The sequence below is a fragment of the Hibiscus syriacus genome, unplaced genomic scaffold (genome assembly GCF_006381635.1).
Source record: "Hibiscus syriacus cultivar Baekdansim isolate YM2019G1 unplaced genomic scaffold, ASM638163v2 tig00000715_pilon, whole genome shotgun sequence".
Classification (NCBI taxonomy): domain Eukaryota; kingdom Viridiplantae; phylum Streptophyta; class Magnoliopsida; order Malvales; family Malvaceae; genus Hibiscus; species Hibiscus syriacus.
In genome coordinates, this window is record NW_024061811.1 from 2304516 (window position 1) to 2448694 (window position 144179).

Here is a 144179-nt window from a genome sequence, read left to right on the forward strand (position 1 = left end):
AATATTAGCTCCTGAGGAATAGGTTGTCTGGCCTCTCTGCCTAGAAAGCCGGAATACAAAAGTAGTAGAAGGCATACTCGGACAACATCGACGTCATTCATCCGAGTAAAACCATCTTTCTTATTAAACAATTTCTTCATGTCGTCGACGTGTAAGTTCGGCTTCTCTATTGACTCATCAGAAAACCCTGGATAACCATGATGGGCGGGTGATATGACGAGTGTACCGGCCTACATCATCGTGTCTGAATCGTAGACCAGTGATTAAGCAGAATTCCTTCCGCCCAAAACAAGTATACGCCGGTGGAAAATGAAACCATATCTCTTCCTCACCACGTTGTATACTGTCGGGTAGATCGCTAGTCATGGTCTGAAGCCACAAATGGGTCAAACTAGCATCTCCACCCGGATGCTGTACTCTCAGCCATGGCCCGAAGCAGGTTTCTTCAAACAATTTTCTTTGTGCAAGTAAAAGCTTCGAAGCAATTGTAGTGGCTAGGCTAACTTTATTCCTTAATGTCAATGAAGCCGAAAAAAATTTCTACAAAAAAACAATAAACATACCAAGTTAGATATACCAAAAATTACACTGTCAAGATATACCAAAAACAAAACAATAAACATAAATAGTAGTTTATTCTTGAAACTAAAATTTGCAACACTGTTTTTGTCTTTTGGTTGAAATGAAAATCGCAACGAGATAATGAGAATCGCAACGCGAAATGACTATCGCGACCAGACAATCGCAACGCGAAATGAAAATCGCAACCGCGAAATAAAAATCGCAACGCGAAATGAAAATCACAACGCAAAATGAAAATCACAATGCGATTTTGGTTTCGCGTTGCGGTTTTTATTTCGCGTTGCGATAGTTATTTCCGCGTTGCGATTTTCATTCTCGAAACTATTCTTCTTCTGCATTACTTCAACCAAAAGACAAAGCAAAGACAAATACTAACTTCACAGGCTAAACAGTTTAGCAGTATTGGCAGCAATCGAATGAATTTAATAAGAAATCTAAGTGAAATGGTTAATCTATTATTGAAATTACCAGTAAACTTATCATCAATCTCAATATGAAAAACCTAAAATAATGCAAAAATTTCAAAATAAAAATAAAAAAAACTAACCCTCGTAGGTTGATTTTCCATTTCTGAATGATTGTGAGGGATTTTTGACTGTGAATGGTTGTGAGGGATTTCGTCGGCGATGGGGACGGAAATCTTCGGAGATGGGTACGGATTTCGCCGTAGAGAGTGAGAGATGGAGATGGGACTGAGTGTTGTGTTTTTGGGTTTGAGGTTATGAGTTGCGATTACTGTGGACGGTTCATTTTCGATTTATTAAGAAAAAATACGTGTTTGGAATTTGAAAAAAAAAATACGCGTTAATACGAATGGCGATTATGTAAATCGCGTTGCGAAAGTCAGTATCGCGTTGCGAAAGTAAGTATCTCGTTGCGATTTTGTATTATCGCATTGCGATAGTAAGTATCGCATTGCGATTTTCCCAATTCGCGTTGCGATTTACTTATTCGCATTGCGATTTTCCCAATTCGCGTTGCGATTTACTTATTCGCATTGCGAATTGGGAAAATCGCAACGATACTGTAGACCATTGCAACGAGATTTTCAACTATCGCATTGCGAAAATGCAACGCGAATTTGCGATAATGGAGATCGCGTTGCGAATTAGCGATCGCATTGCAATTTTGTTGGTCATTTTGACAAATCCAAAAAATTGGTTAAAATCGTATATTATATGAGATTTTTGGTCACTGAGTTATTTTCTCTTATTATTATCTTTTCTGGGCTTTATTTTTTGAACATTGATCTGACCACCTCACTTTAGTTTTGTCTGCTTTTTGACAACACCCATCTTTTGAGAAGGATCATGAAGGAATGCCCAAACAACAGACAAGTTACCAAGTTATGCTTTATCCGTCTAATTCTCAGTTAATGCACTTGGAAATCAGATCTAGGGATGGCAAATCAACCCGAATCCGACGGGTTTCGACCCGATTGATTGGGTCAGATTTTTTTAAAAAAATTCGGGTTCGGGTCGGGTCGGGTTGGGTTTTTTTTAAATATACTGTTCGGGTCAGGTCGGGTCGGGTTTAGGGTGAAAAAAATCCGATCCGACCCGAAAAATATATATAATTTTATCCTATATATTTAGGGATAATTACAATAATGTCCCTCCATATATAATTTTTTTCAATTAAGTCACTGTTTTCATTGAATAAATTTTTTTTATTATAATTTCGGGTCGGGTCGGGTTTTTAAGTCATATATTCGGGTCGGATCGGGTCGGGTGAAACCTTAATTTCGTCGGGTCGGTTCACGAGTAAAAAACCCTTTCTTCTCGGGTCGGGTCGAATGACCCAAAAACTCGACCCGACCCGACCCGACCCATTGCCATCCCTAATCAGATCCCGTAGTTACAAATATATGCATCCTTGGGTGGAGCCAGCCAAAGAAATAATGTTACTCTTAAGCCGAAGATTGCCGTTTATTTCGGCATCTGATGGTTCAATGAAGAGCCTGAATAAAGGCGAACTTAACTGGCTAAAATTTTAGTACCATTTCTAGGTAAACTGAACCTCAAGTGTCCTTGGGAAGCGTTTTGCTTCTATTAATTGCTTGTGGACCACATATTAATTCAAATGCACCTAGGGGACCAAGGTTAGTGTTAAAGAGAGGGCTAGAGGGGTCCTTGGACATGATGAACTGCTATTCTTTGATCACAGGTCTCAAAGATGCCAAATCCAAACTTTGCTAAAAAGCTTGTTCAAACTACTCCATTCAATGCTTAGGTGGAATGGAACAAAGCATGCGAATGTTTGCAATTGCTTTCTAATCAAATTTATAATAAATAAAGTTTGATATTATATGTTTAAAATTTTTCTTAATCATTAATAATATATGTATATCTTATACATACAACTGTTTAAATTTAAAATTTATTGAGTTCGTTTTATAGGTTAAAATTTAATACTATGATGAGTCTAGACGAAAGGGGGAAATTAAAAAATGGACCAAGAATAAAGCAAATAAGAACAAGAGTCAGTTTCTTATATGTTCTTACAGGCACAAATAAACAAAGAGAATTCAACTCTATCTTCATCTTTCTCAACCAACTTCTCCTCCAAGCAAAGCCGGCTATCCAGTTCACTTCTTGTCCTAAACATGAAAACGGCTGAACCGGTGGCCGGATTGAAGAACCAGTCATGCACATCCCACATCAAATCAACTAACAATCCATCAACGAATATTGTCTGGTTTCCTCTGAAATTCCATCGCAGTCTCTTGACCCGAATCACCGTCTTGTCATCGATCCAGACCGATAAAACCGGATGCTTTAGGCCTTCGTGTTCTCCGCTACATCTTATTGAAATGTCATGTGGAATGCCCGTTTTGTTGAATTGAGCCTTTGTGAAATAAAGGGTATTGCCCGAACAATGTTCTTGTCGAGAAATGAGTGAGATTTTAGCGACTGGGATTGAAGTTTTGAGCTTCTTGTTGATTTCTTCTTCAGCCATATCACCTACCATAAGGCCTATCTCTGAATCAACCATGACTATGACGTAGAATCCATGAACCGGTTCAGGTCCCGTGTTGTACTTAGCAGCTGAAAGGTCCCAAAAGATTTCGATGTTTGAGTGATCCGATTCGACCGCTTTGTTGCCTTTCATCTTCCTGATGAACTTCAAATTGGTGTTGAGCTTGAAACACGGTGAAGGGTCATCGTTGAAGTTTATGCTTAGGCTTTGACCGGCTTGATTCTTGAACCAAGTGAGTTTGATGAAGAACAGCTTCTGGGTTGAGAGAATGACCTTGTAAATGGCGGCGACTGCGTCTGGACCGAAGGGACTTGGCTAGAATAGCTGGGACGTGGTGGAGGTTGAGAAACATTTACTGCGTTTTCACTAAAACAAGAAATGATGTCTCTCATGTTGCAGCTAAATAACAAAACATTAAAGATAGATATATTAAATCAAAAGTTGGTTTCTTTTGAGGGATTCATGAAAGTGAAAACAAGATCTGAAGATTCAGAGGGATGGGTCTCTCTTTTGGCATGTCATAACCATATATATGTTAGAAAACTGGACAAGGTTGGTGCTTTTGAACTGTCTCTCCCCCGCTTTCGATATTTTTGAAGAAGAATTTTTTGTCATGCAAATAACTGGAAGACAGGCAGCAACAAGGAATTCAGTACAATAATCTTAAATTATTATTTTTTATAAATAATTAGATATTTTTATCTGTTTTACACATGCTTAAGAGGCGGAGACCGTGGAGTTGAGAGGAATAATTATTTGAAAAATAAAATACCATTTTTTCTTAAATTAAAGCTGAAACCCTAATATTAAAAAAAAACTGAAACCCTAGCTGTCATGATATATTTTTCTACCAAAAATGTTAGTTACCACATTTCAAAATACTTCCAAAAGTGAAAAAGAAAAGAAAAGTCATCCCAGTGGTTAACACATTTAAAAAAAAATCGTTAATTTGTGATCATAATAACATTTATGATCATTTGGAATATTGATCTGATCATTATTCACTAACAACGGTCCATGGGTAAATTTATTGTATTTTAGCGAGGTTTTACCTTGTAATTTTTTGTTTAATTTTCCAGCTTTGGGAGCTTATACTTCAAGCCATGAACTTTATTCTTGGTTTGGTTTCCAGGAAGAATATAGATTCCAAGCCTTTTTTTCCTATTCCTTTTGTCACATGAAGCAGTGTTTCAGTTAAAGCTGTATTTTCGCTTGAAAATGTAAAGCATTGAATACCTAATTCACAAAAGTAAACAACGTAAGAGCAACAAAGAAAAAAAATCATATCCTTTCATTACTTATCTTTGAATAGATGGTGAGTTTCGTTCCAATAAAATAACAGTAACAGTAAGATTAGTTACAATATCAGTATAATTGAATATTATAACAATAAAATTTAAAATAGTGATCAAATATGTATTTAAATTTCAAACATTGCGCAATAAGAGTGAGATTAGAATAAAAAATTATCATTATATATATATATAGAGAGAGAGAGAGAGAGAGTGAGTTAAAAAAGTAATCTTCCCTTTTGAATAGTTTTGTGCTGTTTTGTTTATTAAAATGTTCTGGTCAAATCATTTTTATGGAATCATTGAACAATTTTATTTGGAATTAATATAGAGTTGACTGCTGTTAAGGTTAGAAACAGCTCGAGCACATGAATATTGGAGCTAACTTATAAACTTTCTAATTGATACATGCTGTGCTACTTCCTGGAAAGCCAGAGAGAAGGAAAATTTGGACAACCCACTTTGGTTAAACTAAGCCAGCTCATGGATCAATATACGAATCCCATATATAGTTTAGTAGTTTCTCGGAAATTGTTGGTCCATGTCAATGAAAATACTTAAAAGTGTCAATGAAAATAATTAAAAGTATACGTCCATTTCTTGCATAATTATTTTTTCTCATTCCCATACCTATGTATCTCTTGATTACTCTCAGAAAATATTTATCAACTTGGTCACGTTTCCTGCATGTTCTTGCACGGAAATCCATATTCTCGTACAGTTTTTCATATCTATGCAGTGATGCTTCAGATCTTCTGTATATGTCATCTAAACTCTTTTATCGTTGTTATTATTATTATTATTATTATCTCTGAAAGTTAATTTCAGATGTATAGCTTAACAACCAATTAAATGATTTCAGTGGATGTTATTTTTTAGAGAACTTGAATTTAAACAATTACGTTTTCAGGAAATATGTGCATTATTAATGAATTAAGAAAATTCTACACAAATATTACTTTATAATCATACACTGGCAAAATAAAAACAAATTCAAGGGATGAATAGACCTCATATGCGAGATGATTCATCATCCACTGATCTTAGGGTAACTCTGTTTTCTCTTTTTCCATATAGGAGGTCTTGCTTGTCGCAATATGTATGAACTTAAGCAAAGAGGGCACTGATGCAGTTAGGTAGGACAAGTATATAATTCAATACTGACGATGTCCTTTACTTTTGCATCTATCCCTATAATTGGTAATCTTTCATATTTCTTTCCCAGAGCTCCAAAGCGCTTCAAGCCTACTAGAAAAATGACACAAACATGAAATAAATTGTCTAGTACTACCTACCGGGTTTGTCATTGTTGTAGTAAACCTGTCAAGCACTTCAGGTGAATCAGCAAGAAAGATAATCCCAACCAGCTTTCTTTCAATCCTAATCATTGTTTGTTTGAACATCTACAATCATGTATTTCACTATAAACTACCTTACAAGACCCGGATAGTAACCCTTCAAGATAGTGAAACTTTAAAAGGCAATCACCGACTGCCAAAAGTAAGGCTACCATTAGTCTCAATATTATTAACAACTTTCACTAGATTCTCAAGTTCAACCTCCTTGGTTAGCATACTATGAAACAAGAACAACCTATCTCTCTTTTTTCTCATTTTACAAAATAAGCAGCAACTTAGAACACCAGAGGACTAGATCGCAAAAGACAAATTCAAGTCATGGAAGGCAGGTAACAATCTATTACACAGGTTTAGCAAAGCCGTCATTACAACCGAGGAGAACTCCTTTAGTCCAAGCTTCAGAAACTTAAAGAACCAAAAGACTAATTACTGAAATATCTACCTAAATTTTTTTAAACCCCACAAAAAAGATTATATCTACCTAATTTTTTTAAACCCCAAATAATGCAAAATACAATTTCTCGAGCGCCTCATCATCTTTTATGGCACCATGATGATCCCCTCAAATTTCCAAATAAATGACCAAGCTTTAAAATCAAGTAAAGCATCCTCATTTCTCAGAGACAAACATCTAGAATACCGTATTAGCCAATTTTAAGAAAATCAAAATCAAATTTCATTATGTACAGGTGGAATAATACCTGCTGTATTCTAGAACTATTCTCACAATTAGTTTTAACATGTAAGGATGCAAAGAATAGACATAAACAGTAGCAACAGCAATATTTATCAACATAACTGTAACAGTAGTCAAAGCTGCATGCCATTCAGTACGAACTTTCAGCAAAGGAACCATCCAATGAATGTATATTAAAATCATCACAAACTAGGGAGAAGAATTACACGGGTCGCTTAAATCCGCCTACCAAGTAAAGGCGGGTAAATAAACACATTTAGCAATTGATCAATTGAAAAGCTGAGTTCTGACTTATGAAATGAAGTAAGAAGCACCACTAGATTGAGAGGATAAGCCCAACCTATACAAATGCTTGCTACTAGATGGGACTGAGATAATTAGCAAATCGACCTGTAGACCACAAAAACAAATATCATTGATAAAAGTCATACACATAACTTACAACAAATTTCATTGCCTGCAAAATGAATTGAAAACAATGGCATTATTTATCATCTAGACAGTAAAAGCATAGATTATCCAACCTTTTAGCATTATTTATCATCTAGACAGTAAAAGCATAGATTATCCAACCTTTTAGCTTTTTGCTTCTAAGAAATGCTAGCTGTCTACCTTTGACAACGGTTACCTTACCAGACTAAAAACTTCCATTTCCCTCACCAGATTAGCAACACGAGGAGAAGAAATGCCTCCCAATTACAATAAAGGTACTGAATAAAACAATTAGGTGTCTTATAGTTCAACAATAATTATACCAAAAGCTTAATCCGAAGAACAAATTCTTGAACACACTGCCCTAGTTACTTCAAAAATGCTAATAGGTTGAGTTAGTGAGCTATGGAAAATGTCCCATTGTTTAATTTTTTTTATAGGGTTTCCTTCTATGAAAACTGCTGGCGACTGTTGTCTTACATAAGCATGTAAGCAAAAATTGCTACCTAATTCTAAACTCTAGCTCATCTTGTAGTATTTCTAGCAGGTACTAGTTACATCGAAAGAGAAATGAAGAGCAGTTCAACCTGATGTCAACACAATTTAGTTTGGAGCTTGAAGTTTCCGGATTAAAATATCTAATCCAATCAAATCATGTTCACTAAGCAACCAAGATGTATAAAACAGAGTGCCTAAACCAGAAAAATGTGAGGGAAAAAAACTGGCGATACCTTCAGCAACCCTATTGGCATCACAAGAAAGTTTGGAAACAAGGCAAGCCGATGCAACCGCACTGTGAATCGGTTGAAGAGTGCATAATTCTCGTCGAGCAAACCTTCAATGAACGACCAAAAGTTAAACAACGAGCTCATACAGGAAGGGGAAAACTCCATTATTCTATTAACAAATAAAAATAATAATAAACAAAAAAGTACCGAGAAAGAGAGGAAGGAGAAATCCGGGTCTGATGAAGAGTGAAATTGGATCGAAGTGGAGGATTTGGAACTGAAAAGGGGATTTTGGTTCTTGTTGTTGCTGCCGCTGTTCGGAACGTTGGACGAAGAAAAGAAGATCTTGATGCAATTGTAGCTGCCATTTCTTTCTTCTCTGAATTGGAGATTGGAACCCAGATAGCATGAAAAGCCTCTGCAAAACCCTGGTCCCCAGTAAACCAGTGAGTTTGGTCGTTTCTTCGTTTGGTTCATGGGGCTTAGTTTAACACACTGGGCCATAAAGTCCACCAAAGCAAGCCCACTTGTTAAGGTAGAATTTTACTTGGGCAGACTTCTGTCTGTTTTCTTTTTATTATTGAAAAAACTAGTAACCGGACCTTTCAAAGTTGTTTTTATTTGTATTTGAATAAACACGGTGATTTTGACATATTTTCGCTTTGTTATTCACCTAAAATTCCACATTAATGCATTTTCCTAGTAAAACTGCAAAGGCCCTACTCGTTTTAAAACATACAAGGGTAGGGTCAAACATCTGACCACCTCTAGATAATATTATTAGCTTCTGGAATGAGTAAACTAAAAAAATATACAAACCTTGACTTGAAAAATGAAATCAATGGCTGTTAAAATACAATTTATTCAATCCTTTCCTTGAGTTTAATATTATTAGCTTCTACATGTATCTTTGTCATCTTGAAAAACATAAAATATAATGATTTTCTTAAGGGTGCAAAATAAATTTTGGAGAAGCTTTGTTTTCTACGTAATGTGAAATTCAACAAAGTTTCCTCTCTTCTTAAACTATAGAGTTTGTGTTATTATTTTAGATCAAATTTAATTTTAATTTTTAGATATTAAAATATAATTTTAATAATTTGCAATATTGGTTAATCATACAATAAATTTAGTACCGTTTTTTAATCTAGAGCTATCACTTGCGTTATCTATAATCTATGCATTATTCCCATTATTTTAAATGCAGACCATTCATACAAAAGTTAAGATGATAGTTTTCCTTGCAAAATAAAATTTCTACTTTCTTAAGTGAAAGAAAACGAAAAGATCACACAAAACAAGCTTGCGAGAGAGAAAAAACAAAGCACACCATCTCTATTTGTTAAAAATAAGACACGATAAACGTCTCAAGCTAAGGCCGTAAACATGGTGACGAGTTTTAGTATCATTTGTTACTTACGTGGCCAAATCATTTTCACCTTCCAATCATATATGGTCACGTGCGTAACAAAATGCCAAGGAACATGCCACGTCACTAAAGCATCCATTTCGTTCTTTTTTCTTTTTTATGTTACTTCATAGAAACATAAATACCATTAATTACCGAAAGATTATCAGCCATGCTCTAGCCTCTTCTTATTTTTTGGTACGTGTCTCGGTCTTCTTTCTTCTCATTTATACTTTGCTATTCACTTTTCTCGGAGAATTTTAGAAAAAGCCTTGTGAGATGTGAAAGGAAGGGGACAGTTTGAGGATCTTCTGTTTTGGCTCCAAAAATGAATTCTTTGTATTGCGATAATCAGGAAACAGGTTCTTGCTTTACTAACGCACGCCGTGGAAGATCATGTTCCAAAGCTCAAGCTTGTCTCGAAAAGATTCTTTATTTAATTTCAACTGTCCCACCGCCCTGTGAAAATAACTCAAACCCTTTCAAGAAGAGAGGATTTGATATTGATTTGAACTTAAGATTAGGTTCTTTTCTCGACGATGGTGATGAGAGTGAAGAAAACTCCGACTGTGTAGATGAGAACAGCTTCACTGAAGACAAAACAGCTACGGCCACAGCGACGGATGCTTCTTCTGATGTCACGGATGTTCAAAAAAGCAAAGACTTCAAAAGCGGCAGAGACGGTGAAGTTAAAGTGGCGGCGTCGGAGGCGGCCGCGTTAAACGATTCATTGGGTTTGCTAAAGAAGCGACGGAGATGATTGCATGTAGGGATTATTGTATGAACGGAAAGGAGAAGGAAGTCGAAGAGGTAGAAAAAAGTATCGGCGTCGGGTCAATGGAAAGGAATAAAGACAACTCGGTTAACGATGAAGAAGAAGGGTTCGAAGAAATCGAGTATACGGCGCCGCCGGTGGTTCTATCAAAGAGAGGGCGGAGTCAGATTTTGCCACTCCGGTATAGAGACTCGGTTTTGGAGCCGTGGATGAAACGACCACAGAGATCAACAGCTGCAGCAGTGGTTTCGAAGAAGGAACGCAAGCCGAGGTAAAAAAAAAAGAGTAAAACTGAAATTCATTTTTACTGTTTACGTGTTAGAAGGATATATATATATATATATTGAAAGTAACTTACAAGGAATAGGATATTGTATGGGAGTTACTGGCGTACTGCGAAGCGGCAAAAGCTACCTGAAATTATGTAAATCGTAGTGTTACTGTTTTGAATGAAAATTACCCATTGCTCTTAAATTTTGTAAGAAGTTGTCAAGGCAGGCAGGGATCTTAAACAAACACCCAAATTAGAACGACGTCGTGGGAAGGTCCTTCAAGAAGACTAGGAGAGACCAGCATAGTGCATAGTGATACTGATAACGATTGACCCTCTATCTAGTGCGACTATATATTTGATCATTATTTCATTCTTATATTAAACATAGCATTGGTCTAACTAATTAGTTATAATTATATTTCCATATGTGTCATAACCATTTTTTAGGTAAAATAATTAAATATTATTTTAAAAAACGATTATGATTTTAATTTTAAAAAATTGGTGATTTGGAATTAATTTGATTTAAATTGAAAGGGAGTCGACATCGACCTTTGGGTTAGGTAGGTTAAATACCCAAAAATGTATTTTAAAAATAATTTTAAGAAAAATCATTTTTAAGACAAAAATGGTCTGCGTTTACAAAGATTACTTTAAAACGGGTTTGGGAGTCGATTACGCGTGGGGAAGGATTAACACCCCACAACGCCCAAAACTGGTACTGTGTCGCTTACACGTTGTCGTACATAGTGAAAATTATAAATCGAATATAAAGTTAAATTACGATCCATTTATCGAACATTAATTTGCTTCGAATTTACTATTTAAAGAGAATCCTTTAATTCAATAAAAAAACCTTGAAATTAACAATCATCCGTCAAGAAAGCTATTTCAACTATTTTTCATTGTTAAAGAATATTCTATCGTCAAATATGTAAAAGATGCATATCAACTATAAATGGCAAATTGACAGTTGCGGAAAAAATAAAACACATAACTTGCATTGTTCAGTGTACAATAAAAACGACTTAACAATTAACAAACTAAAATTGATTTATTTCAAGTTCCATTTAGTTCAAACGTCGTATTAGATTGTACCACTTCGATTAAGTGATACTTTCTACGCCCGTTCTACAAATACGTTCTTGAAAATTTCGAATAACATATACTAGATAAAGAAACATAATGGAAATAAATACAAATATAAATATGCGTAATAAATATTTACATCAAACAAAATTAAGTATATTTAATTACACATGGTACAAATAAATACAAAACATAGTACATACATAGAGGATTGAAATGAAAACAAATAAATATTAAAGACCAAAATACAAATAAACCAAAAAGTAAATATTTGAAATTATAAGAAAACCAAAATATCAAACCCATAAGCTCAAAGGACCAAAATAGTACAAATAGGAATTTAAAGGACTAATATGGTCAAAACATAAACTTAAATGGCTAAAATAGTAAAAATATAAATTTAAGGGTCTAAAATAAATAAAATAGAAATTTAAAGGGCTCGAAGCAATTAAACCAAATATCAAACAGTGACTAAAATATAACATTTGCAAATTTCATGACCAAATCCGAATATCAAAGAAAAATGCACAATAAACTGAAACAATGATTAAAATGAAATAAATATAAATATCATGACCAAATTATAATATCAGTAAACATAATATACAAATTAATGACTGAAATAAAATCATTAAAAATTAAAAGGCTCGAAATAAAATGATCTAGAATTGTATTCAGTGATCAAAATGAAAGAATGATGAAATTTAAAACTCAAAACTTGAAATCGAAACTTGCATTAGTGACTAAAATGGAACCTTTACAAACATGGTGTCCAGATTCAAATATCACAGATAATGCACATATAGGAAATCAGGGACTAAAATGAAATATGCATAAATATCACAACCTAATTAGAAAATTCAAGCAAATGGTAAAATACAAAGAAGTAAGGACTAAAATATAAAAAGGAAAATATAAATGCCCAAAATAAAATATTATGAAATTTTATTAATGGCTACAACGAGAGGTTACAAACCAGGAGGGACCTAACGTGTAGTTAACCCACACTCCAAAAACACGCAGAAGGTCCCCCAGAACGACGTCGTTCTGCATTTAATATATATATTTAATTTAAAGGCCAAAATGGCCATTCTCTTTCATTTGTTCTCTTCAAAACGAGAGAGGAGAGAGAGAATCAGAATTCTCTCAACTCTCTCCTCTGAAGAGAGTTTGACACGGTGGTCGGAGGCTCCCACGACGGTCGGTACGGCGGCGCACGGTGGCCGGAGGTACCAACCTCCCTCAAAACGTTCCTCCTTTTACCCTTAACCTATTTTCTAACCTAGCTTAGCCTAAAAACACCTCTAGGACTGTAGATCCAAGCCGTTACCTTTTTTCTCTCTTTGTTGTTTTTTTCCCTTTTTTAGCTTCATTTTCTAGTTTCGATCTTCTATTTTTTTTGTTCTATAAACCCCCCGAATCTCTCTTCTGTTTTTCTTTTTTTTTCACCCCCCACCAAATACCTCTCATCTCTCCCTCCGTGTCTTTTATCCTCTCTCTGTGATTTTATCTTTGCATGTATCATTGGTGATATCTTCTCTACTGATTTTGTGATGGATTGACAGATAGATAGACTCTTCTGATTCCTCGAGATTTCTTGTGTACTTGCATGATTTTATTTGATTTTTTTAATCGGGTTTTCTCTTTGATTTGCATGACTGATGTGGTCTCGGTCACTGTTGGTGATAACATCGACAGAGACGGTCGGAAGGGAGGCTCGGCTTGGTGGCTCGGGAACTCAGCGAAGGCTTGGTGATCGGCTCACGGCTAGGAAGCTGAGGAGTTGAAGTGGCGGCGGCTACTGGATGATATGCTTAGGGTTAAAACCCTAATATGGGTTGCTTGTGGACTGTTGATCTCCCTCCAGATCTAACGGCTGGTATTAAAGGCGGCTAGGGAAAATAGGGTGAAACCCTAGCTGAGTTGGGTCCTTTGTTTGGGCCTTGACGGGTTCAGGTTTGACTGATGGGTCTGCTGAATGTTGGGCTCCGAGATTGGGCCTTTGTAATTTGGGCTTCAAGGCCTGCAAAATTGTAATATGTAAATTTTAAAATAATAATAATAATAATAATAATAATAAATTAAATAAATAAAAAATCCGGAAAAAAACGGGTGTCTATAGCTGCCCCTCTTTGCACATTCTTGTGTTAACAAGAATAGGGCAAAGATGATAAGACAACACATTTTTGTCTGGTTCTCTTCCTTTTATGCTTAGAAATTTGATAAGGTTTGTTGGGGACGACACTGCTCATACATGATGAAGAGTTCTGGTCGTTTAAGGGTGACACAGTTCCTACGTGATGAGGAAATCTGGTCAGGGGATGACACGTCTCATACGTGATGAAGAGTTCTGGTCATCTTTAGGAAGGGTGATAACTCGGTTCCTACGAGATGAGGACGGCTGGTTATCTAGGGGTGACACGGCTCCTACGCGATGAGGAGATCTGGTCGGGGGATGACACGACTCATACGTGATGAAGAGTTCTGGCCATCTTTAGGAAGGGCGATAACACGGTTCCTACATGATGAGGACGTCTGGTTATCTAGGGGTGACACGACTCCTACGTGATGAAGAGATCTGGTCAGGAGATGACACAACTCACACATGACGAAGAGTTCTGACCATCTTTAGGGATAATGATTTCAAAAGAAACCAACTCAAAGATGATGTTTCAAAATAAACAGACTCAAAGATTGTAAATTTTGTTTCCAAAGAAACATACTCAAGGATTTTTCTCAAAAGAAATAATCTCAAAGGTTGGTTTTTTCATTAAAAATTGTCCCAAGAGACAAAATTTGTTTTTAAAGAAATAGAATCACAGATGATTTTGTTAAGAGGCACAATTTCAAAGATTTTTCAAAAGGAACAGACTCAAAGATTTTTCTCAAGAAAAACTGTCTCAAGAGAGACAAAACTTTGTTTCAAAAGAAATAAACTCAAAGATTTTGGTTTCAAAAGAAATGACTCAAAGATTTTTTCACGAAATTGTCTTAAGAGAATAAAACTTTGGTTCAAAAGAAACAGACTCAAAGAATTTTTTCAAAAGAAACAACTCAAAGATTTTTATTTCAAAAGAAACAACTCACAGACTTTTGTTTCAAGAGAAACAAACTTAAAGATACGTTTTGTTTCAAGGGAATCAGTCACAAAGATGTTTGTTTTAAGAGAAATTGTCTTAAAAGAGACAAACCTTTTTTTTTCATAAAAACATACTTAAAGATTTTTCTTCAAAAGGAACTGTCTCAAAAGAGACAAAATTTTGTTTCCAAAGAAACATACTCAAAGATTCTTTCAAAAGAAACTTTTTCAAAAGAGACAAAATTTTGTTATCAAAGAAATATACTCAAAAAAAATTTCATTTTGTTTTAGATGAAACAGACTCAAAGATTTTTCAATAAAATCTGTCTCAAGAGAGTCAAAGTTTTGTTTCAAAAGAAATAGACTCAAAGATCCTTTGTTTCAAAAGAAACGACTCAAATATAATGTTTGTTTCCAGTGAAACAAATTCATAATTTGGAAAATTGTCTCAAGTGAGACAACGTTTGTTTTTTAGAGAAATTGTCTCAAACGATACGAAAATTGTTTTTGAGAAAACGATCTCAAGTGAGATTAACTTTGTTTAATGTGAAAACAAATTCAAATTTTGTATCTCAAAGGAAAAATGTCTCAAACGAGACGAAATTTGTTTTGAAAAAAAATAACAATCTCAAGTGAGATTAATATTTGTTTCAAGTGAATCAAATTCAAAATTTGTATATCAAAGGAAAAAATGTATCAAGCAAGATGAAGTTTGTTTTAAGAGAAAGCGATCTCAAATGAGATCAACTTTGTTTAATGTGAAACAAATTCAAATTTTGTATCTCAAAGGAAAAATGTCTCAAGTGAGATGAAATTTGTTTTGAAAGAAATTGTCTCAAGCAAGACAAAATTTGTTTTTAAAATTCTCAAAATTTATGGAAAAATGTCTTAAGCGAGACAAAATTTTGTTTCAAGAAAAACACCCTCAAAGGTGATAAAAAGTTTGTTAGTTCCTGCATGTTGAGAAAATGTCTTGATTGTTGACTTCAGGAAGCCAAATCATTGCTTCTTCAAGTTAGAGACATCTGGTAATTTCTGAGCTTTGATTTCCTGAGAGATCAAAATGATGCATTTTTTACTAACTATCTTGGATGTTATGATGGATGTCAAGATGAAATTTTTGATTTTTTGTTGAATTTGTCCTCAGGAGAGGAGAAAGTTGTCTTTAATATACATGATGATAAATGGTTGATACAAAGATGAAAACTCATGTAATATGTATGTATGTATGTGTTGATGTATGCATGCATTGATGTATGTTTTCTCAATTTGAAAGGAGAATAGTTGCGAGAGCAGTCTTCACTCTATCTTTGACTTATTTTGTCTTCATTTCCACCAGTGTACTCTTGTAAACCTTGACCTAAGACAATTTGTTTCCTTGCCCCAGTAAATTTTGACCCAAAAATTGGCTTTTCTTGCCCCAGCTTTGATTCTGAACTTCGGAGAGATATTTGTTGAATTCCAAGATACGCCTCCAGAGAGATTATCTTGTTTGAAAATGTTTTTTTTCTTTTGAAAACAACTTGACGAAGAAAGAATATGTGGTTTTTCATTGTTAAATGAATTAAAATAATTCCCTTTCTTTGGCTTCACAATTGGAGCAAATCACAACAATATGAATTCATTGAATATAAAAAATCAATTGCTCTTTTAATCTTTGATAGCTACAAATCTTTGACAAATATCAAGATCGAAAGGTTGTTTTTGAGGTTGGATACCTAAATTTTAAGGTTTGTTTCATCGATTGGTTTCGTGAAGATCATAGCATGCCCTTCTTTCTAAATTTGACATTTTGATCGGAGGCAAACAAAATGGCACAACTAACATAGTTAATTACTAGACTCTTTAGAACACTTCTATTCAGTTCTATGAAATCCTCCATTGTTCAAGCTTCGTAGACTTACCTAGTCAAGGTAGTGCAGAAATATCGGTCTAAAAATGAGATTTATGAGTGCTCGTGTGAAGTTGACTATAACAGGTGTTCCTCAACTCCCTTAGTCCATATTCACTAAAACTTCTTATTTAGTAATTTTGATTTAATTTTCCATTTCTTGGCTAGTTGGATTCAGCTTTATTGTACATATATTTTTATAATTGCCTTTGTTCAGCTAGCTGAAGGATTCATGTCGTCACAAAGTCTTCGACTTGACAACCACAGTGGAGCATACACCGGATTGCCAAGTACCCGATCATTGTCATGGTTTGAATGCAATCTATTCATAAAGCCAGGGCTTTCGAGTTTCCTCTATAACCAATTGCTTTAGCGGAATAACTCAGCTTTATTGTATACATATATAATATAATATTTTGGGTATACGTATTCCATTTCTTAAGCTTGCTGAGGAGAACCTGTTATAGTCCCAATGTTTGTTGAAAGTCAGAAAATCTCATCGTTAGAGTTCAATTTCCAAGCAACTGACCTAAACTAGTTTCACCTACTTGACCATTCCATCTGAAAAGACCATGATCATCATTGAACATCATTAACAGAAGTAGAAACTAATTAGTTTTGCAATCTTATATGCTAGTTGCTCCATTTTGTGTAGGATTGTCTGTTCAAGCAAGAAAAAACACTAGCCTGGTCTCTTCAAGAGAAGGGTATGGATTCTTGTGTAGGATTAGGATCAAGAGGTCCTTGTTTTGCAGGGTTCAATCTTGTCATTTGTCAAAGATTTACAACCTCAATTATTAAAATCTTTTCATTAAAATGATATTAAAAGAATTCAAGATTAAAATTTGCTCATTGTTCATTTCCTAAGAATGAAGCATTTTATTGAAAAATTTCAAAAGTCAAGTGATTTACAAACATTTAAACATAATAAGAACAAAAGAAAAACAAATTCAAATAAGATGTCATGTATGAGAATGCAACAAAATCTCCTGATGGATGCCCCGGCCGACTTCCGATCAGAATGCCCCATCACACATTGAACGTTAATGCCCCTGAATCGATCAAATATTGGACCTTGTGCTTCAATGTCCTACAATTCTCAGTGGTGTGCCCTGAGCTCCCAATGTGATAGCTACATATGGCGTTAATATCATGGCCTTTAGGATATAGGGCTTCTCTTGGTTTGGACCGAACTGGAGTCATCAGATTCATCTCAACTAGCGTTGGGAGTCTTTTCATTGGAATTGTACTGATGTGAGTCTTTTCATATAATATCTTATGAGGTTTGGTCCCCAAACTAGCTAGATAAGATCCCTTAATGTTAATCTCAGCTCTTTCCTCATTGTCGATATGGCTAGTACCTCTTATCTGGCCATTCTTGATTGCTCTTTCGATCATTTCTCCACACATGACGATGTTAGAGAAACTCTTGGTGGCAGCTCCTATCATGTAGTCGATATATGGAGACTTCAATGTATCAATGAATAGAGTGATAAACTCTCTTTCAGTCATTAGTGGATGTACTTGAGATGCAACATCCCTCCATCGTTGAGCATATTGTCGAAAGTTTTCACCATTCTTCATCTCTATATTCTGCAGCGTTGTTCGATCAGGGGTCATATCGATCACGTGCTTGTATTAACTCAAAAAGGCACTAGCCAAATCCTTCCAAGAGCAGATTTGAGTACGACTCAGTTGATTGTACCACCTTGAAGCTGGTTCAATTAAACTGGCTTAGAAGCAGTGGATCAACATCTGATCATTGTTTGTGTACCCAATCATTCTTCGAATAAACATCGTGAGATGGGCATTAGGGCAACTGGTTCCACTGTATTTTTCAAAGTCGGGCATCTTAAATTTGGGCGGAAGCACCAAGTTATGAACTAGTACTAATTCTGTTGCATCCATTCCGTAGTGAGAGCTCTGTCCTCTCATTCCCTGGAATGTCTCTCTGCACTACTATTTCAGATTCTTCGGGATCTCATTATTGGCTCTCTTCATCTTATCAGAATTTGACATGTTGTGATTAGTAGAATTACCCTGAGGATTTATCACATTTGTACGAGCTTTAGTGGCTGAGAAGCTTACTTGGCGGCTTGGAAGCTTGTGGGGTGAAATAATTATTTGGGGACTAGCATGGGCTATCACACATTTGGAGGTTCCTCCAGTCGAGGAAATCTTCTCTTTGCCTCTTTCTTGGTTGAGCCCAACCAACTTTGCTACCATTTGATCCATTAGGTCACTTTGATTTTGCAAGATACGGTCTATGGTGACATTTTGTACCTGATCCATTTTAACTTCCCACTCTACTTGCATCATTTGCAAACTCTCTTCCAGCTCTTTCTTCAGTTGCTCGAATTTTGCATCCATTCTCAGTACTGTGCGAATGCAGTTGCACAGTTAGAAAAGCTTCCTCAAAGTTTCCCTCAATGTATGATTAATGCGTGTAAAATCACTTAATTGAATGTTATGTAGAATGCAATGATGCAAATGCAAAAATATTGATCCCAATGATGAATATCGTAGAATAATTTTCACGAGAAATAAAAACCTTCACATTACAAGACAGTCCACTTTGCAAACATGCCATCACTTAGATGTTGAGTTTGAAGTGGATCATTGCTTCGTCTCGGATCTTCGTCCTAAAAAATGATATCCCTCAATGCTCTGTAACCTAACTCAGTTGATGCCCCTACGGTATTGAAGCCAATGCATCGCTCTTTGATGACTAGCGATGAAATGATTGTAGATAAGACTCCACTGCTGGATTACTCCTCGAATCAATGGATCATCATTTCAGTCTTGAATATTGCACGATCCTCGAGCAAGTATCCTTCTTGTATTATGAACTTCTTTCAATCCTTGATACATGTATGCATACGTGACTTCTTGATTGAAATTTTTATCTCTCCTTGTGAAAATATTCTCTTGAATATCCCCTTGTGGATCAACATTTTCGCATTATGTCATGACGATGCAATGCAAATGCAAAAAGGATAAAAAATGACACAAACAAAAGAAAAGAAATATGTTAGTGTATACAAGCAAAGAAAATAAATTAGTTAGTACCAGTAAGATAATGATATAAATAAAATGTTATTCCAAAATGAATATACCTACCCGACATGATATCTACCCGAGCATGATTTAAATAGATAATATCCTACCCGGACATGCTTTCTACCCACAATGATCTATTTTCAAGAAATTGGTCATAACCCATAATATCTAGTTCGTATGCTTTTGTTCGAAAAAATATATTCTACGAATTTAAAGTAAAAATGTAAAGGTTTAAAGTCGTTCCTCCTTCGTGTACACCTATTTTGGGTACCTGCTAACGGACAATGGTTCGATATGACTATACCTAGGTGATTGTTCTACGGTTTACTATATGCATGGTTTAGGTTCTAACAGGAAAAGGGGACTCGAATTGTCCTTAATGTCGATGCCCCCTTGGACTACCGAAACCCTCGATCCTCACCCATTACAGGTTTCAAACGGAACGAGTTCAATTCGAGGGGATTCACTACTTTATACCCATACGAGGAATAAATCCCTACGAAGGTATAAGGTATGTATCCCATGGGTTATTTGCTAAAACTCATACGAAGAATAAATTCTTACGAGAGTAAGCATTCACCCGAACTAATTTCGATCGAAGCTCGTGTCTAGAATTATGTTATGCAAATGCTCGTGAGGTGTGTGAGGAGGGGCATACCTACCTTTGACTCAAAAAAGAAAAGAAAAAAACTCGACAAAACTTGGATCAACCTGAAAACAAAAAAAATCAAATGTTAGTATGACAACTAAAAATGAAGCAATTAAAAACTTATATAAAAGGATCATAGATTAACTAAAGACTCGAACTCATAAATTCGACCACAATGACAACGTGTAAGCGACCCACAGCTTGACTCTCTAAAAAAAGTCCCCAGTGGAGTCGCCAAGCTGTCATAACCATTTTTTAGGTAAAACAATTAATATTATTTTAAAAAACGATTATGACTTTAATTTGGAAAATTGTGATTTGGAATTAATTTGATTTAAATTGAAAGGGAGTCGCCATCGACCTTTGGGTTAGGTAGGTCAAATACCCAAAAACGTCTTTTAAAAACAATTTTAAGAAAAAACATTTTTTAAGACAATCATCTTTAAGAAAAAACATTCGCACAGTACTGAGATTGGATGCAAAATTCGAGCAACTGAAGAAAGAGCTGGAAGAGAGTTTGCAAATGATGCAAGCAGAGTGGGAAGTTAAAATGGATCAGGTATAAAATGTCACCATAGACCGTATCTTGCAAAATCAAGCGACCTAATGGATCAAATGGTAGCAAAGTTGGTTGGGCTCAACCAAGAAAGAGGCAAAGATAAGATTTCCTCGACTGGAGGAACCTCCGAATGTGTGATAGCCCATGCTAGTCCCCAATAATTATTTTACCCCACAAGCTTCCAAGCCGCCAAGTAAGCTTCTCAGCCACTAAAGCTCGTACAAATGTGATAAATCCTCAGGGTAATTCTACTATCACAACATGTCAAATTCTGATAAGATGAAGAGAGCCAATAATGAGATCCCGAAGAATCTGAAACAGTAGTGCAGAGAGACATTCCAGGGAATGAGAGGACAGAGCTCTCACTACGGAATGGATGCAACAAATTAGTACTATTCATAACTTGGTGCTTCCGCCCAAATTTAAGATGCCCGACTTTGAAAAATACAGTGGAACCAGATGCCCTAATGCCCATCTCACGATGTTTATTCGAAGAATGATTGGGTACACAAACAATGATCAGATGTTGATCCACTGCTTCTAAGCCAGTTTAATTGAACCAGCTTCAAGGTGGTACAATCAACTGAGTCGTACTCAAATTTGGGAGCTCAGGGCACACCACTGAGAATTATAGGACATTGAAGCACAAGGTCCAAGATTTGATCGATTCAGGGGCATTAACGTTCAATGTGTGATGGGGCATTCTGATCGGAAGTCGGCCGGGGCATCCATCAGGAGATTTTGTTGCATTCTCATGCATGACATCTTGTTTGAATTTGTTTTTCTTTTGTTCTTATTATGTTTAAATGTTTGTAAATCACTTGACTTTTGAAATTTTTCAATAAAATGCTTCATTCTTAGGAAATGAACAATGAGCAAATTTTAATCTTGAATTCTTTGAATATCATTTTAATGAAAAGATTTTAATAATTGAGGTTGTAAATCTTTGACAAATGACAAGATTGAACCCTGCAAAACAAGGACCTCTTGATCCTAATCCTACACAAGAATCCATACCCTTCTCTTGAAGAGACCAGGCTAGTGTTTTTTCTTGCTTGAACAGACAATCATCTTGGCATTCTGTTAATGACTCAAAACTTGAAATCGAAACTTGCATTAGTGACTAAAATGGAACCTTTACAAACATGGTGTCCAGATTCAAATATTACAGATAATATACAGTATAGGAAATCAGGGACTAAAATGAAATATGCATAAATATCACAACCAAATTAGAAAATTCACGCAAATGGTAAATACAAAGAAGTAAGGACTAAATATAAAAGGAAAATATAAAATGCCCAAAATAAAATATTATGAAATTTTATTAATGGCTACAACGAGAGGTTACAAACCAGGAGGGACCTAACGTGTAGTTAGCCCCACTCCAAAAACACGCAGAAGGACCCCCAGAACGACGTCGTTCTGCATTTAATATATATATTTAATTTAAAGGCCAAAATGGCCATCCTCTTTCATTTGTTCTCTTCAAAACGAGAGAGGAGAGAGAGAATCAGAATTCTCTCAACTCTCTCCTCTGAAGAGCTCAAACGTTCCTCCTTTTACCCTTAACCTATTTCCCACCTAGCTTAGCCTAAAAACACCTCTTGGACTGTAGATCCAAGTCGTTACATTTCGAAAAAACTGAGCTCTGATGACTCGTGGGCTTATCGACGCTCTTACAACGAAGATAAAGGCTTCTCCCCTTATTTCTCTTTGTTGTTTCTTTTTCCCCCTTTTTTAGCTTCCTTTTCTAGTTTCGATCTTCTCTTTTTTCTGTTCTAGAAACCCCCCCAAATATATCTTCAGTTTTTTTCTTTTTTTTTCACCCCCACCGAATACCTCTCATTTCTCCCCCCGTGTTTTTTATCCCCTCTCTGTGATTTTATCTTTGCATATATCATTGGTGATATCTTCTCTACTGATTTTGTGATTGATTGACTGATAGATAGACTCTTCTGATTCCTCGAGATTTCTTGTGTACTTGCATGATTTTATTTGATTTTTTAATCATGTTTTCTCTTTGATTTGCATGACTGATGTGGTCTCGGTCACTGTTGGTGATAACGTCGACAGAGACGGTCGGAAGGGAGGCTCGACTTGGTGGCTCGAGAACTCGGTGAAGGCTTGGTGATCGGCTAACGACTAGGAAGCTGAGGAGTTGAAGCGGTGGCGGCTATTGGATGATGCTTAGGGTTGAAACCCTAATCTGGGTTGCTTGTGGGCCGTTGATCTTCCTCCAGATCTAACGGCTGGTTTAAAGGCGGCTAGGGAGAATAGGGTGAAACCCTAGCTGAGTTGGGTCCTTTGTTTGGGCCTGGACCGGTTCAGGTTTGACTGATGGGTCTGCTGAATGTTGGGCTCCGGGATTGGGCCTTTGTAATTTGGGCTTCAAGGCCTGCAAAATTGTAATATGTAAATTTCAAAATAATAATAATAATAATAATAATAATAATAAATTAAATAAAAAACCCGAACAAAACGGGTGTCTGCAATATGTATATACTTTTAAAAATTATTATTTCAATCAACAACATCTAAAGCATGTAGTTAAAAATTCTCAGTTGGTACTTCTTTTCTCTTATAAATTGTGGATTTAATATATATTACGAATAAATTATCTTTTCCCCTTCCCCGGTAAAATTATTTTTAAAAATATCATTATTTCATGTGTTGATTATATGTAAAAACAACATTTCATAAACAAAATTGATATGTTACCATATTTCCGTACACGATGGTATACAATGCGATGGTATACAAAGTTTAATACATATTCATAGTTTAGTTTTGGTGCATCTAATATTATCATTATTGAGGTTCTCAAGAAATGCTTGCGTTGATATTGAAATTTGTATTTTATGCTACCTTTGACATACATATTAGTTTAAAAATAGTTTGTCAAATCTGAGAATTGGTATAAAGTTAAAATTTATATTTTAAACATATTTTGTCAAAATAAAATATGACCACCTTCGTTCATACGTGCAACCCAGAGATAAATAATATAGATTTTGCATTCGTCGTTAGGCGTTAAGGCGCACATATTTGAAGCTCATGATGCAGGTGACACTGGTAGTATGAAGAATGAGCTATTAGCGACGATAATTACGCTCTTAATTTGTGATTATACGAACGAACTAATGTTGGTAACGTAATAAAATTACGTTAACTTGTTGCTTGCTTCGTCTTCAATTAGACCGATAGATACAGACATCTCAAAAGTTAAATACGATTGATTCTATAATTTGCATGGCGCCTATTAATATTATAGAACAAACATTTCTATAGAAACAAGTAAATCTTCAATGAAGATCAGAACTTTCCCTTGAATAATAAACCTTTCATTTTAATTTAAAGACAACCCATGTAAATGCAAATCAGACAATAATTGAAGCAAACATACCCACCTAAAATAATATTAACCTAAAGTTCCGAATCATCAAGGAAAAACATAATATTAATTGAAGCAAGCACAAGTCTATTTAAACCTTAAATCCCTCATTAACTAAGTCTATCAAAACAAGACAAAAGATGTCTCTGTCCCCAAAACTTAAACATGCACATTAGAGCACATAACCCCGACCTCATTTGCCTCCATGCTTGGCCTTCTTGTGAGAATCTAAACCACCCTCGGACCCGAAAGACCTGTCCACAGAAACATCAAGGGAGTTAGTTAAGCAACAACTTGATCAAAATTGGAAGCAAGTTTCAAAGTGGCAAGGTAATGTACTTGTTTACAAGAACCACAAGAGAATTGACCACCAGACTTTGGAGTCTTTATTGAACTTTTCCCAGCCTGCTTTGCTGGGTAGGCGTTGCTGTGTGACCACCCTTCTTACCATCTACCATCGCAAACAATAATCAGAACAGAGTAAAGAAACTAATAGGCCAATCATGATTAAAAATATGTTGAAAATATATGAAGTGGCAGAAATGTATGAAACTGTGGAATTTCAAGCAAACAATGATAATGACCTGTCTTCTGAGGAGTAACTGCAGATTTAGCCTTTTTTGAAGAAGCAGGAGTTGCAGGTTCCGCAGGTCTCTTCTTGCTTGACTCGACCTTCGAAACGAAAAAGTCACAAATTACAATTATGGAATCAGGTCAGCTTCAACAATCCAAAATATAATTAAATGTCCATAACGATACCTTCTTTGGTGTTTCTTCATCCTCCTCATCTGAAGTATCATCCTCAGACATCTGTTCACAGACCAATGAAATCACATATCAGAATCAGAACCAAAGACCAGTCACAATACATAAAATAAGAAGTCAATCATACAACAAAATAACAAATTAAAATTTCAAGGCAAGTTATGAAAAGAAACCTCATCAGAATCCTCCTCATCCTCAGAATCTTCATCATCATCCTCGGTTTTCTTGCTAGGTTCTGCTATCTTCACAGCCGATTTAACAGGCTCTGGTTTCCCAGCATTAGCCTTGGCTGTTTTTGCATCTGCCTTGGCTTTTCCTATGATGTAAGAATATGTTAAACAGATGAAATAGGAAATAATCAAATCTCCAACCATTGATGTAAATATGGGTACAGAAAGAAAGATTACCGTTTTCAGCAGCAACCAGAGGAAGCTCCTCCTCCTCATCACTACTTACTTCATCACCAGACATATCTGTAAATAAGAATAACACACATGAGAAATACAGTATACTTCACGAAAATGAAAAAAAACATATAGGAATAATTTATTCAAGGCCTCACCAAAATCATCAGTGACACAAGAGAGCATAAGAGTCAAGAAAGAACAAGATTGAACAGGAACACTTCACATTCACTTAAAAAGCATGGTAATTAAAAACAAGTAAACAAATTACAATTAATAAAAGGATATCCTTCCTCTGGCACGTAAGTTTTGTAACCAAGGAAATAGACACTCCCATTCTTCCAGTTATGTGAAAGCTCAAACTCTTGGTCAAATACCAAATCGAAAGATAATTGGGGGCAATTCTGGTGGGAAAGAGTTCCAAGAACAAGTTTTTTCCCATCAGTATTCACATAGAGCGGAACAGAATCTGCCTTGTTCTTTGACTCACCAAGTGATGCCTGAAACACAAGCAACATTAAGAATAAACTGACCATATACAAGCATATCAACCTCTTCAACTAAATAACTCCAAACCTGGGACAAATGGATGACATAATCAGCACCAGGATCCGCTTTAATAGGCTGTCCGGCCTTAACTTCAATACCTAATAGTAAGATAAAAACATTACTAAATCTTTTGGTCCAAACTAAAAAAAACTGAATATCCGCAAATGTATGAATCAGCTCTCTAAACGTTACATATAAATCGGAAGTAAACTATCACGCTTAACAAGCTTTCATTCAACGAGCACGATATGAAGTTAACCGATATATCCGCAAATGTATGAATCAACTCTCTACACGTTACATATAAATAGGAAGTAAATTATCACACTCAACAAGCTTTTCATTCAACGAGCACGATAAGAAGTTAAACCGATATACTGTAACTATCATCAGTCTTATTTTTTAAATAAATCTCACTGCTAATATATCAAATAATAGTTCCTATATTAATAAGATGTATAAGACTAACTCAAAGAAATTTCAAAGCAAGCCAAACACATACATTCGGAGAAAAAATAAGAGTTATAATCCAAGGAAAGACTAATACTATCATTTTAGTATAAGAAAGGGGCACAGGTTAAAACTTCCAAGAAAATATCTATTAACTCTTAAAAACATAGGAGTAGACAAAATAAAATAGATTAGGTTAAGGAGAGAAAAGCTCAAACTATAAAAGAGAAATAAAAGCAAAAGGTCAGAGGGAAGAGAAAAGCTTACCCCAGAACTCCATGGAAGAGGCTTAAGGTTTTGGGAAGAGATATCTAGGGTTTTAGAATGAGAAATATGGTATACTAGAATTAGACTCTTCCCGAAGAGGCGGGAATGACCGAGGCATTGAGATGAATTTATAAGCAAATGCCGTCAGATTGTGTTTATTCTAATTTTAGGGTTTCTTCTTTGGGATTCTTTGGTTTGGGAGGGTTTATTGTTTGAACTTTAGCCCAATTTATTTGGACCTCGAGAAAATAGTCTGACCCAATCAAGACTTTAAAATTTAAATGACACAGGCTTCGGCCTATATTTTAAATTAACCTAATCAATGCTGTAATAGCTGTGCACTGTAAACTAAAAAAAACCCATAATAACTCTTTTAAATTTCGATAGTAAATTTCCCTATACATTACTAACTATCAAGTTATTTTTAAAATAAATTTTATAATTATTTGTGTTTAATTATTAATTAATTAATTAAAATCAAATATTAAAAATGATATTATAAAATCAATATTCTAAATTTAATTTGATTTATTCGTAACCTTCATATTCAAACTCATATATCTTTAGATTTGAATAATAAAAATTAAACGAAGTTTGTCACCCATATAATTTAAGATTTAATATGAGTTAATTGCATCATACATCCTTAAATTATAATCATCTTTTAAAGTTGACTCCTAAACTTTCAAATATTTCAATTCATCTCTAAACTATGACTATCATTTCTGATTTTGTTATCAATTTTTTGAACATTTTAATTTTATCCAAACTAAATCCTTCATTCTAAATTGATCCGCAAGCTTTTTCAACATTTTAATTTCATACAAAGTTATATGTATATACTAATCACATTCCATATTAATAAATTTTTTAGGCCAAACTATATTATTATATGTTTGAAAAAAAAATAAAGTTTAGGTTAAACTATGGTTAACTAATTACATTTGGATGAATTTGGAATATTTAAAAGTTTGGGGCCAATTTAGAATGATGATCATAATTTGTGGATAAATTTGGAATGTTCAAAAGTTTAAGGACTAATTTAAAATGAGTATCATAGTTTGAGGATGAAATTAATATTCAAAAATTTAAATACTAATTTAAAATTAAAATAATTTAGATATATGATGCAATTAACTCTTTAAATAATAACACCATATATCTTAGAATTTAAATAATAAAGTAAGATTAAAAAAACAGATCTTAAAAGAATCATTGTCAAAGTTTAGATTTATGAATGGAACAATCTTGATTTTTTTTATATAACACTAATTTCGATACCTATGATGTTAAATGTTAATCACACCTGAAAATAAACATTATTTCAATCGATTATCATTCACAACTGATGTTAATAAGCTGAATTTTTTTAACATAATTTCATTTAACAAATGATAAAATTTCAAAGTAAACCCAAAATGTTGGTCCGCGTTATGAGGCTAACGTTTGGTTTTAGAAGCAAAACCCGGAGGAAAACAGAAGTAATTAGGGCAAAAAATGACGTCGATAATATCTTCGTCAGCCTTCCCGACGCGGTCCCTCAACTCATTCCCGACTCTCTCGGAACGTTCCAGCAAACTCAACTCACTGTCATGGGCCTCTTCGTTTCCCTGTGTCAACATCTCCGTTAACTCATTCACACCCCCTCCTGCTCCATCTCGGCACAAGGTATTATTTTTTGTTCTAACGTTATAGTTTTAGTTCCTGGGAAAGAAATTTGGATTAAGCAACGTTCTTCTTATGTTCAACGATGAACCTGGAAAGATTAAGTTTATTTATTTACTTGATGGAAATTGTAATAGGTGAACAAGCATGCTTGGTTAATGACCAAGATTGGTTATTTCGCATATGTTTCCCATGGAGGAATCAACACTAGGGGAAACATTTTGATAGTAAATAGAAGTGTTTCTCCATTATTGTTAATGTAATGGATATTAATAATTGGAGCCATAAATCTCCGTTTATTTTTTACCAAGTCCAGTTTGCTTGCGTTGCCCTTTTGTTGATATACTCTTCTAATTGAATTCAATGATGATGAACTTTATAAGAGTTTGCTGGTTTTGGAAGGAATAATATTTTCTATTCAAAAGAAGGGATATCTATCTATTTATATATACATTGTGCCAATAAAAATTTCGTAGTTTAGAAATTGGAACATTATTGTTGGTATCGAATATGCCTAGGTATTGACGCTTTTACGCAGCATTTTTGCATGTGGAGATTTATCTCGAAGCCAATGATGGTTATTAGACACAGTTTCTGATGAATATATCATAAAATCTTAAACTTCATTCTCTGGAGTAAAAATATCATTCATGGTGCTTCTGTTTTTTATGGTTGATATGAGACAACATCTTGCTTTGTGGTTTGTTTTGCTATTACCTGCTTGTTCGCAGCGGGCAGTTAACAGCCAATTGCAAAATTTACTGGCAAAGTCCAATTGCTATACACACACATATATAAAGATCAAAATATCCTCTCAACGTTGTTCTAGATGTGGAATGCATCTGAATGATAATTTTAGTCATTTTTGTAGACAACATGGATCGGTGCAACTTTTAATACTCTCAGGATCCAGAGTTGTTCAAGTTTAGCTCCATGTTGAATAGTAGTAAAGTTCTTTGCTTTGATTTGTTATATGATAGTAAGTTATGATTTCTTGTTGCGCACATTTAGTTAATTTTGTCTGACATATTTATCTTCAGGGTTCTTTTGTTCGAGCTGCATGGACCAGGAGATCACGTGGCGAACATGCAAAGCAACCCAATAGGAAATCATGGAAACAGAGGACAGATATGTATATGAGGCCATTCCTACTAAATGTTTTCTTCTCGAAGAAATTTATTCATGCAAAAGTGATGCATCGGGGTACAAGCAAAGTGATATCAGTCGCAACCACGAATGCCAAGGTTCTTAGAAATGATTTGCCATCACTCACGGATCAAAATGCGTGCAGAGTAATTGGGAAACTTATTGCAGAACGATCAAAGGAAGCCAATGTCTACGCAATGTCTTATGAGCCTAGAAAAGGTGAGAGGATTGAAGGTAAGCTAGGAATAGTTCTTGACACCATTAAGGAGAATGGGATCATATTTGTTTGAGCCAATCAGCACATTGCTGTCGTAAATTAATTAATTGTAATTTGTTAACTGAACTTTGAAATGCAATCAATATTGAGCTTTACAATACAATCTTGGTTGTGCACTGGAGTATGAGATGATGAACGATGTGCTGCAAAAGACCTGCAAATATTCTACTGGCATTCAGCCTAAACATATGATCTTGTGAGCAAAATCAAATTAACATTTATTCAAAGCATAAGCTGTAAACAGGAACATAAAATGAAACAGACTAAATTACTGATATAAGTTAAATGTATATTTGACACCTGAACTTGTTGCACATTGTTGATGTTTTTATTTTTTTTAAAATGTTTATATCAAAAAATTATTTCATGAAACTTCCTTATGATATCATTTATGATAAAAGTCACTTTACCTTTTTTTCTGTCATGTTACTAATTCATTAATAATTAACTTTAAAGTAACTATCCACTCTTATATTTATGTGAAAAATCATTTTTGAAAAAAATAACAGAAAAAGAAAATGAAATGAATGAATTTTATTAGTTGAGATGAGAAAAAGGGCCAGCCAGCTGTTAGGGGTCCTTTTGGGTCAGATTCATGTAATACTGTCGAGAGTAGGGAGAGCTTATTAAAAACAAAATATTGAAGGAAGTTCCAAAAGATGAAGGAGTAATGGCCACGCCTGCAAATGCACCACCGAATTGCCTTCGGTGTCCAGATGCTTTGCTTTGCTTTGCTCACACTTTCTTTTATTTTCCTCTCAGAAAGATGGCAAAAAGGAATGAATTGAGTGGAAGTTATTATAGTTGACTGCTGGGGACTCCACTTTCTGGTTATTGGATGGATTGGGTTAAGTGCCCTTACTGGCCTACCAGCATTTCATTATTTGTAGTGGTCCTTTTATAAGGTAGCATACCACCAATAAAGATACAGGTTCTATCCCCAATTTGTGCCTTCTTTCATATCCTTTTCCCTCAATAAATAATTCATTTTTAAAGCTTAATTATGATCTCTGCTTGCCAAAGTGCTGACAATCCTTTCCAAATAAGCCTCACAAATGTATAAGATTTCCGATCGCTAATTATTGTTTGGTGGAATCCTTTGAATGTGATCTGATATTCATATTCATAACTAATATATCTCATTCATGGACTATGCTAAAATGACAGTAACTGATCATTGTAAGCTATCCTTACAGTACAGCATTTTCCCTATTCAACATATTACTTCCCTCTCTCTTTCTACAAATATACATGGTTAAAACTTTAATATGGCCACTTGACTTATTCTCTTTGATTAACTTGGAGCAGCTCATATTTATTATAACACTCAGGTTCTATCTCTGAACTCGATCAGATCGGTATAATACTTTGAAATCCAGCTCTTGATTATCCGAACTTCTGTTTTCGTTGCTTGATCAACCATGGTGGATCAGTTTTCATTTCCGGTAAAAGATCCAAGCAATGAGATCCTACAAGAAAGAAGAAAAAAAAGGTTGAACGGATTCATATTAGTGTATGTTTTGAAGTGACAGGAACTAAGAGAACATATAGCCGTTTACATATTTCGTAAGAGATGGTATATAAAGTACCATTTACTGTATATACTGCAGCAACACTATCTGATATGTTCTCCAATACCCTGAAGATAAGATAGGAATATTTGACATGTAAGTTATGTGTATGATCAAATGATTGAATGCGAATGATATGCAGAAATCAGATTATTATATAAATGAATTGTATGGAATTCATTTTGGTACCCGCCGCTGCTGTAAGGATCTCTGAGGCCATTAGAGAAAATGATGTTGCTGGCAAACCTATGGAGAATCAACTTTAAATCCTGTACAATGATAATGACAAGAGACTTTTAAGGTTTGGGTTTCAGTATTAATAAGGATGTAATGATTGGGAAAGGAGATTAAAGGACACAAACATGGCCTCCATAGTAAGTTGTCACCCAATGTGGGCGAGGTTGGACACCAAATAAGCTCTTGCACTCCCTTATGAACTTGTTTAGATTGAATGGCGACGGTGGGAACATTGAAGCACTGTGTTCATGGCCTATAGGTATCACCATCTCACTACATGTCTGTAAAGATCAAATCCCATGTAAAATAATCTCATTGGGAATTGCATGCAATCATGAAGAAAGAAAGTTGAGTGGCATTAACATCCCATAATTTCCATACCTCAGAAAATCGGAGAATTCAAATATCAACATCTACAACTCTCGATTATAAAACCAATTATTCTAGAAGATTTTACTTGATATATGGAGAGTAGCATCAGCTAGCTATAGTAACCTCTCACCTGCCATTTCCAACCCATATATGTTTCATCGGTTGGATGGTCGAACTCATCCATGTCATAGCATGATTTATTTCTCATGTAAGCACAACACCGGCGAATATTCGGCCAAGTATATCCGTCCCTTTTGGAGCTCCTTCGATGCCACGACAGACAATATTAAGGGGATAAGTTGGAGGACGATCATATTGAGCTACTACAGAATATTGAAACCAAATAGTCTTTCAGATCGAAATTCTCTTCAATTTTCTGAATAATAAGAAGATACAGAGCAAATAGGTTAGTTATCAGTGCCTGTAATAACATTAAACATGGCATATTGACAACATAAGTGGTCATTAAATAGTTTACGTACTTGCAAGTTTTGAACCTCTTACATGTCTGTAAAGAGGTCAAATCCCATGTAAAATAATCTCATTGGGAATTGCATGCAATGAGAAGAAAGTTGAGTGGCATTAACATCCCATATATTCCATACCTCAGAAAATCGGAGAATTCAAATATCAACATCTACAACCTCTCGATTATAAAACCAATTATTCTAGAAGATTTACTTGATATATGGAGTAGCATCAGCTAGCTATAGTAACCTCTCACCTGCCATTTCCAACCATATGTTTCATCGGTTGGATGGTCGAACTCATCCATGTCATAGCATGATTTATTTCTCATGTAAGCAACAACACCGGCGAATATTCGGCCAAGTATATCCGTCCCTTTTGGAGCTCCTTCGATGCACGACAGACAATATTAAGGGGATAAGTTGGGACGATCATATTGAGCTACTAGAATATATTGAAACCAAATAGTCTTTCAGATCGAAAACTTCTCTTCAATTTTCTGAATAAGAAGATAGAAGCAAATAGGTTAGTTATCAGTGCCTTGTAATAACTTGAAACATGGCATATTGACAACATAAGTGGTCATTAAATAGTTTACGAATTGCAAGTTTTGAACCTCTTCCTGAGGATTGAAAGACCATTAAACTTCGAAGCAACTTATCAATTTCATCCCTGACTTCCGGATAATTTCATAGCATCTTTCACTAGTTTCCTGTCCATTATAGAACAAGTTTAAACTATATTAAAAGGGAGGGCTTTAGTCAAAAGAGAATCAAAACCAGACAACTATAATTTTTGAAGTTTTTATTTTGTTTTTACTTTGAAATCCTTAGTTACAATGGCGTAGTAACCAACTTGTGGTGCAAGGTCATCAAAGAAAGAATGGAGCTGAGGATGCAAGAGCTCCAAGAGCAACATGTGGATACTTTAGCCGAAACCATGCAGCAAGCACTGCAAAACATATGAAATTAAGAATATTGTTTTAGATTAAAAGAACCGGAATTTGTGTTAACTTACTTCCTCCATATGATCCTCTGATGAATCACCGGGAATTCTTTGCCGAGAAATGTTTCTTGATATGGAATAATGGCAGCATAGTCTGCAATAGCTTGAGCTGAGGAAGTAACCCCTAACACTGGCGTTTCTCAAAGCTGCTTCCCTTGATCCAAGTGGTATGGATTTCCATAGAATCGATGCCGCAAGGATTACAATGGCATGGTTTCTGAGTAAATTAAAGTCTCCAAGATACATAAAGACTTAAAAAAATCTTCTTCTTTTATGAAATGGTAGATTCATAATCTTACCTCATATATATTTAAAAAAAATCTTCTTCTTCTTCTTTTATAAAATGGTATATTCATAATCTTACCTCTATATATACTTAAAAATCTTCTTCTTCTTTTATGAAATGGTAGATTCATAATCCATAATCTTACCTCTATATATACTTAAAAAATCTTCTTCTTCTTTTATGAAATGGTAGATTCATAATCTTACCTCTATATATACCTGCAAAGCCTTGAAACGAGGGGCATTATCTCTGAGAAACCAATGCCAAATAAATCATAATCCAATGACCTTCGGCCCCAAATAAACCAAGATTGGTGAACTAGTGTTTGGACCCCCCTGTTTAGAATCGATTATATATCTTTGAGGAAAGCTGGTGAACTTTCAGGTTTGTAGTTGAAGTGATCAAGTGTCTGGCTGTTAAAAAATGTCTCAAATCCTCCGAAACCGACCCCGATTGAGATTTACTTCGGATTGTTCTTCGAAGTTCTCCGAGCCTTGGAAGCTGAACTGTGTTCCGGAGACACAGGATAAGAATTAAAGAAAACAAAAGCAAATGATGATGAAATGAGTGTCTCGTCAAGTCCATGGACTTTGTTTATCTGCAAGATTTGAAGTTCTTTATCTTGAGCTATATTCTAGTTCAAGATGAGCATTCTATTTATACTACGTAAGAGATGGGGGTTATTATTGTTAATTGAATTTTGTACACTGCAATTTATAAATAATAATATATTTTAAATATTTGCAGCAGTAGCTCCAGTCTTGGCGATGTTATAAAGAGTCCAAGGTTTGATTATCCCGTCCTTAATTCTCAAAGATAATGTGGGAAAGGGTATTTACCACTTTTCCTTTTGTGAATCACATTGATCAGAAGGAATGCAAAGAAAGAGAAATGGTTTAAAACTAATATATGAGACACCATTGACGACAGAAGCCCTCGATGCACATTGAACGTTTGATATTTTTCTTTAAATATCTGACAGTTAAATTTAATCGATAAATGTTTTTTTTAATTATAATTTATATTTAAATTAATTATCAATTGAACTAATAAGATTTAATGTTAATCTTTTAAATAATAAAATAAATAAATTTTAGCATTATAAATAAAAGTTTAAACTAAAAATTGTTATAATAAATCTTAATAAACTTTATTTTTAATTAATTAATTAATTAATCAAATATTTATAATATTATTCAAAAATATATTCAAAGTTTAATTGGCATTTTCCCCCCACACCTAGATTCATAAATTTTCATAGTATACATTAGTGGTGGATGAGTGGATGTTTATGCGGTGATGTGTTGATGCCTGCTAAAGTACCTGATGAAAAGGAAAAGAAAATGACATGGATTAGCTGATTGTCTCTTTATAATTAACTAATCAGAGTTTCAAATCATTAAAAGGCCACGTTAAAAGCCCATAAGGAAACACCTTTTTCTCCCATGATGTCAGGATTTTTGAACTTGAAACCTATTTTTATTTATTATATACTTGGTTTGATTAATTCTTATAATTTTAATATTATATAAAGACATATAAAAACATCTAATAATGATTTAGTGTATACAATAATAACATCATGGGAGAAAAAGGGGTGCACTTATGCTTTAGTGTATACAATAATAACATGATATCATATAATAATGCAATCACTTGATTTCTTTTATAGGCCCATGTACATTACTGAGAACTTAAAGTATTCGAGTACATTGAGCTTGTGCACTTATGCTATCACCACAGCTCGTATGGGGTCCCATTAGGGGCATGTGAAATTTTTCCTGAAGGACCACTTATAACATATATGTCCCGAAGGACCACATAGAACCCTCTACTCTTGGTATGCCAACTATACCCCTAGCTCTCATATCACATAACATGAGCATTATCATTTATAACAATTCACATCACTTGTATCATATAAACATGTAATCTCATAACTCATTCTCATGTAGCTTGTATATCATTCTTGCCATATAACCCATATCACATAGGTTCATATCATGTAACATATACCACATGTGCATGTAATCACATAGATCATATCATATAACTTATATCATTTCTCATGTGTTCATATAAACACGTATGTCATATCTTGTTCACATAGGTTCATATATACATCACATAACACATAGAATAACATATAAACGTATACATGTATTCATGTATATACTTTCATATAGTCCGTATATCAATGCTATATACTTATCTCACAGTTTTACATAATCACTTATATCACATTAATTATATATTATTTCCATGTATTTACTTATATTGGATTCACGTATCTTATATTACATATTCCTATAATCACTTATATCAATACCACATAACTTGTATTATATTTCATATATTCATGTAGTTCAGTATCACATATCGCATATACATACAATCATGTAGATCATGTCACATATAATAACATATGACACATATACCCATTTTCATGTACTCATGCACACATAAGAATCACAAATCAAATAACATTTTAGGAGTCACTTCTTACCATAATAACTCCGTCACTGGCTCATCACAAGACAATGTTTATTCGAACATAAGTACAATTAAATTTGCACTTACCTTGACACTTTATATATCCAAATCCACTTCTATGATTTATCTCTTTGGATTGATCTTACTTTGCAGTCATTTCAGAACTTGCTTGCTCGATATCTACACAATCATACATTTACATATCAGTATTCCCAATAGCACACTATAGTTTTCATTTCTTAAACTAAAGGAAAGATCTATTTCCATTTCCCTTTGCAGTGTATCGATACTCACTATAGGGTATCGGTACATCCCTTCACTGGTGTATCGATACACTACCTATGTATCGGTACACAAATTATATTCGAAAATTCTCGTTTCAAGGGGGTATCGATAATATCCTTAGTGTATCGATACATTAACTATGTGAATGTTGCACTTAAATCACCAATCTTTTCAAACTTCTAAAATGGTCATATTTCACATCTAAATGGTCATTTTAATTCCAAAACAACAATTTCCAGCATAGTACATCAACTATTAAACAATTATACAATTATTAACAATTTTTCTAAAATTAACGAATTGGTCCCCAACTTTTCAAAAATTACAAAATGATCCCCAAATTTTCTAAGGCTTGTAGAATACTTCCTACATCATTTCCAGACCTTATTTAATTTTTCCATAATTTTTCTCACTCAAATACATCATGGTCAAATTTTCAAAGAATAATTTCTAGAAAGATTGAACATCACAACCAAAAATTTGTCAATTTATGATGAAATTTCTATATGACATTGCGTTTAACGTCACAAAACATACTATAATGTTACGTTTTTTTTCTTTTCGTCGTATTTATTGATTAATGGTATATCTTTTATGATAATTATAAAAATGGTCATTGATTTTCGTTATTATATGTTTGGCGTCAAAATCTTCTCACCAAATTTTTTGGTGGGAAACCTTTTAATAACATTTAGATAAAATGATGACGTTGTAAAATCGTCTCCAATAAAAAAGGTATTGGTGACGATTTATTATAATGACGATTCGTTTTGAATTAGTGACGTTGCACATTTGTCAGTAATAAGTTTTATTCGTGAAAATTTAATTCATCATATTTTATAAGATAGTAAAAGTGATGTTTTGTTATTGTCACAAAAATAGTTTTAGTATGAAGAAATCAATTATTTATCACTTATTGTTATCTCTTTTTTTATATAACGATTTTAAAAGACATCATGAAATTATGTAACTTAATGTTAAAAAATAAATAATATAACAACCTTATTAAACAATGCAATTTGCAAAGTTTTTTTGTGTTTTTAATTTTATTGACATTATTTTGTATTATATTATCTCACGTTCAAATAATTTTTTTAGAAAAAACATAAAATAATAAATTGTAAAACAAAAAAGGTGACATTTTATTTGTGTCATAGAAAACGGTGTAAGGTGACAAAAACTACTATTTATCACTAATTATTATATATCTTATATTTATACAACTCTTTTTAAAAATATCATGAGATTATGTCACTTAATGTTTGGAACCATAATTAATGTAAAAAATGGTGGGAAAAATCTGTTATTGATGAATTTTTGACATCTTGATTGTGTGACTAATTTAAAGTATTATTAGTGATGTATTTTTTAAATTTTTTAATAAAAAAATAGTGAAAATGCCTTTTAAATTATTAAAAATTATAGAATAATGAAAAACTATTGAAAGCCATAAAAGATAAAAAATAAAAAAATATAAATATTAAGCCATCAACACCACTTAGAAACACACTCCGATAATCATTTTTGAACATGAGAGAATCTATAAGAAATAATTAATCTAATGCAAGGTTAATTCTATTAAAATGTATTTGAGAAATATCAAATGACTTGAATTGACAACAGGAGATATTTGTTTAGAAAAGAAGCTAGTTTTTGTTTTATAATTTTTAAAAGATTTAAAATTTTTAAAATTTTTTTAAAAAAATTTATATTTTATTTATTTCAGTTATTTTATATTTTCTAATAATTTTTATTTTTACTAGCTTAAATATCTATTATTTTATCTCCGTATAATATTTACTTGTTTATTTCATTAAAATGAGAAAAAAAACTTTATTGTCATAATTTATTTACAGGCTTAAATTAACTAATAATGTCAAAAAGACTCTTTTTTATCATGGATGATGCAAATAGTGGTGGGTCATAGTGGGAATGAAATGCTACCCAATGAAACTGATGAAGTTACCAAGTATTTTTTCTCCAATCATTAACTTCTTCATTTTTTGTATAATTTTCTGTAGTAGATTCTTAGTGTACTAATTTTCTTCCGGGGCTCATTGCAAAACCCAAGTACCAAATTAAATTTAATTCAAGTAATGGATGACCCCTTGTGAATATCCCCTGTGCTAAAATTTATGGAGCCCTAACCCCTTTACGCGACACTATTTATTGGAACAAATAATGGGTTTTAAAACCCTACGGTATTAGTCTCTCCAAGCAGTCGCCGTATCCAAAAAAAACAAGGAATACCCAAAAGTGGTTCTCTGAAATATTTATTTTAGAAAGAAAAGAACCATGGTGTTCCATCACCTAAATCACAACCTTTATCCTTCACCTAGGTACTCAAAACAACCAAAGGCAAAAGAACCATGAAAATGGTGAGCAGGAGATTAGAACGTACAAAGTAAGCCTGCAAAGAGCAATAGCGAAATCAAATACGAAAAAAAAGAGAGGAAATATTAATAAGAGTGAGAGAGAGTTTATTCAAGCAAGGCGAAAATCATTGTTCGAGCAAGGCGAAAATTGAAGGGTTAATTTCTTTCGAGTTTGCTTGCTTTGTTTCATATTTTTGTTTTTGTTTGTTTTTTTTTGTCCAAGTGCATGTTTGCTTATCTTTTCATTTAACCTCTTAGTTTTGATTTATCTCTATTTCAATGGATTAATTTATTTTTCTTTCATTTTATCCATGTGTATTATTGATTTATTTCTTTTTCAGTCCCTTTATCTCATGATTTTTACATTTTAATCTTAGTATTTTGTTATGTTTGCTGCCATGGCCTTGAGGTTGCTATTTCTTTTCATTTGTTCGTCATGCTACTTGCAATACATTATTTAGCATTTTTTATGTATATTATACAATAGGTATGGCTTGTTTTTCTTCTAATTTATATGTTTTTGAATTCCTTCATTTATTTTGGGATCATGTCATTGGACAAATATCATATCTATTTAGGCTCTACTTTATGAACCAAAGAAGATTATTGCACAAGGATTTAAATATTATTATGCTGTTGTTTCTTTATTTTTCTTAAATAGATTATCCTATTTTTAGTTATTGAATTTGAATTTACTTCATGGTAGGGATTGTATATTGAGACCTTGGTGAAGGTTTGAATAAAGGATTGTTTAATGGTAACAATGATTGATGTTTAAGGGTTTTTAAACAATGACCTATAATAGTGGCCTCAAGGTAATGGAGTGGGGAAGATAGTTGAGGACCAACATGAAGGCTTAAGAATTGTGGCCAAGATGTTGCGACTGATTTTTCACATTTTAGAGGGAAAGAATTGAATTGCAATGATTGTACAATTTTAGCACATTAATGTAATTTGTAAAAAGATGAGTCTTTATTGTAATATTTAAAATGTATATGTTTTTCTTGTAATTTGTAAAATATTTGGGATATTAATTTAAATTATAAAAGTTTTGAGCCATTATTGTAATTTTCAAAAGTTTTATGTCATTGTTGTAATTTAGAAAACTTTTGGGCCATTATTTTATTTTGTAAAAGTCTTTGGCAATTATTGTAATTTATAAAAGTTTTGGGCAATTATTGTAATTTATAAATTTTTGGGTAATTACTATAATTTATAAAAGTTATGGGTAACTATTGTAATTCATATAAATCTATCTCAAGGTGACATTACAGGCATTTATATTGTTCCATACGTCCCTAACAATGTGATAATATTTCTTTCATCACTTTTAAAATAAAATTGTTGTATTATTTGTGACGATATAGATAATCAATGACACGATTTTCTAATATTTGATGACATAAATATTTGTCACTAAATACAAATTATAAGGTGACATTATACATTAATGTCACTAAATGTCTGATAATACATGACGAAAATAAGTACATCGTCACTCTTGACATTTAGTGACACACTTAGGATGACGTTCGATGTGACATCAAATATTATGTCACAAAATATAAATAACGATGAAAATGTAAGTTTGAGTGACAAGATCTCAGATGCCAAAAATAAGCAAATTTGTTGTGGTGCATGTTTCAACCATAACTCAAGCTTGAAAATGAATCTACAACCTCTAAATCATTAAGATTTATCATCAATTTCATGAATCCTATCATGAACATAAACCCTTAGATTTTAGATATTTGAAATCCAGCAAGATTAGAAAGAAATGTTGGTACCAAATGATAGCGTTTTTCGCGTAGATCACTTTCCTATTTCACAGCATAACTCAAATTCCAAAGGAATTGGCTCAAAAATTGAAAACAAAATGTTTTCTTACCTTGGGAGGAGCTCACGTCTTGCTGCTGAAGAAGATGAAGAAATTGATATGATAATTCTTCATCTTTATTTATTAATAATGAATAAAAAATTCATTAAATGTCAAATTACCTCTTTACCCTTGAAATCAAAATATTTATTCTAATCTACCCTTAATAAACTTGATATTTACATTAATACCAAGCCACAAGAACCTTATCATCTTTCAAATTCAAAGATGAACAAAATATTTTCCCACTTTACCATTTTGCCCTTGAAATTTCCAAAACTTACAATCCTATCACTTTAATCCAACAATCCAAATTAAACATGGAATTAAACCATTAAATATTATTTTTCAACATTTTAAAAATATGAAAATAATATATTTATTTTCTTATTTTCGAGACCAATTATAACTTTTCAAAATTACCATTTTGGTCCCTAAACTTTTCAAAGTTTATACTTTGGTCACCAAACTTTACAAAATCTTATATTTGGTCACTAACTAAATCCATTTATGGAATAATTTTTTTTTGGGAAAAATACTACTTAGATCTTTAAACTTTTTCCCAATTTTCTACTTTGACCATCAAACTTTCAAAATTTGCATTTTTGTTACTAGTCCTCTTTTTGGGATGTTACAAATCTCCCCCTTAAGAAAATTCGTCCTCGAATTTTCACTGCACAAAGAGATGGGAAACTATCTACTCATATCTTATTTGCATTTCCCTGTTATACTATATATCCACATCTTTTAAAGATCTCATAAGATCTAATGAATGTAGGTCTTAATTTCCCTTTTCACCCAAAACGAAAAATCTTTTCAAGGCGATACTTTAAGAAAAACTTTTTCATCTTCATGAAATTTATTCTCTCTCCGCTTCAAGTCTACATAATACTTCTACCGATCAGATGTCATCTTGATATTATCTTTACTTTATCCTTAACCTCTTTCAATAAATACTGGCAAACAAAATTCCTATCTTTTAACTCGAACCAAATTATTTAACTCGACATTTTCTCCCATATAAAACTCCATACAGAGTCATCTTAATGCCCGATTGATAGTTGTTATTGTAGAAAAATTCTACTAAATACAAACACTTTTCCCATGATTCCTTGAACTCAATCATACATAACTTTTAAAGTCGGATAATCTGTTTAAACTCACTATCCGTCTATGCATAGATATCCATGCTACAATTAATTTGAATACCTGAGAATTTTTTTTAAAGATTTCCACAACTTTGAGGTAATCTTAAATCTTCATCAGATATAATTGAGAGATACACTTTACAAAATCAAACAATCTTTTCATATAACCTTATGTACTTATCCAAGAAATATTTACCTCAGTATGATAAAGGATGCTAACTTAATCAATTTTCTTCATAAACATCCTAATTTAGTCTCTAAATAAATTCTGATACAAAATTCATAATAACTATTTATCGTTTCCACTTATAATTGAAAATTTCTTACCTCTATACCAAACTTATACTCTATACTTCATCATAATCCTTGTCGTACTTGAGCTTTTAAACTCCATCATTTAATTTCCTTAGCCCTTTATTCCTTCACAAATCAAAATCTCCTTGCAACTTAGGTCATATCTTTTTCTTTATACTCCATTACTCTTCTCACATCGATATGAGAAACATCATCATAACACTTTTACTCATATCTGATTACAAATTTTTTTATCACATCTTCATATCCTTGATAGTCAACACTACTTGCACATAACTTTATTCTTTATCATTCTTATACTTGTATTTTCTCCACTTGATTCAACGATTACCAGATTCCAATACTCACTTAATCCATTTAAAATACTTTTTATACTCTAATTTACATAATTTCTAATAGAGCTCTTAATCCAATTCACAAAGGTTGTCTTGAAACCTGTCTTATTTTCAATTAAACATTCTTAGCTCCTTATTTAATCTTCCAATACCAAACCCTACTACTTGAGTCTGATTGAATCTCATCATATTTGATTCTCTGGCAGAGAATGCAACTAATTCATACTTGATCTGAGTTGAAAACCAAAATCTATACCTTTCTTTGATGGTGTTGAACTCTATAAAGCACTAATTCTCTTAATCATCTAAGATTTTTGTTCTCCAAACCTTTCATTCTGAGCTCTCTCTAGAACTTTAGCACAATTAACTATTTCTTGAAAAGAGAACAAATTCAAAACCAATAACACTCTTTTAATTTAAGGCGCAAGCCCTAATCATTTAATCACATGAATCCTTTTCAGTCGAAATTAACTCAGCAGCAAATCTACTTAACTTATTAAACTTATATTCATATCCATACAAGGTGTAATTCCCTTGTTTCAAGCTCGTATATTCTAGCTTCATTTGTCTTATAAAATGGTCATTGATGTACTTATTCTTGAAATCTTATACAAACAATAACCACGTCACTTGATCTTTTAACATTCTCATGGTGACATTTGTCCACCATACTCTAGCTTGCCTATGTAGTAACTAAACTACTCAAATTAACTTCTCCACTTTGGAGAAATGAAAACCTTATAACGTTATCTTCATATCATTTAACCAAATATCTCTAACAACAGAACCTTCCTCAAATTCACCCTTGAACTCGGGTGCTCTTAACTCTTTTAACTATTTCAATACATTCATTCCATGAGTTAAAGAAGCATAAAATTAAAAACACATTAGAATATCATTCAACATCATGAAAAACATTCTCTAATCTTATACAGGCACTCCCTGAGGTGTTCACTCTTCTCCCTGCCTGGCCAGGGCAGGTGAATTGCTATTACCTTCAGGTCTATCGCCTTCCGTTTCACTTCGGAAGCTCTCATGATCAGACATCTAATATAACATAATAATTTAACTCTATTAACAATACATCACACTCCTTACACCATCAGATCATAAAAGTTTTCACTTTGTGTTGGCATGTATACTTTTTAAAACACTTTTGACTTTAGTTTAAGCCTAGAATCAACTAAACCGTAGCTCTGAAAACATTAAATGTAACACCCCCAACCCGTATCTGACTCGGATATGAATCTAAGGTGTCACATTGACATTTCAGAACATTTACTTGTACAAAATAGTGAATAATTTTAAACTTTTACTAAATACAACTGAATTATTACATAAAATACAATCATATGATTTTACAAAACCGATTAGAGCATATCGGATTCAAATCTTTATTTATATGCCAACCACAATCGGTATTACAAAATACATACTATTAAATTCTTTTCTGATCTGATCTTTGGAAAGGAGAACTGACATGTATTGCTTAACTTTACTCATTCTTCTTCTCGAAACCTACGTGTGAAACAATCACACACTAAGTCGTTGACTTAGTGAGGCATATAAAACATGTAATAGAAACCATAAAACATTTCACATAACATAATGCATACATGCAAAAATACTATCATATCAACATCATTATCATGATCTCTATCATTATCATTTCTGTATATCATATAACGCATATATCATTTCACAAAGAACCACACATAACATTATATAATTCCTGTAACACATTTCATATCACCAAAAGCATATACATCACATACATTGTATTTGTTATTATCTCTTTATTAGCCCATGGTACACTTGTGATCCAGTGTATACAATAATAACATGATATCATATAATAATGCAAACACTTTTGATTTCTTTTATAGGCCCATGTACATTACTGAGAACTTAAAGTATTCGAGTACATTGAGGTTGTGCACTTATACTGTCACCACAGCTCGTATGGGGTCCCACTAGGGGCATGTGAAATTTGTCCCAAAAGACCACTTATAACATATATGTCCCGAAGGACCACGTAAAACCCTCGACTATTGGCATGCCAACTATACCCCTAACTCTTATATCACATAACACGGGCATTATCATTTATAACAATTCACATCACTTGTATCATATAAACATGTAATCTCATAACTAATTCTCATGTAGCTTGTATATCATTCTTATCATATAACCTATATCACATAGGTTCATATCATGTAACATATACCACATGTGCATGTAATCACATAGATCGTATCATATAGCTTATATCATTTCTCATGTATTCATATAAACACGTATGTCATATCTTGTTCACATAGGTTCATATATACATCACATAACACATAGAATAACATATAAACATATACATATATTCATGTACATACTTTTATATAGTCCGTATATCAATGATATATACTTATCTCAGAGTTTTACATAATCACTTATATCACATTAATTATATATTATTTCGATGTATTTACTTATATTAGATTCACGTATCTTATATTACATATTCCTATAATCACTTATATCAATACCACATAGCTTGTATTATAATTTCATATATTCATGTAGTTCAGTATCACATATCGCATATACATATAATCATGTAGATCATGTCACATATAATAACATATGACACATATACCCATTTTCATGTACTCATGCACACATAAGAATCACAAATCAAATAACATTTTAGGAGTCACTTCTTACCATAGTAACTCCGTCACTGGCTCATCGCAAGTCAATGTTTATTCGATAACATAAGTACAATTAAATTTGCACTCACCTTGACACTTTATAAATCCAAATCCACTTCTATGATTTATCTCTTTGGATTGATCCTAACTTTGCAGTCATTTCAAAACTTGCTTGTGCTCGATATCCACACAATACATTTATACATATCAATATTCCCAATAGCATACTCTAGTTTTCATTTCTTAAACTAAAGGAAAGATCTATTTCTATTTCCCTTTGCAGTGTATTGGTACCCACTATAGGGTATCGATACATCCCTTCACTGGTGTATCGGTACACTGCCTATGTATCAGTACACAAATTACATTTGAAAATTCGCGTTTCAAGGGGGTATTGATACTATTCTTAGTGTATCGATACACTAACTATGTAAATGTTGCACTTAAATCACCAATCTTTTCAAACTTCCAAAATGATCATATTTCACATCTAAATGCTCATTTTAATTCCAAAACAACAATTTTCAGCATAGTAAATCAACTATTAAACAATTATAAAATTATTCATAACTTTTCCAAAATTGTTGAATTGGTCCCCTAACTTTTCAAAAACTACCTAATGATCCCCAAAATTTCTAAGGCTTGTAGAATACTTCCTACTTCATTTTCAGATCTTATATAATTTTTTCATAAATTTTCTCACTCAAATACATCATGGTTAAATTTTCAAAGAATAATTTCTAGAAAGATTGAACATATTTCAACCATAACTCAAGCTTGAAAATGAATCTGCAACCTCTAAATCATCAAGATTTATCATCAATTTCATGAATTCTATCATGACCATACCCTTAGATTTTGGATCTTTGAAATCCAGCAAGATTAGAAAGAAAAATTGGTACCAAATGATAGCGTTTTTCGCGTAGATCACTTTCCTATTTCACAGCATAACTCGAATTCCAAATGAATTGGCACAAAAATTGAAAACAAAATGCTTTCTTACCTTGGGATGAGCTCACGTCTTGCTGTTGGAGAAGATGAAGAAATTTATATGATAATTCATCATCTTTATTTATTAATAATGAATAAAAAATTCATTAAATGTCAAATTACCATTTTACCCTTGAAATCAAAATATCTATTATAACTTACCCTTAATAAACTTGATATTTACATTAATACCAAGCCACAATAGCCTTATCATCTTTCAAAGTCAAAGATGAACAAAATATTTTCCCACTTTACCATTTTGCCCTTGAAATTTCCAAAACTTACAACTCTGTCACTTTAATCCAACAGTCCAAATTAAACATGTAATTAAAACATTAAATATTATTTTTCAACATTTTAAAAATATGAAAATAATATATTTATTTCCTTATTTTCGAGACCAATTATAACATTTCAAAATTACCATTTTGGTCCCCAAACTTTTCAAAGTTTATACTTTAATCACCAAACTTTACAAAATCTTATAATTTGGTCACTAAATAAATCCATTTATGGAATAATTTTTTTGGGGAAAAATACTACTTAGATCCTTAAACTTTTCCCAATTTTCTAGTTTGACAATCAAACTTTCAAAATTTGCATTTTGGTCTCTAGTCATCTTTTTGGGATGTTACACATTCACACGCTAAGTCTTCGATTAATGAGGCAATAAGGATTAAAATAAAACATTTTTCATTGATCCATATAAATCTAATCATACTGGAATTAAAATATAATTTTGAATAATTTGCATCAATTCAATCATTTGTCAACTTACACCATTTTTATTCTTTTAGACCAATGTATAACACTGAGAATTCAGGATATTTGAGTACACTGAGGTTGTGCACAAATGTTGTCACCGCAGCTCATATAATTTGCACCGAAGTGCCACGTAGAATTTGTCCCAAAGGACCGCGTAGAATTTGTCCCTAAGGACCACGTAGAATTATCTCGAAGGATCACATAGATTGTCCCGAAAGACCACATAGAACCCTCGACTCTTGGCATGCCAACTATACCCCTAATTCTCATATATACACATTTGGCTTTAACTTATAATTATTTTAAGTTTCACCATTTAAAGTTTATCTTATTTGCATATGGCACATTCTCATAGATCACTTACACATAGGACATTTAGTATTCACATGTCAAATGTTCACATTCAACACAATTAACAATAGAACTTACTTTTAAAATATGCTTGAATAAAACATCATAATATATTGCATAAAAGAATTGAAAATAGTTTTCGACGGAAAACTTTAAAGTTGGCTTGTCGCAAGTCATCCTCAAATCCAATATAAAACAATTTAGTTGAACTCACATTTGCCTCATTGAAGTCCTTAACACTTTTGATCGAACTTAAAATATCGAGTTAACCGAAAGTTGATTTTATTCAATGTCTACACAAAACAATCGAATATAAATATTGGAATTCGAATAACTTATATCCAATCCTAATAACTTAAATTGAAAGAAGAACTTAATTTCTCATTTCATGCTTAGTAGTATTGGTACTCCCACTGCAGTACCGATATTTCCCTTCTATGGTATCGATACCCTTCTTTGGTACCGATACCATTTCGACATACTGTAATTTCAGCTTAAAAATGGTATCGATACCTTACTCTTGGTATCGATACTTCAATTTCAGTATCGGTACCACATCAATCAATACCGATAATGATCCTTGATTTTTAATTGATTTAGCCTTGAAGTATCAGTGATGTTCTTACGGTACCGATACCCTTGCCCAGATTTTTTCTCGTCCATTTCAAATTTTTAACCCATAATCACTTATTTTCCTTTCTTTTAGCTCTAATAAACTTCTCAAACTCATTAATACTCATACCAGACAACTTATATCCACCACTACTCTTATAACATCCAGTTTCTCAAAAGAATTCATAAAACTAAATTTCATATCATTTAATCAAACATGTTCTAATTCATTCTGGACACTTCAAATCTCTTAACTAGGACTTTGACAAGTCAATTCTACCTTTAGAATCTATTTATCAACCATTTAAAAACTTCCACTTCAAAACCCATATTATTCATTCCTTAATATCTCCTTATTAATTTAGTTTTGCTTCATTTTCAAGCTTTCTTAATCTTCTCTACCTCCTAGAGCTTTAATACAACCCATAATTTAAGAAAATTATCAGCTTAAAAAAACTCACCTTAAACCAAGAAGGCACGAACCAAGAGAAGAAGAATGAAATAAGCTAACCAATAGAAGAAGAAGGAAATAAGCTAAGTATCTAGATAATTCTCTTCCTTATCCTCTTAAAATATCTTAATATAAAATGGATATAAAATCCATATGCTGAAAAAGATCATCTTGACCTTCCTCTCTTCCTTCTTTGCAATTAAATCCTAACACAAAATATCCAACCATTAGTCATTAAACTTATCACTTATTCCAATTAACCTACTAAATTTTAAAGTTCTTACATTTTGATCTCTGACTCTATGTTTGGGGTATTACATCTTCCACCCCACAAAGAACATATTTATCATCCAACAACAATCCCATCTTCAATAATCTTTCCTTAGCGGCCAGCAGGTTAAGGATGACGAGTCAAGCAATCACTGTGTTTCGGAATGTGCAACGAAAACCAAACAAGCTTATCCCAACAAACATTCTCTTATCTACTTCTTGTTGGTAATACTAAATTTGTAATTGTCTTTTAAAGGTTTTTAATTCTATGTTTAATAGAATTAAATTGTGTTTTATAAGTGACTATTTTACCCTCACTATTTAGCCTATAAATAGTGGGTAATTTCATTCACTTTATGCCATCCCAAGCAAACATTTGCTTTGAAAACACTCATCTCTTTTGAGTGTTGTTTGAGTTGAGACAAGAGCAATACCACCAAGTTCACTCCATATTTCGAGTGTATGAATTCTTGGAAAGTCGTGTTAACCTCGGGGGACTGTTCGTCCATTGTAGCTATTACACACATCGGCGCGAATTCGCTTCTAAGGTAGTGGATTACCACGACAGAGTTATCATTCTGATTGATTATTTTATTCAATATTTTCTAATCAGTACTAATACCTCATTTTGCAGTAGTCTATTTTTCCAACAATTTAAAAGTGAATTCTTACTACTGCTAAATACGACAATAATTATTATTGTCCGTGTTGTGAATATGGATTCTATAGTCTACTGGAAAATTATCGGTAAGAGAATCGAATATGGATTGCACTGTATGAGATCGTGTCTCTACTTTGCAAAGTTTTAATTCATTCTACTTTTCGGAATGGTAAGAATCAAAAGGTTAGTACGATTACATTCTTAGTATTAAGAATGATTAATACGATACTTATCAGAAACATTTTTAAACGTTCGTAAGTAATGCAGTATCTGAATAATGCTCAGATTAAAAAATGCAATTATTACTTGAAACAACAAAATGCTATGCCAATGCATACATGCAATAAAATTCATGCAGTTACACACAAATATGCACATTTCTTTTGGTTAATGTGTATTAATATGACTTTTGGAAATGTATATATACTATGCGTTTAAGAACAATGTTAACTATAATATCATTTTAATAAATGGTATTTATTGGTAAACATGAATGTGTTATAATCATTATGCGGTTATAACTTTTGATTTGGAGTTATTTGCTGTTTTATGGCATTATTATTATGCCTTAACATTTATTTGTCTATTCTAGCAAGCAATTGAATTGTTTATTAAGCTTTAATGACAAATTATTAAGCTTTAACAAAATTGTCTAAAGGTGGTAGATGGTCGTTTTATTCTTACTGAAGTGTTTCATGTTTCCATGGTCTGCCTTATTTAATTCTTTATTATGTGTTTAAGAATTTTAATATGGTTGGTTCATGTACAATGAGTTGAGCTATGAGACCGAAAAACTATTGTTTCGACTTTTTAAAGTCTTGAAATATTTTTAAGGTAGACTATAAAGTAAATCTATTAGTTACTTTATTATGTGATTTTATTTATATTAAATGATTTCTAATCATATGTGGAGAAGAGTAACTATTTATTTTCATGTAGGGATGATTATTCAGTTTATGAATATTAAGTTGAAAATAAAGACAGAAGAGTAACTATTTATTTTTATGTGGAGGTAATAATTTCTTTTGAGAAATTTATAAAGATAACAGAACGGTTGCAATTTTGGAGAATCGTGAAGATGATGATGTTGAACGATAAGATTCTTCAAACTGAATAGTTGTTAAATTTGAGTTTAATTTCCATAATCTCTTGAAGATAAGGAACCAAAATTCTAAAGATAAGGATCTTGTCACTATCAATAAATTATTTTAATTATTGTTAGTAAATTAATTTCGTAACTAACCATGTATATTCTTCGTTTGACTTCAGAAGATACAAAAAGATGTTGGTTCAGATGAAGTGATTGTCACGATGGATTTTGAGGTCATGCTGATAAATGATGATGCAAAGAATGAAGTTGCATGCATGGTGAGAATGAAGAAGTTTATTTGGAATTTTGATTCTACTCGCGGGGTCATATTATTTAGACTTGTTGCTTGTTAATTCATGCATTTCAAAAACATGAATTAGATTACATGAGCCTTTAAGCTAGTCTTTAAAACTTAGTGGATACTGTGAAATGAGATAAAACCACTAGCAAAGACTAAGATAGTACTACTAAGGATAAGGTAGTAGTGTTAGCCCAAACTATGTATGCTTAATAAGATATTATTGTGAGTAAAAGTATCAAGCATAATTCTTTAAAAAGACCTTTATTAAAGAAAAAGAAAATATATAAATGATTTATTGAAAAGTAGTGTAAAGAGTACGAAAGTGCATGTCTAGGATTGGTTCTATGAAAGATCTGGTACTTAAGCGTGCCTAGTGCACCACCTCTCTTTCATTGAAACCTACCTGGTGCACTGTTCATTACTATGCTCACTATTTCAATTTTTAAAAAAATACTATGATGAGATAAAAACTCTTAAAACTTAGTGCCAAAGTTAAAAGAGTAGAGAATAATTTGGTTGAGTGAAATATCAAACTTAGTCATAGTAAATAAAATAAGTGATGGTCTCTTTAAGGCTAATATGTTGAATATCATGAATGAAAATATGATAGACACTATTGCTACTAAAAGTGTGTTGTAGCTATTAAAATCTCTTTGAGTGATTTTCCTAAGTAGAGGAAAAAAAGATAATATATTTCAGAATTTGTGTTGAAATCTCTTGTTTTAAACTTGAGATCATTTTTCCTGTTGTTAGGAAAAGTTGAAAACTCCCAATAAACTGTCATAATATTCATAATTTAAGCACTTCTTATGAAGAGTTAGGAAAAATCGAAATTCCTTTTGAATGAGAAAAAGGTCGTGGAGTTTGTTAAAACATAGTTTTACTGTGAAAACTAATAACAAAAATTTACTCAAGTATGAATGAGTAAATGTGCAAGAGAATTTGTTTTGACGTTGTTCAAGATACTTATGGATTTATTTTTATCCTAAAAATGTTAGAAATGTGGGGGTGTCTTAAATGATGATCAAAGTGACAGAGTAACCTAGTTTATCTGCTTACTAAATGTTAAAGTTGAAAACCGGTTCTTGATTCGTCGAGGGGGATGTGTTTAAGCCCATCGGTTGAGAAATTCATGGTGCATACTCAACTTAGTTATCTAAGTTCAATGTGGTCAAACGAAGCCATGGAAAGACTCATAGTGTACATTTCTACACACCTATTCCTATGACGAATAATGTACATGCACAGGATGAGCTTAATTGCTCTTAATAAATTCATAGCCTAGGCTTTGGGTGGTCTTAGTGAGAAAGACTTGATGAATTTACTGATTTTTGGTTGAATATATATTCTTAATAAATTCATAACCCATAGTTGAGTGGGTAACTCTAATCGCGAAGGACTAGATGAACTTACCGCTTGAGGGGATGAGTTTTATTAAACTCTTAATGAATTCAAACCCAAGAGTTTGGGAGTTCCTAGTGAGAAGGACATATTGAATTCACCGAATAATGAGGTTGAATATTTATTCCTAATGATTTCTTATCCCAAAGTTTGGGTGGTTCATTTAAAAATGAACTTGAAGAAATTCACCTTTACCTATTGTGAAGTTGAGCTATTGTAAAAGCTCTTAATTATTTCATAGCTCAGTTTGAGTGATTTATGTTGAGATAGACATGATGAAATAACCTACGTAAGTGAGAATGATTAGCCATCTTTTATGAAAAATGTTGGGTCGTTTTTCTAGTACACTTATTAGAATTATGAGGAAAGAGGGCTAAACATATATGCACTTTTGTATATACTCTTTGTAGACACATCGAGGACTTTGGTGGGTGAAGAGGTTAGTTGTGTGTTATGAGTTTACCCTAATCTAGAAAGTTTAAGACTAGTTTCACTATGTACTAGTTCAAGATACGTTCACTAGTTCTTAAGCAACTGATCTCGCTATTGCTCTTCTCGTGTTTTGACTTCATTGCTCTCATATTTACGAAAGAATTCTTTCGCATTAGTGGGGAAATGTTGGTAATGCTCAATTTGTAACTGTCTTTTAAAGGTTTTTAATTCTATGTTTAATATAATTAAATTGTGCTTTGGAAAGACCACATAGATTTTTCCCGAAGGACCACGTAGAACTCTCGACTCTTGGCATGCCAACTATACCTCTAATTCTCATACATATACCTTGGGCCTTAACCATATAGTTATTTCTCAATTCATTATTCACAGTGTTTTTTATTCCAATAGAGCACATTCAAGTAAGGTACTTTCATGTAGAACATTTTCACTTTGCACATTTTCATATAAAATATATTCACATATCTCATTTTCACATGCTAATAAACATCATATCAATGCACTCATAAGTACAATTTATGTAAAACATATAAATATTGCATAAAATAAATAAATTGTTTTCGATCGAAAACTTTGAGGTTGGTTTATCGCAAGCCTTCCTCATATCTATTATAAAATAAATAACTTGCACTCACATTTTCCTCACGTAAGTCTTACACGAAATCCTTTTAACTTTCATTCAAACTCTTTGTTATATCTCTTCGATCAGTATGCTTTCGATCTAAATCTACACATCAATATTTCCAAGATCAATACCAACTTTCCATAATTGAATAACCAATTAGCACTTACATAAACGAAATGAAACACCTAATTTAGCATTTCAGACTGAATAGTATCGGTATCCCTCCTACAGTACCGATACTTCTCTTCTATGGTACCGATACCCACTTCAGTATCTATACCATTTTGGCATTTTGGAATTTCATTTCAATTACAGTATCGATACCTTCCTCTTGGTATCGATACCTCCACATCAGTATCGATACTGTTCATCAGATTCATACGTTTTTCCTTCAATTTACCCTTATAGTATCGATATTGTTCTTCCAGTACCGATACCCTTACCCATATTTTACTTTTATCATTACGAATTTTACCCACACTTTAGTTAAATCTCACTCTTTATGCTCGAATCAAACATTTAAACTTACTAACATTGATCACCACCAACTTATATCCATTAATTACCTTTTAATAACCAAATTTCTATATGGAACACTTAAGACTAAGAATTATACCAAATCTTTCTCAATTATTTTATAAGACTTCAAATACCTTAATTTAACCTTTGACAAGTCAAATATACCTTTAGAATCTAATTACTAACCAAATTTCATCCATTCACTTAAAAACCTATTTTACTAATTCACTAATCACTTAGTTTCTATTCATCTTAAAGCTTCCTTAAGCTTCAAAACCACTCAAGGCTTCAAAACCAACCCAAAAATGAAAGGAATAACCAACTTAAAGAAACTCACCTTGACAATGGAGTTTACGGGGAAGAAGAAGAAGATAACCCAAAATGTTCCATATATTTCTTTTTCCTTATCTCTTTGTTTTCCCACATGCTTAATATCCTTTAAAAAGAAATTTTAAATTCATTTCCTTTAAAAGACCATAATTTCCTTCCAATATTCCATCTTTGATAATAAGTCCTTTACACAAATTTCCAGAATTAGTCCTTGAACCTTTTAATTTATTCAAATTAAACCACCAAATTTTAACTCCTTACAGTTTAGTCACTGACCCGAAGTTTGGGGTATTACATTATCAAAAAATAAATAAATGACTACAATTTAGTTGTTTGCATAGAACACAAGAGTGGCAGACCAGGCTAACTTAGTATGCAATCCACTACAATTTCTTTGTTCTGTTGTGCAATTAATAACTGCTTCGCTCTATGGTCTTTGACGGAATTCAGAAAAAATATTTTTGTCATTCAATCAAAGTTATTAAGTTCTGCTTGAGAATTGCATTTTTCCTGGTCCACAACAAATATCCTATAGTTCTCATTATATTCGCTGAGGTTATCATTTTTTTTCCATGGCACATGTTTCGTTTTAGTCCAATTTAGAACATGTTAAATTCTCATGTAGTGTTTTATTTTTCTCTGTCACAATTTCCACCTATCTCTTGCACTCATTTGGGTTGGATTTGTGGGCTGTCTTGCAATTAGAAGATTCTTTTCATTCTAAGGTCTACACCTTAGGCTTTGTCAAGTTTATTAACATTTTTCTTATTTTTTTAGAGGGAAAAACCACAAGCTAGAGATTTCCAACTGTCACTGTTATACTATTTGAAAAGTGAGGTTTATATATTTGCAATGCTTCAGGTGGTTGACGCTTATGCTTTAATAGGAGATGTCTCTGGTCTTGCTGAAAAGATACAAAGTTTTTTCATGCAAGAAGTTATCTCAGAAACTCACTCTGTGTTGAAGTGTATTGTTCTGCATGAGGTAATATTGATTTTATACTGTTTACAAATATAACATACCATTTTCCTACTCAAAGAAACTATTTTAATGTACGTGTTGATAATTTGGTCCTGTCAAAATCTGGATTTGAGGCCTTTTGTCCATACAATTTATCAGTGTACTTACGCAGATGCGCTGGCTAGGAAAGGAGTTAGTCACAGGGTACCTATTCTAGTTAATTATATCAATGCAAATCCAAGTTTAGTTGAATTGGATGATGAATTTTGGACTGTGGCTAATAAAAGAGTAGTATTCATAAGTTAGATACACATGTTTGACCATTGTGGACAAACAACCATAGATGAGAGAGTATTATTCATAAGTTTCTTGTTTCAGCAATTATCTGCATCTCACTTTTGTTGAGCTTGTTTCCTTCTGAACTTATCCTTGGTCCTTTCTATGTCCTTTTAACCCTTTCCTCTCACAATGCTTATGTTTTTTTTACCTCATATGATAGGCTAGCTTATTTAGGTGATTGATAAACTTTTGCAGGACCAAGATGTACATATGCAAAATAGCAGGTATGCATTCTAAACTGAAGTGTTCTTTCTATCAACTGATGTGCTGGTACTTGATTTTTTGCCATGGTTTCTAACATATTTTTTTATTTGATTCCAGACTTACCTATAGTGATCTATGCCTTCAGATACCTGAATCTAAGTTTAGACAGCGTTTATTGAGAACACTAGCTGTCCTGTTCAAACTAACGTGCTCTTATCACGAAATTATGGCCTTTCAGCAGGAGAATAAGGTCAATTTGAATTTTACTGTTTTCACTTGTTTATGTAGAATATTTATTGCAAGTGGTGCCCTCCAACTTTTCATTGGTGTGAAGTCTAGAGTATCCAAGGCCAAGAAAAATAGTTCATTAACTTATATGGGAGAGCTAAATTAGTGTTGGAGTTAAGCAAGTTTGTGCTTTGACTTGCATGGTTTTTCCTTTTCTATGCAGGTTCTTTTGAGTCGTCAGTTTGAATCTATTTTATGGTATATAAATTCGTGATCTGTGCATATTTATATGAAATCTTCCTGGTTCTGTTGTAATGCCATGATTTTTTGTGTGTTCCTGATTTCTGTCCTGGTTTTTTGGGGAAAGGGGAGGGGGCTCTGTCACTTTTGGTTTATATATTATTTTTGAAATATTTTGATCTTCTTGCAGGTTTTAGAGTGCCCAATAACAAATGCCAAATTGATGGAAGGTAATATCTTTTCTGAATGCTGTAAAAGGTTTCTGCACACTGATTCAGTTTCTAAAATAGTCCTTGCAGCTCCTAATGGGTTAACTGTTTTCTCTCTCTGAATCTGTAGATCAGAGACCAGGTCTGTAGATCAGAGACCAGGTTCATCTTCCATAAAGGAGTCTACAAGAGCCATATCCTCGTATGCATCAGACAGGATGGATTCTGGATCTGGTGAACCAGTTTCTGAGGGTAGAAATGGCGATGATGCTACGTCAAGCCAAGCAGTGGATCTCCGTGGTATCAATTAAGGAAAGAAGCCATAACTTTTGTGTCTCAAACCCTTCAGAGGGGACGTAAAAATCTTTGGCAACTTACTACTAGCCGAGTATCAGTATTGCTGGCTGCTTCAGCTGCTGCTTCTTGCTTCTTCAAGCATTCATCAATTTTTGAAGATCTATGAAGATCTTAACACATTCATCTTGGCTGGGGAAGCCTTCTGTGGAGTTGACGCTTTTGAATTCAGGCAGAAATTGAAGGGTGTTTGCGAAAATTGTTTTGGTGCATTTCATCGGCAAAATGTATATGTAAGTTGCACTTCACACGTATTCTTCTCCACGGTTACTTTTTTGTTTTTATTGTTATTGGGGGAGTTAGTATTTGAACTTGTAAGCTTTCTTTAGAGACAAGTTGGGGCTACCATTTAGCTATAGCTAGTCACGGGCTTCCTAGTTTCTTTTCTGCATTGTTATAAGAATTACACAGATCATAATGTGAGATTTGTTGGCTTCTTGCATCATCATCATCATATGTAATGACTGTTGATAATTTAATTGATTTGCACTAACTTCAATGAAACTTTGAACAAAAAAGGAACAAGGAGTGAATTTTTGGGGGACAGGTTTCAATCGTTTTTATCTTTTTGCTAATTGTAGCATATTAAAATTGGTTTCTGTCTGCAAAACTTCTGTTGCAGATATATATATATATATATATATTGCTAATTGTAGCATATTAGAATTGTTGCTATTATTTTTGTGCATAATTTTAGACTTTTAGTACCTTCTTCCTATAATCACAATGCAGTTGAAACGGAGCTGTGGCTTATTTTTTGTTTCATTTCCAGGCACTTAAAATGGTTTTGGACAGGGAAACCTGGCTTAGATTGCCACCAGACGGCACATATAATTAGTTTTTCTGGTCTGGTTTTTGATGGAGCACCCTAAGGGTGCGTTTGGTTCATGGAATGTAACATTACCTCTAGGAATAGAATTAGCAGAATGTAACAGTACCTAACACATTGAGAATGTTACATTATTGTGTTTGGTTTGTTTACCAGGAATGTAAGATTACAATATTTGGTTGAAGAAATAAAATATCATTGGAATGTATATTTTACTAAATTGTCCTTGTTCTATATTTTTAACAAGTGGAATTTTAAATATTTAAATTAAAATATTTATACAAAAATTCATCGATAATATATTATTTTATTATTTTTAATATATATACTTTTTTAATAAAAATTATATATAATTTTTTTTATAAAATTTAAAAGATAAATGGGTAGAATAAAGAGTAAATATATTATGTATTATTTTAATTTTAATTAATATTAATTTTTACGTAATTTATCTAAAAGTATATTGAAATTTTACATAGTTTCATGGAGATCTTTCTCAAGCAGCTTTTCCAAAGTCGGTGCAAGAACACATGGTTGTGTAAGTTCTTCATGCAAATGAAGAAGGAGACCTCCAAAACCGAATTTCCGATGAACACACACTAGTCTTTTCTTTCATGAATGTAGTCCGTTGTACACCATATTGATTAACTATGTAATTGATGTACATACATCAAACTTCAAGTCCCCGGAAAACTATTGTTTTCTGTTTTCGCCATTGATTTTTTTAAGTTAAAATTGTAAAAATGTTCAGACATCACGTAACACTCCACCTTCGGACAATGCACATGGTCATTATGTGGTTGGAAACTATCAGAACAACATTTTATTCACACCATATATGTTTGCACGTTGTTCTGGTCTTGCAGGACCACTTTATGTACTATAGTTGTAACACCCCAATCCGTATCCAACTCGGATCCGAGGGATCACATTGATTTTTCAAACGTTTTTCTTTACAAAACGGAAAAAAAATTAAATTCACAATTCAAAAACAAATTATTACTTTTTATTAATTAAAAGCAATTGGTTTTACAAAAACCTATCGAGCATATTCAATCCAAATTTAATAGCACATGCCAACTATATCCGTAAAAACAAAAATACATATTATCTCCATTTTTCTGATCTGAACTTCGTAAGGAAAAATGCTAACATGTCTTGCTCCTCTTAGCTTCTCTTCTCGCTTTCCAACCTACGTGTGAAACATTCACACGCTAAGTCGACGACTTAGTGAGACATATAAAACTTATAATGCACTTTATAAGATTTAACTATGCATGCATGTTTTGTTCTATCATGCTATACTAAATCACCTTATGTCATCATATCATATAAAATCATATCAGATTACTTAGCAAAATATACATACATACACATAAAGCATCATTAACAATTTATCTTTTAATCATATACTTTATACTTAACCTTCTTAATCAAACAATATACACACACAACATCATATCATTTCTATAACATTTGTCATGTCACAAACATATATTTGTTATTATTTCTTGATTAGCCCATGTACATATGTGAGAACTATAGATATGTGAGTCTATAGAGGTTGTGCACTAATGTTGTCACCACAACTCGTATAAAATGCACCGAAGTGCCACGTAGAATTGCACCGTAGTGCCGCGTAAAAATGCACCGAAGTGCCATATAAGATGTCCCTAAGGACCACGTAGAAAATTCCTTAAGAATCATATACATATGCTAAGGATCAAATATGTGTCTCAAAAGACCTCATACATGTTCCAAAGAATACATATGTCCCGAATGACCGCGTAGACCCTCGACTCTTGCCATACCAACTATTCCTCTAGCTCTCGTGACACATAACATGGGCACTAATTTTTATGTTATCACACATTCAAATATACACAATCTCATTATTACATTTTTATAAGATCACACGTAGTCAAGTAGTTTGTTTCCATATAAATCACACATACACGTATATCACTTGCACGTAGAACATCTTCATAAACTTACATATCGCATAGCTTATAACTTGCTCTTATATCTTCTCATAACATATTCTCTTGTAGCTTTCTGTCATATCATTCTCACCACTTAATTTCACCTAATTCATAGACATGTGGCTTATCTTATATACCTATATTCACATACTTTATAATTACCTAGTTTACTCCATTTCACACATAGTCACATAATCACGTAATTTACTTACACATAGATCATTTCCATACCTAAATCATATAACACCTAAGTCTTCCTCATAAAGTTATACTATATATTCATATAATCTCATATTATCCTATAAGTAAATACTTATCTTGTCTCACTTTTCCATTTATTCTCATAATTGTTTATAGCATAACATATAATTTATATCACATATCTAATATTATTTGTATACTAAGTTAATCTATTTATTTAGTTTAATTTTACATAACTCTTATACCATAATTTTCTTTAAGTATATTTATTCTCTATAACACTTATCTTATAGTTTGGTATCATCATTTATACTCTATTCCCTTCACTAATATATTATTCTCATATTACTCTATAATATAATCTTATTTAACTCATCACCCTTCTCATATAGTCATATAAATCTATTATATTGATTCTTATAATTGTTCACATATACTATGTAACATGTATGGTCACCTATCATATAACCTATTTCACATTCCCATGTAATCATATAGATCATTCATATTAGTTCCTATAACTTATCACACTACATGTGTTCACACAAATCATTTAACACATACTGTAATATATATATCACATATACTCAAATCAAACCTATGTATATGATCATAAATTCATGCATTCTAATATAGGAAATAGAATCGTCGCAAGTCTTATTTCCATTAAACATTATAAACTAACTTGTATGCACTCACCTGGCCTCACTAGTCAATATTGTTCTCTTAACTTTTCTTTTATGCCTATTTCTTGTCGACTTGTCCGGACGTTGCCCTCGATCGATATCTACACAATCATGTATACATATCAATATTCCAAATACTATGATTCGATCCTTGATTTCTTAAGCTATAAGAAAGAGTAATTCCCAATTTTCTCTTGTAAGGGTATCGGTACCTCCCCATAGGTATCGATACCCTCCTCACAATCTATAATTCTCGTTCAAAGAATGTATCAATACCCTTTGAATGTATTCCCAGATTTACTCTTGAGGTATCGATACCTAATGAATGTGTACCAATACCCCCTAGCCCATAAATCACTTTTAAGCCCGAAAATCATACCAAATCAACTTAAATCCTTCCTTACTTGGCTCATTTAATACTCTTAACTCAAGGATGCATACTCAAACCAGTTCCTATACATTTAACACATCTTTATCATCAAATTCTCATCTTCCACATAAAATTCAAGAATCATACCAAAATTTCTACTTGTTCTAAATCCACTTCTAACATTTCATATCTTTTAATTTAACCATTGACAAGTCAAATTCAACTTCAAAATCTATTAACTCTTTCTATCTCAATAATTTATTTTTTGAACTTCTTACATTAAATCCTCCATAATTTCCAATTCTTTGAGTTTTAAGCTTATACAAGCTTTCCCTAAGCTTATATAGCAACCAAGGAATAAAACTCGACTTAAAAATCTAAGAATTAATTAGGTGAAATTAACTCACCTATTACTCTTGAAGTTCACGAATGAGGAAGAAGAAGAAAGTTTCTGGAGAAATCTCTCCTTTTCCTCTTAATCCCACGTTTTATAGCCAATAAAAAAAGATAAAAATCTTTCTTGTCAAATGACCCTTTTACCCTTCTTTCTTTCAAACTTTATTATTAAATCCAACATCAAAAGTTTCCAATTAATTTCCTAGAACTTTTATTTTTTCCTAAGATTGGTCATTGGATTTTCAAAACTTCTATTTTGGTCATAGACCCGACTTTTGGGATGTTACAATAGTTATATATTTCATCCACATAATCTATAATATGCTCATAGGCACCAGTAAGAGAGATTCCCAACTGAAAATTGCAGATTTTGGTATTGTCAACATCATACACATGCTAATTCTCAATCCGAGTGTAGCTAAAACAGTTTCCAAACCTTTCCTCGGTACCACGGAAACTTCTCGTCGTGGCCGTGGTGGTGTAGGTAAGTTACCAAGTCGAGCCACATGAAGAATATCTGCAATTTATACCAAATTCGAGAGATATAATATAGAAAAACAAAGACTTTAAATAAATATGTGCTTGAAGGGACTGAAACATACCCAGTATGGAATTCCGTAAAGCTTAAGCAACTGAGTTGGCCCCATTGCAAAAGATAAATACATAAGCAAACCAACCATTGCTGCCCAACAGGTAGTGGAGGTGATTATATCTATTTTTTCATTTGGATCGAACAAATCGCTCCCCTGATCGAAATGTGAACCACTATTCCCAGGACTTCGACTCCACTGTAAATGAATCGATATCAACGCAAATCACAGGCTCGTAAACAAGAATTCAACTGATGAAATCATCGGTGGCATACCAGATAGATTGGATAAGCAATAGGGATGGCAGAATGACCCGAATCCGACGTGGAAACTCGAAACCCGGTCAAGTTTGGGTCGGGTCAGGTCGGGTTTGAATGATATCGGGTCGGGTTGGGTATCAGGGATTTTTTCGGGTCGGGTTCGGGTATGGGACACAGTATCCCCGCCCTGCCCCGATTATATATATATATATATATATAATATTTTTTATATTTTATATTAATTATATATATAATATTTTTGGGTTCGGGTTTGAGTATAATATTTCAGGTCCCGTTCAGGGACGGGGTAAAAAAAATCCCCGATGGGACACTCCGATAAAAAACCCGATAGGGATCGGGTCGGGGTCGGGGATGGGGATTTATTTTGGGTTCGAGGACAGGGCGAGCAAAACTCGCCCCGAACTCGACCCGTTGCCATTCCTAATAAGCAAGCATGGGAAAATGCAAGGTGAACCTCAGTAATCTAGTTGCATTATCCAAACTCTTGTAAATTTTCTCAGACAACTGCAAAAATGAAGAGCAAATCATAATCACTCGAAATGAAAATCACACTTAAACAACTCCCTCGCAAAAATGAAGAGCAAATCATAATCACTCGAAATGAAAATCACACTTAAACAACTCCCTCGCAGAAGATTGAAGACGTTACCGGATGCCACGCGTCGTCGGTTTTGACATGTCCGTGATTTTGATGATGTGTTCTATGGTTGATTCTCTTGCAGATTGATATATATAGTCAAAATTGTCATCAGATTCATTCATATGGGACCAGATTAATAGTATTCAAGTCACTAATGACTAACCATCCATGGTATAGGATAAGGATGGAAGAATGAAGAGGATGACCAACAACACTGTTCAATGACGTGTTGTTGGAGAAACTACCATGTCCACTGAAAAGAAAAAAAAAAACAAAACCAAACACATAAATCAATGTACAAATTGAAGAAGAAAAAATCAAAAACAGGGATAATACCCATGGTGGGATAAAACAAGTGGTGTTCACCAGTCATGACCAAGAACAAAAAGAGCCCAGAACATGGTTCCCTGAGCAACCCAATAAAGAGGACAAACAAGCAAGTTGTTAAAATAAGAAGTAACAACAGACAAACCAAAGACAACAACATCTCTCAAAACATAACTCATGGATCTCCATAGATCCTTAACCCAACAATGCTTCGGTATAACCGCCCTGATGTCGGTCAGGTTGAAAAGAAGTGGCACAGCACGATCAAATCCCCCATCATCATCATCATCTTCAACCCCATTAATGGTCTCAACAACCTCCAAAGGAGCAATCACATTTAAAGAACCCACAAAGCTCCTCTTTCTACACCAAGTAGAGACCTTGAATGGAGAAGAACCAGGTACAGTTCTGACCTTTAGGCCATTGTTGTTGGTGTTTGAAGGAATTGAAGGTCTGGGTTTTGAATAGAATCTGATTATGGGGAGGGGTCTTAAGCCGCATTCTGACAAAATCCAACTGGCCATTGCTTGCTGCGAGTCCCCAAAGATTGTGAGAGCTAATGCCAAAAAATTTTAGCCTTTAAAAAGGGCATCAGATAATAACACAGAGATATACATAGAAAGAAATAAAACAGATAATGAACAATGTGGTCTTTGAAATTAGAAGAGGAATTGAACTCTGTGAGCTTTTGTCGCCAATTCGAAGAAGATGATTGTTTTCCTTCACAGAAGCAAGTTAACTGGGAGAAGAATATAAGAAAATGTATTTTAATCCTTAAACACGAGAATAAAAGAATACCTAAGTTAGCTGTGTGAATAACATTCCCAATAAAATAGACCGAAAAAATATTGTTGGTATTGATATTATCATCACTTGAGAATGTAACCCATTCAAACGTGGATATATTAACTAGGAAAAAAATATTCCCAGGAATGCAAAAATCCATGATCCAAAACGCCCCTAATGGTTACATCTGGTGGAAGGTTTTCTAATTCTAGGGTTCTTCGCACTGACATATCAGCCAACAAAGTGGACACAGATGCCAAGAAGAGTGGGTTTTCTCCTTGGCTTAGAAATGGAAACCCATTTTTGCCAAAAGTAAGCTGCAATTGCGAAGAGACTCACAATTCCTCCCCGCTTAATGGAGCAACCTCTGGGGTATTTGTTGGAAATGCTGATAATATTCATGGTGATGTGTCTCCACGCAATGATGATGAGAATCATATCAATGGCTCCAATTCCATCTCAGAAGAGGAAAATGAGGATTTACTTGCTGACTTTATTGATGAGCATAGTCAACTCCCTAGTCAAATTTTAAAACCCATCCTTTCAAGAGGTTACTCTTTTCATTGCAGTAATGATGATTTTACAGCACAAATAGGATCATCTTTTTGTGTTCTAAGGTTAGATGCTTATTATTCAAAAAGAAAATGGATTTCTCTAGTAAGAACTGAATGTTGTTTATTTTCTTACAAGTGAATGCAATTGAGCTGTTTTCCAACTTTTACACACTAGGTCAATGGATAAGTATACAAGACTGATGGAGAAACTTGAAATAGTAAATATTGAGTTTTTTAAGGTGTGTACTGGTTAAACCACTCTTTTCCTGAGCTCTATGTTCTCACTTGTGCATACGATCTGAACATTATTCTTTTTTTTCCCTCTAAATTATTTTTCCTGATTCAGTACATTGTTGCAGGGCATATGCCAGTAATTTGAGATTTTTTCTATTATATATTTGAAACATTTGGTCTGCAAAATTTGAATTCAAGTGGAAAGACTTCTACTGACTCTCAATTGTAAGTTAATTTTCATTCAATACATGATGGAAATTTATATATCTATTGATATGTCTTTAACTTATGTGTTCACTTCTCATATCTGCATTTTCATCAATGCTTTTGTTATTCCTAGATAAATAACACAAGATTGTGAAGAGTGGATAAGATCCTTCTCATCTTCAACTGGACATGCATATTTGACACCGGCTGCTCCTCAAAATACATATTTTGGTTCTCCAGCGAGCACATCCTTTGATCTAAAGGTATGGAGTAAATTTCTTTGGATAAGTTATTTACTGATTTTTTGGATGACCATTAAATGGGGGAAATCGTCCATAGTCGGTCGATTTCTTGTTCTCTCATCAGCCACATTATAGTTTTGTTTATAGTTTTGTATTTGTATTTGTATTTCTCATTGTGATATTAACTAAGGAATAAAGAATTTTCTCTGTTAATGTGGCATTATTCATAAAAAATGCCCCCACATGCTCATCAAAGAGAATATCTTTCTTAAATGCTTATCGGTTTCTTGATTTCTTCAAAGTAATGTGATTTATGTGGATTTTGTTTTTAAATCAGGAATGAAGTGTTTGGTAATTTATGTGCCCATGAATAACATAACTCTTATGTTGCAGGAAAGATGTGCAGGTGCTGATACGACAGCCCTTGTAGCTCGGATATTGCATAGATCTAGAACCAATCTCCGATCATTGCTACTGAAGAGTAATACAGTTGTCGTTGAAGACTTCTTTGAGCGCCTGGTATGTTTCTCATTTATTCATTTCTTATCAAGTGGGTTAAGAAACTGCAAAAAATAAACCTTGTGTGACTTATGGTTTAATGCAATCTCTGAACAAAACCAGAATAGTTATTTATAATAGTATTGGACCATTGCAAATCCATATTTTTCGGAAATTAAAAAATACCGGTAGAAGACACAGTTTGCCCTCACTTCTTTCACAAGGATATCCTGATTTCTGCTTTGAGTTATTTGAAAGTATTACATATATTATTAAATAAATGGTCAAAGTAAATATGTGTCTATATTTTAGTTCCACCTTTATTGGAAATGCAAATGATCAATGCTTAGTAGATATAAATAATGATAGGGGTAATTTTACCTAGTCTTCCAAGTTTTTAAGGTATGTCAGAGTAAATTTAATAAATTCCCATTTTTTTACTGAACTTTTGCCAATATAAAACTCATCATAGTATGTCCAAGCAGTTGGTTTATATTTTGTGTAGACCTTCCACTAGATTAATATGTCTGCACCATCAAGTTACTCTAACTTATGATTTGTGTTTCAAGTATTTTCTTTAATCAGTATAAAATGACAACAAACTGGCAGCAATGGGACTTTTTTTTTATAAGAAAGGGAGGTCATTAAAAAACCCCTTCATATTCATCGAAATACATCAAAGTATCTCAACGAACATTGAAAGGAGGAAAATAGTACCTCAAAATTTTATTAGGTAAAGCAACTCAGGATAATATAGAATACATAGGACCTAATCAGCCACCAACCCGAAAAGCAGTACCAACTAAAAACAAAACCAGACCAAAAAAACAAAAGACAACAAATTAACCAATTCCAAATTTTGCTAGCTCATCCGCATCCCAATTGGCGCTTCTCTGAATGTGTCTAATTATCACATTACGATCCAACACAATAGAGACAATTTCCTTCACTAGATGCTCAACATGGCGGGACAGGAGCCAGGGTTCTTAATCTATTCCAAGGCGTTAAAACAATCACTCTCCAAAATCAAACCCCCTTTGCACCCCATTCTGAATTCACAAAGAGAAGTAAACCAGCTTTAACTGCCAGCAACTCAGCCAGGACAGGTGGACCAGGTCCTACAGATTCGGAGAAGGTCCCCAGCAGGTACCTATCAGAATCCCGAAGTAAACCACCAAAACCACCACTTTTCCAATCCTTGTCCACCGCACCATCAACATTAACCTTAAAGAAAATCCGGAGGTTAGCTGTTCTCTGTCGAAGGCATTCCAATTGCTTTCCTCAGTAAAGCTAAAAAATAGATGGACCAAATTATCAGTGCTACTATCTATTCAAGTATTTATACCTCTCAAGTCCTTCCAATCAACCCTGCTTATTGCCATGTAATAACTTACATGGCATAAGCTAAGCGCCTCCTCCTTCAGGCACGCACACATATTTTACTTTTGTTTGCTTTATGTGGAACATGTTTTTAGTATTTTAATTTATAAAATTCATCATTTCTTTTAATTTAGTATGTTTTTTTCTTATCAAGTAAATCCTATTATTTGTATATTTGAATTTTACTTTTTTCTGATTATATGATATTAAGTTTACTTTCTTGGTTACTGCCAGTTGGATGCAGTGCCAGATCTGATAGAACACATACATAGGACAACTGCAAGAATACTGCTCCACATTAACGGGTAAGATCATTATATTTGAGTTCTCATTCAAAAATGTTATTGTTGTTCATGTTACTTGCTATTTTCTTTTAGGAGCTAAAAATAAACAAGAGCGCATGTATACACAAAAGCAAAAAAGGCCATTTTAAGGATTTGTTTTTGAAGAATTATAAAAGAAAATAAGCAATAATTTTATGAAAACAAAAACCATGATTTGACTTCTCTCTTTGAAATCGTTATGATTGATTTAGTGTTGATGTGTTTGATTTTTGCACATTTTTATCTCTGATGTTGTATCTCCTTTATGCAAAAAAATGAGGAAACAAATGCAACCAAAAGCAAGGCTGAAGACAGATAATTGTTTGTTTGTTATGATTTTAGTGGTTGATGTTATTGCATGCATGTGTGTCTATAACCTTGTAAATGCTAGTACTGATTCTAGGTCTTATTTTTTTCCTTCACTCAACCTTGTAGTTACCCAACTGAAATAGTTTTTTCCATAAACAAAATCCCTCGTGATTTAATTGAACCAAGGAAAAAGAAGTGTTGAAACAGTTGAAATTGCCAAAACGCTGAGTTGCAATAAATGCGAATGTCACGTCATGATATTAAATTTTAAAGGTTGGCTCAAGACATTTGGCAAATCCATTCTTGTTAAATTTGATGATTGGAGGTTATCTATCAGTCCTTGAAAACCAGTTATTAGTGACTATATTTGCAGTGTCTGACTGACTTGGAATAGTAGAATTTGGTTTCACTTGTCAAGCCAATTAAAGTTATAGCATGTGACAAATTTTTGGAATAGCTAAATTTTTGTCAAACAGATCTTTCTTTTTATCTATTCTTGGTAAACATATAAAAAATCCTTTTATTGCAATCTCTTGGTGTTGAATTAAAGGTTTTTGGTCTCTCATTGATTCCAACTATTGTTTCTTCATCAGTAGCACAACATTTTTTCAACAAAGGTAGACTCAATGTATTTGAGCTTCTTGATGCTGGAATTCAATCGTACAAGGTTTTAGTTTAGAATACAGTGAGCGAAGAGCTAACAAAGATTTGTGGAAAGTACATTTAAAATAATATATTCCTTTTCAATCCAATAATTGAAAAGGATAATCTTCCATAGCAATGGTAAGGAAAACTTTAGATCAAAATAATAACTATTTTGGTAATTCACAAAATATCAGACTCAAAATCCTCCTCAAGTTTGAGGATTGCAAGAGACTTCAAATTAATTATTGGAGGAGGAATTATAACTGATAGCTTCAATTCGACAAGAATGCCAGTAGCTGCCAATATTTACTACTTCCAGTATCATAAGAACTTAAAAAATTCGACAAGAATTTTACAAATGTAAATTTATTGTACAAGGAGAGTAATCTGTCTGCTAAATGGTTGTTAAGATGACTAGAAATTGTGTTTTACCCCTTGAAATGGTTTTTATGCTTTTCTCTTATCGTACGAGTCCTCAATCAATTTTCATGGTCAAAGTTATATAACACTACTTTTTACATCGTGCAAGTATATTCATCCCCTATATATATATATAACCCTCCATGTCCTCTTTCCCTCCATTTCCATGGCAGAAATCCATTGACAGTAGAAAAGAAAACCTTGTAGAAGTTCTGTAACAGTGATTAGTTTTTGTTCTGTTATTGACTGGCTGAAAGCAAAAAGAAAGTATATATTTACTAGCATGCCATGAATTTCCCTCTGTCCATTGTCTAGGCTGTTCTCATAATAAAATCTGAATTTTTGGCAGGTACGTTGATCGAATTGCTAATGTGAAATGGGAATTGAAAGAGCTTGGCATGGAGCACAATGGGTTTGTTCTCTTGCTATTGTCCTCTTTCTTTACAAGTCATTGGTTTTGTGTTTTTTTGGGTCTGTCATCTCCTACTTGGCAGTAGATCTTGTTATCATCTTTGCTTAAATAGATCCATGACCTCTATTTGACAAGTTCTTCGATGTGATTTGTTGTTGGGAGAATTTAAACACTACAAAACAAGGCTTGCCCATGGGGGAATTAAGAAAGAGGTAAGATGATACTCCATCCTGTTAAATTTAGCTAGATATCAGAATTAATCAATGTGATACCATTTGCATATTGCTTTTCATTGATGCTAGATGAACTTTGTGATGGAAATGGAGTGGGGCAAGGGCAGATGTTGCCAAATCCCCCACCACTCCATAGTTGGCATGTCCTGCTTAATCATCCGCCCGCTCCACTGTGGATGTGTAGTATAGAAAATCTCTACCACCTCCGATGTTGGATGAATCCATCCCCGCACATCCCACATCTATTTGATTTTTTTTCTAGATATTTCTAGTATTCTTATTTTTTAGGGCAAGTTAATATACAAACATATATATATTTTTTAAATGAATTAAGCATAAAGAACAAAATATATTCACAAATGTTTAAACACGAAATATGAAGTATAAAAGAATTTATGGGTTTTTGTATAGCGCCTTTTTTTTACCTGTTTAATACTTGCATATGTATAATAAGGGTAAAATAATAATTTCATATAGCAAGCATGGTGAAGCTGGGCATGCATTTACTATACGTTCCATGCCCTCTCATCAGAAAAAAATGTCCACCCCGTCCTGCGGACCTGCTCTGCATCTACTTTTCGAAAAAGAAAATCCGTTTCATTTGTAACTGATTGATTCGGAATCCATCGGATAGTTCTGATTTTGCGATCCCTAGATGAACTGCCCTTGGAGTAGTTGTACATGTTCGGAGCAAGTTAGTTTGTGGATGAGTTAAAATAAATGTCATGAAAAAAGGAAGAGAAGAAAATAACGTAAACCAGATTGAACCATGGTGATTGTTGCTTGATGTCCATGATAGAAGGGTCGATTCACTTCAGATGTCTTTGCCTTTTGACCCAGGATAAAATACAGTTAACATTAAAAATGTGAAATAATTTACTCTGTTCTATCACTTAGGTTCAAGACCTCCTCTTGGACTACGGACTTGAAATTGTTGCAGAAACTCTTATTGAAGGACTATCCCAAGTGAAGCGATGCACTAATGAAGGACGAGCTCTCATGTCATTAGACCTTCGAGTGTTGATTTAAATTTCGACGTGTTTATTGTTACCATCTTACCCTGTATCTGTTCTGGTAACTATTTTTTTCCATTCAGGTTTTAATCAATGGGCTAAAACACTGTCTCCTTAAACGTGAAGCCAAAGTTACAGATTGTTGAAACTTCCATCAAGGTAACTCCATGGTTAACATGTTCGATTCAGAAGTTGGCGCAAAAATTTAGTCCTCAATTCATTTTGATATGTATATAGAGGATTAAGTTCAGTCATTCTCTTAACAGGCTTATTATCTCCCCGAGACTGAATACGTACACTGGGCACGAGCCCACCCCGTAAGAAATGTTCTCACTACAGCCGAACGTAGTTGCTTTTATTATCCTTTTTCGTTTGTTAGTCATAGAAACCTGAGAATAATAACTTTGGCAGTGCAGGAATTCAGCAAGAATCAGATTGTGGGGTTGACAAACCTTGTTGCTTCAATGAAAGGATGGAAAAGAAAAATCAGGTTGGAAGTTCAGGAAAATATTGAATGAGGCGGTATGTAGTCAACTCTGAAATTAAAGTGTAAAGTTTCACACTGATAAAAGATTATCTTTTATTTTTTGGGAGGTTCTTTGTAACAAAATTATGTATATCCAACGGTGTCCCTCGATTCCCCTTTAATTACTTTGAGTGCAATTAAGGTTGTATATCTTCAACCGTCTTTGCAATGCCTGTATTACCTTAATAATGCAATTTTGAAGTGATACATGATGTTAAGTAATAATGAGTTAATACTTTTTTGAATGAGTTAAGTCCTATTGGCTTGAAGTGTTGCCATGTTTATTCATATATTATGATATTAAGTAATAACGAGTTATTGTTAAGACCTTAATGATGCAATATATTCATATATTGGTTCTACTAATATCTGCATCAAATTAAACATGTCATAATGCTGATAACATTTTTTTCCAGAAAATTCTGGTTACTTTCCTTTTTGAACTGGTGGGATGTTTTTTATTATAAAATGTGGACAGATGGTTAAGATAATGATGTAAATTATGATATGCCAAGTGAAGAAAATAAAGTAAAACTTAACGAGTTAATGAAGTATATTAGATGCATACATGTTATTGTGCCATGTGTATCGTTTTATAACCGTTCAATGTAATCGCCGTTGCCTCCTTAGAATAAGGGGGAAATATGGTTCGTTAAAATAAAAGGAAGAAAATAAGAATTTTCTATCAATATTTTAAATTAGGGTAAACTATATCGATAGTTTTCTATGTTTTAGATATGATCGACTTTAATCACTGAAAAATATAAAGGGAAATTGTACTTAACTTTATCTTCTTCTTCTTGAGCTTAACCCATAAGCCTTTCACCCATGCCGTCTTCGTCACCATATCCACCAAAACATTGTTCAGATTCATCAAGTCTATAATAACAAGCGGAGCTCCATCGCTAGCCACCCACGAAGTACCCTCGTAGCTATGGCCACCGCACCACACTCTAATCTTCCTCAACCCTTGTAAACAACCCAATACGCTGCCGATAATTTGCTCTTCTTCCACGTTCTTCTTCTACTACTTCAATCACTTTGAGCGCTGACGTTAGTGAAAAACCCGGCCTGCTTATACGACAAATACGAACGCCGTTAGCCCCTTTCCTTTGTGATAAGTTTTCAATGTAAAGTTTTTCATGAGCTGAAGGCAATGTCGTTTTATCGATGACGAAGAATAAGGCAGAGGATGGTTTAAGAAGACGAACACATCTTTTCGTCGCTACTACATGGGAGGTTAAAATCTCTGAGTATTGAGATACATGAGGTAGCTGAGTGTGTTGTGCGTATGGTAATGCAGCACATGCATTGCGTGAAGGTTGTAGGTAGTGAATGCTGTTAGTATACGTGGCAAGTCTGTTAGGGAAAGGTTTTTTGGAATAATTGTTAGTTTGTTGAAGTTTGTTAAGAATTGACTATAAGTAAGCAAGCTTAGGTGAAATGTAAATTGATCAAGATCAATAGAATTTCTTCTGATATTTCCTTTTGCTTCAAGCATTGTCTACTGCAATGTTTAACATGGTATCATTCGCTGGTTGTTCCTGAGGCTCTCTCTAGCTGCTGCGCTGCCCTTGCATCCATAGAGTTCTCGGCTGCAAAAACTTTCACGAACAAGAAGGTTAATATCATATTGGATGAATCAAACTTTCTCCTATGGAAACAACAAGTTTTGTTGATTGCTGGTACAGATTCGATCAAACCTTCACTGGTCGGTCGGTGGATCGAACTGTCGCTCGAGGTGAGTCAGGTTCTGCTAACTACTCCGGTTTGATGCAGTTAGTGAGGATTATTGTATGTGCTGTCCCAAAGCTAGTGCTGAGGCACAAGTATGTCATTCTTCACAGCCTCATAATCGTGCTGCTACTTCTACAAGAGATCACTGGGTGGTGGACTCCGGGGCTACACACCATGTGACCTCCGAATCAGCTAAGGTGCTTAATCCAAAAGACCTCTCCGGACCAAGTAAAATTATTGTTGGCAGTGGAGATTTACTTTCTATTCGAGCTATTGGTAACACTACCTTATGCTCTTCTTCTCGAGCCTTGATGTTGAATGATTTGCTTCATGTTCCAAAGATTACTAAAAATATTATCTCGGTCTCGAAGCTTGCTAGGGACAATGGGGTATTCTTCGAGTTTCATGCGTCTCATTGTTGTGTTCGTGATAAAGGCATTGGTGAAGTATTACTGCAAGAACAAGAGAAAGATGGTTTATATTTGTTTTAAGTTGATTCCATGAATAATGCAAATGCTTCATTTGAAGCTAATAGTGTTTCTCTTTCACATAGTTTGTATGAGTTGTGGCATAGGCGTCTTGGGCATCCTGCACATGGAACCCTTGGACAAATATGCAAACTACTTAATGTAACCGTTGAGCAAAATGTTAATGAAACTTGCGTTGCTTGTCATATGGGAAAGAGCCATAAGCTTCCATTTTCTGATTCTTCCACTGTTTATAACTTGCCCTTCCAACTTGTATTTACGGATTTATGGGGGCCATCACCTGTTATTTCTAATGGTTATAGGTATTATGTGAGTTTTGTGGATGCCTGATCGAGACACACCTGGTTATATCTCCTTAAGGACAAGTCTCAAGCTATCTATGCATTTTAATTATTTCAACAGCTTGTCTAAACGCAGTTTGGTCTATCGATTTTAACTGTTCAGAGTGACTGGGGCGGCGAATATCGCAGGCTGTCTCGAATTCTTACTGAAGCTGGCATTTCTATCGTGTTACGTGCCCACACACGTCAGAACAAAATGGTAGTGGAACGTAAAAATAGACATATAGTCGAGTTGGCACTGGTTTTACTCGCACAAGCCTCCATGACAACTAGTTATTGGTCGTACGCAATAGTCATGGCTGTCCATTTAATTAATTGACTCCCCTCAAGGGTACTAGCTAGGCAGTCTCCCTTTGAATGCCTATTTAAAAAGAAGCCCGATTATGAATCTCTCAGGGTCTTTGGGTGTCGATGCTTCCCTCATCTAAGACCGTTCAATGCTCATAAGCTTGACTTTAGATCTCGACCGTGTACATTCTTGGGTATTAGCCCTCAACATAAAGGCTTTATTTGTTTAACGCATGATAAGCGTGTCATTGTGTCTCGTCATGTGAAGTTCGATGAGTGGAATTTTCCATTTGCCAATACTAACACGGACAATCAGTCATCATCTATGTTGCCTATGAGTCGGCCTCTTGAAATAGTTATGGATACCAATAAGCTGAGTATTGGTGGTGCTCAAGTTCCAGGTGTTACTCAGTTACCTGTAGATGATTTTGGTCACTGTACTACACACTCAGTGTCAGATGTTGAGTCAATTTCTATGCCTGAAGTTCCAGACCTTGGTTAGGGAGGTCTTGCGGTTGCTGAGGATGCTCAATCGCTGACTGGTGACAGAACAGAACCTGCAGCTCGTAGTGGACATCCCATGCTGACTCGCAGTAAGTGTGGCATATTTAAGCCAAAAGTGCTTACCACATTTTTGATGATTTTGTCCCAACCACGGTTAAAGAAGCTCTTCAATCTGCTGTATGGACTGAAGCAGTACATGCTGAATATTCATCTTTACTTGAGAATGACACATGGGTACTTATTCCCTTACCTGATGACAGAAATGTGGTGGGGTGCAAGTGGCTTTTTAAGCTCAAACGAAACCCTGATGGTCTGTGCTTCGATAAAAAGCTCGCCTAGTCGTAAAAGGGTTCACACATGTTCCTGGCCTTGACTTCCAAAATACGTTTAGCCAGTTGTGAAATTCTCGACAGTTTATATGCTCTTAACCATGGCTGTTGCTCGAGGCTGGGTTTTAAGACAAATAGATATCAGCAATGCTTTTTTAAATGGTGATTTGCATGAAGACGTGTATATGCAGCAGCCTCCAGGATTTGAACAATGTGCCTCTGATGGTACTCCATTAGTGTGCAAATTGAAAAATGCGCTCTACGGTCTTCGCCAAGCACCGCGTAATTGGAATGACAAACTTAAAGTTAGTATGTTAAAGCTTGGTTTTGTTGAATCCAAGGCAGAGGTGGCACTCTTTGTTAGGCTTCAAGATGAATGCAGCACGTATGCATTAGTGTATGTCGATGATATTATCATTACAGGGATATCTGCTGAAGTTGTTGATCAGGTCATTCGTATGCTCAATATTCGTTTTTCACTCAAAAATTTGTGTGAGTTGTCTTATTTTCTGGGAATAGAAGTTAAGAGAATTGGCACTGGTTTGGTACTGAGTCAGCGAGCCTATATTTGTGAATTGTTGAAGAAAACAAATACGAGTCAAGCAACGCCCGTTTGCACTCCAATGGTTGCTGCTGCAAAAGCTACTGATCACAATAGTGCATTGTTGGCTAATGCTCGGGAGTATCGCAACATTGTGGGGGCTCTCTTGTATGTGTGTCATACTAGACCGGATATTGCGTTTGCTGTCAATAAAGCTGCTCAGTACATGCAGTCCCTACGAGAAGTGCATTTGGTAGCAGTAAAACGCATCCTGCGCTATTTGGCAGGATCACTTGATTATGGATTGGTATTTTCGAACAGTGATACTAGATTACATCTCAAAGCTTTTTCTGATGCCGACTGGGCTGGTGATGCAAGTGATCGTAGGTCCATGACGGGATACTGTGTCTTTCTTGGAGGATGTCTGGTTGTGTGGAACTCCAAGAAACAGATGACAGTCCCGCGGTCGACAATGGAGGCTGAGTACAGGAGCGTTCCTGATTCAGCTGCAGAAGTTATATGGCTTGCTGCGTTGCTTTATGATCTTGGGTTCACCTTATCTGATGAACCTGTTATTTGGTGTGACAACACAAGTGTTGTTGTGTTGAGTGTCAATCCAGTATGTCATGCTAGATCCAAACATGTTGAATTGGATGTTCACTTTGTCCGAGAGAAGATTGCAGCTGGTCATCTTCGAGTCAGTTATGTCCCTGATGCGTTTCAAGTGGCCGATGGTCTAACCAAGCCACTGACCAGGCCAACATTTGAACAGTTTTGAGAAAAACTACATGTTATGTTGTGTTAAGGAAGGGAGAAGAAGAAGCGGAGAGAATGTTGATATACATAAGGTAGCTGAGTGTGCTGTGCGTATGGTAATGCAACACATGCATTGCGTGAAGGTTGTAGGTAGTGAATGTTGTTAGTATACGTGGCAAGTCTGTTAGGGAACGATTTTTTGGAATAATTGTTAGTCTGTTGAAGTTTGTTAAGAATTGACTATAAGTAAGCAAGCTTAGGTGAAATGTAAATTGATCAAGATCAATAGAATTTCTTCTGATATTTCTTCTTGCTTCAAGCATTGTCTACTGTAATGTTTAACACTGAGCCTCCAAAGCTTGGACAATCTCGTCCAGTTACTCTCCCTACACGTGTTCGGTGAGGCTTCCCCCTCCCCCCAGTTCTTTCTCAGTTTTGCCTCTCCACTTGCAGTACAGCCCTGCCAGCTCCAACGTGCAAGACGATGACGACGTGTCACCACCACCACTATTTGGGTTCTACAAGAAAAAGAGAAAAACATCACGAGACACAAAACGAGGAAAAAGAAGAAAACAATTCATTTCAAAAGCAATAATACGTCGCCTAATGCCATGTTTTCAACTTATCTTCTCAAGGAAGTGATAATAATCATCACGGCGAGTGGTGGCCGCTAAGCAATAAAAGATGAAACTGATACTCTTTTCTTTTCGAGGAACCTCTCGTCGAATTCATCCCAATTCTTCATCAGCCGACACCACCACCAGAGACGTTTCGATCGAAAAAGGTGTAGCAATGTTCGTCGGAGAAGGACCAAGGACTAGAGCTGCGACATGGGGGTTTTTGTTATTATTTTTTTTCATGGTTTTGTCTGAAATGATGTGGGTGGTTAATAGGAGAAGAAGAGGAAGGGGCAGTGGGGATCACATGGTTTTTTTATTTTTTTTAATTGTGACGTAATAATTTTGTTAATGGGTTAACGGCCGATAAATTTAAATTAGACGGATCAATAATATCATATATTTAAATCGAACGAATCAATAATTCATAAGATATAGGAGACTATCGGTATAATTTACCTTTTAAATTATTTAGACTTTATTTTTTATATGTATACTATTACTCAAATTTAAATCAAATAGAATAATTCATTATAAACCTCTTGCAAATGCAGCACATTTAGTTGAAGATGTCTCGTGTTTTTAAAATTCGGAAGCTTTCTGTTTCCAACAGTGTTAAGGATTCAAAAGTGCCTCTTAAGTAATAAAATTTGTTTTATTTCTAATAATTTTAAAATTAAGTTAATACTAAATCATAATAAATGGGAAAAAAGGATCAGAGTTGGACTACAAATATATAGAGTAAAAGTCAAACAGGTGAAACAAGAATAATATAGAGGGGATTTAGAATTTAGCGAGGGGCCTTCCTTTGGGACCAATTGCCTCAACTTCCGAACTTGGCTGCATCTCATCCATCACAGTAGCAAATAATTAAATTCAACACAATCTTACGTATTTTTATGTGTATCCTTCAAATTTTTGGTACAATCTTAAAAAGTATAAAAAAAATCAGAAGACGACAAAAATGTCTAACAAAGAAGAGAGAAGGAAACTGCTTATTTGGGAGTACTCTTTGACCCTATATTCCCTTATGCCTTGCACACATGTAAAATTGTTTCTTTCTGTAGTTTTTACAGTCACCGATGGTAAAAAAGATAGTAATTTTTATAGTTAGAAATGGGGTTTCGCAGGTGGAGTGAGTTTTATTTAGAGTATAAATTAATACGTGAGTGGGAATAATTGTGCATATGTCTTTGTCAAGGGCGGAATTATGAAACGGTATCCTATGCCCGTAGTTTTACATGCAGACAAGCGCAAGAGAGATACATTGATATGACAGGTGCAGACACATACTAAATTGTAAAAGAGACGAGACAGATCGCGAGTTACTCGAGATCGACTCGATTAATGCTCAATAAATACTCGGATCGAATGGACTCGACTCGAGCTCGACTCGATTTCTTAACGAACCGAAACGAGCTACTCGATATTCGACTCGAAAAGCTCGTGAGCAGCTCGAAAAAAATGTTATATTATAATTTTAGATTTTTTAAAATTACATTATTACAAAAAAAAATTATTGATAATTATAAAATTTTAAAAATATATTAAAAAATCTATAATACAACTAAGACATCTCATCCCTTATAATTATGTGATAGTGTTTAGGGTTTAGGGTTTAGGATTTATGGTTTAGGGTTTAAGTTTTATAGTTTAGGGTTTAAGTTATACACAACTACTTAAAGAAGACAATCCTAAACATGGACTAAATTATTACCTAAACTAAAGTGTGCTTACACGATACATACATGCATACGAATGAAATGCAAATGCACATACATTAAGATGAAACAATATAAGATTAAACCTACTGTTAATAACTTAAACTCATATTTTAAAAATGTCATGAAGGACTAAAACAATGTAAAACTGAAAATAGGCATACAAAGTAGAAATTACTCATTAAATTAAACAAGCCAACTAAGGGATTACAATGTCAAATAATTAAAATTACAATACACAATTGAAAACAAGCACAAATTAAAGGAACACTAAAGCAAGATATCTAGGGTAAAAACTCTTACCCTAATTCATTTCCCCCTCAAACTTTCCCTGGCTAAAACTTCCCCCCTCGTCGTTCTCCTCTCAAACCTTGTCTACTTGCAGCCCTAGCAGAAACCCACAACCACCGTGGCCTAAACGCTCCCCCAAGACTCCGAACGACAAAGGCAAGCTCCTATCAACGAGAAGGTAAGGTTTTACTTACTGGTTCTCTAGCCACTGATGGTTTTTGTTGGTCGAATGTTTTTTTTTTCTATTCTGGTTGATAGTCGTTGTTTTGGGTGGTTGATAGGTTATATTATATCGTTGTGGTTTGATATACTATATAGGGTTCTATTCCTTTCTTTTTCTATTCTTTTTCAAACAAAATCCAGAAATTTTCTTAGGAACCAAACAAGCTCCACCTTCTAAATTCTTATTCTGACTATAGTGATCAGTCGGGAACAGATTTGCCTTCCCCAAAACTTCAGCCATAGCTAGTTTTTCTTTCTTTTTCTCACAACAAAAATCAATAACCCAGATTGAAAATTGAATCCTTTGCTTTAATCTCAACGATAATTAAAATATAATAAAGAGAGTTTTCTTAGCAGTCTCTTTAAAGTTTCGATCCAAGCTCATTTCTTTTTCTTTCTTTTATCCTTTTCTCAGTTGGATGGTTCTAAAATGACCCTTTTCTGTAGCACTTATGAGCGCAATTTAGAAAAACCGTTTCTAGCACATTTCTAAGGTATATTGTGTAGTCCATCATTTTACCCTTTGGATTATATTCTTTTCCTTGTGTTTCCTTTTATGTCTGCTTGGAACTTTTCAAGTAAGTGAAGAGGTGGAAAGAGCTTTGGCAAAATTAGGCCCTCCTAGACTTAGTGGAAGGTAAAATAACAAAATATACGTTGATCATTTACGATTGTAAAGGCAATTATTCTATATTCTGATGTCTTAATTTAATATATATATATATATATATATATATATATATATTCTTTTTCAATTGAAGATATGGATAATGAAGCATGTTAGGTGGTGTTGAACGACCAATGATTTTGGTTTGGTATATCAATAGTAGCCTTATATATGGCATTGTTCCCTCTGCCTATTGTTCGTCAGGATCCCTATGCTTAACAATGTCAAACCATTTGTGAAGTTTGTGATTTGATAAGGTCAACCTTTATGTGATAAAAGAACTGTTTTGCTATCGATTGACGTATCTTGCGGTAGCTGAAAATTCTAATATTCATTTCGGAGCTTCTGGGTTTTAGTAAATTCTAGTTATTGTGAGAAAGTCTAGGATGTTTGTTCTTTGTGCATGATGATAATGTGAGAAAGGCAATTATTCAATATTCTGATGTCCAGAAACAGTTCAAATGTTGATGTGTGCAGGTGATTGGTGTAGATCCCTTCATGGAATGAAAAGAAAAAATAAGGTAAATGTATTTTCTTATAACAGAGTTTGTTTACTTTTTTAAATATATGTAGACTTATTTGAGTTTTTAAATTATTGCAAAATGATGACAAACAACCGAAAGAAATTATTATATCAGTTCCTTCGAAAGAATCGATAATGTGACAAATTAAAAGGTTTAATATTTGAATTTGTTAATCTTGTGTTTTTTTACTTCATATTTGTAATGATTTCATATTTTTTATAGAATTATTATTATTATTTATTGTCTTTTACTCTTTTTTATAGGTGCTATGTATTAAAGCTTGGCCATGTTACTGTTATTTTTTTTTTGTGAATTTGGATTTTGTGTACATGAACAGTATTAGAATATTTTGTTGCTGGATTTCGTGTTTTCTATGGAAGATTTGCCTTTGTATTTTGAGTTTTGAAACACACTTTTATGACAAAAGTTGTTGTTTTGCTTTGGAGAGGATTGTAAATGTGCCTTTTGTGGGCGCATGTTTGATCTTATATGTTTATAACATGTTCTACAACCATAACTACTCTTGTATGCATCATATAAAGTTTCTGAAATGAGTTCATATTATAAAAAAAATGTATTGGTGATGGTTGATTAAAGGGAAAATTATTTATATATTTTAAATGTAATATAAGATTTTTGTAGGTTCAAATTCGAGTTCGAGTTTGAGCTTGAATCGAGCTTGAACCGAGCTCAAGTTCGAGTTTGAGTTCCTGCTTGAATCAAGCTTGAATCGAGCTCCTAAATTTTTTTTTTGAGTTCGAGCATTTTCGGGTTCGAGTCGAGTTTCAATATTTTCTTTCGAGTTCGAGTCGAGCTTAAAAATTTTAGGCTCTCGAGTTTTTAAGTCGAGCTTACATCTAAAGTTTTCAAGTTCGAATCGAACTCGACAATACTTAAACTCGACTCGACTCGTTTACACCCCTACTCTAATCTTATTTTCCCCATCACACTACACTCAAGTACTAGATTATAATTATTCCTACATGTCTATCAACAGTGAAACTAGAGTTACAGGCTGATCTTAATAAATGTCAATTTATAACCATCCGTTTTCGGGATTTGAGCTGTGAGTATATAATGTTGTATGCTATAAGTTTCCCTCTCATTGCAGTAACTTTTAGTGGACATCATTACAGTAAGATCACAGCCTTGTCGTGATTAGAAAGAAGCTTTAATGGTTAATTCCAAAGGTAGGAATAACGTGGAAGAAAGGGTATACAAAGCGTGAAAAACAAAATACAAATAAATGAAGGTGCCAAATTTGTGTATACATACATATATATATGATGTTTCAAAAAGATTATAAAGAAACAAGGGGCCGCAAAATTTTTTTAACAAAAAAAAAATCTCTCGACCCAATAATCTATCTTCACCTCCATGTCCAAGGATCACCGTGAAAATATTCTTCAAGAAACTCTGCAAAAAAACCACCACCATCAACGACAAGAAGGAGGGATTGAAAAAGATGGAATAGAAGAAGAAGAAAGAGGTTTGGCAGCGAGGGAAGAAGAGTGTAAAACGCCAACGTCGAGTGATCACAAAATACCCACCATCCAAAGCTGCCCGCCGACGCCGAAGAAGAAAGTGCGATCAAAGTTTGCGCTCAAGAGGAAGCTATCAGAGGTGCAGTTCTTCGAGACCACGAGAAGGGAAGAGGTAGAGTCGTTTTTCCGATCCAACTCGGAGCCATTTACTTTGGATAGCTCTCGCAAATTCAAGAGGAGATGCAGGAGTGCTTGATGAAATTAAACTAGCCAAGTAATAAATCTAAAGTAATTCAATTTCGACTTCTTTAAAGTTTCTTACTTATATGAATTAATTTTCCTCCATTTTTGTTCATCAAAATTTGCATATGAAGATCAAAGGTTAGTTTCAATCATCTAAGGGTAAAAAAGGTTGTGAATTGAACATATGGGAGAGGAATAAATAATTATAATGATGTGCCCTTAATTTGATCTTCTCATTTTATCATCCTTTTCTTGTTCTTCATAATTGTGCCTGCATTGCATGTAAATTATTAATTTAAAATTTAAATATTAAGAGTATAGAGTCTAATTTGATTCATTTTGAAATTGATAAAATTTAGAACATATTTAAATTTAAGATAAAATAGAAATCAAATTTAATTCATTTAATTTTAAGTTAATTACAATTTTAAAATATTTTAAAAAAATAGAGAAACAAAATTTAATTTTAGTAATTTTAAAATTTGGGACCCACACAACAAGTAGCTCCGTCACTGGGATGAGTGGGATGGATCTGAATTGATAGATGAATATACGAAGGTGGATTATTTCAGAAATTTGGTCAATTTTTGGACTTATATATAGATTTTTCTTTTCACACCATAGCTTTCATCCTAAAATAAAGTCTTATACATTTTCATTAAATCATATTTCTGTAACTTTTAAGAGCTTTTAACTATATGTTAACGGGTTTAAGTATAAATTTATACACTAAAGTAATTTACTTTTAACATCTTTTTTTTTCTGATTTACGATGTTAAAATAATGTCTTGATTATAAAAAATGACATATATATATATATATATAATTATTAAAAAAATTCAACTATATTACAATGATAAAAGATATTTATTCAAAAATTTTGAAATATTTTAAATGTGGCATGAACCAAATGACTTTAATGTTTAAAGAGATGATTGTTATTTATTGAGATCTTAGATTTGAACGTGACATTTGTAAGAATTTATAAACATTCATCGTCAAATAATTAAAATTTTTTAAACAAATACTACTTATAGACGCACTAAATTGATCAAAAATATATATTTTAAATGCGTGTGCGTGGCAAATCCCTTTCAGTATATGGTTGTGAAGTCCAATTATAGGCACTTATATAGCTTAGATGGGAGCAAAAGGTGATGTAATTTTCGAACAGCCTAAGGTCACTCACGTAATCAATTAGCAAATATAGCTTAGCTAACTATATCAATTTTTTCTATATATTATTATTATATGTGTTCATTTTTTTCATATTGATGGTACAGATTTTTAACTTCATAGGCAGGATAACGTAGAGTCTAATAATGTCACCATTATACCAATATATTCTGTACAAAGCACGACATAGCAAAAATATATAAAAATTTAATCGTACCATATTTTAACCCATGTTTTAGTTACCCTTGTATTAACGGATAGGAAATAGCTATAGGTTAACACAATGGATAGTAAGGACAAACTGTTTTGCCATCTTTTATTCCCATTTTCTGTCGAGATTTTTGGTATGATTTTCCCATTTTTATCAGGCTCTTGTTTTTTTTTTTTTTTTGCCAAAAGTTTCACAATTATGAAGTAATAACACATCACATGTGTAACATTTAGGACAATTTGATAACATAAGGTGGCATGTTATTATGACATTATTTTAAACCCAAAAAAGTCGAGTTTAATTTTGTTTTTTGGTATGCAAATTGAGAGCGGATCATGTGGCGTCCCCTTCATTTACGTGTCCCATAATACTTCTCAAACATGTTCCATAATAATATATGTGATTAGTTATCGTAAACCCAGATTTTCTTTTCACCCATTTTTACCGTCAAAGGTAATTTTTTGATACGCTAAGATATTTTACCCTAAATTACGAAGGAAGAGTTGAAAGAAATGAAGGACAAGAGCCACTGTAGAACATATGATTTAAGCCCTGGCCATGTCTTTGGGTTGGATCTTCTGGGGCCAATGCTGTCGTTTGAAAGATATCGAATATGTCGTCGCTCAGGCGTTTTAGTACTCTCCATTTTCCTCTACAAAGATCCCTTTTTTTCATTCTATTTGTTAGGATTCTGATTAGGGAACTTTTTCCCACTCAGCAAAGACACCAAACAAAATCAACATGTGGCACTGTCACGGTAACACCTGCTGCCTAAAATCCCAAATGTCGCTCTACAAAGAGTAGCGGTAATTAGAACGGTAAATTTCATTATGTACCAACTTTACCCCCCCCCCCAAAAAATCATAACTTACTTGAAGACTAACTTTGAAATTTATAATTCTGGTTTAAAACTGTATGAATTAAGCGAATTTATTATCCCTTGAAATTATGAAATTACGGGTTTAAATACTGCGTATTTAAGAATATAAATATTTATTATCAATGAATTAAGAGTATTTGAGTAGATATTATTTTATACTCTCCTAAGATTTATCTAAAAAAATTTAATCGATCATAAATGATTTCATCACAACTTTAACAATTTTATAACTATAAATACTTTATTTGTTGATTGAATAATTCATATTATATATTAAAAAGATTTATTATAAAAATAATTTTAAGCTTCTTAATCTATTCATAATATTAAAATTTAATTTTTAAATTTTATTTAAAATTTCTAATAAATTACTTTAATAAATCAATTGGTAATCATGATTTTTCTTACGAGTTTGCTTGGAGATTACTTTGATTAGGTGCCCTTAGTAAGCATCCAAACAAAAGAATATCAGACCCTTTTCTCTTTTTGAATAACTCATCAGCCCTTTTACAAACCTCAAGTTTGGGATCATTAATTAATCTTAATTATTATAAATAATTTCAAATAGTTGAAATTTTGTTATAGCTTTTTGGAGTTTAGAGTAGGGTAAACTAGATAAATGGTTATTAATGTCTGAGTGAGTTTTCATTTTCTCTACTAAAGTTTCAAAACTAACAAATCGGTCATTAATATTATCGATTTATAACAAATCGACCAGTTCCCTTTAGTACAATAATGGAATGTTGACGTGTCACGTTAAACCGATTAACTTAGCATATTTGATCATACAGGACACCTTTCGACCGATCGTTTGACTCTTCTTCTTATTATTATTCCTCTTCTGATCTTGGCTTGTTTCGTTTGTACTATTATCATCCGTTCAAATGACTGTGGGGAAAAGATAGCTGTGGTGATCGTGGAAGGTATCGTGGCGGCCGTAAATGACTAAGTTTATCGTCGATCTCTAAGACGGTCACCATATCAAGGTCGTGATTACTCTCCAAGATATTCTCCTCATGGTGGAAGATCAAGGAGGGACCGTTCGTATTCGCCACCTTATTCTCTTGGTTCTAGGTGAAGCATTACAGTTAGAAGCAATCTCTAAACGTGAAAAGACGAGGGCTTGTTAGTTGTTACCAAGTCACGTCAGTGTTGATTTGGAGTTTGGACACAGCTTCGAGGTTAATGTTTGCAGCTTCCTTTTTTTCTCTATTTAGGATGTAGTTGTACTTGTATGGTGCTATCGAACTCGAGCTACACAGTATTAGAAGGCTAAAGGATCCCGAACCATTTCAGCTCTGTATGGAAATTATGAATCTGATTTCTGAAGTTTCATTAATTTTCTCATGTCAAACAGGCTTTTAAGGTTCCTGCTCCCCAAGTTAGGCATTAACTTCTTTCTCATGGTAAGCTTCCTGTAAATATTTATTCAAAATTTTCGACTTCACTTATTCTTTCTAATATATAGCATATTTTAAATGAAAAAATTTGTTAAATTTTATCAAAAAATTACAATAAAATTCTAAACTATAATTCTTTTATATACAACTAACTTATTTTGAAATTTAGAAACTTAAGTTTTATAGTAAAATGTAAGTTTAAATAGGCCAAAGTTGCGCGCGCGGTTGTGACAACCTATGCCTTGAATTTTCGAGTACATTGTCGGTTGTCGTGATCTGGTTTCTAGGGTTTGTTTACATGGACTTTTGGCTGTTTGTGTCTTGGTAGATCTATTGAGTGGGGTGATCAGATTAATTTGAATTAATTTTTTTTAGTCATTTTGGTTAATGTTAATGCGTCTAATTAGTATTCTGTTATTGCAGTAACGATTGTTAACGGCAAGTAATCGATTTGTCATAAATTGATAACGTTAGTGACTAATTTGTTATTTTTAAAACTTCAATAGAGAAAATAAAAAACTTACTTAAACATTAGTTACTATTTGTGTAGTTTAGAGTATATGTTATTCTAATAATTTGTATTTTCCCAGCATACTTATTTATTGAGTTCTAATTTTATTTAAACTATTTTTTAATTAAATCAATTTTGATATATTTATATTTTATTTTAATTATATCATCATCCCATCAATGTTCAATATTGATCAAAATGTTATCAATTTTGATGAAAATTCACCTCATGCGGGGAAAAAAATAGACTCTCCCCTCCTTTTTTTTTCTAGTTAGATAGAAAAACTTAGCATTGAAATTAAGAAGAGAATGAAAATATTTTATTGGGTAAAGTACACAAATGGTCTTCTTATTATAAGACATTGCTTTGTTGAGTTTTTAACTATTAAAAGTTATAAAATGGTCATCCATCTATAATGAGTTGCTTTGTTGAATCCCTCTACTATTAAAAGTTACAAAATAGTTATCTAACTATTCATTATGTTTCAGACTCGTCCTTTTCCGTTAAAAAATTAACGTCAATTTGAGTTGGACGTTAACATATTGACTAAGATATAATAAAATTTAATCTTGTAATATCAAACAATTATCATATCTTAGTCAACATGTTAACGTCCAGCTCAAACGATCATTAATTTTTTAAAGAAAAAGGATGAGTTTGGAACATAATAAATAGTTGAGTGATCAATTTGTATTTTAATAGTCAAGAGTGTAACATCCCAAATCTGGGTTAGTGACTAAAATGAATTTTTTTAAATTTGGGGATCAATTTAGGAAAATTGAAAAGTTTAAGGATTTAATAAGGATATTTTAGTATTGGATTAAATGGTAAATATGAAAGGATTATAAGGGTATTATGGTAATTTAGTTTGAAAGATATTTTATCTCCCTTATTTAAGGAGATAACATGTGGGAATAAGATATCTGGAAACTTTCTTTCTTCTTCTTGCTTTCTTCTTCTCGTGGGTTCAAGCTCAAGTCTATAAGGTAAGTTTGCTTCAGTTGATTAATTTCTTGAATTTATAAGTTGGGATGGAGTATTTGGGTATTATATAAGCTTAAGGTAAGCTTATATAAGCTTAAAACATTAAGTAGAGAAAATTTGAAAGGAAATTTGATTAAGGGTTGAGAAATGAATTCTTGATTTAAAGAGATTTTTGAAGTTCTAAGGATGGATTTGACTTGTCAAAGGATTAATTAAGAAGTTAGAGGTGTTAGAATTGAATTTAAAACACATGGAAAATTTGATGAAATTCTTTGATTCAAGAATTATGGTGAATTATAAGATATGGTGAAATATTATAGTATTATAAGAAGGTTTAAATATGTATGGATAAGTTTTAAGGTATAAGGAGGGATTAATAAGTAGAATTTGGGGGTTAAAACAAGATATTTTCAGGCTCAAAATGTAATTTTGGGTTGTGTGCATCGATGCACTCTCAAATAAATAAACATCGAGTACAGTTGGTGCATCGATGTATGAGGAGTGCATCGATGCATCCCCTTAAAATGGAAACATAAATGTAAATTGTGTATCGATGCATGGTAGTGCATCGATGCACCTGTTAAAGAATGCATCAATGCACTGTAGAATGCACCGATGCACTTCAATGGGAAATGGAATAAATCTTTCTTTCAGTCTAAGAAATTATAGATTATAGTATATCAATGGGATATTGATAGTATAAATATATGATTGTGTAGACATCGATCGAAAGCAAAGTTCGGATAGGTCGACAGAGTAAGATACGCAAAGAAAACAAGAGCTTAAGAGTGTTCTTTGAGACCAGGTGAGTACATGATAGTAAGTGTACATTATGTTAAGGAATTAAGACTTGCGATGAGTCAAATTCCGATATTATATGATATAAGTACTAAAGCATAAACATGTAGTGATATGGTGTTAGATGTATGGTATATAAGTAAATGTATATGTTTAATTGTTGAATGCATTTTTATGTTGAACTATATAAATGTCTGTATTTATATTAATAGGTCATGTGATTATGAGATATATGATAAAATATATGTGAAAATAATATGACTCATAAGTGCTTCTATTAGAATGCTATATGATATGTTATGTATGTGAAATGAATGTCATGAATACATGTTAGTATAATAAGATAGATTGGATGTTATAATTGAATGAAGGGGTTGTATGAGAACATGTATATGCAAATATGTGTTGTATGATAGTGATCTATGAGATATTGATAATAAGACATAAGATTAAATGCATATGTAATATAAGTTAAAAGATAAGAAATAATATATTATATGAATATGAGAACAAACGTATATGTGAACTATGTGAAATGGGATAAAGAACTATGTGATGTGACCATATGTGAAAAGGATGAATAATGTGAATTTCATGGAAAATGCTACGTGAAAGTAAACTACGTGATTATGTGATATGAATATGTGAATGTGTAATGAGGTAAAAGATAATGTCCATGTCATGTGTTATGAGAGCTATAGGTATAGTTGGCATGCCAAGAGTCGAGGGTCTACGCGGTCCTTCGGGACATAGTGGTCCTTCGGGACATAATGGTCCTTTGAGACATATGTGTTATATGTGGTCCTTCGGGACATCTACGTGGTCTTTCGGGAAAAATTCTACGCGCCCCTAGTGGGATTTATACAGCTATGGTGACAGCATTGTGCACAACCTCTATGTACTCACATACCTTAAGTTCTCAATAGTATGCATGGGCTTTGAAAATAAAACATAATTTGAATAATGATATATGTGTTTCTCTAGAAATGGTATATGTGATATGTGACATGTATAAGTGATAAGTTAGGATCATATGATAATAATGGTTATATGAAATGCAATGTGGTTATGTATGATATGATCATAGTAATTATTCATTTATTGTGGTGTTTTGTAGTCATATTATATGATTGGTTTTATAAGTATGTAATTATGATATGTATTATATGACAACTGCTTGTATTTGTTAGGTTACATTGTGCCTTTACATGTCTCACTAAGTCTATGACTTAGCGTGTAAGTGTTTTACACGTAGGTGTGAAAAGTCAGAAGATCAAGCTTCGGATTCGTAAAGCAGCATACCTCTGTGCAAAGTTCAGATCATAAATATTTTGTAAAGTATGTCTTGTCATATAATTTAGTATGTTGGCATGTAACTAAGTCATGATATATATGTACGCTCTGATGGAGTCTGTTAAGGTTTTAAATATGTTTATGTAAAAGAATTACTTTATAGAATAAAAGTTTTAAATTTTCTATGGTTTTTATAAAAGTATATACTTTGACTGGTCATTGTGACACCTCGAACTCGTATCCGAGTCGGGTACGGGTTGGGGGTGTTACAAAGAGACTCAATAAAGCAATTTCCTATAATTATGGGATCATTTTTGTAACTTTTAATAATTAGGAGACTCAACAAAATTGTATCCTATAGTCAAGGACCATTGTATAAAAAAATAGCTAACCCTTATTCCCATATGTAAAGGGGTAAGGGGGAGGTAGGATAGTAGGCTGCCCCCAACATCAGGTTGAGAGCAACTTCGGTGGGAGACCTCCGAATTATGAATTGATCTCCGTGAGACTCGATCCCACGACTACAAGGTTAAGAGCCTTGTGCTCTACCAACTGAGCCAGGTTTAAATTTTATTTAAATTTATATGAATCTAATGAAAGAAGCATATTTGTTCTATTTTTAAAGTAATATTTTATATACTTATAAAATAAAGAGAAAATAACCTCAATGACCGAAAATGTCTTATAATATACGATTTTAACCAACTTTTTTTGGATTTGCCAAAATGACCAACAAATTCGCAACGTGAAGTCCAATTTTGCAACCCAGTTCCCAATTTCGTAACGCAAATATGTAAATCGCATTGCGATTTTCCAAATTCGCAACGCGAATCTATAAATCGCAACGCGAATTTGTAAATCGCAACATAGAAGTCAAATTCGCAAAGCGATAGTCAAATTCGCAACACAAAAGTCAAATTCGTAACACAAAAGTCAAATTCGCAACGCGAAACACAATATTAATTTCACAACACAAATATAAATAGTATTATCGCAAATCATAACCTAAAACCTTAAATCACAACTCAATGTCATCTCAATCTCTTACTCTCTACGGCGACATCCGTCCCCATCTTCGACGAAATTCGTCCCCATCTCCGGCGAAATCCGTCTATCTCCATCTCTCAGAGCAACCCTCACAACCATTCACCATCAGAAATGGAAAATCAACCGCCGAGGGTTAGTTTTTTAATCTCTTATTTTTATTTTAAAATTTTTGTATTATTATTAGATTTTTCTTATATTGATGATAAATTTACTGGTAATTTCAGTATATATAAAGATTAACCATTTCACTGAGATTGCTTAGTAAATTCATTCGGTTGCTGTCTATACTGCTAAACTGTTTAGTCTTTAACCCTGTGAAGTTACTATTTGTCTTTGTTTTGTCTTTTTGTTGAAAAATGCAATTCATTCAAGTTTCAATTTGAAGAAGAATAGTAGTTTCTGAAACTTAAAATCGCAACGCGATTTTCATTTTCGCGTTGCGGATTTAAGTTTCAAAACTACTTTTATTCTGCAAATTGAAACTTGAATGAATTGCATTACTTCAACAAAATGACAAAACAAAGACAAATACTAACTTCACAGTGTTGCTAATTTAAGTTTCAAGAATAAACTACTACTCTTTATGTTGTCCTTAAACCTGCACTAGACCTATATGTTGTCCTTTTAAATGTTTATATAAGTGCTTACTTCTGGAATGTCATTTGATGCATTTTGTGAACTATGATGGAATAATGACAGTATGTGAATACCGTGATAGTTTGAAACATATTTGACTTTGTTTTCACTGTTTAATATCTTGTCTGTTTATAGTGTATAATTTGTAGTTTTTGGTATATCTAACTTGGTATGTTTATTGTTTTTGTAGAAAAAAATTTTGGATGCATTGACCTTAAGGAATAAATTAAGCATAACCTCTAAAATTGCGTCGACGCTTACACCTCTACAAAGAAAATTGTTTGAGGATACTTGCTTCGGGCCATGGCTAAAAGTACAACATACGGGTGGAGATGTTATGTTGACACATTTGTTTCTTCAGACCATGATTAACGATCTACCCGAGAGGATACAACGTGGTGATGAAGAGATATGGTTTCATTTTCCTCCGGCACCGGCGTATACTTATTTTGGGTGGGAGGAGTTTTGCTTAATCACTGGTGTACGCTTCGGACACGATGAAGTAACCCGATACACTAGTCATATCTCCCGCCCATCATGATTATCTCGGGTTTTTCCTGAGATGGCAAAGTCGAAGCCAAGTTTACACGTCGACGACTTGAAGAGATTATTTGTTAAAGATGGTTTTACTCGGATGGATGACCTTGATGTTGTCCGAGTATGCCATTTATTACTTTTGCATGCCGGCTTTTTAGGCAAAGAGGACAGACAACCTATCTCTGAGGACCAAATATTATTGGTAGAGGACCTAAATGCATGGAATCTATTTCCGTGGGGTTCATATCTATGGAAAGCTACCTGGAAGAAGTTGTCGTCTACCTTTGGCGATGGTTCTAAATACACTTTGACAGGCTTTACTTGGGCCTTTAAGGTAAGAATTTCTATATGATGTTTTCAAAATTATAATTAATTATTTAACAATTACTAATGTTTGTATTATATTGTTTTGTAGATTTAGATATTTGAGGCTTTCCCCAACATGCGGACATATGCGATAAAAAGATCAAATGATATTCCTAGGGTTGTTACCTGGAAGAGGATCCGTATGTTGGATTGGGAAGAGTTACTCCCATATACGACGATGAATGATGTAAGTTAACACACAAATAATACCATATATAAACAAGTTATTACTAGTACAAGTTTAACTTTGTTTGAGCTTTTATATTGTTAGGAGCCAACTATCCATTACACAGACTGAGCTTGCCACTGATTGGTGGCAAGCTAGTAAGCGGTTTTTTGATGGGACGGATGATGATCACCCCACACTTCGAGAGCCATCACCTGATCGGACCGATTCTACAGCTCGACACCCGGAGCCATCACCTGATTGAGCCTCTTCTCCACCTCCACCATCACCTATTCCATCACATCATCGAGCCTCTTCTCCACCATCACCTCATGATAGACGACCGGCAAAGAGGCCACGGTATTTATCTCCCTGTTCTCCACCTCCACGGGATGAGTTAGGGGAGTTATGTGATGAGGTCGGTGCTTTGCGTAATGAGGTTGGTACTTTACGTAAAGATAATGGTGCATGGCATGATGAGGTTTGTTATTTACGTGGTGAGGTGGATTTTTTACGCGATGACAATGGTGCGCTACGTGGTGAGGTATCTACTTTACGTGATGAGGTTGCTGCTCTACGCGAGATTGTTTTATCGTTATAGAATGAGGTTAATACTCTACGCAATGAGGTAAATTTGTTTAATATTATACTAAAAATGCAAATAACCTTTTTTGGCATTATTTATTTATTTATTTACTGATTTATGTATTAATTTATTTTCAGCGGCCCGATAAGGTAGATGTTTTAGGTCGGGTTTTTCTTGCACTATGGGGTTCACGCATCAGACATCGTGCACGTGCCATTACGTCTCCGTTCACCCACTAGTGCCAAGACTCCATAAGAAGAAACCCGATGCACCTATCATCATTCAAGAGGCACCTCCTATCGTTAGAGAGGCCCCTCTCATCATTGAAGAAGCCCCTCCCACCGTTCAAGAGGCCTCTGTCATCATTCAAGAGTTCCCGCCCGCCGTTCAAGAGCCCGATTCACATGGCATCATATATCGATATATTGATAAACCCCTCCTGAGTCTGATATGATGGATGCGAGTTGGATTTTGTATGTGTTACCGGCCAATACCATTCCTCAGCAGGAGAGGGAAATACTACTGGACACAATTACGGATAATATCCTTTGGGCTAAGACCGCAGTTGATTTTTATCTACATGAGCGGAGCAAGGGGTGTTATTCTGACCTATGCCAACTCGACGATGTTATTCATTTGTTTCTTGATCGGTCTTGGTGGGGTATTTTATTAGGGGTTAAAGATAATGGCTACCTCGAAGGGATGATAAGTCTTATATTCTTCTTATATTATGTTTTGATTAATTTTTTTAAATTATTAATAAATTCACTAATATATGTATTTTTTTATAAAACAACATATTGATGCATGGGTGTCACGTCTTCTAATAATAAGGAAATTGAGGAAAATAAGAAATACTCGATGGACTATTATACCGACGTCTTTTCACGTAGCTCACTTGAAGGATCCGAGAGATGCTTCATATACGTTGGGTAATGGAAAAGCTAAACTTTATCCTGCGTGGTGGGAGGTCGATAAGGTTAGTATTTATTTTTTTAATATTTTAAAGGTTTCCATAAATTTTATTTGATGTGAGCAATTATTTATGATTGCAGGTGTTTATCCCTGTTTTAGAACGTCATCATTAGCTTATCGTCGAGCTTCAGCTCCCATCCCTAAAGACAATGGTATATGACAGCATGTTGAATTACATACCATTGTCTGATTTGAAAGATATTATTTGTAAGGGATGGAGCGCTCATTTGGTGAAATACTTGGACGCGATTGATTATTGGACTAATTCTGGAAACAAGAAGCCAAAAAAGTTCAAAGTTACAATGATCAGAGACGATACCGTGCCACAACAAACGGAGGGAGCCAGAAGGCATTGTGGTCCTCTTGTATGCATGTGCTTGGAGCATTTGACGACAGGGAGTAAACACCTTCTACCTCCCACAGATAGAGATAGAGGTGCAGTAGGCTTATGGTTTCGGCATTTTATGGCTCGAGCGATATATGCGAGACGTTGCTTACCTGCAGCCGTGTGCTGAAAGTTTGCATAAACAATTGGTAAGTTTGAGCAAGTGTTGTTAACATATATACTCTTTATTGGTTTGAAAATGTTTGGTTAAGTACCAAGAATTCAATAATTTGCTGTTTGTTGGTTTTAGATGTGTAGAAAGTGTTGGTTTTCGATGTGTAGAAAGTGTTTTTGAGCAAATATTTGGTTTCTGCAGGTTATTCCTGACATGAGCTACGTGAAATTGATGTATTTGTGCATAAACAACAGTCTGGGGTATACTTTTTTGCTTGTTTAATTGAATTTTACATTGAAAGTTGATTTGTTTAATTGATAAGGAAATAAGAATTATTTTTTGCTTGTTTAATTGATTTGTAAAAGTTGAATTGTAAAAGTTGATGTGTAAATAAGACTTATTTTTTTGCTTATTTAATTGATTTGTAAAAGTTGATTTGTTGTTTTAAATTCAATCTGCATTATGTTGAAGGCAAAAAAGACCTGTTGAAGGTAAATTAGCAACGCGAAAGTCAAATTCGCGTAGCGATTTTCGGTTTGCGATTTCGCATTGCGAATTTGACTTTCGCGTTGATCGCAACATACAACATCAAGTTATATACAACATCAAACACATTCCAAGCTATAAATACAAGCTAAGGACACTTGAAGAAGCAAGAGAACAACTATCCAAGCAATCAAACACAAGAGAAAATCCCAACATGATAACAACTGAATAGATCATAGCAATGTTCAAACTCAAGTTACTAATGAATGTCTAACTTATAGAAGAACATACCTTTATTAAGTTGATAGTTGATAATTTGGGAGAGAAATCATTGAAAAATTATATAGAAATAAAATTACGTAAATAAAAATGTCTTCCGAATATTATATATTTCATCTAGCTCATGAAGATAGGATAACCGTTAATCGAAACAGTGTGAGAGAAACATAGCTGATGTAGAAGCAACAGCATATTTAAAATCTCGAAGGCGATCTATTTGGTTCTCAAACATTTAAAGCATCAGAAGCATTTCGGGCGTATGATTTGGGTGGTACTCAGAAGCATTTCAAGACTTCTGATTTGGGTAGTACTCGGAAGCATTTTGGACTTATTATTTTTTTGTTATTATTACAAGTTGTAGCCCTCAATTATCGGGATTTTTAGTTTACATTTGTTGCATTTCTCGTATACCACCCAGATCATACGCCCGAAACATTTCTGACGCTTTAACTGTTTGAGAACCAAATGCATCACCATTGAGATTTTAAATCTGCAGCTGCTTCTACATCAAGTATGTTTAGCTAAGATAGTTTCAGTTTAGGGTTAAACTACCTCAGTGAACTGACTAAAATAGATAATATCCGAAAGGCATTCTTCAGATATCCAATCTTCCTGCTTGTTAAACAAAAGTTACGATGGTCGGGATTTCCCTCGCGTTTAAAGTTGAAAAAAAAACAATGGAAATTAGGAATAATCAATGATAACATGCATATTGGCTAAGTTATTCCATTGAGTAAGTTGTTTTTTGGATGGAACAAAGGCTTGTGCTAATATTTATAGTGGAACCGAAATTTATATTAAATTCAAACTTAAATTGAAATTTAAATTCAAACTCCAATTACATATTAAATGAATTTGAAATGCAGTGTTAAATTGAACATGAAAATTGCATAATTTATTCATATTGTTCAAGTAACATGCTTTATGAACCATCAAGCTATAAGACAATATTAATTGAGTTCAAAGCTGAGTTGTGAGTTGATGGGGTTATCACACTTGTCACATGGTTGGAATAAAGTACTCACATGGAAGAGATATATTGTTTTATTATGCACAGCCCATCTCATCTAAATGAAAATATACATACAATATAATCAAACCAAAACATACATACACAACAAATTTATACATAACAATGTTCAAATAATGTACCCACAAAAACGAAATTAATCCGATGAAAAAGGGTTATTTCTAACGAAGTCCGAAACATTATTTTCCAAATAATGTACCCATAACAATGTTCAAATAATGTGCCCACAACAATGTTTAATTGATTTGTTGTTTATTTTTAATATGCATTATGTTGAAGGTAAAAAAGACCTGTTGAAGATAAACTTTCGCAACGCTTATTTCGCGTTGCGAATCTTACTTTCACGTTGCGAATTTGACTTTCGCATTGATCGCAACATACAACATCAAGTTATATACAACATCAAACACATTCCAAGCTATAAATACAAGCTAAGGACACTTGAAGAAGCAAGAGAACAACTATCCAAGCAATCAAACACAAGAGAAAATTCCAACATGATAACAACTGAACATATCATAGCAATGTTCAAACTCAAGTTACTAATGAATGTATAACTGAAAATGTATGCATTCACACATAAAATACACATAATACAACATTTGCATTTAAAAATCACCTAAGTTAATAAGTCCCAAAAGGTGAAGCCGGTTGTGATTGGGATTTTGATTTTGATTACGATTTTGATTTCCTTTTCCTTGGCACCATATGAGCTTTGGATTTTGATGAGGATCCTTTTTTTGGTAGAGGAAAAGATGATTGTGATGGCACTGGTGATCCACAGGTCAACTTTGTATGACCACTTTCCTTGCACCGACTACATGTCGATATCCTCTTCTCTTCACCCTTAGACGGTATACGATCGTGATTTTTTGGTCGGCCAGGTAGCCTGTTGTCCATGACTGGTGGCAAAACTGTTTGTAAGTCATCTGGTATGTCTCACTCAGAAGGATATGGACATGGGTAGATAATCTCGGCATAAGTCTGTCGATATACTTCTGTAGTGTAGCAATCCATAGCGTATGCGCTTGAATCATCTTGGTTTAGATGAAGAGCAACTTTTATAACATGGCCACACGGATAACCAGATGTTTGTCATTTCTTACAACTACACGTCTTTGCATTTAGATCGACAATCCCATTTAAGTTATTATCCAATACTTCAAACAAAGTGTTTGAACATGGTTCAACTCTCCAAGACGTTGACTTCACAAGACGTTTCGTTATCTTTTTTTCAGTCCATGGTGTAACACGACGTTCCAATGTTCTTGTAAATTTAAATAAATAATACTTAGTAAAATATATGATAAGTTACGAATTTAAAGAAATAATACATGCATGGTTTCTTTTCTTGTAGTACCACGGTTGAATAGAGGCTCGAAAAAACTCCATTAACATAGTAATGGGTAATTTTCGCGAATGACGACTTAGAGCGTTGATTGATTCTGCACTATTAGACGTCATGAAACCATATCTTGCTCCAAGTTGATATACTCTTGACCATCTTTCAAACCCGACATCTTCTAGTGTTTGAGCACATTAAGGCAAAACACGTCTTAAACAATTTATATGCTTATTAAAATCCACTTCCCGATAAGCTTTTACAGCCTTCCAGTATGTCCATTTGTGATTTTTTATACCAGCAGACCTTGATTTTAGATTTATGTACAAATAAACACCATAAAGTCCATGAAAAGCATCTGGAAAACACCTTCTAACAGCGTTGTCAATTGAGTTTGCCCTATCAAATATGATTGTCAGATTGCTAATAGGACATATGCAATCCCTACGATGCCCCATAAACCATGTCCATGAATCAGAGGTTTCAGATTTGCCAACCCCGTAAGTTATTGACAGTATCCTATTGCTAGCATCCATGGCTACTGCTAATAAGTTTACTCCAACGTATCGACCTTTCAAATATGCTCCGTCAACTATAATAACTGGGCGTATGCAAGTAATAAACGAACAAATCTACAAAATCATATACACAAGAAATATAATAATTTAAATGTGAAATGCATGCAACTAACAAAAATGAGTCAATAAAATTATAATTATTTACTAACCGCAACACCAATGGCAATAAACAGCAACTCAAAGCATCCATCTCTATCTGTTTTGATATGATTTACCGACCCAGGATTTTTCAGCTTTAAATTGTGACAATAAGCTGGCAGTTGGGCAAACGATGCTTCTGCCGACCCCCTAAACAATTCCAAGGCATAACATTTGGCTCTCCAAGCTTGAGAATATGAGATACTAATCTTGAACCGAGCATTCATATCAGTCATAATTTCATGTCCCTGGTATACCATTCCATTCAAAAACATTAACTCAGCCAGAAAACCAGCCAACACCTTTTTGTTTGCCTGTCTATGGTGAGGAAAAACTTGGGTTCTTGAACATGTATGTTTATCAATAAAAGTCCTAACTTGAAACATTTCACAATCTTTCATCCTCTTTGCAATCATACGCCACGTATAGTTTTTCTCAATCATACACCTTGTTACGAAACAATCTTTGCTTGATTTGTTAACTTTTAGTTGATATCCATCTTACACACATTTCGAATACAAAGCTATCTTCAAGTCTTCCTTTGTATCAAAACAATCATCTTTCTTGATACGAATAACTTTTGTGTAACAATCAACTACTATCTTTACCAACTCTTCTTCTGGTATCTGAAGTAATTCTGGCATATTCCTGTGGCATTTTCTTCTTTTTCTTTTCTTCGGGGACTTTTTCTTCTTTTTTTTCTTCTTCAGGGTTATATGAATTACAGAATGGATGTTCAACATGTTCATTCACAGTCGTAACTTCCTCCTCATTATCATCAACAACATCTTCCTCGGCAGTGATTGTTTCATCATCAAAATTCGGGTATTGACCAATATCAAGATCATTACATGCAGGGTCTGTTTCTTCTTCCATCACATCATTAAAATCTGAGTATTGACCAAGATCAAAGTCCGGGTATTGACCAAGATCAAATTTCGAATACTAACTAGTACTCACAATTTTTTCTGTTGGCTCATAATCGTCTAACTGGTCAATACAAAAACCGGAATTTGGTGCTGAAAGTTGATTGGGATTTGGATTAGGAAAAGGTTGTGGGTTTTGAGATTGTGTTTGATATTGTGTTTGGTATTGGAAATGTGGTGAAACAAAATTTTCTTGGTGATGAAATTGTGGTGGAACCATTAAATTTTGAGGTTAAAGAACTTAGTTGATTACTACTCACTACTGACCCAACTTCACTACTTCTAGGTTAACAACATACAATGTAACATCATCTTCTTACGAAACACTAATATAAGCAATGAATCGTTCAATATCTTCATTGTCAGTTAATAAATAAACTTTACATTTTCTCAGATAAGATAGCCTAAATCCACTTAGAGGCTCTAAATTCAATTTCTTTGCAATACGTAACATTAGAGTTTCATAAGTTAACTTTTTTAATGACAGGTTTAGTTGAAGATTCATGGGTAAAGGCACATATTGTAAAACAACCATTTGATCGTTGCCAGTATATTCTTACCATGGGAATGCCAAGTACCAAATAGATTTCCCCATTTGCCTGAGCAAGTTTGAAGAGAAGCAGTGCCTTAAAACGATAGCGCATTGCAAACATGTTTTTCACATCGAATGTATTGACACGTGGTTTTCTTGCCAATTTTCCTGTCCCGTCTGTAGGGCGACCAGATTGCTCGAGAGCATGGACGGCGGTAGCGGTGAATTACGTGTAATGCAGGAGAGGATTGATCCGGTTGATATAAGTGACACGTGTACGGTAATGGAAACGGTATCAGGGATGAGTAAGGCGAGTAGCTGTCCAAGTTTAGAACAACGACCCATGTTGCGACGAACATTGAGCTTTTGATACTTACAAGTTCCAATGAGACTGCAAGCAACAGATGTTAATAAAAGAGAAAATAACCTCAGTGACAAAAAATGTCTTATAATATATGAATTTAACCAACTTGTTTTGGATTTGCCAAAATGACCAACAAATTCGCAACGCAATCTCAAATTCGCAACACGGATTCTAATTTCGCAACCCAGTTTCCAATTTCGCAACGCGAATATGTAAATCGCATTGCAATTTTCCAAATTCGCAACGCGAAAGGCAAACTCGCAACGCGATAGTCAAATTTGCAACACGAAAGTCAAATTTGCAACTGAATTTCAAATTCGCAACGCGAATTTAATTTTGCAACAGGTTTTAGTTTTGCAACACAAATGTTTTGGGTATATAACAACGCAGCAGCAACAACTCATAACCTAAATCCCTAAATCGCAACTCATTCCATCTTCATCTATCACTCTCTCCGGCGACATCCGTTCCTATATCCAACGATATCTTTACCCATCTCTATTTTTTTTACATAATTTTATTTCTATATAATTTTTCAATAATTTCTCTCCCAAATTATCAACTATCAACTTAATAAAGGTATGTTTTTCTCTAAGTTAGTAATGATATCTAGTTTATAGCTCGTTTGTTTAGTAAATTAATTTACAATTTTTAGAATGAAATCATCTAATATTGATCATGTTTGGATAGATTTGTGTTTTGGAGGGTCATGGGAGAATGTTCATGGTGTTTTACAATATGTGCCTTTACCCATGAATCTTCAACTAAAACTGTCATTAAAAAAGTTAACTTATGAAACTCTAATGTTACGTGTTGCAAAGAAATTGAATTTAGAGCCTCTAAGTGGATTTAGGCTATCTTATCTGAGAAAAGGTAAAGTTTATTTGTTAACCGACAATGAAGATGTTGAACGATTCATTGCTTATATCAGTGTTTCACAAGAAGATGATGTTACATTTTATTTTGTTGAACCTAAAGTAGTGAAGTTGGGTCAGTAGCGGGTAGTAATAAACTAAGTTCTTCAACCCAAAATTTAATGGTTCCACCACAATTTCATCACCAAGCAAATTTTGTTTCACCACATTTCCAATACCAAACACAATATCAAACACAATCTCAAAACCCACAACATTTTCCTAATCCAAATCCCAATCAACTTTCAACACCAAATTCCGGTTTTCGTATTGACCAGTTAGACGATTATGAGCCAACAGAAAAATTGTGAGTACTAGTCAGTATTCGAAATTTTATCTTGGTAAATACCCAGACTTTGATCTTGGTCAATACACAGATTTTGATGATATAATGGAAGAAGAAACATACCCTGCATGTAATGATTTTGATATTAGTCAATACCCGAATTTTGATGATGAAACAGCCGCTGCCGAAGAAGATGTTGTTGATGATAATGAGGAGGAAGTTACGACTGTGAATGAACATGTTGAACATTCATTCTATAATTCATATAACCTTGAAGAAGAAAAAGAAGAAGAATAAGTCCCCGAAGAAAGGAAAAAGAAGAAAATACCACGGGAGTATAACTGGAATACGCCAGAATTACTTCAGATACCAGAAGAATAGTTGGTAAAGATATCAGTTGATTGTTACACAAAAACTATTCGTATCAAGAAAGATGATTGTTTTGATACAAAGGAAGACTTGAAGATAGCTTTGTATACGAAATGTGTGGAAGATGGCTATCAACTAAGAGTTAACAAATCAAGATAAGATCGTTTCGAAACAAGGTGTATGATTGACAAAAACTGTACGTGGCGTATGATTGCAAAGAGGATAAAAGATTGCAAAATGTTTCAAGTTAGGAATTTTATTGATAAACATACATGTTCAAGAACCCAAGTTTTTCCTCACCATAGACATGCAAACAAAAAGGTGTTGAGTGGTTTTCTGGCTGAGTTAATGTTTTTGAATGGAATGGTATATCGGGGACATGAAATTATGACTGATATGAATGCTCGGTTCAAGATTAGTATCTCATATTCTCAAGCTTGGAGAGCCAAATGTTATGCCTTGGAATTGTTGAGGGGGTCGCCAGAAGCATAGTTTTCCCAACTGTCGGCTTATTGTCACAATTTAAAGTTGAAAAATCTGGGTTGGTAACTCATATCAAAACAGATAGAGATGGATGCTTTGAGTTGTTGTTTATCGCCATTGGTGTTGCGGTTAGTAAATAATTATAATTTTGTTGACTCATTTTTGTTAGTTGCATGCATTTCACATTTAAATTATTATATTTCTTGTGTATATGATTTTGTAGATTCGTTCGTTTATTACTTGCATGCGCCCAGTTATTATAGTTGATGGAGCACATTTGAAAGGTCAATACCTTGGAGTAAACTTATTAGCAGTAGCCATGGATGCTAACAATGGGATACTGCCAATAGCTTACGGGGTTGGCAAATCTGAAACCTCTGATTCATGGACATGGTTTATGGGGCATCGTAGGGATTGCATAGGTCCTATTAGCAATCTGACAATCATATCGATAGGGCAAACTCAATTGACAACGCTGTTAGAAGGTGTTTCCCAGATGCTTTTCATGGACTTTGTGGTGTTCATTTGTACAGAAATCTAAAATCAAGGTCTGCTGGTATAAAAAATCACAAATGGACATACTGGAAAGCTGTAAAAGCATATCGGTAAGTGGATTTTAATAAGCATATAAATTGTTTAAGACGTGTTTTGCCTCAATGTGCTCAAATACTAGAAGATGTTGGGTTTGAAAGATGGTCAAGAGTACATCAACTTGGAGCAAGATATGGTTTCATGAAGTCTAATAGTGCAGAATCAATCAACACTCTAAGTCGTCATTCTCGGAAATTACCCATTACTATGTTAATGGAGTTTTTTCGAGCCTCTATTCAACAGTGGTACTACAAGAAAAGAAACCATACAATTATTATTTCTTTAAATTCGTAACTTATCATATATTTTACTAAGTATTATTTATTTAAATTTACAGGAACGTCGTGTTACACCATGGACTGAAAAAAAAATAACGAAACGTGTTGTGAAGTCAACGTCCTAGAGAGTTGAACCATGTTCAAACACTTTGTTTGAAGTATTGGATAATAACTTAAATGGGCTTGTCGATCTAAATGCAAAGACGTGTAGTTGTAAGAAATGGCAAATATCTGGTTATCCGTGTGGACATGTTGTAAAAGTTGCTCTTCATCTAAACCAAGATGATTCAAGCGCATACGCTATAGATTACTACACTAAGAAGTATATCGAAAGACTTATATCGAGATTGTCTACCCATGTCCACATCTTTTGAGTGGGACATACCAGAAAACTTACAAACAGTTTTGCCACCAGTCATGGACAGCAGGCTACCTGCCGACCAAAAAATTACGACATGTAGTCGGTGCAAGGAAAGTGGTCATATAAGGTTGACCTGTGGATCACCAGTTCCATCACAATCATCTTTTCCTCTACCAAAAAATGGATCCTCATCAAAATCCAAAGCTCATATGGTGTCAAGCAAAAGGAAATCAAAATCGCAATCAAAATCAAAATCCTAATCCCAATCATAACCGGCTTCACCTTTTGGGACTTATTAACTTAGGTGATTTTTAAATGGAAACGTTGTATTATGTGTATTTTATGTGTGAATGCATACATTTTCAGTTAGACATTCATTAGTAACTTGAGTTTGAACATTGCTATGATATGTTCAGTTGTTATCATGTTGGGATTTTCTCTTGTGTTTGATTGCTTGGATAGTTGTTCTCTTGCTTCTTCAAGTATCCTTAGCTTGTATTTATAGTTTGGAATGTGTTTGATGTTATATGTTGCGATCAACGCGAAAATCAAATTTGCAACGCGAAAGACAAATTCGCAACGCGAAATAAGCGTTGCGATAGTCAAATTCGTAACGTGAAAGACAAATTCGCAACGCGGTAATCAAATTCGTAACGCAAAATCGCAAACCGAATTTGACTTTTGCGTTGCGAATTTGACTATTGCAACGCTTATTTCGCGTTGCGAATTTACCTTCAATATGTATTTTTACCTTCAACATAATGCAGATTGAAAATTAAACAAATAATCAATTAAACATTGTTGTGGGTATATTATTTGAACATTGTTATGGGTATATTATTTGGAAAAATATTGTTCCGGACTTCGTTAGAAATAACCCTTTTTCATCGGATTAATTTTGTTTTTGTGGGTACATTATTTGAACATTGTTATGTATAAATTTGTTGTGTATGTATGTTTTGGTTTGATTATATTATATGTATATTTTCATTCAGATGAGATGGGTTATGTATAACAAAACAATCTATCTCTTCCATGTGAGTACTTTATTCCAACCATGTGAAAAGTGTGACAACCCCATCAACTCACAACTCAGCTTTGAACTCAATCAATATTGTCTTTTAGCTTGATGGTTCATAAAGCATGTTACTTGAACAATATGAATCAATTATGCAATTTTCATGTTCAATTTAACACTGCATTTCAAATTCATTTATATGTAATTGGAGTTTGAATTTAAATTTCAATTTGAGTTTGAATTTCAATATAAATTTCGGCTCCATTATAAATATTAGCCCACTTCAATATGCATGTTATCATTGAATATTCCTAATTTACATTTTTTTAACTTTAAACGCGAGGGAAATCCTGACCATCGTATTTTTTGGTCAACTTTAAACCGTCAGAAACGTTTCGGGCGTATGATCTGGGTGGTATACGAGAAATGCAACAAATGGCAACTAAAAATCCCGATAATTGAGGGCTACAACTTGTAATAATAACAAAAATAACAAGTCCGAAATGCTTCTGAGTATCACCTAAATCATAAGTTCGAAATGCTTCCGATGCTCATCAAAATCCAAAGCTCATATGGTGCCAAGCAAAAGGAAATCAAAATCCAAATCTCATATGGTGCCAAGCAAAAGGAAATAAAAAATCTACAACTTGAGTTTGAACATTGAAATGATCTGTTCTATTGTTATCATGTTGGGATTTTCTCTTGTGTTTGATTTTTTGGATAGTTGTTCTCTTGCTTCTTCAAGTGTCCTTAGCTTGTATTTATAACCTGGAATGTGTTTGATGTTATATATACCATGATGTTGTATGTTGCGATCAACGCAAAATTTAAATTCGCAACGCGAAATAAGCGTTGCGATAGTCAAATTCGCAAAGCGAAAGTCAAATTCGCAAACCGAAAATCGCGTTGCGAATTTGACTATCGCAACGCTTATTTCACGTTGCGAATTTGACTTTCGCGTTGCGAATTTGTACCTTCAACAGGTCTTTTCTGCCTTTAAACATAATGCAGATTGAATTTTTTAGAAACAACAAATCAACTTTTACAAATCAATTAAACAAGCAAAAAAATAATTCTTATTTACAAATCAAATTAAATAAATCAACTTATACAAATCAATTAATCAAAAAATAAATCTTATTTCCTCATCAATTAAACAAATCAACTTTAAATGTAAAATTCAATTAAACAAAGAAAAAAAAGTGTACCCCAGACTGTTGTTTATGCACAAATACATTTCACGCAGCTCACTTCAGGATTAACCTACAGAAACCAAACATTTGCTCAAACAACACTTTCTATACATCTAAAACCAACAAACAGCAAATTACTCTAGGTACTTAACCAAAATTTTCAAACTAATTAAAGAGTATATATGTTAACAACACTTGCTCAAACTTACCAATTGTTTATGTACAACTTTCAGCACGCGGATGCAGGTAGGCAGCGTCTCGCATATATCGATCTGGCCATATAATGCCGAAACCACAAGGCTACTGCATCTCTATATCTATCTGTGGGAGGTAGATACTGTATACTTCCTGTCGTCAAACGTTTCAAGCACAAGCATACGAGAGGACCACAATCCCCTCTGGCTCCCTGCGTTTGTTGTTGCGCAATCTCGTCTCTGATCATTGTAATTTTGAACTTCTTTGGCTTATTGTTTCCATAATTTGTCCAATTATCAATCGCATTCAAGTATTTAGCCAAATGATCGCTCCATCCCTTTGTAATAATGTCTCTCAAATCAGATAATGGTATGTAATTCAACATGCTGTCATATACCATTATCTTCAGGGATGGGAGCTGAAGCTCGACGAGAAGCTAATGACGATGTTCCAAAACAGGGATAAACACCTACAATCATAAATAATTGCGCAGATCAAAAAAGTTTATGAAAACCTTTAAAATATTCAAAAAATAAATATTAACCTTATCAACCTCCCACCACGCAGGATAAAGTTTAACTTTTCCATTAGCCAACTTATATGAAGCATCTCTTTGATCCTTCAAGTGAGCTGCGTGAAAAGACGTCAGCATAATAGTCCATCGAGTACCTCTTTTCTTCAATTTCCTTATTATTAAAAGACGTGACACCCATGCATCAATATGTTATTTTATAAAAAAAATAAATATATTAGTGAATTTATTAATAATTTAAAAAAAATAATCAAAATGCAATATAATAAGAATATAAGACTTACCACCCCTTCGAGATAGCCATTATCTTCAACCCCTAATAAAACACCCCACCAAGACCAATCAAGAAACAAATGAATAGCATCGTCGATTTGGCATAGGTCAGAATAACACCCCTTGCTCGCACATGTAGATAAAAATCAACTGCGGTCTTAGCCCAAAGAGTATTATCCGTAATTGTGTACGGTAGTGTTTCTCTCTCCTGCTGAGGAATGGTACTGGCCGGTAACACATACGAAAGCCAACTCGCATCCATTATATTGAGCACGCGAGGGGGTTTATCAATATGTCGACATATGACGCCATATGAATCGGGCTCTTGAACGGCGGGCGGGACCTCTTGAACGATGACAGGGGCCTCTTGAACGGTGGGAGGGGCTTCTTCGATGATGAGAGGGGCCTCTTGAACGATAGGAGGCGCCTCTTGAATGATGATAGGTGCATCGGGTTTCTTCTTACGGAGTCTTGGCGCTAGTGGGGTGAACAGAGACGTAATGGCACGTGCACGACGTCTGATGTGTGAACCCCGCCGTGCAAGAAAAACCTGACGTAAAACATCTACCTTATCGGCCTCTGAAAATAAATTAATACATAAATCAGTAAATAAATAATGCCAAAAAAAGGTTATTTGCATTTTTAGTATAGTATTAAACAAATTTACCTCATTGCGTAGAGTATGAACCTCATTTTACAACGATGAAACAATCTCGCGTAGAGCGGCAACCTCATCACATAAAGTAGATACCTCACCACGTAGTGCACCGTTGTCATCGCATAAAAAATCCACCTCACCACGTAAAGATCGGACCTCATCACGCCATGCACCATTATCTTCACGTAAAGTACCGACCTCATGACGCAAAGCACCGACCTCATCACGTAATTCCCCTAACTCATCTCGAAGAAGTGGAGAACAGGAGATAAATATCGTGGCCTCTTTGTTGGTCGCCTAGCATGAGGTGATGGTGGAGAAGAGGCTCGATGATGTGATGGAATAGGTAATGGTGGAGGTGGAGAAGAGGCTCGATCAGGTGATGGCTCCGGGTGTCGAGCTGTAGAATCGGCCCAATCAGGTGATGGCTCTCGAAGTGGGGGGTGCTTATCATCCGTCCCATCAAAAAACCGCTTACTAGCTTGCCACCAATCAGTGCCAAGCTCAGCCTCTGTAATGGATAGTTGGCCTACTAACAATATAAAAGCTCAAAGAAAGTTAAACTTGTACTAGTAATAACTTGTTTATATATATCATTTATTATTTATGTGTTAACTTACATCATTCATCGTCGTATATGGGAGTAAATCTTCCCAATCCAACATACGGATCCTCTTCCAGGTAATAGCCCTAGGAATATCATTTGATCTTTTTATCGCATATGTCCGCATGCTGGGGAAAGCCTCAAATATCTAAATCTACAAAACAATATAATACATAAACATTAGTAATTGTTAAATAATTAATTATAATTTTGGAAATATTATATAGAAATTCTTACCTTAAAGGCCCAAGTAAAGCCTCTCAAAATGTATTTAGAACCATCACCCCGCAAACTTTTTTGGTCCTCAAAGGCAGACGACAACTTCTTCCAGGTAGCTTTCCATATATGAACCCCACAGAAACAGGTTCCATGCATTTAGGTCCTCTACCAATAATATTAGGTCCTTGAATATTGGTTGTCTGCCCTCTTTGCCTAAAAATATGGCATGCAAAAGTAATAAATGGCATACTCGGACAACATCAAGGTCATCCATCCGAGTAAAACCATCTTTATCAAATAATCTCTTCAAGTCGTCGACGTGTATACTCGGCTTCGACTTTGCCAGCTCAGGAAAAACCCGATAAAACCATGATGGGCGGGCGATATGACTAGTGTACCGACCTACATCATCATGTCCGAAGCGTAGACCGATGATTAAGCAAAACTCCTCCCGCCCAAAACAAGTATGCGCCGGTGCCGGAGGAAAATGAAACCATATCTCCTCATCACCACGTTGTACCCCCTCGGGTAGATCGTTAGTCATAGTCTGAAGAAACAAATGTGTCAACATAGCATCTCCACCATATGTTGCACTTTCAGCCATGGCCCGAAGCAAGTATCCTCAAACAATTTTCTTTGTAGAGGTGTAAGCGTCGACGCAATTTTAGTGGCTAGGCTTAATTTATTCCTTAAGGTCAATGCAGCCGAAAAAAATTTCTACAAAAACAATAAACATACCAAGTTAGATATACCAAAAACTACAAATTATACACTATAAACAGGCATGATATTAAACAGTAAAAACAAGGCCAAATATGTTTCAAACTAGCACAGTATTCACCCAAGTCATTATTTCATTATAGTTCAAAAATGCATCAGATAACATTCCAGAAGTAAGTACTTATATAAACATTTAAAAGGACAACATATAGGTTTAGTGCAGGTTCAAGGACAACATAAAGAGTAGTAGTTTATTCTTGAAACTTAAATGAGCAACACTGTGAAGTTAGTATTTGTCTTTGTTTTTTGGTTGAAGAAATGCAATTCATTCAAGTTTCAATTTGCAGAATAAAAGAAGTTTCTGAAACTTAAATTCGCAACGCGATTTTAGTTTCGCGTTGCGAATTTGGTGTTGTGATTTAGGGTTTCTTCAACAAAAAGACAAAATAAAAAGACAAAACAAAGACAAATACTAACTTCACAGGGTTAAAGACTAAATAGTTTAGCAGTATTGGCAGCAACCGAATGATTTAGCAATCTCAGTGAAATGGTTAATCTAATAATAATACAAAAATTTCAAAATAAAAATAATTAAAAAACTAACCCTCGGTAGTTGATTTTCCATTTCTGACCGTGAATGGTTAGAGGGTTGCTCTGAGAGATGGAGATAGACGGATTTCGTCGAAAATGGGGACGGATTTCGTCGGAGATGGGGACAGATGTCGCCGTAGAGAGTGAGAGATGGAGATGGGACTGAGTTGTGCTTTAGGGTTTTAGGTTAGAGATGATTTACGATAATATTGTTTACATTTGTGTTGCGAAATTAATATTGTGTTTCACATTTGACTTCGCGTTGTGAATTTGACTTATGTGTTGTGATTTATAAATTCGCGCGAATTTGACTTTCGCAATGCGATTTACATATTCGCGTTACGAAATTGGAAATTGGGTTACGAAATTTGAGATCGCGTTGCGAATTTGTTGGTCATTTTGGAAAATCTAAAAAAAGTTGGTTAAAATCATATATTATAAGGCATTTTTGATCCCTGAGATTATTTTCTCTTAATAAAATTAGTACATAAATCGTTTTTTAATTACTTACACTAGTGTAGAGCTAAATCTTTGGGCTTTGTGATTGTTATTATTTATTATTATTTGTTGTTTTTCTTTAGCCACGCAATGAAGTGGGGAAAGCGATTTGGCAGTTTGACTCTGATTGATAGAGTAGAAAGTTGGAAGAATGAGAAAGGAAAAGTGAAAGAAAATTTATTTTATTGTGGAGTTGGGTAAAGATGTTTAAGGAAACTGCCTTAAATTTAAGATTTAAGTCGCGAAACTACCCTTAGTTAAGGAAGTAAAGATGTTTGGGATGATAGTTTTGAATTGGTTTGGGTTAAATTTCTAACTATTTAAAAAATTTAAATTTTATTCAAATGTAATATCTCTTCCCTAGTCCTCTTGTCTAATTTAATTTAAAATAAAACTTTATTTAATCTAAAATTTGATTATTTTTTAAAATAAAAATTTATATCTAACATGATACAAATATATATATATATATATATATATATAATTCTTATTTTTATTAGATAAAATAAAACTCTAATTAAAAAATATATAAAGGTCAATTATATTTTTATTTTGAATAAGAGATCAAACTCGATTTTATTCTTCAAAAGATTTATTCAAATTCTTTTCTTTTCTTTTTCTTTAAAAAATTAATTTTATAAAGTTAAATTAAATCAAAATTCATCAAATCATATGTCCATTCTTAAACACACCCATGAAAAAAAATCTATCCTTCTACCCATTTAATTTTATTTCGTCCTTATCAAGTAAAGTCTTAGAAGATCATGTTAAAATTAAAAGAAAGCAAAATCTGTGTACTTATCTACTTCTATTATTCTTAATTAACTTAGCTCCTTGAAACTTCAAAGCTAAAACAAAAGAAACCTGTCAACTGATATAAACGATATAAAAATGTAATTTTATAATTATAATAAATCATACATATATGTACTTTCGAAAAAAACAAGTAGACGTTGAAACCGGTAGGTCCTGATTGGGGGTTTAGTGCAACACGTCAAAATCGGAGTAGAACCAGACTAAGTTTTGAGTGGTAATTTGGACCAAGTCCAATAATTAATCCTTAACGTGCAATCCCCCCAATACGATTCCTATTATGAATCTAAAATCGCAAATTATGACCACATTATAGAAAACTTTACTATTATATGTCAACAGCAATCAGGAGGCTGTAATATTAACTAGCATATTACAATGACAATGTCATCAATAAAATCAGATGCACTTGCACAACGGAACTAATCTTTATTCACAAAACAAAACCATGAAGATGGACTAAAACATCCAAAAATAAGTACAACACAGTTCAACAATCATTGTATAAATTATAATTAATGATTTTACACTCGAATTAGTAATATATATGAATTCAACAATATGGATTTTCAGTTTCAACCATGCCCTCAATTTATGTACTCATCAAATCATGGCTGGGGAAGGGACCCAAGAAACGCGGAAATAAGGAAATGAGAGAAAAAGGAAAATAAGATACCTGGAGTGATCCAGAGTAAAAAAAAAAACTGATGAAAATTTTCTATGGTTTTTCTATTTTTTTTTCTTTTTATTAGATATATAAATACTTTTGATCTTAAAGGATCGAGTAAGCACGGATGACCTCGACAACCGGTGCCCGACACATTGGACATTTCCCTTCACCATGAACCAGCTCATTAGCACATTTTGAGCATGTGCACATGTGCCCACATCTGTAACAATATGACATGGGGATGAGGAAAACAAAAAAAAATAAACGGCCTAACTTGAGGATCAATTTTGAAGATTTACCTGTACAGTAAGGAATCAATATTGCCTTCGCAACATATACAACAAATTCCTTTCCTGACATTGTCCCAGTTAGACACGTCTTTGGGTAAGTTGTCATTGATCATCCCTGTAACAGAACATCACGATGAGTAACAAACAAGACTCGAACAAATCCAGCAAAAGAAAATTATATTTCGTTACTAAAAAAAATATGCACTTCAATTTCTTAAATGACAAATGGGAATAACACAAGTGGTGTCTCTTTAGGAATATGCACTTTCCCGCGGTAACCCCCAAGGAAATACAACTAGGTGACCTGATACGGAAGGAAAAGAAAATACCTTGTGAACCAGAAGAACGGTTAAGGGCAGCAGAAACTTCTTGTCTTATTGACCGCTGTAACTCGAGTTGCATATCCATGCAGGCCTCCAGCATCCTCTGCATATTATTCATCCTTTGCTGCAGCGTAGCCATGTCTATACTCAAATCATTAACGATCTCCCACTCCTGCACCAAATTAGCAGCACAATCAAAATGGAGACCAAATGAAGTGTAGTTGAACAGATTCAAGCACTTAAATTATTCCCGCTCCCCCAATAATTTGTGAGATACTATAAGCTGGCATTTAATTAACTGCTGATAAAGCTCATTAAATAATCCCCACTCCCCCAACTTTTAGCTAGATGTTATATTCATGTAGTTACCCTATTCGAAGATAGCAGGAAAAATTTTGCACTTTAGCTATCCAAAAGTAAGAGGAAGTGCATTGTAGTTCAACTTTTCTGCATAGAGTGTATACTGAATTCAACAATTCCGTTAGCTTGGAGAAGCTTGATATAGGTTTCACTCAGGCTAATACTTGATCATTATCTTTGACGTATCAAATAACAATTATATATTAAATATTTTAATAGAAAAACGAACAATTCTCTTTCAGAAAAAAAAATGGATTTTGGTCAGAAGCATCTAAAACACTAAGATAATAGATAAATCAACTTTTCAGGAAATAATCTATAACAGAATAAATTTGCAAATAAGAAATGACATACAATACTGAAGCGTTGATGGGCATCATGTGGTGCCCAATTATAATGGTGTGAATCCTGGTCCCAGAGTTGTTGCATAGGTGGCATCCTGGGTGAAGGAAGAGCAGGTGGAGTAGTCTCAGCATCCCCATGGCTATCATTCTGATCCCCGCTTTGCTGCTCCATATCTTGCTCAACAGACGCAGGAGGAGATGTTCCATTCAGCTCCCAATCAACAGAAGCATGATTTTGCCTTTCCACATAAGATTGTATCAACTGATCAAGATTCTCACGGAAACCACTACGAAGAAGATTAGACACACTTCTCCTACAGTATTGAAAGTAAAATGGTTAGAAAAATTTAATCACAAGAGCCCAACAGTTAATAAAATCCATACCTGCTCAACAGTTCCCTCAGCTCCGTACTGTGTACATTATCAGCATCAGGAAAATAAAATGTATCAGTTCTCCCAATGGTAACAGGTTCTAGATTGTAAGATCCCTCCAACCAATCCCGTGTAGATTCGTGGAAGCCTCCATCCTCATGGTGCATGTCAGAGGCTTCTTCATTACCATCCATGAATTCATTATACTCAACGCTAGCTTCCTGCCAGTCAGCTTCCACAGTTTCCTGATCCTCCTCTTGCCATTGTTCCACTTGAGAAGCAGATTCTTGCCCATCAATCTGTGCTACTGGATTCCTTTGCAAATTTTGTAAGTCATTCATTAACCCATAGGTCTCATTTCTTCCACCATTTTCGGAAGAAAGTTCATAAGAAGTTGAACAAGCTTCTTGTAGATTAGTATGTTCTACAGCTTCATTCGGCGAAGTTTCAAGAGACGACTCATTAGCAAGATTTCCTTGCCAGTCCCCATCCAAGATTTCTCCACTAGCATCTCTATTCTCATTGGACTCATCACTGAAAGACCACTGCCAGTCTCTAGCAACACTTGCAGAAACTCGTTCCCGCCACTCTTCTACCCGAGCAGAGGATTCCTGCCAATTTATATCTTCAACAGCATCATCCCCTAAATCAGTTCTACCACCCAGCAACCTTTGTTTATTTGTTTGGTCATTCTCATGTTCAGGGTTTTCAATTGCTCCATCTGTGATTTCCAGTGAGTTACTTAGTTGGTTTTGCTCATTTCTATCAGCATTGGAATCAGCACTAGATGATGTATCAGATTGATTACTGCTCGCAGGACCAGAACCAGAATTATCCAGTCTGGAGAAAAACCCTTCCCTGAAACAAAAGCAAGGGTTGCAAAATATTACAATTGAATGGTTAAAAAAGGTATCACGTAAATATAACGGATAAATGTTATGACATTCTTTCAATTCAACATTGCAACTTCTACCAGCAAAGCATCCAAAAAGTGTCTCAAAGCAAGTATAATCAAGCTATTTCATAAAGGTCCTAAGTTTAGACCAGCCAACCAACTACCCGCTATGAGGAAAAGAAGGAAAGATTTCAAACTTAAGTAGATACCACAGATAAAAACATAGGACCACAACAAGCTGGTACTGCAAATTTAGACATGATCACTGAAATATATATGCACTACCAAATAATTGCAACTTCAAGTAGCTGTTTTGCTTATACCAATGTTGTGCTTGAGAAAGGAAGCCTGGTACACAATGCACAGTAATACGCAAGGTATGGGGAGGGGAGATGCAGGAGGCTTTACCCTGCTCCGCAAAACGCTGTTTTTATGAATTGAAAGTAGAAAACCTGAACTCCAAGTCACAATCAAGGAGCCACACCAATGCATCATATCTTAACATGCTAAGTTCATCAGGTCTTTATGTGAGAAATTGAATAATTAACTCAAGATATGTGCAAAGTACCAGCATTTACAGTCTCAACCACATCATCACATTGCTCAATACATCACCAAGAGTATTACTAGTTTCCACAACTTTAATGTTACCAAATTCTTTATAGCAAGAATCTTGATGAATTATTTGAACCAGATGGAGGTATACTATTTTAAGTTTTAGTGAAAACTCCCAGTCCAAATTTGAGATCCAAACCCCTAGTTTCAAATTCATTCTTGTGAATGCAGCTTTGATTTTACGATGAAGAGGTGAATAAGCATCAGAGGGAAATTAGAGATACTGCTTTGCTAGACAAACTGAGCACAATTTACGAAACAATAAAAGTTTTGATTTCTTGAAATTCTGCTAAAATAAAGTCTATGAAAGATGTTAACAGAAAACAAAAAGAGTGGAATTGTCTCAGAATACAGCATCAGATAAACTTAGCTGAATAAAAAGCTCTGCTGTTTATAAGAAATAAAGAATAAAGTACCTTAGACCAGATACGGTCTGTTTTTGTCTCAATAAGCCTAATTCGCTGGCTGCAACAGAGGTAGATCTGTTACCTTCACCCATTCTGCCATTTCTCAGGAATCTACCCCTCAGCATGACTGCATAAAAAAAAAGATAAGTGGCAGTAAAAGCAATCCATGTTTGGTTTATTGCCAAAATGAAGAAGGTAAGAAACTCAAAAGGTTAACAATTAGTGTTAGGACTCATTAAATCACTTAATTTATAGCTACCATCGCAAGCAAAGCACTACAGTTTCCTTCAAAGTTCAAAAAACGACATTTATAGATGATCCATAAACATTGTTGAGATTTATGCAAGTATTTTAGCAGACAATAATCAATGTAATACGTAGCCTAATTGCTTTTTAGTGTTATAAACTATTATCTGCAGAGCATTTAATTTTCAGAACAAGCAGCAAGCTACCAATGGTAAGCATCAGTCAAATAGGAAGACTTAAAAAGGGAAAACTGTTGAGACAGATATGCTAGCATTCCCTACATGACACATGATCTTAATTTAGCTCTTGATTCAAAATTAGTATTCTTTCTTGCATTTAATACCTACACTGGTTAGCATGATATAGGGACTTCCTCTTTTTGTATGAATGTCGTATATGTAATGAAGTTACTTTTGAGAGTTTTAACAGGGAAGAATAAATCAATAATTAAACATTTAGTTAGAGAAAATACTATGCTTAAAAGAATGACTTTTCCCTATAGAGTATAGCCCTCAAAAACATGCAAGACGCAGCTCCATTATGTGAATCTATAACACCGAAACTACCAAATCAGCATCTACCTTAAATATGGGAGGGAGGAAGGTGCCTTTACTGGCAAAATTGGAAGAACATGGACAACATTTGAACGAATAAAGACAATAGCCTCCTAAAAATAGCTACACTTTATATGCATCTACCTGAATGCGGTTGCGATGGGCAAAATTTGATACAGCCCGATGCTCCAACAAGCCCTGGAGCTCAGTTTGCCTTTCTCTTTCAGCATTTTTAAGCATATCAAGCAGGACTTGTCGGCCACATAATTTACGAATTCCCCTTCGCACATGCTCGGTCCAGCCTTCATTCTGGTTAACCACCAATCCATCCAGAACTCGTTCAATTTGACCACCAACATCAGCAGCTTGCTCTTCTCTACTATCAATACAAGCACCTCTCTGCTGACTGTTCATTTGCATCCACTCCCTTATAATTCTGACCCTCACTTGCTCAGTTTCTCCAAGCCACTGAGCTCTCGAACTGTTGTTTCTACGGGAAACATTAGATGTATGGTCCCTGCCACCACTGTTCATCCACTCCCGAAAAATTTGCCTTACCCTTTCCCTTTCAACCTCCCCCAAATCAGACAAATGTTCAAAATTAAGATTATTTGAATCCCCATTCCCATTCTGCAACCTAAATTGATCTGGCAACCATTGTCCAAACTCATTCTCACTCACACTCACATCATCTAAAACACCACTATGTTCACTGTGTCGAATATCAGAAAGATCAGCCACTAAGAGGTCATCACTCCTTGGTTGGAGAATTCTTTCACTAGCCCTCTCTTGAGCATGACTCACCACATGCTCATCTTCATGCTCCCGCCACATCTGCAGGAGTGAGGATGCTCGGGTGCTACCATTTCCCCAACTTCTTGACGTTTGAGATTGAGACTCCCTTAGGAAGGAATTTCCAAGCACAGAAATATTGTGTAGACCAGCAATAGCCATATTGCTCCAAAACCTATATTATCAAACCCTTTCAACCCATCTGCTTCAAATGCCTGAAAAACTGAACTTGTGTAGGATAAAATGCTATGTAGCAGACAATCCCCTTTCAAAATATCAATAAACACCTAAAACTAGTTAGTTTTTTCGTCTTTTATCAGTGTTTGCATTGTCATCACGTTCCTACTATCTCCAAAAACTCTGCAGCAACAACAAAAAATCTCAGTTTTTTCTAAATTATTTTCATAAATAAATTGTAACAGTCCTAAATCTTGATATCCAGTTTCCTCAATGTCATCTTGCACCAAAATGAGCAAGAAAAAATAATTAAACAAAGGATCCGCTTAACCGCTACCTATAGACACCAGGATCATTTATTTATCATTTTGGTAAAAAAATCCATTAAACACATTACTTTTACTTAGTTGCGCAAAAATTAAAGTATATCCCCTTAATAAGTGCCATTAGTCACAGATTAATATTTCCTTAAAGAAATCTGGATATTATTTACAAGAACCTCAAGCAAGCACGCCCAAAAGCAGTAGGCTGAATTAATTTATTCTGTTGATACCTTGTTTTTCAGCTAATAAAATGTATCCGAATCTCAATTTTTACACTCTCACAAAACCGTTTACAATTTCTGATAAATTCAAAAAAAACATTAACAAAATTCATATTCAAATGAAAACGAGAGACTAATAAACATTTTAAAAAAAGTTCTCTTCTTTTCATCACATTTTTAAAGAACCAAACAGGAGGAACTAATAAACATTAACAAAATACATATTCAAATAAAAACGAAGATCGAAAGAACCACAAATCGCAAAAAACAAACGGCACCGCTAAAGAGCGAAGAATAAAAAATGAAAACATATGAAAGATCGTACCGGAGAAGCTTTGAGTTCTTTGATTTTGAAGTAAAAGAAACGAAACCTAAAAGAGAGAGAAATGAAGGATGTGAAGAGAGATAGCACAGACAGAAATATAATAGAGGAGAAGATGAGAATTTAATATGAATAATAAATTATTATTTAAAAAAGAAGGACACGTCATTTTTATTTTATGCTATTGCTTTTAAGTTCTTTGCTGTTTTTTAAACTTTTCACGGTTGATGAGAATCCGAATGGCGATATAGGGAAAACCCGCCGTATCACTAACGTCATAGAATCAATGGTAAAAATGACGAATAGGAGACTGACACGTGGATCGAAAACTTTTCTAGTGGGGTTAATTAAGAAAAGGTTCCAAAATCTTGGATTTAACGGGAAGAGTTGCAGAGAAAACGACGAGGGGTTTTCTTCGTGATTTCTGGAACACTGAATTTTGTTTGGGTTATGAAATTTCAAAATAAAGGTAACGGGAGGGCAGTGATGGAATTTTAACTAGCGAGGGAGAATGGAGATGACAAGAATAATGTGGCGTTAACGGCAATTCAAAATAGAGTACCTTTTTTTTCCATGGACAAGTAAAAATAAAATAAAGTACGAGGTTAATATCATATTAGTATTAAATTATTTAAATGTGATCTAAGATGTAAAAGAAAATATTTTTTAAAAGGTTATAGACTCTAGCAATTACTTTTGCATAGAGTGTTTATTGTCAATTAATTACGAAAATTCTAAATATATATATCTTATAATCATCTCGAACTCTTAAAAAAATGTGTACTAGATTATCTATAAACCATAAAAATATAATTCTATTTTAAGTTTGGATAAAATTCAGACATATCTTAGTGACGATATTACTTTAACTATATAACTTAAGAAACATATTATCTTTTATTATTGAAATTATCTCTTAAAATTTAATATATTTAATTTTAAAAACGTATAACATAACACTTTTATTTTCATTTAATCTATTAATATGATATTTAATAATAATAATAATTACACAAATAATTATATTAATTAAGTGCTAATTTTATTAAAAATTAAGCATATTGAAACTTATACAAAAATAACTTTGATTAGGACTACATGTTAATTAAATTATTATTTATAATAATGCTTTATATTAAAATAATGGTTATTTTTTATTTAAACCATTGAAAATAATAACTAAGTGCCTAATATAGTGAGCTGTAAAAATATTTCTATAGCATTTATAATTTTTTAAAACAATTTTTTTCATATTTTACAGAAAAGAAAGAAGTTATAAATTAAAATAAACTTCAACAGAAAAGTAAATAAAGTAAGATATATTAAATACCAAAATTTTAAGACAATAAGTATGATTTTATTTGATTAAATGTGAAATTTGAATTAAATCATCTTTTAAAATATTTAATAAACAGCTTTTGACTTGAATAGGTGTTGGCATCAAACATTAGGTTGGGTAATATAGGAAGATAAGGTGTTACAATTGAGCTGTAAATTTATACACGCGAGTTGGCAAAATTTGGTAAGTTAAATGTAATGGTTAAAAACAAATTGGAAATAAAGTTGAAAAGCCAATTCAAAAATGGGGAGTTGCCTTACCAAAAAGCTAAGTAATTATTACTAAATTTCATATGACTATAACTCTCCAACTATGCCTATTAACTAAACCCATCCTTTTCTATTATTATAATTGGGTGTGTCCAATTAAAGTTGGTTGCATGTTAATTAGTGTAAAGTCATTGTTGAGCTTAAAATTGGTTTCTTTTAAAGTGTTTACAAATCACTTGTGTTAATATTTCAATGCAAAATTTGTTATTATTATTGAAAGATGTTTGGTTCAAGTCATTTCTTGTTTTCATGATAATCGTATATTCTTATATTTAATTCATAAAAATTACTTTGAATCAATAATTTTATATTTTTAATAATGTCAAATTTTTTAAATATATAAGTTCTACAAAACCTTTTTTTATTTTCTATTCTTAGACAACGTAAGAATCTCATTATAATATTTATTTTATGAAATTTTTATCACTATTTTTTTACAGTGTTGATCCTTTTTATCTATTCATTTATAATATTTTTATATATTAAGCAAATATATTGTGCATATATATATTAAAGGGTAAACTATACATTTAGTACCTAAACTATTGTTTTTGTTCCGTTTGGATACCCAAACTTTATTTTCTTTCAAAATTATACCTAGCATTTAGTTTAGGTTTCAATTTGGTATCCAACTGTTAAAAACTTAAAAGTGATGTTGATGTGTGTTGAGTTAATCAATTGACGGATTTTGCCAAGAGGGGGTGAATTGGCAATTAAAAATTTGGTGGAAGCTTTTACAGAAAATTGAAAGTAATTGCACAGCGATTTAGAGTGGTTCGACTTTCTCAATCAAAGTCTACGTCCACTACCTTAGCTATCCACACTAAGGATTTCCTAACAAATTCACTAATTTGTTCTTTCTTTTGAGGCCAAAGAGATAACCTTACAACACCCTAAAGAATATACCCCAATTCTTGAGAACACTCTTTCTCAAAGAGAAGATTACAAATTTGCAAACTTACAAGGAAAACCTCACAAGGTAAGATGTTTGCACAATTCTAGAACAAGAAAAGAACACTCAAAGATAATTACAAATGAGCACAAATGGTGTTCTTGAAAGCAAAATGAATATTGAAAGGAAGATTGGCTTGATTTGCACAAACTTGGTGTTTGATGCTTTCTCTCTTGTTTCTCTATAATTTCTTATTGATCAAGGGCTTCAGAACTTGTTTAAATACACCTTGAATCACTTCTGAACGTTGGGGATAATTAATGAAGATGATATAGCCGTTTAAGTGTGAAAACATTTAATAAAAATGCTTGGAGCGTGGGGGGAATCGGTTCCCCCTCATAGGGGATCGGTTCCCTAAGTGTAAAATTCAAATATTTCGACCGTTGAACAGGGGGGAATCGGTACCCCCTATGGAGGAATCGGTTCCCTCCGAGCATTCTGGAAATCTCGGAGCCAAACCATTCAGGGGGGGATCGGTACCCCCTTGGGGGGCAATTGGTTCCCTCTAAGCAATCTGGAATTTTTGGCTTTGAAATGGTTCGAAATACTTTGAAAGATTATTTTGAAATTGTTTTAAGATTAAAAGTTAATTTTACACTTAAGTAAGGATTAAAAATGATTTTTGAAATATTTGGAGTAATGTTTTGATATTCGAATAATTATATCGAATATACTTAGAAAATCATTTTGGAAAATCTTAAAATTCATTTAACTTAATTTGTTATATCGAAATATCAAAATGTTCTCAACAATCTCCCCCTTTTTGATATAACAAAACATTTTAGTAATTTTAAGATTTTGAAATCAAGTTTTGAAATTACTCCCCCTTACTTTAACACTTCTCCCATTTATCATTTTTAAAACACACTTAAAACACACAACACACTTCTCCCCCCTTTTTGTTAAATCAAAAAGATTCAAAGAAACGTGAAAACATTTAGCCAATTGATTAGGTATATGTATGCATAAGCTGCTAAGATCACAATCAAGAGAAACGTTAGCCATTAGTTCCATAATCAATATTCATAAATAATGTGATATGGTAAAATTGGTCATATTGCTAATAATGATAAATGATGCAATAATGAATAAATCACACCAAACATATAAGTTCACACCATCCATAAATCCAAACAAATTCACAATCCACTAATTCAAACATTCCAAAATATTCAAAATGTTAAAACAATAAATTTGGAGTTCAAAGTAAAACATTTAATCACATATCCGGATCAAGATGGAAATATTGACCTAGGAGGTAGGAACGTACTCCTATGGTTTTGGTTTTGTCACGATTTTTGATACAAACGACATTACAGTAAAAGATACGAACAAGTTGATGATAGACAACGGGTTCAAGTTCGAAAAGTTTATCAAATTTCCATTCGTGCAAGATAGGGAGATATTTAAAGTTAATAGCAACCATAGCTTGAAGAGATGGGATACGTTCTTCCCTAATCTTATATGAGTCAAAATATTGGTAAAACCAATAACGATAATCTTTAGGACCCGGTTGATTGAAACAAGAATTTTGGATAGTCAAGTTAGGATCAAGATTTGGAATAGGATTTTGAGGAATAGGAGGAGGATTTGGTTGACGACTAGATGAAGACCTAGCACGTTTAGGATTAGATATGGTGAAGGAAATAGGAATAGATTGGATAACCTGCAATTTTAAAAACAAATGTATGCAATTCAATTAATCCCAAAACTCAATTGAGTCCTCAATATTTCAAGGTTCTCTAAATCAATCCTAATGGGCAAAGTTTTTGAAAAACTTTTGAAAAATATGGTTTTGAGAAACAATATATGTATAGTTTTCATAACAACAACAAAATCTAATCAAAACACAATAATTTGAAAAACAACAATTTTTTTTTTAATTTCGAAAATTTAAAATTTTTGGAAAATTCTTGTGTTTTTGATGAAATTAGTTGTAACATCTAGTTTCTAATCACTAAACAATCAATGCCCGATCACTATTTCAACCTAGAACTAATTAAAACTAATCCTATGTTCAAAATCAATGAAATAGAGAGTTTAGAAAAATTTACCTTGAAAGATGAAGATTGAGGGGATTTAGATGTTGTTTGCACGATTTTAATGATGATTGCAAGTTTAGGAGATGATATTTGAAGTGAATTCCGATTCAAATCAATGATTTGAGGCAAGAATGGAGATTTGAGTGTTTGAGGGTGAGAAATAGCAGAATAGGTTTTGGGGTTTTAGGGTGTTCTATCCGATTTTAACAGAACCCCAGGGGGGTATCGATTCCCCTGTGGGGGGAATCGGTTCCCCTTCAAAGGGGGAATCGGTTCCCTCATGGGGGGGATCGATTCCCTCTGCACCAAAATGCTAAAATCCAATTTTTAAGCACACAAAATGCTAAATTAATCTTCTCTAGTGGTATAGATAACTCATATATTGAAAAATAATTATGTTCAAACAATTAAATTAATCTTTAATCAATATTTGAACATAAAGTTAATTTTTCATCAAGAAACATAAACTCCCCCTAACTAATAGTAATGAATGCAATCAAAAATTACTATTATGAGCATTTTTCAGTATTTATTAAAAGTGCTGAATTATTTTAAACACTAAGTGAAGATAGGTCAGTTAAACCTAATTCTCTCCTAAGTGTCCAAAATCTTTCCTTATCTAAGGGTTTTGTAAAAATATCCGCTAATTGATGCAAAGTATCAACAAATTATAGAACTACATCTTCCTTAGTGACATGGTCTCTAATGAAGTGATGTCTAATTTCAATGTGTTTAGTTCTAGAGTGTTGGATGGGATTTTTAGTGAGACAAATAGCACTAGTATTGTCACACTTGATAGGAATAGTACCTACTTCAATTCCATAATCAAAAAAATATTTGTTTCATCCATAAAACTTGTGCACAACAACTACCGGCTGAAATATATTCTGCTTCAGTGGTAGATAATGCAACACAATTTTGTTTCTTTGAAAACCAAGAAATCAGCATATTTCCAAGGAATTGGCAAGTACCGGAGGTGTTTTTCCTATCTAATTTACATCCTCCATAATCCGCATCAGAAAAAGCATGCAAGCTAAAGCTAGAGTCTCTAGGATACCAAAGTCCTAAACTAAGAGTGTCCTTAAGGTATCTAAAGATTCTCTTAACAGCTAGTAAATGTGATTCCTTAGGGCATGATTGAAATCTAGCACATAAACAAACACTAAACATAATGTCTGGTCTACTTGCAGTTAGATAAAGTAGAGATCCAATCATTGACCTATATAATTTAACGTCTACGTATTTACCTCCTTCATCTAAGTCAAGCTTTGTTGAAGAGCTCATTGGAGTGTCATGAGGTTTCCCATTTTCCAGTCCAAACTTCTTGAGCATAACTTTGACGTACTTAGCTTGATTAATGAAGATGCCATCTTTTCTTTGCTTGATTTGGAGTCCCAAGAAAAATGAGAGCTCCCCCATCATGCTCATCTCAAACTCACTTTGCATTAGCTTAGAAAATTCTTGGCAAAGAACATCATTAGTAGAACCAAATATTATATCATCAACATAAATTTGAACTACTAATAAATCTTCATGTTTCCTCTTTTTAAATTTAGCCGGATCTTATGTTTCTGTCTATATGCAGAGATTCTTTCGCAGGGATATTTATGCAGGGATTAATTTCCCGTTACAGACGCACATATGATTTTAATGACTGCATATGAATACTGTTTTAGCTATGTATTTATGTATTTATTTATACATGCATTGCATTTTATCTAAATTTTTAATTTTCTGACTGCCGGAGGTCTTCCACGGAAGCTACTCTCAACCTGGCGTTGGGGGTAGCCTACTACCCTACCTCCCCCTTACCCCATACATATGGGAATTGGGTTTTGTTGTTGTTGTTGTTGTTGTAATAAAATCTTTACCTTTATGCTTTAAAAACAATGTAGTGTCAACCTTTCCTTTTGAAAAACCTTTTTCAATTAAAAAATTTGACAATCTTTCATACCAAGCTCTAGGAGCTTGTTTTAAACCATAAAGAGCTTTTGTCAATTTAAGAACATGATCTGGAAATTTTGAATCTTCAAAACCTGGAGGTTGTTCCACATACACTTCTTCTTTTATAAAACCATTTAAAAATGCACTTTTAACATCCATTTGATATAATTTAAATTCATGAAAACATGCAAATGCTAATAACATTCTAATTGCTTCCATCCTAGCTATGGGAGCATATGTTTCATCATAGTCTATGCCCTCTTCTTGAGTATACCCTTGAGCAACAAGTCTAGCCTTGTTTCTCACTATATTACCACTCTCATCAAGCTTATTCCTAAATACCCATCTAGTACCTACAGTAGATTTATTACTAGGCCTTTCAACTAATGTCCATACTTTACTTCTCTCAAATTGATTTAATTCTTCTTGCATAGCCATAATCCAATGTTCATCATTTAATGCTTCTTTAATATTCTTAGGCTCTATGCATGAAATAAATGCAACATAATTACAAATTTCTAAGAGAAGATCGAGTTATTACCCCTTTGGATGGATCACCTATAATCTCACCACCCTTGAATAGTTGTACTCTCTTAGATAAGATACTTCCCTTTCTTCAATGGTTGGATTCTCAAGAGGATCATGAGTTTCCTCATTTTTTTTCTTCATTTGATGATGGTTCTCCAACTTCATGTCTAACATCATTTGTATTTATAATACCTACATCATCATTCACACAAGAATCCTTCCTGGAAGGGGATTATCATCGAAAACAACATGTATAGACTCTTCTACAACTAAAGTTCTTTTATTAAATACTCGATAAGCTTTAGAATTTAAGGAGTAACCCAGAAAAATTCCTTTATCACTTTTAGCATCAAATTTGCCAAGGTTTTCTTTACCGTTGTTTAAAACAAAACATTTACATCCAAAAGGATGAAAATAGCTAATGTTAGGCTTTTTATTTTTGAAAATTTCATATGGAGTTTTCTTTAAAATTGGCCTAATCATTACTCGATTAACAACATAACAAGCAGTATTTGTGGCTTCCGCCCAAAAATATTTTGGCAAATTATTTTCACAAAGCATGGTTCTAGTCATTTCTTCTAAAGTTCGATTTTTCCTCTCAACAACTCCATTTTGATGAGGGGTTCTAGGTGCTGAAAAATTATGACTAATACCATTAGAATTACAAAATTCAATAAATCCAAGATTTTCAAATTCAGTGCCATGATCATCCTAACACTAGTTATAGAGTAACCCTTTTCATTTGGATTATTTTTGAAAATGTGATGAACTGTTCTAATGCTTCATCTTTAGTACTTAAAAATAGAACCCAAGTATATCTAGAATAGTCATCTACCAAGACAAATGCATATTGTTTTCCACCCAAGCTAATAGTCTTAGTTAGCCCAAAAAGATCTACATAGATCAATTGTAATACTCTACTAGTTGATACGTCATTAATGGATTTAAAAGAAACACGCTTTTGTTTTCCTTTAGCACAAGCATCACAGATTTTATCATTATTAAATTTAAGCTTAGGCAACCCTCGAACTAAATCACCTTGAATTAGCCGTTGCAAAACACTCATACTAGCATGTCCTAGTCTCCTATGCCATAACCAACTATCATGTTCATCTTAGCAACTAGGCATAAATTAGTCATATCAAAAGAATCTAAATGCACCATGTAAATGTTCCCTATTCTATGACCAATAAGCATAATCCGATTAGATGCAATGTCAATGACTTTACAACCATTAATTTTAAATAAGACATTGAATCCTTTATCGCATAATTGACTAATACTCAATAGATTATGCTTTAATCCATTCACATATAAAAAATTCTTAATTTGTATGGAAGAGGTATTACCTATTGTACCATACCTTCAATGTGACCTTTTGAATTGTCTCCAAAAGTCACTTCTCCTCTATTTTTGGCGTTAAGCTCAATGAACGGCTTTTGTCCGGTCATGTGTCTTGAGCATCCACTATCAAGGTACCATGAATTTGAATTTGTTTCCCGTGCCTTGTAGCAATGCTCATTTCCCTACAAAACATAGATAACTTTTGATTTTGGTACCCAAATTCTTTTGGGTCCATATTCATTAGTTTCCAAAATCCTAGTCCCCTTAGGTATCCATTTGTGTAGGATATTTTTATCTTTAGTAGTAATGAGTTCTTTAGGAACCCACATACTTCTAACGATTTTTCCATTAGAGGTTCTTTGGGGACCTCTATGATTGTAGTTTCTAAAGCTTTTTCTAACAAAGTTGGATTTTTGAATTTCCACCTTTTTCAAAATGTTTTGTTCCAACTTTATCAAAAGAAGTTTTAAGATCATCAATTTTCTTTTGATGATCATCATTGATCTTTGAAAGTAAATTTTGCAAATCTAAATTTTTTCTTTTCAAACTCTTCTAGTTTGATTTGCAAATCTTTGATTTTACTTTCAAGATCGTTGTTGGTTTTGGATATGAGTTTGTTTTCATTTTTCAATTTTGAAACATCATTTTTATATTTTAAAAATAATTTCTCATAATCCAAAGCCAACCCATTATATTCCTCTAATAACTCATCATAGGATAAATCATCAAAATCGGATGAGTTAGAAGTTACCTTAGAATCTTCCCCAAATGCCATTAAGTACAAGTTAGCTACTTCTTGTTCCTCTTCATCGGAACTTTCTTCATCGCTCCATGTAGCCACATGAGCCTTGTGCTTATTCTTTGATTGACCTTTTTTCTTCAATTGTGGGCAATCATATTTAACATGCCCTGCTTTTTGCATTCGTAGCAAATGATTGGGTCCTTCTCTTTCGGTTCATTTTTGAGGCCTTCATTTCGTTTGAATTTTCTTCCTCGATAAGGTCTCATCATTTTTCTGAACCGTTTGGCAAACAATGCCATTTCCTCGTCATCGTCATCGTTATTCGAATCACTCTCATCTTTTGTGGATTTGAGAGAAACTCCAATGTTTTTCTTCTTCTCCTTCTCCTTTGGTGTCTCGTCAATTTTGTCGAGGTCCACCTCATCTTCGAGCATCATTTCATGAGTGAGGAGTGACCCAATTAGCTCTTCAAGAGTTAAGGACGTTAAGTCCTTAGACTCGATGATTGCCGTCTTCTTTGATTGCCACGATTTTGGGAGGGAGTAGACTAACTTCCTCACAAGCTTTTCATTTGAAATGATCTCTCCATGTGATTTGAGACCATTGACAATCGTTGAAAATCTATCCGTCATAGCTTTGATATCTTCATTTGGTTTCATCCTGAAATTTTCTTAGCTATGCGTTAGAATACTAATTTTAGATTTCTTTACCTCATCGGTACCTTCATGAGTGACTTGAAGTTTGTCCCATATTTCTTTGGCGGTTGTACATGATGAAACTCTTTCGTATTCATCTGGTCCAAGAGCACAAAAAATGATATGGATGGCTTTGGAGTTGAGCTGGAACATCTTGTCTCTCCTTCACTCCACAACCCTTGGATGAGTGAGAGGTTTGATGTATCCTTCTTCTACAGCATTCCATGCTCCCATGTCACTTGCTTGAATGAAGTACATCATTCTATTCTTCCAATAAGCATAGTTAGCTCCATTGAAGAAAGGAGGCTTGTTGACGGGCATCGAATCGAGACCGGAGTCGAAGTTTGAAGCGGAGGCCATTGATGACTTTGATAATTGATATAACTCTTCCCGAATCGACTCAAGAGGCGATTAAACCTTCAAATGAGTTAGGCTCTGATGCCAATTGTTGAGTTAATCAAATGACGGATTTTGCCAAGAGGGGGGTGAATTGGCAATTAAAAATTTGGTGGAAGCTTTTACAAAAAATTGAAAGTAATTGCACAGCGATTTAGAGTGGTTCAACTTTCTCAATCAAAGTCTACGTCCACTACCTTAGCTATCCACACTAAGGATTTCCCAACAAATTCACTAATTTGTTCTTTCTTTTGAGGCCAAAGAGATAACCTTACAACACCCTCAAGAATATACCCCAATTCTTGAGAACACTCTTTCTCAAAGAGAAGATTACAAATTTGCAAACTTACAAGGAAAACCTCACAAGGTAAGATGTTTGCACAATTCTAGAACAAGAAAAGTACACTCAAAGATAATTACAAATGAGCACAAATGGTGTTCTTGAAAGCAAAATGAATATTGAAAGGAAGATTGGCTTGATTTGCACAAACTTGGTGTTTGATGCTTTCTCTCTTGTTTCTCTATAATTTCTTATTGATCAAGGGCTTCAGAACTTGTTTAAATACACCTTGAATCACTTCTGAACGTTGGGGATAATTAATGAAGATAATATAGCCGTTTAAGTGTGAAAACATTTAATAAAAATACTTGGAGCGTGGGGGGAATCGGTTCCCCCTCATAGGGGATCGGTTCCCTAAGTGTAAAATTCAAATATTTCGACCGTTGAACAGGGGGAATCGGTACCCCCTATGGAGGAATCGGTTCCCTCCGAGCATTCTGGAAATCTCGGAGCCAAACCATTCAGGGGGGGATCGGTACCCCCTTGGGGGGGAATCGGTTCCCTCTAAGCAAACTGGAATTTTTGGCTTTGAAATGGTTCGAAATACTTGTAAAGATTATTTTGAAATTGTTTTAAGATTAAAACTTAATTTTACACTTAAGTAAGGATTAAAAATGATTTTTGAAATATTTGGAGTAATGTTTTGATATTCGAATAATTATATCGAATATACTTAGAAAATCATTTTGGAAAATCTTAAAATTCATTTAACTTAATTTGTTATATCGAAATATCAAAATGTTCTCAACAATGTGTCACCATAAGATAATGACACATTATCATTGAAAAAAAATAAAAAAAATGACACCTAAATTGTTCTTTTTTTAAACGGTGGGGTGCCAAATTGAAATCTAAACGTTAGGTACGATTTTAAAAATTATATAGTTTGGATATCAATATGAAACAAAAATAATAGTTCATGTACTAAAAGTGTAGTTTACCCTATTTTAAAACTATAATTGTATAGTATTTTAACTTAATATATTATTAAAATGAGATACAGAAGTCATTTTCACTTTCAATATAAATAGTATATTAAGTGAATTTGTAAAATTATATGTAGTAATAAAATTTGTAAAAAATTGATGTATTCAAACAATGGCGTAAGATTTTAAGTGGATAAGAAAAGCATAGTAGATTTAGTAACGGCGTAACATAATTAATATTGAATGGACTATTTATAAATAAAAATAACATTTACAATAGAGGGAGTTTGTAAAACATAATTTTAAGTGATTTTACATTTCATCGATAAAATAATAAGACCTCAAATTTATAATTCTCTCATAAAGATTATAAAATTATAATTTGATGATGATAAAATTGTATTTTGACTTTTTGAAGTTATAAACTAATATAACAATCAATTTGTATTTTAACTTTCATTAAAAAAATCCAATTGCAGTTTTTCTATTAAAAAAATATGAGTTTGCCCCATATCCTTAAAATTATGATCATGAGCTATAATAATTTAAAATATTATCTTATTTTGTAAAAAAAAACTCGGATATGATTGAGAAGCAATATTAGTGTATATAACACATTTTTACAATCTCATTTCAACAAAAGAATGCAATAGTTATTTATTAATTAAAATAATAAGTTCACTACATGCGCATGCACTCCGTAGATAATCACATGGCGACTTTTATGATAAAAGTCGAATTAGGTTTCTCATTATATCAAATATTTTTTTAAGTAAACAAAAAAGGAGAAAGAAGCTGCTTAGGCATCGGATAGAGGATTTTAATGTTAACGAACAATCTATTTTAATATGTTTATTATACTATAGATTAATTGACTGATAAATTAAAATTTAATAAATAAGTTATTAGCCATTGACGACCTATTAAGCCCCAAAAACTGACATTTGAAAATAAAATGATACATTTTTAGATAATAAAACGATGGCTCTAATTATCTAAATAATGGATTAAAATTTCTTTAAATGTATAGTTCTTCATCATCGACTGAATAATGAATTGTGAGAGATATTGGACCAAAAGTAATGCCCTTTTTTTAAGGTAAACCAAACAGATTTGACTTGTCTCTTTCTTAACGGCACGTTACGTACTTGCAAAATGCAGGCATGGTCCTCGAATGACCGAAAAGATCATATGTTTGCCATGTTCCACCTACATCAACATGATTCTAATCTTCACCCCCTTCCCAATAGTCACGTGGGAACCTCATTCCCTACATATGCAAAAATATCTCTATAAATATAATATATATATATATATTATTGAGGGCTTTATGCCCTTAGTTCCGTCCCACGTTTTCATTTTCAATTATTGGCAATGTGACACTTTCTTACAATATAATACATCATGAACATTGATTTTAAAATATTACTTTTTATTGAATTTGATTCGTGAAGATAAAATAAAAATACAATAAATAATCGTTAAAAAAAGGTTTAACCTACATTGTTTGACGGAGTGGTTGCAAAGGAAAACCTTTGTTTTAAAATTTATATTCATTAAATAACATCGATGATAAAAGAAAAATGATATTTTTCTTTGAAGTTTGGATTTGAGTAACTGCATGAGTAGTGTTAATTGGTTAATAAAGTTTTGAGTAAACACTACCTTATAATCGTCCATTTAAAAAAATATCAGTTTCAAAGAAATAGGTTTAAAACCATGGCAACGTATTCATGTCAACTGTTCATTAATATCAAGTTAAAGGTATTATAAATGTCTTTACACTCGTGTTAACATTTCATCAATTTCGGTAGATATGGAATATTCCTAAAAAAATATCGTTTTAGGCTTATCAGAAAACAAGATATGATGCCATTATTGATTATCCAAATCAAACAAAAATGAGAAAATGATATATATCACATAGCTGTAAAATGGACAGTCTTAAACTGAATAGAAATATTAAGCAAAAACCGTTCAATGCTAAACATTCTTAAAAAAGTACGACTGATTTTTCCTTGAAAAGATGGGAAAGCGATAAAGAAAATAAAACATATAAATGGGATAGAAAACAAGAGACAAAAAGCTAAATAAATTGCTGTAAAAATGTAGGAGTTTGCATAATTGGGTATTATTAGATGGGACTGAGCTATAACTATAAGAAAGGTTAGGCTTAAATTCATTTCATTTCACGTTGAGAAACAGTGAAACAATTACAACAACGGACAAACAAATGGCAAAGAGATAAAAAGGACGAGTTTTCTAATGAGCGTTAGGTTATCTGTCTTTCAGACTCTCCTATTATCGACCATGTCCATGCATGCACTTTAGTTTAGCCCTTGTGTCTTGGTTTCCATAACAAGATGACATGCAGAAACGGGAGGGGTCTAGTTAGAAAGGCACTCAAGTTCGGTCATCAGTATTGACAGCTTTAAGGGCACATGCCCTTACTTAATATCACTTCTATCCAGTTTTATAATGGTAGGACACCGTTTGCCTATACATAATCAGGAAAAAATAACCAACCAACCCCCCAAATTCTTTATTGAGGGGCCAATACGGAAATATCCCACAAAAAAAACCATAGTCCATATTCCATACCCTTTTCCTTGGGGCAATGCTTTTGTCAGAAAAGGAAGCATATCTTGTCTTCCACCGCTGATTTTTTATTGTTTGTCAGTAAAATGTAGCTGAAAGGGTTATTAGGACTGTTTTACCGACTCCATGAAGAAAAAGAGTTTTCCATGAGCGAGTGATCATTTAATGGAGGGTTAGGGAGATTAGGTGGAACAACACATCAAACTAAATGAAGCTTTCAATGCTATAAATGATTGGGGGATCTGTAGGTGTAGGCTATTAAAGAGTGTATGTAATTGGTATGGACTGCAATTTTTGCAAGTAAACTTTCCTCACTTGGCGTCAAAGTTAATCTTAAAAGTAATGGATTGAAATGATGTTTACTTACTACTAACAAAGGTCAGGTTGTTTTCTTAATTAAATGAATTGTTCCTGATGTGATCATTTCTTCCTTTCACCACCTGCAACATTACCTACTTTCATACTTTCTTTTGGATAAATAAATAACATTACTTTTTAAAAAGGCTCAAATGAAATCATAACTCATAAGTCAGTGATAGGGCATCCCATTTAAGTTATGGGCTAAACCAACAAACTAGGCCGAGGCCTGTTTGTTCAGGTAAAAGAGAACATCAATTTTCACACCATATAATCAAAGAAGAAAACAAAGAGAATAGCATGGAAGTGATAAAATGGCAACCCTAGGACACCAGTTCAGACATGTAAAAGAGAATTGGGAACACAGATAAAAACACTCTGAACTAAAGTTCTGTTTCACATGGTACTTTGTTAAAATGTTTGTACCGAGTTAAATGTACCATCACCGAGTAACAAACAATCCTTAGAGTACGATGATTGGACTTCCAAATACCAACCTTGACCCGTATCCTTGTCTTAAAATGAACATCAACTTGAATCTCCCTTGACGTTTTTTCAATCATGAGATCTTTAGATGTTGACAGTGACATCGCCAAATTTAGAGCCATCAGTTTAGATTTGACTCGACTGACATTCCTATGAGGTTGGAAGAAGGGATCGACCGTGTTGAATGCGATGGTTTGGTCTTCGTATATCACCGTGGACTCGATGTGGTCATAGTAGACAGAGAGTCTTCTGTTAGGGTTATGTGCCCTAAGAACAAAATCGAATGTGGCATTGAGATGGTTGTTGGTTAGGTTGAAATTCTGGACTGAACCACTTTCAAGTGTGTAAACAAACTTTTTTGGGTTAACGACTAGCCAAGCGATCAACACGGCTAGACCAACAAGAACAATAAGGGCTATGAAGCAAGTGGCCACACATCTTACTAGGCTAAAACGTCTTCTCGGCTGCTGTTGTGTAGCCTGTTCTTTAACACCTACACCCGGATTACTTGTGGCATTGTTTTTGAGAGGCAATAGTTTGATATGAACTCTGAACTCAGAAAAATGTCGAATGTTGTTTTAAACAGGGTAAAAAGTTGGCGAATATTTCGCCCAATGAACTTAAATTTATAAGCAGACAGGAGAATGTTGAATTGCTTTTTGGTTTTGTTCTTTAATTTCCCTTTTTCTTTGGCCAATTCTCTGCGAGGGTTTCTTGGATGAAACCCAAGATATCTAAAAGATTCATGTTCTGTTCTTTTCTTCTGCTTCTAATGTTGTACGATTCATTGCTGCATACCTGCAACTTCTAAGTAGAACTTCTATTTGTTAGCTGATTTCGAACCAGTTAATTATCATTTTATAACAATTTTATTCAAATAAAATAAATTCTTTTGTAAGGAGCTTGTGCAGATCAAACTTAGAGATAAAAATATTAATAGACTGGATTATGTTAATTCTAGACTTTGTATTTATTGGAGTATAGACTGAATTTCTTTTGTAGTATATAGGTGTTTATACTCCCTGTTTGGGATGATTGTTGTATGATGTACTTTTACTTGGATGAATAAAATTCAACTTATCCAAAAAAAAAAAAATTCTTTGATTGGATTTCAATCTAACCAGAACTATGAACATCTTTAGTCTATTTCAGTTTCTGGCGACTAATCCTTCTGGACGAATATGCTTTTATAGAGTATCAGTTTGAGTTTGATACCGTATGCAACTCATCTCTGGCTTTGCCTAAAACAGATGTCTTTATATATAAAAAAAATTCTCGACCGAAAAGAAAAAGGGAAAAAGCTTAAAGAATAATTGCTGATGTTTAGAAGCTTCATCGACTAAGATTAGCTCAAATGCTGTTCTGAATAGATTGCCACTTTAATTAGCAAGTCTATCTGGCACGAAAAAAGGGTGCAAATTTTCAATATTGACGAGTGTAGAAACTCATTTTCGTCCGGGCTTATTTAAAATATATTAATATAATAAAGTTTTTAAAAATATTTTTAAAAAATTATAATATAAATTGTTGAAAACGTTTTTTGGAAATATATATATTATATAGTTTTAAAAATGTATACTATATAATTATATTTTTGGAAATATATATTATATAGTTTTAAAACAATTTTTGAAAATATATATTATGTGGTTTTGAAAATCATTTTTTTAAAGCATATATAATATATAGTTTTAAAAATGTTTTTTATTATATATTAATATTTTTTAGTTTTATATATTATTTTTATTTATTACTTATTTTTTTCCTTTTTTTTTGTTTTAGGTCTAAAATTAGGGTCTAGATCCAAATCCAAGGGCCCAAACTTGTCTGCCTGGCCCAACATAGGACTAGGGTTTCACCTTTGGTTCAAGGGCGTCGCACAGCGCGCGTGGCGGCCACGCACCAAACGACCAGCGAGTTTTTCGGCCACACCAACGGGATTGACCTATCCCGAAATAACCTACAATCACAAACAGTCCACTAACGTCCCGAAATAACTGGGAACGATCCCGAGATTACCGGAAATGAACCACCGACGGTGGGGTATAAATACCCACCAAGTCTATCATGAAACAACACAACAGAATCAGGAAGCAACCAAGCATCAATCGAACCAAAAAAACAATACCAATCAAAAAAACAAAACAACATACAAATCGAACAAAAAAAACAATCCCAAATACCAACAAAGACAGAAAAAGCCGAGGCCATTTCTCACCAAAACGAACGACGGTCGTGAAGGAACATCAAAACCTTTTCCTCAGAAAAGGTAAAAACCCGAACGGTTTTCTTTACATCTACGTTGTTTGAGGTCTGAGTTGGGAAATCGGGGCTCGGGGTTAACTTTAAGATGTTGGGGAGAACATTTGGGTGAGTTTTGAATTTTTCCGGCCGCCGTGGGCGGTGGCCGAAGCGGACGACGAGTGGCCATGGGACGGTGGTCGGCAACTTGGCCGGATGAAGCTTGGGTGAGAGCATTTGAGAGAATGGGTTGTTTTTTTAGAAATGAGGTTGAAATGTTATTTTTTGTTTTGTTTTGGGTATATATATATATGTGAGAGACTAGAGTGCAAATACCAATTAGTTAAATTATTATTACAGTCCCTCAAGTTTTGATGTATAATTCATTTTGTCACCTGTTTACATTTTATCTCTAAATTTTCAATTTATTCAATTTAATCCCTGTTTACATTTCTTATATTTTACAAATTGGTCCCCTAACTTTCTATTTTTCTCTTGCAGCCCATTTTTAGCATCAATTTGGTATGCAAATTTTAATTCATTCCTATTTGATCCTTTAATATATTTTTATTTTAATTTTTTCTTTTCGGAATAAATTTTTTTTCTATTTTTTCTATTTTTTCCCTTGACATTTTTTTATTTTTTTATTTAATTTCTTCAAAAGTTATTTTTTTCATGGTTTTTCATTTTTTTTCTTTAAACTTGGTTTTTAAAAAAGCTTTCTTTATTTAATATTTTTAAAATGATCAACGACGACTCTAACTATTTATTCAAATCGAAACTCAATTCTGAACTCACCCGAAAGACGATTGCGACAATAAGATCCCACAAATCTGGAGCTTTCAGGACAATGGCTCTTCAATTTGTTCGTATTCGGACTCTACGGGACCTCCTATAAACAATTGCTTATACACGCACACTTGGGACAAAGTTACTTGAGGGTAATTAAATTCATATATTATATTTTTATGTTATTTAGATTTGGCTTAAATATATAAAAGGTACCCGACTTATGCACGTTTTTCCAGTTTAGTGACTAATGTTTATTTCGTTCCAGTTTGGTATCTAATGTTTCATTCCGTTACTCAAAATGGGTCAAGCCGTGACGGACCGTTAATTTTCTCCGTTAAGTGGCGTGTCACAATATTGTAATTTTGAAATTTATTTAAAAAAATATTAAAAATATTATTATACTTATAAAAAAACTTATTTCTTTTAAATTACAAAAAAGCCTCAAAATCCCTAAAATCCTCAAATCCTAACACTAATCCACCGCCTACGTAGTCCTTGTCATCATCCTAATTATAAGTCATCGTAGTTGTCGTCGATTGACCGTCGAAATCGCTTGGGATTGCGATTTTCATCCTAGGGTTCGCAGGGTATAAAACGTCGATTCACCGTCGATCGACCATTGATCAGTCACAATTTCATAGGGGTTTTGGTCTCCGTGGGAGGTGAGGTCGAGTGGAGCTTCGTCGACAACAAAGGGCAGCGGGCGGCGTGGGTTTATTGGTTGAACTGAAGGTTTTCAAAGTTTTGGGTTATTTCAATTTATGTGTTTTCTTTTTTAATATATATATATAATTTTATTTTTTTAATTATATAAAAATTTAAAACTATCAGATTGTGACATGTGTTGCTTAACGAAGGAAATTAGCGGTCCTTCACGGCTTGACCCATTTTGAGTAACGAAATGAAACGTTAGATACCAAAATGAAATGAAATAAACGTTAGACACTAAACTGAAAAATGGGCATAAGTTGGGCACTTTTTGTATATTTAAGCCTTTAGATTTTAGTGGATAACAATTAAAAATAATCTGATTTAGTGTATCATTTTAAATTTATATATATATATATATATATATATATATATATATATATATATATATATATATATATATCTATATTATATATATATATATATATATATAATATATTAAAGGTGATTAAAAAGTAATACATGTTAAAGGTGATTAAAAAGTAATACATGTTCTAAGTATTTTCAACCATTTGACAATGAACATTCAATCACCCTTGTAGTCGCTGGTACTCGAACTCATAACCTCTAGGAACAACAACAATTCATTTAAACACTGAGGTAAGTTGGTTCATGCGTATATTAATATACTTAAATTATATGCATATTGATATAACTATATGAAATACATGCTTTAAAATATAATATGTCAGTTAATTCAATTGTCACATTATATTTCAAGATGTAATTATAAAAATATAAGATAAAAAAAACCAAAATTTAGTTTAACATACTAAAATTTTATATACAATGATATATATTAAAATTAATAAAATAAATTAAAATATAATAATATGATTAATATCGATTGAAGTTTACATCGAAATTAAAACTAAATTTTATGTTTTGATTTATTATCAAAATGAAATATTTAGATCGGTACAATCGATACATGTACTAAATTAACTTCTTCCTTGACTGTAACCAACTCCCGAATCCGACATATTTATGCTAAAACATAGATCAGATAAGATGGTGTATGATCAACCTAAATATTTTTAAAATGATCGACGACGACTCTAACCTATTTATTCAAGTCGAAACTCAATTACGAACTCACCCGAAAGACGACTGCGACAATGAGATCCCACAAATATGGAGCTTTCAGGACAATGGCTCTTCAATTTGTTCGTATTCGGACTCTACGGGACCTCCTATAAACAATTGCTTATACACGCACACCTGGGACAAAGTTACTTGAGGGTAATTAAATTCATATATTATATTTTTATGTTATTTAGATTTGGCTTAAATATACAAAAGGTACCCGATTTATGCACGTTTTTCTAGTTTAGTGATTAATGTTTATTTCGTTCCAGTTTGGTACCTAATGTTTCATTCCGTTACTCAAAATGGGTCAAGCCGTGACGGACCGTTAATTTTCTCCGTTAAGTGGCGTGTCACAATATCGTAATTTTGAAATTTATTTAAAAAATATTAAAAATATTATTATACTTATAAAAAAACTTATTTCTTTTAAATTACAAAAAAGCCTCAAAATCCCTAATATCCTCAAATCCTAACACTAATCCACCGCCTACGTAGTCCTTGTCATCATCCTAGTTATAAGTCATCGTAGTTGTCGTCGATTGACCGTCGAAATCGATTGGGATTGCGATTTTCATCCTAGGATTCGCAGGGTATAAAACGTCGATTCACCGTCGATCGACCATTGATCAGTCACAATTTCATAGGGGTTTTGGTCTCCATGGGAGGTGAGGTCGAGTGGAGCTTTGTCAACAGCAAAGGGCGGCGGGCGGCGTGGGTTTAGAGGTTGAAATGAAGGTTTTCAAAGTTTTCGGTTATTTCAATTTATGTGTTTTCTTTTTTAATATATATATATATATATATATATATATATATTATAATTTTATTTTTTTAATTATATAAAAATTTAAACTATCAGATTGTGACACGTGTTACTTAACGAAGGAAATTAGGTCCTTCACGGCTTGACCCTTTTGAGTAACGAAATGAACGTAGATACCAAAATGAAATGAAATAAACGTTAGACACTAAATGAAAAATGGGCATAAGTTGGGTACTTTTTGTATATTTAAGCCTTTAGATTTTAGTGGATAACAATTAAAAATAATTTGATTTAGTGTATCATTTTAAATTTATATGTATATATATATATATAGTTAAAGGTGATTACAAAGTAATACATGTTCTAAGTATTTTCAACCATTTGACAATGAACATTCAATCACCCCTGTAGTCGCTGGTACTCGAACTCATAACCTCTAGGAACAACAACAATTCCTTTAAACACTGAGGTAAGTTGGTTCATGCGTATTAATATACTTAAATTATATGCATATTGATATAACTATATGAAATACATGCTTTAAAATATAATATGTCAGTTAATTCAATTGTCACATTATATTTCAAGATGTAATTATAAAAATATAAGATAAAAAAAACCAAAATTTAGTTTAACATACTAAAATTTTATATACAATGATATATATTAAAATTAATAAAATAAATTAAAATATAATAATATGATTAATATTGATTGAAGTTTACATCGAAATAAAAACTAAATTTTATGTTTTGATTTATTATCAAAATGAAATATTTAGATCGGTACAATCGATACATGTACTAAATTAACTTCTTTAATATATGTACTAATTATATGGGCATGTACTACATTGACAGTCACTTTTGTGATTTCAACATTGGAATATTCAAGTTTTGCATCCTACTTTGATCTACACTATTTACTTAACTATGGCTAAAAGACGTCATTCCAACTAAAATTAAAGGATAATTATTGACTTAGTTATCATTAATCCAATGAAGAGTATGTGTTAATTGTTAAAGTTTAATAGGATATGCATGAACTCTCTTTCCACTTGCTTTATATTTAAGACATTTTAATCCATTCTCTTAAATATCTTAATTTTTTAAAATGAAAATAATAAATTGTATGTAATTAAACAAAATTATTTCACTCACCTAAATTATTTATTTTTCATGATGAAGGGATGAAATTCGAATATAATTATTAATTCATGTCTTATAAATCAAATTTTGAATGGAGTATTAAATATAAATATATATTTTTAAAGTTACTTCATGATAATATACTTGCCAATAAGAAGTGATTTCTCTAGTGACCTACAAATGACATGTCAAAATCTGATTAATTTTAATTCAAAAATCATGCACCGCGCCATTAATTAGAAGGAACTTCTACATGGCATCTTTCTTCAAACACCCCTTTTCCAGATCCAAGAAAAGTGTTTTGAGGTCAGCAGTTAAAAATCACGCCTGACACGTCCACCCAGTCCTTATTATAAGTAAGATGAATTTGATTTAGCACAGCGCGTGGGAGGGTTCCGAAGTTGAAGCATATATAGTACTATTTTATTGGTAAGGCAGGGAAAAGTTTGCAGAAGAATAAAGGCATAAATGGATTAAAGTTGTGGTCACCAAATGTGGGCCAATGGAGTTGGTCGCCGCATATCCCTTGGAAGATGCTGTCATTTCTTTTTTTGGGAGAAAAAAATAAACCATATTTCAAATAGTCACTTTGCTAGAAATCTGAACTTCAGTTCAGTTGATTCATACAATCAACGAGTTTGAATGGGTTCATTTACATCTTTTATAAAGCTGTCCTCCCAGTCTCGCACACACATATCTTCCTAAGCGAAGCCGTAAGCCGTTCAAGAATATGCTGATGAGCTGTTTCGAGATCGCCAGTGGTTTCACCTAGTCATGGTGCCACCCTCACCCAAAGAATTTGGCTAGCAGACTTAGTGGGTCTTTTCAGCTTGGTGGGAGGTGGCAGAGTATAAATATGTAAGGCGAGGAGTCTGATATGATGGGGGAAAATGGATGGGTTTGGTTGAATTCAACCTCTTCCAGGAGCTTCCCCCCCCCCACAGGGCAACTATAATCCTTTGGCATGCACTTTTTCGGTTGAAGAAGATGATCTCTTATCTCTTCACTTCATCATGAGATTGAGGAAACTGGGTTTTTGAATTGCAGTCATTAGATTTCACAGTAAGTGCTGGTTTCTTCCACAGGGCAACTTCAATCCTTTGGCAGTTTCATTTCTCTGTTTCATGTCTGCTTACATATCATTGAAAAAAAGGGCATATATCATATGCAGCATGACCTGGACTTTGTTTCTATTTTGGTAAGCAGTAATCTTGGTGTTTATGGTTTTTTTTTCTCTTTTCATATTTTCTTAGTTCATGTTGTATGAAATAAGTAATGGTTTGTGATTTTGGTTCTGTATTGTATTAGAATACAGCAAGCAAAAAACCACGAAAAATATTAATCTGCTGATATTTCAGAGTCCATATTGTTAGTGATTTTGCAGCCTTAATGTTAGGGCTTTCTTTAGCCCTCCAAAACATTTGTATGGCACAGCTCATTTTGTTTAGTTTATTGTTACTTAAAACTAGTAGCTCCATCGTGCTATCAGGATATGTCTAAGAAGTAAGAACTCGAACACCATGCAACCTAAGAAACAAGTAAAAAAAAGATCGGAAACAATGCACATGCATATTTAATCTATCAATTGTTTTTAATGTGCTACTTTTAAAACATTGATCATGATTTTCCAGATACGACCGCACATGCAGTATATTCTATAGCCTTTAGAAAAAGAAAAAAAGTATTGAAGTTACACATTAGTCGTTCTTAACCGAAGTTTAACTCGATTCAAACTCACATTAATTTAACATCGTAAAACATATTCATATTGATTTATTAGTCGAATTTTAGTCGTCACTACCTACAAATGATGAAAATCTCTGGAGAAGGCAATGTTTTATATATATGTATCTTGCATTCTTGGTAAGTGTAACTGATTTCAGATCCTTAGCATTTCGAGGACTCTAATTCGGTCAATATCGTTAAGCATCAGTCCTTTTTCAGATTCAACAGCTACCTATAAACTTCCATGCAATTATTTTCCCGGCTGCCAATCAAGTTAATTTGCTCCTTTGCTGACTGCTGCTAAGATAATGGTTCTTCTTTTTATTCAATTAAATACTACTTCGCAGGTTTTCAGACAAAATTTGATATGTTCCCAAATTCAGTTTAAAGAGAGACGATAGAAAGTGGAAAAGCAGAGTTTTAAGTCTGTGAAGTTGCTCAAAATCAGGAATATTCTCAGAGTCTTGCCACCCATGACTTTAAGACAACATGTGTTGAATCAATTCAATAAAGTAGAATCTTAATTTCAAGTTGGTGATTAGTTTAGAGCCTAAATGATAATGACCGGAACCAATAAATTAGTTTGGGGTTGATAAGCGTACTGTTGAGACGATGGTGTGGAGAGAACTTTGTCGAAGCATATAATGGGTTTATTCCATAGTATCTCCAAAATATACTTTTCTTTAATATACCGTCATGAATTCATGCCTATGTTTTGGGGTATACAACGGTTAAAAGAGTTATTTTGGGGTATCCATGACCATTTATTTCTTTTAAATAATGCACGGTTTCTCCCTTTTTTGTTCCTGGTAAAGTAGTATTTACCGTGGTTTCTAGTTTCAACTTGTCTCTACATAAGGTGGTGGGTTTTCTCGGTGGGAGAATTGTTGCGGAAGACGGCTATCGAACATAGTAAAATCGCAACTGATAATTTGAGAAGATAAAAATGAAGATAAAATAGACACAAAATTTACGTGGAAAACCCTTAAATAATATAGAGTAAAAACCACGTGAAACGGTAGAAGAATTTCACTATGAGAAAATATGAATTACAACTTCTCTCAATCTACCAAGGAGAAAACTGTAACACCCCAACCCGTACCCGACCCGAATACGAGTCTGAGGTGTCACATTGACTTTTCAAACCTTGACACTTAAAGAAAAACCCCGGGGAATTTAAAACTTGTTTAAAACAAAATACTTTAATTTACATAAAAGAGACCACAAAATACAAACTTGATCATAGTACTCATAATTAACGACTTATTACATGCCAACACTCTATACACAACAAAATACATACTTTGTCGATTACTTCTGATCTGATCTTCTAGTAATAATACTGTCATTGCCACTTCTATTCTTGCTCTTCACGTTTCTTGGTACCTACGTGTAAATCACTTACACGCTAAGTCATAGACTTAGTGAGGCAATAAATAAACATGTAACAGTAGATTCATGAAAATGCATTCTTACCATTTGATCATGATATTTCAATATGCATGGATATATTTCCTATGACATATATAATCAAGTCATGCACACATGAAACTTACATTTTTGCATCACTTTCACTTTAATTTATATTTCAATTGTTGTTGTTGTTGCCCATGTATATTAATGAGAATAGAGGTATGTGAGTACATTGAGGTTGTGCACCAATGCTGTCACCACAGCTCGTATAAATTCCCTCATGGGGCACCGAACATTTGTTCAGTATTCGTCCCGAAGGACTGCTATATATGTCTCGTATGACCACTACGTCCCGAAGGACTACAATACCCTCGACTCTTGGCATGCCAACTATACCTATAGCTCTCGTATCATATACTATGGGCATTTATTATGAATATATTTCTCATCACTTGTTCTTTCTCTTCTGTCACATACCACATGTATGTGTAACCATATATTTTATATCATATCACATATTGCATATTCGTATGTCATTTCATATATTCACATAGCTTATTTCATTTCACATTGGTCATATCTCATAGCATATATCACATATGCATATAATCATGTATATCATATCATTATGTTTATGCATATCATGTATTCATGTACATATAAGAATCACATATCAAATAACATTTTAGGAGTCACTTCTTACCATAGTAACTCCATCATTGATTTATCGCAAGCCAATGTTCGTTCAATAATATAAGTACAATTAAAATTGCACTCACCTTAGCTTTGCTTTGATTCGATTATAATACTTTGATTATTCCGGAACTTGTTTAGGCTCAATATCTACATAAATATATCATTTTAAAACAACTATCAGAAGCCTAAACTTTAAACTTGATGTTAATAACTTAAACCTGTTTAATGAATCAAATTCCATTTTTTCATTTAGGGGGGAATCGATACCCCCCAGGGGAATCTGTTCCCGGGGAATCGATACCCCCTAGGGGGGAATCTGTTCCCCCTGGACATACTGGAATTTTCGTCCAAGAGGGGGAATCGATTCCCTTCATAGGGTATCGGTTCCCTCTACCCAGAAATTGTATTTTAACCCCGAAAATCATCAATTCTTCACTTAATTCTTCTATTTTAAACCCCTATCATGTCATTAAACTCAACTACCATTACTTAAACCAACTTATATCCATGAAAATCATCTATAACTTTAAAATCCTATCCTTCATATGTAATTCAAGAATCATACTCAAATTTCAATATGTTCTAAATATCATTCTAACACTTCATATTCCTTAATTAGCATGATGACAAGTCAAATTTAACTTCAAATTCAACTTATCAACTCTTTTCAACTTCCCACTCCAGAATAGCTTTAATCTTTTGAGGATCCACTTGAACTCCTTCTGTAGAAATTACATGTCCAAGAAATGTCACTTCATTCAACCAGAATTCACATTTAGAGAATTTAGCATAAAGCTTCTTGTTTCATAAATTCTGCAAGATAATCCTCAAATGAGAACTATGCTCTTCCTCTGACTTTGAATATATTAAAATATCAATGAAAACTACCACGAACTGATCCAAATAGGGTTGAAAAATTCTGTTCATTAGATCCATAAAAGCAGCTGGTGCATTCGTAACTCCAAACGGCATTACAATAAACTCATAGTGACCATATCTTGTTCTAAACGCCGTCTTTGGAACATCTTTCTCTTGAATATTTAATTGATGATAACCTGAACGTAAATCAATTTTTGAGAACACTGAAGCTCCCTTTAATTGATCAAATAAATCGTCAATTTGGGGAAGTGGATACTTGTTCTTAATGGTCACTTTATTGAGTTGTCTGTAGTCAATGCAGAGACGCATTGAATCGTCCTTCTTCTTAACAAATAAAACTGGAACTCCCCAAGGTGATACACTTGGTCTAATAAAACCTTTGTCCAGCAATTCTTGTAATTGAATCTTTAATTCTTGTAACTCTTTTGGAGCCATCCTGTATTTGCAATGGGCGCTGTTCCCGGCATTATCTCAATCTGAAATTCTACCTCTCTTTCCGGAGGTAAACCTGGCAATTCTACAGGAAATACATCAGAGAACTCTCTAACGATAGGAATTTCTTCAATCTCTTTGTCTTTGGCTCTTCCATCCAACACACTAGCAATGAACCCTTGACATCCTTCTAACAGTAACTTCTTTACCGTCATCACTGAGATCACATTTGCTAATGGATTCCACCTTTCACTAAACACCACGATTTCTATCTCTTATGGACTTCTCAACGTTACTCTTTTCAGTCTACAGTCGTCATTAGCATAATAATGATATAACCAATCCATTCCCAGTATCACTTCAAATTCTTCAAAAGGTAATTCCATCAAATTAGCAGGGAATTCAATTCCCTGAATTCGTATGGGACACCCTCGACTCACCATATTTACCCGAGCACTGTGTCCTAACGGATTCGTCACTATCACCTCATTGTTAGTAGCTTCTAATTGAATGTTCAATTCTCTCACTAAATTACTAGTAATGTATGAATATGTAGAACCCGTATCAATCAATACCATAACTCGTTTATCAAACAACAGAAAGGTACCTGTTATAATCTCTGGGTCATCCCGATCCTCATTGGTCCTGAGATTATAC

The 144179-nt window shown here is 33.6% G+C and overlaps 7 protein-coding genes, 1 long non-coding RNA gene and 3 pseudogenes across 9 annotated transcripts; 4 read left to right on the top strand and 7 right to left on the bottom strand.

Annotated features, from left to right (window-relative positions):
* Nucleotides 1–3018: 3018 nt before the first annotated feature.
* On the bottom strand, nt 3019–7067 carry LOC120210638 (annotated as a pseudogene).
* A 17176-nt stretch (nt 7068–24243) lies between these two features.
* On the bottom strand, nt 24244–26812 carry LOC120210131 (histone deacetylase HDT1-like). The gene is made up of 10 exons (XM_039208934.1): nt 26682–26812; nt 25992–26062; nt 25704–25915; nt 25574–25584; nt 25419–25484; nt 25185–25327; nt 25006–25056; nt 24831–24918; nt 24586–24697; nt 24244–24500 (listed from the first exon to the last, which is right to left on the bottom strand). The coding sequence occupies exons 1-9, from the start codon at nt 26692–26694 to the stop codon at nt 24633–24635; spliced, it is 720 nt and encodes a 239-aa protein (XP_039064865.1). The 5' UTR covers nt 26695–26812; the 3' UTR covers nt 24244–24500; nt 24586–24632.
* A 1323-nt stretch (nt 26813–28135) lies between these two features.
* Nucleotides 28136–29814, top strand: LOC120210141 (50S ribosomal protein L18-like). Its single transcript, XM_039208940.1, has 2 exons — nt 28136–28349; nt 29387–29814. Exons 1-2 carry the CDS (start codon nt 28179–28181, stop codon nt 29780–29782), a joined length of 567 nt encoding a protein of 188 aa, XP_039064871.1. The 5' UTR covers nt 28136–28178; the 3' UTR covers nt 29783–29814.
* A 1197-nt stretch (nt 29815–31011) lies between these two features.
* On the bottom strand, nt 31012–34293 carry LOC120210648 (annotated as a pseudogene).
* A 16361-nt stretch (nt 34294–50654) lies between these two features.
* LOC120210656 lies at nt 50655–70835 on the top strand (annotated as a pseudogene).
* On the bottom strand, nt 61479–63422 carry LOC120209961 (omega-3 fatty acid desaturase, chloroplastic-like). Its single transcript, XM_039208823.1, has 7 exons — nt 62938–63422; nt 62731–62824; nt 62581–62646; nt 62363–62435; nt 61926–61945; nt 61663–61848; nt 61479–61577 (listed from the first exon to the last, which is right to left on the bottom strand). The coding sequence occupies exons 1-7, from the start codon at nt 63420–63422 to the stop codon at nt 61479–61481; spliced, it is 1023 nt and encodes a 340-aa protein (XP_039064754.1).
* Nucleotides 70836–78656: 7821 nt separating the features above from the next.
* Nucleotides 78657–96519, top strand: LOC120212079. Its single transcript, XR_005524656.1, has 3 exons — nt 78657–78859; nt 83318–83322; nt 96510–96519. It is a non-coding gene; the product is annotated as an uncharacterized LOC120212079 (long non-coding RNA).
* LOC120212069 (cyclin-dependent protein kinase inhibitor SMR2-like) lies at nt 81034–81535 on the top strand. The gene has a single exon (XM_039210499.1). It carries the CDS (start codon nt 81084–81086, stop codon nt 81444–81446), a length of 363 nt encoding a protein of 120 aa, XP_039066430.1. The 5' UTR covers nt 81034–81083; the 3' UTR covers nt 81447–81535.
* Nucleotides 96520–110399: 13880 nt separating the features above from the next.
* Nucleotides 110400–115116, bottom strand: LOC120212087. The gene is made up of 7 exons (XM_039210507.1): nt 114991–115116; nt 114056–114173; nt 112142–112987; nt 111768–112071; nt 111060–111225; nt 110740–110845; nt 110400–110660 (listed from the first exon to the last, which is right to left on the bottom strand). The coding sequence occupies exons 2-7, from the start codon at nt 114169–114171 to the stop codon at nt 110543–110545; spliced, it is 1656 nt and encodes a 551-aa protein (XP_039066438.1). The 5' UTR covers nt 114172–114173; nt 114991–115116; the 3' UTR covers nt 110400–110542.
* Nucleotides 114815–116795, bottom strand: LOC120212098. Of its 2 annotated transcripts, none has more exons than XM_039210527.1 (2): nt 116685–116795; nt 114815–115903 (listed from the first exon to the last, which is right to left on the bottom strand). In XM_039210527.1, the coding sequence occupies exon 2, from the start codon at nt 115798–115800 to the stop codon at nt 114970–114972; it is 831 nt and encodes a 276-aa protein (XP_039066458.1). In that variant the 5' UTR covers nt 115801–115903; nt 116685–116795; the 3' UTR covers nt 114815–114969. The 2 variants fall into 2 exon arrangements, with proteins under 2 accessions (XP_039066458.1, XP_039066450.1); XM_039210519.1 differs by having other exon boundaries at nt 114816–115998.
* A 14741-nt stretch (nt 116796–131536) lies between these two features.
* LOC120210666 (uncharacterized protein At1g08160-like) lies at nt 131537–133850 on the bottom strand. The gene is made up of 3 exons (XM_039209370.1): nt 133823–133850; nt 133659–133701; nt 131537–132188 (listed from the first exon to the last, which is right to left on the bottom strand). Exons 1-3 carry the CDS (start codon nt 133848–133850, stop codon nt 131537–131539), a joined length of 723 nt encoding a protein of 240 aa, XP_039065301.1.
* Between the last annotated feature and the right edge of the window lie 10329 nt (nt 133851–144179).

Coding starts and splice junctions, on each gene's coding strand:
- LOC120210131 (XM_039208934.1), bottom strand. Junction 25,328..25,418: donor TCTGGTTGCTGCTGAAAACG/GTAATCTTTCTT, acceptor CTTACATCATAG/GAAAAGCCAAGGCAGATGCA. Junction 24,698..24,830: donor AGTTACTCCTCAGAAGACAG/GTCATTATCATT, acceptor TTGCGATGGTAG/ATGGTAAGAAGGGTGGTCAC.
- LOC120210141 (XM_039208940.1), top strand. CDS start 28,179: ATGACGTCGATAATATCTTCGTCAGCCTTCCCGACGCGGTCCCTCAAC. Junction 28,350..29,386: donor CTGCTCCATCTCGGCACAAG/GTATTATTTTTT, acceptor ATTTATCTTCAG/GGTTCTTTTGTTCGAGCTGC.
- LOC120209961 (XM_039208823.1), bottom strand. CDS start 63,422: ATGGCCAGTTGGATTTTGTCAGAATGCGGCTTAAGACCCCTCCCCATA. Junction 62,825..62,937: donor TTTGTTCTTGGTCATGACTG/GTGAACACCACT, acceptor TTTTCTTTTCAG/TGGACATGGTAGTTTCTCCA. Junction 62,436..62,580: donor CCGACGACGCGTGGCATCCG/GTAACGTCTTCA, acceptor TCATTTTTGCAG/TTGTCTGAGAAAATTTACAA.
- LOC120212069 (XM_039210499.1), top strand. CDS start 81,084: ATGTCCAAGGATCACCGTGAAAATATTCTTCAAGAAACTCTGCAAAAA.
- LOC120212087 (XM_039210507.1), bottom strand. CDS start 114,171: ATGCTGAGGGGTAGATTCCTGAGAAATGGCAGAATGGGTGAAGGTAAC. Junction 112,072..112,141: donor CTGAGGGAACTGTTGAGCAG/GTATGGATTTTA, acceptor TCAATACTGTAG/GAGAAGTGTGTCTAATCTTC. Junction 110,661..110,739: donor ATTGATTCCTTACTGTACAG/GTAAATCTTCAA, acceptor ATATTGTTACAG/ATGTGGGCACATGTGCACAT.
- LOC120212098 (XM_039210527.1), bottom strand. CDS start 115,800: ATGGCTATTGCTGGTCTACACAATATTTCTGTGCTTGGAAATTCCTTC.
- LOC120210666 (XM_039209370.1), bottom strand. CDS start 133,850: ATGGCCTCGGCTTTTTCTGTCTTTGTTG. Junction 133,702..133,822: donor GGCTTTTTCTGTCTTTGTTG/GTATTTGGGATT, acceptor GTTTCATGATAG/ACTTGGTGGGTATTTATACC. Junction 132,189..133,658: donor CCGTCGGTGGTTCATTTCCG/GTAATCTCGGGA, acceptor TTCTGAGTTCAG/AGTTCATATCAAACTATTGC.